The sequence below is a fragment of the Chroicocephalus ridibundus genome, chromosome 5, assembly GCF_963924245.1.
Source record: "Chroicocephalus ridibundus chromosome 5, bChrRid1.1, whole genome shotgun sequence".
Classification (NCBI taxonomy): Eukaryota; Metazoa; Chordata; class Aves; order Charadriiformes; family Laridae; genus Chroicocephalus; species Chroicocephalus ridibundus.
This window is the reverse complement of record NC_086288.1, coordinates 23,155,137-23,299,315: the sequence shown is the minus strand read 5'-3', so window position 1 is coordinate 23,299,315 and position 144,179 is coordinate 23,155,137. Positions and strand designations below refer to the sequence as shown.

The 144,179-nt window shown below is 42.9% G+C and overlaps 2 long non-coding RNA genes across 4 annotated transcripts; both read right to left on the bottom strand.

Annotated features, from left to right (window-relative positions):
* Positions 1-77,717: 77,717 nt before the first annotated feature.
* LOC134516662 (uncharacterized) lies at positions 77,718-115,622 on the bottom strand. Of its 3 annotated transcripts, none has more exons than XR_010071389.1 (6): positions 115,600-115,622; positions 94,677-94,759; positions 88,586-92,188; positions 86,014-86,125; positions 80,565-80,655; positions 77,718-78,113 (listed from the first exon to the last, which is right to left on the bottom strand). It is a non-coding gene; the product is annotated as an uncharacterized LOC134516662 (long non-coding RNA). The 3 variants fall into 3 exon arrangements; XR_010071388.1 differs by lacking the exon at positions 115,600-115,622 and adding an exon at positions 109,570-109,846; XR_010071390.1 differs by lacking the exons at positions 88,586-92,188; positions 115,600-115,622 and adding an exon at positions 109,570-109,846 and having other exon boundaries at positions 86,014-86,120.
* Positions 115,623-122,809: 7,187 nt separating this feature from the next.
* LOC134516663 (uncharacterized) lies at positions 122,810-139,370 on the bottom strand. The gene is made up of 3 exons (XR_010071391.1): positions 139,233-139,370; positions 138,361-138,627; positions 122,810-122,987 (listed from the first exon to the last, which is right to left on the bottom strand). It is a non-coding gene; the product is annotated as an uncharacterized LOC134516663 (long non-coding RNA).
* Positions 139,371-144,179: the final 4,809 nt, after the last annotated feature.

Genomic DNA, 144,179 nt, shown 5'->3' with positions numbered 1-144,179 from the left:
AATCAAACTTGAGCACCTACATATCATTTCCAAGTTGAGGTGTTCCAGATTCTCGTATAGATACACCTACCCTGATTGCAGAGCACAGCTGTGCTTTCATCCACCCACATGCAGGAATTTGGGGTCTTACCTACTAATAATCTCCTCAATACAGACGGCTTTGCAAACCTTCTGTGAAGGCAAGTGTTAGAGTCTCCTAACCACGTATGCATACCACCAATTATCAGTGCATCTCATTGAAGGTCTCTCTCTCTGCCCCATCCTACTTTGACAGTACAGTGCCTGGCTGGCTGTCCAGAAGACAGCCCCAACAGTACCTTCCAGACCCAGCAGCTTCTGGTCTGCTTACAGTCTGCCAAGGAAAGTGACCTCACACCACCACCTCCTTTGGGTATCTGCACCTGCATCTTCTGTTTCAGGGACTCAGAGGTGCTCAGACCTTAAGCTAACACTGTACATTATTGAACTTTACTCCTCGCCCAGTCAAATGGAAATTTAAAAATAAAGCAAGCCTTTGAGTACACTGAAGAAACCCAGCTTTGTTTAATATTAGACTATTAAAAAAAAAAATCAGGCTTTTTACCCACTCTGGCAAGAGATTATTTTATTTCAGCTTAAAAGGCATTCACACCATTTATTACAGGCTGTAGGTGTGAAAACCATGAGGCAGATCATCAGCTGTACAGTGAACTAATACATTCAAATAAATACTTCGATTAGAAATGAGGATGTTGTATTCTTGACCTAGTTTTGCTTCCACAGTGGATATGGGCGCCAAATTGCACTGTGCAAATGGCACACAATTTATTCTCTTACTTGGGACTGAAGTGAGGTTTAGAAAGTACTTTTCATGGAAGATGTTTAACAGTTCTCATTTTTGTGCTTTTTATCAGTAGTTAAAAATGAATGAAGATTACCTTAAGTACATGATATTAGGCAAAGAATAAATAAAACTGAAGACTGCTGAAAGATTATGTTGATACATTTTAACCAATGAAATAGTCTAGATACGTTAGTAATGAGCATTTTAAAACAATTTCCTTAACTCCTTGGATCAGTTTAAAGGAATACATATGTATAAAAAATTCTCTTCAGGCATAAACGCATTTAAGGTAGTTATTACAGCTTTTACAAATTGCAGTTATTCTACATGCACTTAGCTGAAAATAGTATTCAAAACATTGTCAGCGGAATCCCAAAATGCATTGGATTCCTGTTGCTGTGGCAACACATTGTTCATGGTTCGCCTGTCTGAGGCAACAAAAAGCCTAAAATATTGAATGCTTAAAATATATTTAAGTCCAGCACTTAGATTACACCACCATGTCCCAGTTGAAAGCTAGATTATTCCATTTCCACCTAGAGATGTCCTCTTACTGAGAGCCAAACTATTACTTAACATACTCACTGACAGCAAAAGGCTTTCAAGATGCTCAGAAAAAAGATCGTTTAACACTCAGTGGAGCAGCACTGCTAACAATAACAAAGAAGGGGATTTTGCCTTCTCCTCTTGCTGCCACAGGATGGGGTAGAAGTCATAAAGAGTCATTGCTCTTTGGAGCTAGAAACATTCTGCTTGTGGAAGATAAATTAGGAGCTTCACTCCCATTTCATCTGTACTGAATCATCCCACTGACCTCTGTTTAATTCCGAGCAAGTGAGATTTGAACACACTCTCTGCTTTGCAGCAGAACACCCTGGCATCAGTTGTGATGTTCCAGCAGATGCTTTCCTTTCTCCCAAAGCAGAGCTGCTGGGCAACAGGGCGCAAAAGCATCAAGAGATGTCTCTGCTAGAGCAGTGCACTTTGCGCTGTGTCTAGTACCAGCGCTGCATAAACAATGTCAGAGATGGGGAAGAAGCAGAGCACTGCTCAAAGCTCCATCATTGCGTCACCGTAAAAATCAACCCCAAACCACAACACTAAGCACAGAATGCACACACAGTTCCTGAACAGCAAATGCATATGACCTGAGCACCACCACTGCCCTTACCTTCTTTAGTAAGCTTTAGTATTTGCCTTTTTGTAATCCACCTGTAAACAATTTCACATGAGGAAAACTAAAGGTAAACTCGCCATTAATTAATTTGCACATTTTCAGGAAATTCTCCACAGTCCAGTGGAGCACACAATTTCCATACCTACACTCTTCTGCAGAATTCCCTTCTGGGTGGCTGGATAACAAAATTGTATCCAGTAAAAAAAAGTTACCTGCATCCAGGAGACACTTAAGAAAAAGCTGGGTTTTGTTACGCCCTGGCTCTCTCACTTGAGGTAAGCATGACCTCCCATTACTGTGTTCTGTGCTCCCAATGGGAACATTAACTTTAATACATATTTGCATTTTAATTCCAACTGTAACAATAAGCAGCTGCCCTACTTTGAGCCTGAACGATATCTTCCTAAAATACAAAAATGAAGACCTGCCAGCTAATCAGAAATCATTTCCCTGTATCTAAACAGAAGAGAAATATTCCCTCTACGAATCAACCATGGTGACTTTGATTTAGCTCTCATGTAGCTGCAAAATGACCACCTAATACCTAGCCTACCAGTGTAAATGGCAAATGAGGCTCCCAGGAAAGAAGCGATTCAGTACAGACACATAACTTCACAAGTCAGAAAGTTACTTTGTTTGGAAGAATGTCAAAGAAACACATCATTAAAGCCAAGTCTACAACGTGATTAGTTCACCAAAGGGATGTAAAACCACACCTCTCGATTTCACATCCTCTTATTCCTTCAAAACCATCTGCATATACCAACGACAGGAGGTAAAAGGAAAGTCTGCCGAGAATAGCAAGGTGATCGTCTTCATGCAGACCTTGTAGGTACATTTAACAATTGCAACAAAACAAGTTATGATGATCATAACCTGATCTCAAGTGACCCTAGCTAACCCACTGGATCCAGTGGGCCTGGCATAAGATCCTCTTAGCTGTCCCCACAACTGGCTGCCAGTCTTTTAGTTGTACATTGCTGCCTTTGGTTAATTCAGGCAGCAGGACAGAGAAATGTCAGTGTCAAAAAAGACAAGGAATGACCAATGCACCATAAAACCTCGCTCGAAGAAACATGCAAACGGCACTTCATTAAAGAAGGTGACAAGAATTCATGGGGAAAAAATGTATTCCAATACACGTGCAAAATGTTTTAAATCTTTTGTATGCTACTTAATTTCCTGCACCAGGTTGATAGTGAAAATCGTTTCCTATGACTGGCTAAAAATGAAGAACATGAAGCTTTTCCTGAGCGTAACATTACTACTAAACCCCTGTGTTATAGAAAGCCCAAAATTTATAGGGGAAATGTTCTTACAAACTGGACTAAAATCTTCCAGAAACTGATCAATTTAGGCGGACATGCCTATGTGGTGGCAAGCAGGAACAAATATAGAGAAGCACATAAGCATTCCAAATAAAAACAAACAAACAAACAAAAAAGCCTTGAGGAAATCCTAGTCTGAAAATTTTTTAGGCTGAGTATTACGCGTGTGGAAGAAGAAAGAAGCCTTGGACCTTTGACATTCCCACCATTTGATTCTTCTCCTGCTGTTTGATTCTCCCTCTATCCAGGCACAGCGCTTTTCATTTTATGGAAAGAAACAAGACTGAAGCACATAAGTTACTGCTTTCACCATTAGTTCTTTGCCCTCCTTCCTATCTAACTGCCTGCAAGCCATTGAATTGTACTCAAGAAACAAAAACACCTGCAACTTCTGTAAAAAGGGGGGATTTATAATAAAAAATGAGAGCTCTAGTCTGGGAGTATCTTTTTTTTTTTTTTTTTTTTTTTTTTAAGAAATAGAGTAGAGCCAATCCTTTCGCTGAAGACTTACTGTGTCAGCCTAAAGTAATCCCGTGCCCATCCTCATCCTCAAAATATTGGTACTGTTCCTCAGATCTAGAAACTTCCTCTTTATGCTGTCTTCAAGCTGCCTTCAAACATTACAGCAGAGACTGCTCCTCCTGGACTTCAGCTGGCTCCTCTCCAGCAAATCAGCTCAACACGTTATATCTCTGCCACCTGTTTCTTCCCCCTCAAATAATTTTCTGGATATACTTTTCAGTGTGGGAGGAAGGGCCCACGCACTGTCTCAGTTCACTTGGTGGATCAGAGGTTTGAGCAACTGATTCTATGTATTATGTGGGCAGATGTACGAAGGTAAAAAGCTTCAATGCACCAAACCCTTTGGGGAGGGAAGGGAAGGTACCTTGTGAAAGAGGGAGCTTTATATCTCGGGGAACCTGCCATCACATCTGGAGCGCATTTTACAAAGGGATTTTCAAGACAGTCTGAGCTCATGGATATTTGGGTACTTCAAGGGCACAAAGCCCTCAACATGCTGTTAAGGTGTCAGTAGCTCAGCATCAATGACAACAGTAGTCCCATCCTGAGCTATAGCACAGGGATTTCTCCAGCCCTGGCAATTGTAACTATTTTTGCAGTTTGTAAATGTGCAAATAATCTTTCACACCACATACCTCAAGGATAAGATTCCCTTGGTCCATAAATACCAACTTAATTTCTTTTCCTCACGTTGCCTCAAAGCAAGCCTATGAAAATCCCACACGCCACATTACTCCTCTCAGGCCAGGACCAATGGTGTTCTCTGTTCAGCTGCAGTTCCCGCTCTGCCTTCCCACTGGAGAGCCAGCCTTAGCCCTGCCACGTTTGCTGGCATCTATTTACTCTCCTCTTCTAACAGCACTTCCCACCTTCCCTTCAGCTCTTGGAGAAATTAAAAGGAATTTTGTTTTCAAATGCATTCCAAATATAAATATTTTGCTTATATTGTTCAGTTAATGTGAAATCACTACCTGCTTTTTTTCTTTTCAAATTAAGAAATCATCCAGAATAGATTTTCTGTAAAGCTTAGCTCTCATTTCCATGCCTCCAAAAAGCTGCCTTTTTTTAAAATGGCATTGTTTACAGCAAGCATTGGAAGCTGCACACTTTTCCGAATCCAATCTTCAGTTCCACTGTCTCAATATTACTATAGCTCACGTGCCCACGGAGTAGTATGTCTTTCCTCAAGCAAATATAGTATCAGCTATTTAGATCTAGTAGTATTACCCAGCTGTCCAGCTTTTAAGATTCTGAATATATCAAAGCAAGGACTCTGTACTACTCCTTTAGTACTGCAATAACTGATAAGTAAGGTAACACATTTGTAAAAGTATAGCTTGGGGTCAGATTTGGGGTTTTCATTCTTTTTCCATCCCTTTTCCCTCCCTTGAGAAATTTATCAGGTATCACGTAGGAACAATATTACTGAAAAGGCATAACAAATTTACATCTGTGCAGTGGGATTTAGAGAAGGCAGTGATTTACTGATTTATAATGATTTACTGATGCATTCCCTCAAATTCCAGTTTTGACATCTGAGTATCTGACAACCCTGGATTTAGTACCTACAAAGACTATAAGTCTGGTTTTTTTTCATTCTTTTCACAGATTAAAGACTGGTTTTTAAGCTGTCTTTCAAGACAGATATAGACATACTGGAACATGTCCAGCAAAGGGCCACAGAGATGATTAAGGCATTGAAGCACCCGAAATATGCTGATAGAGCTGGGATCGCTTACCGTGGAGAAGAGAATGTTTAGGGGAGATATTATGTGTGTGTGTGTGTACCTGATTGAAGCCAGGGGAGGCTGGTAAATAAGACAGAGCCAGACTCTTCTCAGTAGTGCTCGGTGACAAGACAAGATGCAGTGGACACAAATAGAAATCAAGGAAATCCCATCTAAACATAAGAAAAAAACCTTTTTTGTAACGGGGAAAGAGGAAGACTTCCCCTGGGTTGAGGAGGATCAAGTGAGGGATCAGTTAGGTCAATTAGATATACACAAGTCCATGGGCCCTGATGGGATGCACCCGAGAATGCTGAGGGAGCTGGTGGAAGCCATTGCTGGGCCGCTCTCCATCATCTTTGAAAGGTCCTGGAGAACAGGCGAGGTGCCTGAGGACTGGAGAAAAGCCAACATCACTCCAGTCTTCAAAAAGGGCAAAAAGGAGCCAGGGAACTACAGGCCGGTCAGCCTCACCTCCGTCCCTGGGAAGATGATGGAACAGCTTGTTCTGGGCATCATCTCAAGGCATGTGGAGGAAAGGAAAGCTATCAGAAGTACTCAACATGGACTCACCAAGGGGAAATCAAGTCTGACTAATCTGATAGCCTTCTATGATGCCATGACTGGATGGATAGAGGAGGGGAGAGCGGTAGATGTGGTCTACCTTGACTTGAGCAAGGCTTTTGACATGGTCTCCCACAGCATCCTCATAGGGAAGCTTAGGAAGTGTGGGTTAGATGAATGGACAGTGGGGTGGATAGAAAACTGGTTGAAAGACGGAGCTCAGAGGGTCATGATTAGGGGCACAGAGTCTAGTTGGAGGTCAGTGACGAGTGGTGCTCCCCAGGGGTCAGTACTGGATCCAGTCCTCTTCAATATATTCATCAATGACCTGGATGAGGGGATAGAATGCACCCTCAGCAAGTTTGCTGATGACACAAAGCTGGGGGCAGGGGGTGGCTGACACACCGGAAGGCTGTGCCGCCATACAGAGAGACCTGGACAGGTTGGAGATTTGGGCAGAGAGGAACCTTATGAAATTCAACAAGGGCAAGTGTAGGGTGCTGCCCCTGGGGAGGAATAACCCCATGCACCAGTACAGGTTGGGGGCTGAGCTGCTGGAGAGCAGCTCTGTGGAAAGAGACCTGTGAGTCCTGGTGGACAACAGGATGACCATGAGCCAGCAATGTGCCCTCGTGGCCAAGAAGGCCAGTGGCATCCTGGGATGCATCAAGAAGAGTGTGGCCAGCAGGTCGAGGGAGGTGATCCTCGCCCCCTACTCTGCCTTGGTGAGGCCACACCTGGAGTACTGTGTCCAGTTCTGGGCTCCCCAGTTCAAGAAGGACAGGGAACTGCTGGAGAGGGTGCAGCAAAGGGCTACCAAGATGATTAGGGGACTGGAACACCTCTCTTATGAAGAAAGGCTGCGGGGCTTGGGTCTCTTTAGTCTGGAAAAAAAGACGGCTGAGGGGGGACCTTATCAACGCTTATAAATACCTAAAGGGTGGGTGTCAGGAGGATGGGGCCAGGCTCTTTGCAGTGGTGCCCGGCAACAGGACAAGGGGTAATGGGCACAAACTTGAACATGGGAAGTTCCACCTAAACACGATGAGGAACTTCTTTACTTTGAGGGTGGCAGAGCACTGGAACAGGCTGCCCAGAGAGGTGGTGGAGTCTCCGTCTCTGGAGACATTCAGAACCCGCCTGGATGCGTTCCTATGCAACCTGCTCTAAGGTGATCCTGCTCTGGCAGGAGGCTTGGACTAGATGATCTCCAGAGGCCCCTTCCAACCCTATGGGGTTCTATGATTCTTATTGTCAGGGGGATCAAACACCAGAACAGACTGCCCAGAGAGGCTGCGGAGTTTCCATTCCAGGAGACATCCAAAACCCAACTGGGCAAACCAAAGAAGCCCTTCCCAACCTTGGATGTTCTGCAATTGTGACTCACTAGCCATCATGAACTACATACTTCAATATTTCTTTTTTATTTTTTTTCCCCTGAGAAATAAATCAGCAAAAGGACACAAATCACTGTATTTTATGAAATCAAAGACACTCTTACAGGAAAAGAAACAACATACTATCCACAGAGAGAAGTACTAAAAACTAATTTCTCAAAGCTAAAACCTGGGATGTTTCTATTCTCAGAATACAAAGTGAGAAAAGTCAGACTATTCCGTGAAAAGCAGCAAAAGAAGAGAGAAACAATAGAGTGGTTTATACCATCTCTGGTAACAAAATCCACTTTCCAGCCTATTTGCATGTCTGCACATCCATAGCTATTCGCTATTCAACTCGTTCTAACCTGCCATTTCCCCATCTTACATGTTACATTTTTCTTCCAGTTTCAAATGAGAGAATCCCTTTGGAAAATCCTCTTTACAGAAAACCACAGCACTCAGACCCAGGGGTCCCTGTTGCCTACAGGGTATTGAATGCCGGCAGGCTGCGAGACCTCACTTGCAACTTTCTCATTCTTCACAGTACCTTCAGAGCAGTTTGCTTTGCAGGGAGAAGTAAGGCAGTATAAGCCTCAGTAACAACAGCTTTTCCCATTTCTGCCTATCTGGCTGCTGAGAGAGTCAAAATATATATTTGAAAAAGCAATTTGCTCGTGGTTGGGAAAAGAAAGTATGAGACTATTTCACGAGGTAAATTAAAAATTACTTGAAATAGCATACTTCGTCTTCCAGGCTTTGGAATAGTAACTGCAGAAAATACAGAGATTTCAGGCATTTCAGTCACTCCCTGCTAATCCGCACCTCCCTTAACTCTCACTGCAATTCCAGCGTATGTTTTGAAGCTGCACAGTGATTTTTATTATCCTAAGAAGGACATGATCCCACCAAGAACCAATTTTTCCCCAGCAATTTCTTTCATTTAGCACTTGCTCTGGGTCAGTATTTGGACTGCTTTGCTCTCACTGCATGCGATGCAAAATTGCTGAGAAGTTTGATGGCCCTCCAGGCTCTATTATTTTCAGATCCCATCATTTTTACTTTACGCTTCTGGGATTTTTATATTCTTAGATGGTGCTGTCACAGAAATACTCATTTCTAACTAGGCGAGGATCAGATTCTTTGCTCTTCATGCACACCTCATACCTCTGTTGCTTCAGCATTTGTGATCCCGAGATCAGATTCTTAAAACCTGCTGCTGTTAATTGCTTGATTCCTAGAAATACTCATAATGGCATCATCTCTTCTGTTAAACTTATGACAATAATTCTTGCGTTAGTTGGTAGAAAAATAGTTGGTCTTTACGAAAGGACTTCCATGTATCTTTTGATTCACATTGGAATTAGCTGATAACGGCATCTATCTGCAATCTAAATCTTGTTCTCTCTTGCAAACACTAGACCACATATCTTGTCAGTTCACAGAATGACTAATATAATTCCACACTGGCAGGTCTCCCAGATAGCACTGTAAGAAAATGTCAGCTGGTCCACTGTATTTCTGCAGAGTTAATCATCAGTTCAAAATGTCACCATCCTATTTCCTTCCTTCTTCACTTACTTGATTTCCTTCTCATAAACTTTTGAATTAACTTTAAAAGGCTGACCCTCCTTTGCACCAGAGCATAAGAAGTAGTTTGGAAGTGAGTAATCCACAACTGGATTGAGGTGCACTGAAGCTTGATGCCAGTATAAAGTAACCAGCAAAAGCCTTCAAGACTGTTTAGATTCTCATCCCGTCCCCATTACTTTGGTTCACAAGGGCACTGGAGCGCATCATGTAGTCCCAAGGAGGACACTGAATAACAAATGCTGCCACGTCTCCAAAACTCTTGGCATGAATCTGTGATTGCTTGCAGACACAGGCCTTCTGATCACAGGTCTTGGCTATGCCGTTGTTGGGGAACAGTTGTATTTCACATAAATAATCCTTATGACTGTAGTTGGTCTCCTTCAGCAAGTACTGTCCAAGATGAGCAAGGACTGGGGCTCAAGCTCAGATAAGGGATGATTTTTTCAGATATGCTGTAGGGACCATTACTGCACAAAAATATTTACTGTCATGTATCAGATGATATTCCATTACAAACCTGGGGGAGCACTGGACATAGCCTTTCATCCCAAAGAGCTTGGAGGTGCCTCATTAAGATTGCTCCCTCCACCCTGAACAATCTCAGCCCTGAAAACAGGCTACCAACATAGGCAAGGAGCTCCGCATAAACTAAATAGCACTCCTGAGAGTAGCAGAGTAGCACTTCACTCAGTGCACGGCTTCATTTAGGTCAGGTAACGCTACACACTTTACCCAACCAGCGACATCAATACACCATGTACTATTATGCATGTTCAGGTACAGCATCTCCCCCATTCCTTGCAGCATCTGGAACAGGTCAAGCCTTACATCGCAGGATCCAGCTCTACAGGGACCCCCACACAGACTTACAAGGAACTAAGCCTGAGCCCTGGAATCAAGCATGGCAGTTTCTTCTAACCATTACCTCTCCCTGCATTAAGCCCATCCAGATAGTAGGTGATACTCTAATTCTGTTCTTTTTTTCCCCTTTACATCACTCCAACAATTTTACAGCAAGCCTTCTCGGTGGCTTTCTAGAGTAGAAAACATTAAATATTGGCACGCATATGAAAAACATTTTAAAACAACAAACCCTCAGGAAAAAAAAAGAAAGCAGACCGCACCATCACAGCAGATCGCTTGCTTTGGTGTGGAAATGTGCTGTTTTTTAAAAAGCGTATTTGTTTTTTTCAAATCTACATATGTAGGGTGATATTTGTAAACACTTAAACTCAGTCCTTAAAAAAAAAACAGAGTGACAAGGGCGAAAAATCTAGTTTTCAGGGGAACAACGTATTGCCAGGATAGCTTTCTGCTCAGAGCCTGAGTCCTTCCTGCTTTTCACACTCAAGGAAACGGTAAGCATACCACTCATCTTTTAGCCCATCTATGCTTGATCTTCACGCATGTATACACAAAAGCGTAAGGCACTTGTTGCAGCATGCTTATAAGTTAAGATACCCATATAGGCATAGATCTGACAGCACTGGGAGCCTTCCCGTGTGTTTTGGTAAGAATGGCTACATCAGACCAGGTGAAAGATACATCCGGTCCCCGAAACTTGCAAAACCAAAGTTATCGAAAAGTCTAAGGTAAGGGCATACTATATCCCAGAACAGATTTTTGTAGACAACCACCAAGTTGCTGTTCAGATACTCCCAATTCAGAGACGGTGCTGTTTTTTTTAATATATATATATATATTTATTTTATAGTCCTTTGAGAGGCTTCTCTTTCATTAAATTGCCCCTGGAATTCATGTAAACTTTTATTACCTGCAAAAATGTGAAAAGCTGCTGCCCTGTTTTCAACCTGACACTTGCTAGCTTCGCTGGTTGCCTCCAAGCTATATTTTTTTTTCCAACACGGAAATGAACAAACAATCCTTATTCACCTCCTGTATCCCACTCAAGGTTTCATAGATCCCTGTCATAAGCCCCTTATTGCCTGCTGTCCTGGCTGACGAGCACCAGCATGGAAGCTTGCCAATACTTTCCTTCTATATCCCTTTTGAGATGGCGGGGGGGGAGGGGGGACGACGACCAGAGTGCATAGTCAAAATGTAAGCGCACTATGGATTTAAACAGTACATGATACTACCCAGTTTATTCTCCATTCTTTCACCTGATAATTAATTGTTACAGTTGATGTCCTTTTTTGGTACTCCTATAAATTAATATTACAATTCCAAACACACTTCCCTGGGTGGTAGCAAGCAGATCAGAATCTATCATTTTATGTGTAAAGTTTGAGTTATTCCCCTCTCCCAACACCCAAATACTTACCTATCCACATTACGCTAGTAACGTTTTGCAGTAATTCATAATAACACAAGTGAGTCTAAATTTGAATACAGCTACTTTAAAAATGCTGCAGTGGCTTTAAAAAAAATAAATGATGTCACTTTCTTTAAAATCTAATCTAATCCTGCTTCTAAAGGTACAATCACTTTCATTTCTCCAGTCCCTTAAGTGTTCAAATTGCCTATATCCTCAAGATATATATCCCCAGAGAAATAGAACTAATTCAGATTTTCGGCAATAAATTTTTTACACCCACTTCGTGTTATTTACAGTAAACAAGGGCGGAAGGGTGGAGAGGGTGTGTGTGTGGAGAAGAGGAGTCTTGCCAAATCATTTTTGTTTTACATTTGCAAACTGGAATTAAAAGACTACTTTAATTGCATTTTAATAAAATTCCCACCTACAGGATTTTCCGTGCCCTGTCCCATTTCCCACCCTCCCTCCTTAAATTCAATGACTTGAATGTAAAACACAGGAATGGTGCAGGAGTGCAGGGAGCAGAGTCTGCAACTCGTTCTACTCAATGAACTCAGCTACAAAGCTCTTCCTCAACAGAAAGGCTGGCTGATGTCTTCCAGTCGAGCTTACAGCTCTGTGGTTGGAGTTGACATCTGGTAGACATGGGTTTGAAGCCCTTAAACTGAAAGGACAGTTTTCACAGCAGCAATGCTCAGGGGCTCACTGAATTAAACATACTTCCTTGGGCAACAGAGACAGCATGAAGCCTGCAGGACCCCATGCTCAGACCTGGGCTGGGTCTCTTCCTGCAGGCTGATCTCCAACCTCCCAGAGAGCCTCCAGGATTTCAGATGCATTTGTCACCACTTCTCATCTGGAAAAGTCAGTCCCCGGTAGGGAAGTTTTGGGCAAGTTTAAGGAGCTGTAGTCTGAACATCAGCTCGTTCTTGATGCTGGATAATGAATGTTCCTGCATCTCTAATCACTGCCTGGGGCACAGGTCATTTGTTCCTAAACTCCCAAAAAAGATGGACCCCAACTTCATTCCAATGGTAGAAAAATCACTTGATCATGACCAAAAGTCAGAGCAAGCAGCTCCTTTTGGGACCACAATTAAAGTATATTCTTAACAGAAACGTTTTCCTAACTTAACCTTCTTGTTTCTTCTCATCTATAAGATGAAGCCTGAAGTTAAAGGGTAACTGTTTAAAACCGCTTATTGACAGAGGTGAACAGCGGAAAATGCGATTCCAATTTTTCAAACAGATACTCCTAGGTGAATCCAGAAAATTAAACACCAGCACCCCTGCTGTCCAAATTGGATCAGCTGAATGAAGTATAATGAGGACAAGATAGACATATTGCTAAGTATGTTTAGGAAGAGACACTATGCGACTTTTGGAAGAGAAAAATCCTATCTCACAGTTCCACTAGTGGAGTTTTTTTTGTTGTCATTTTTTAAACAGCTGCTTAACACATGAACATGGAAGTCTAGCTGATACAAACATCTGGCCCAGGAAGCAATCCTGACACATTCAGTGGGACAGAGCAAAGCAGAAGCAACCAACCAACATCCATTCTCAGTTTGAGGGAAATGGTTACATCCCCAACTATCCTCCAGAGAAATCCTTTTCTCAGTGCCTATTCCATAAACATTTGTGCCTTTCCAAGCACCCCCTCCCCACCCCTAACTTACACCATACTTAGACGCTACACTGACCACAACAATAAATTCACAGAAAGGTGATCTCTACGCACAGGCAATTTCTAGGTAGCACTCATTTAACCAAGAAGTGGGAGAGCCTTCAAGGATGGGATCTCACCATTTTCCTCCCAGTTAAGAGCTGGAGCTGAGGCAGAAGAGATCCCAAGATGGAGCTAGAGCTGCCCCCCCACCAGACGTGGAGGCCACATACAATTACAGATTTCACCACATGCTTCCAGATAAGTATCTGGAAAAATTCCCAGGTGTATAGCCTGATATGACAATCCACATCAGAACAGTTGCTGATATGCTTGGTCCCCCAGTAATCCATCTCCACTCTCTTGACCATCCCAGCTGTGAGGCACAGAGCCTTTCAGTCACACCTCCATAATGGCTAACTAGCCTTGATCCACAGCACAACAAAACAACCAGGTACCAGGTTGCATCATTCCTGCCTTGCAACATGGCTTCAGAGTCTGGCCATACACCAAAATGAGTGTGCTATTTCATGTCAGCAAGTGCTCTTTTGTCCTAGAACAGGAGGTGAGGGGGTAGCACATGACAATAGGCTGTTGCACATTTTCTAAAGCGTCCGAGAAACAGATGTAAACACAAAGATGAAAGAGTCTGAGCTCTTCAGGATAAAAAAAAATAAAAAATAGAATCTAACTGCAAAGAGCTGCAGAAAGTTTTCATGATACTCAGTAAATGGACAATAGAAATGGTAGATGAAGTTAGGGTTGAAGAAATGTAAAGTGATGCACCTAAAAAAACCAACAATCCTAATTTCATATTCACAAAAATGGGGTCTGAACAAACTATTACCTCTCAGGAAAGTGATTTCAGAACTAAAAAAGTGAGTTCTATTAAAACACTCAATCAGTAATCAGTGTCAGTCAAAGAGGCAGACAAAACACCAGAAATTACAAGATGCTAGAAAGGCGAGAAAAGGCAGAGAACAGAAAGCGTCTGTATAAATCCAAAGTGACCCTGACTTTTGAACACTGCTTGCAGGTTTGGCCTCTCCCCAGATGTTCAAAAATACACTGTAAAACTAGAAAGGAGAAGGGTAACTAGAGGTACGATATGCCTTCAATACAAGGAACAACTGAATTGCCTATAGCTTTTCAGCATAGAATACAATCAAGTGATACAGGTTTAAAATAAAGAATGGTAATAAAATTGAATATGAAATGAACATTGACTTTTTTGTTAGAAGAGAAAGCCTAAAAAAAATCATCAAGCCACATCATCAGGTAGTAGGTACAAAACACAGAAAAGGTGACAATTTCCCATGCAACATACAGTCAAAATGTAAAGGTCATTATTACAGGATTACTTGCATACCAAAATTTTACACAGGCTCAAAGAGCATTGAATGTTTCTGTAGAAGGCCAATGTATTAAAAAATATTAGAGAATTTCACCTTGTCTTCAAGCAGTCTCCTAATTCCAGGCTGCTAGAAACCACATCCCAGGGAAGTGCCACCACTCCCTCTCCACTTGTGGCTCCCCCAGGCACTTGTCACTTACAGACCTGTTATTTAATTTGGTTAGATCATTTTTATGCTCTCAGGGAAACTCAATGAAGCCAACAAAGTCCTGTAGCTTGCATTAACAAAAAACACGGAGTGCATACAGACCTTATTCAAGAAACCTCAGCTATTAGTCCCACTGAAGCCAACAGGATTAAAAGCAGCTTGTTGTTCAGATCTTTCTGGACTGGCCACAAAGATGTTCTTACTCACAAACTCATACTTCAGCTCCAGTTATAAATAATTTATATCAGGTGACAACTAGTTAATTGATAATTCATTCATATTCGTCAGCTAATAAACACTGCTACCAAGTTCTGTTGATAAGTTACTTCTACTCACTTCCTTCAGTAGTATTCTAGAGTTCTATAAGTACCAATTACTTGGTCCTAATTATAACTACTATTATTCGTTATTAACTGAAGAATACTTTACAAATCAGATACTAAAGCTGCTGTAAAATAACTTGTGCTTATTTTGTTATTCAATTTAAGATACGGACCTGTGACATTCTGTGCCTTTCCAAATGCCAGCTGGAAGAGCAAGCAAATTCTCACTACATCTGATCGGAAACCTTATCCATTTTTCCAGTCCTTTACCTTTATTTTTAACTATCTGCAGCAAAGCAAAATATTTCATTATCTCACCACAGACTGCAACGTTGATAAGGGGTTTGAACTGGGAATTTGAAATGCTGCACATAAGCACACATAACAGCTATTACCGTAAGGTTGCCTGAAGCAAACCAAGTGCGTCAAGCACTCACTGTTGGTGAGCTTTGTCTGATTTGATGTGTCCACGCAGCGCAATGGGAACAATAGCAGAGAACTCCGCTACTGTCTCATCCACTTCAGTTCACGCCAGGGCTAGGTATTTGACTGCCACTGCCAATTCGTCTTCTCTTTTTTTCCTGTCGTCAAGAGGCTTGGAGTACATTAGAATAAAAGGCAAGGCCCAACTATTCCAACTCTCTCGTGATCTGTCTTTCAGTATTAAATAAGAACACAACAACAACTCAACAGCAGATAAAAGGGAACTAAATGACACACATCAGCTGTCTGTGTCTACATGCAGGGCACACATGGCCGACGGGGTACCTTGTCTTCAGGGCATATCTTTAGTCCAAATGTCCCATGTCCCTGCATGCCTTGGCTTCTTTTGGAAGGAAAACCCTTATGTATCCAGAGAGATGTGGGAATCATAAATGGCTTTAATAAGTCCCCAATCCAGAGACCTAGTGAAGTAAAACCACCTTGGGGCAAAATACATGTCTTATGGCACAGGTGGAGCCAGGCACACTCCAGATGGGCCAGAGACCAATAAAACGCTGCAGAAATTGCAGTGCATATCCTAGCACTTTCCAGAACGGGACTGCAGTGTAAGCACGTCCCCATGCTAGTGTTTTTGGATTGCCTCATTCAAATGCTGAATATCTATAGCAGCACTGCTCAGCTTCTTTTCAGCATTTACATGTTTATGTCTGTTCATATAAAATAACTACTGCAGGAAGTAACAGCTCTATTTAAGGTTGCCTAAGCCTTTCTGCTTTATACAGTTATTTATGAGAACAAAACTTGTTTGCCTTTCTGCAAACATGGCTATCTAAAGCAAGAAGTGTGTGTGGGGGGTTGTTCTTTGGGGCTTTTTTTAGGAGTTCTTTCAGTCTTTGCCTTTGTTTTCAGAATATTGGCTAAATTTGTTTAGGCTTAGTCAAAGATTGAGAAAGCGGACAGTTATTGCACCTGCAGCCAGTGCCCCGGGACAAATCTGCTTCACCCGCAATTTGGAGCAAGTTGGGTATGAGCAGACCTCTCCTCTGGGAGCTCACCACTAACAGTGGTTTGCTGCTCATACGTTCTCAAAAGCCAAGCATTATTTAAGCTTCGCACAGGAATCAAAGAAGAGCAGAAAAAGGAACAGCAAAAAGTGGTTTCAAGCATGTCCCCCTCTTACCTAGGGGTTGCTTTTTCTCTGGGGCAGAGCCAGACTCCCTCCATCCCCCAACATACCCCTCCATACAGCTCCCTGCAAGGGAAAAGTAACTTCGTCCCTCACCATTAGATGCCAGCTCCCTGAGGTGCCTCCAGGCAGGACCCATACATGCTCTCCCCACCCTAACAAGTCCCACCTCCCTGTAACTGTGTCCACCTGCAGGGCAATGGCTCTGCACAGTTTAGCACTCACAACTCAGTGGTAAAGCCAAATATTCAACAACATGTATAAGGCATTAGCATTAAGACCAGCAGGACAGGATAAATTGCAGAGAGAAATCTTCAAAGATCTGACTGAAGAAACATCTAGGTTAGGTTAATTTTGAGAAGAGTGGGAGAAATCCAAAAAAGAACATAGCAGCTATACTTCCATGTGCCCATGTCTTTCTGGATAATACAGTTATGTATAAACACAAATCACCTTGGCTGTCTGTGGCACAAGCAATCATGAAGGAAGAAGGTGTGGGGATTCGAGGTCTTTCACTCTTTATCCTCATCAATTTTATAATTCTAGGTTGACATTCTAGGCTCAGGAAAAAAAGTAGGGTTTGATGTGTTGTTTTGTTTTTTACAAGCAGCCTAATGAAGATGACCAAAGCTTACAATGTACCAAGTATCAAATCATCTTTCAGTGCAAAGGGTAGGAGAAGGCAAGCCCTGCTAAGGGACTCAGATAGTTACATCTTATCTGAAAGCCCCAAACTACACCTACAAGTCCCAAACTGCGCAGTCCTGTATCAACTGTTGGCTAATGCAGAATGGGCGTGAAATCTGCAAATGCACATTTTTCCTCAAGAATTTCACTTGTACCTAAAGCTTTAACTCCAGACAGGCCCAACAACCCTAGCAGCTTAACGCCTCTTGTTCTAAGCAACCCATCCTCCAGCTCTAGTTCTCAACTGACCTGACCCTGCAAAGCCTCCTCCAACCCTACCAGACTAGGTTGCCACAAACCAAAGAGGCCAAAACCGTCTTTCAGAGAGCAGCAGATTCCTAGCTTCCCAAAGGTTGTAGGAAAGGGGTCTTCCTTTGAGGCAGTGGGAGAAAGAATCAAACCAGCAGGACAGCTCCCAGAAGTCCAAACTATGGGACTGAGGTAAGGAGCCCGCACTTGCATGCCCGTGCAGCTTCTTCTCCTCCAAATGATAATTCACTTACTCTAAATTAAAGGTTACTCAGTACATGCTTGAGTTAAAAATTAAAGATTTTTATGACTAAAGTGCACACTATTTCATTAACAAGCTTCATCCTAAACATTAAGAAGTCATTTTCAAGTCAAAACCGCAAGTTTTAAAGAAAATTTGCCTTCCACAGAAGACAAAAAGTGTGCATTCCCCTTTATGTCAGGGGTCCTGTTAAAATGCGTTCATAATGGTTCAATAAATACACAGCAAACATTATAGATATTGTATATGCAAATATAAACCAGGCAATCTACGTCAAGTCAGTTTATCTAAAAGTACATTAACCATTTAGTCACCCCTCATAAATTACATGGAAAAGACATAAACTATAAAGCATTGCTGAATTTTGATCAGAACAGAGGTCTGATTTAACACTTAACTTCTTTTGCTTTGAAACAAACTCCCTTTGACACGCCAATAACCTGCACAGTTTGGTACTGGGGACACAAAGCCCTACTCTTTTCCAGGTCCCTCATTGCCATCACTGCTCCAAGTTGAAAGCAGCTATTGTACCTGTATTCAGGACAAACCAGCTCCATACACAGGTTGGAGCCAGTCAAGTATCACCAGACACCTCCTCTGGGAGCTCATTGCCAGCAGCAAGTCACCACCCACAGTGTCTCAAAAGCCAAATATTATTTAATCATCACAGAGAAATTAAAGCATAATAGGAACAGCAAGAAGCAACTCCAAAGCATATCTCCCTTACCTAGACGCTGTTGCTTTTCCAGGGATGGTGCAGTTTGGCTGTGTTCCCCACACACCCCTTAATACAGTCCCACTGCTAAGAAGTGAGTTTGTTCCCAGTGCTGTGCACTGGCAGGGCCCACAGGTGCCCTCATTGCCCATGATGAGCCTCGCCTCGCCTCCCACCAATTGAAAACACCTGAAGGGCACCTATCCTGGCCATCTGTACAAGCCCAGGGGGAGTGGCCACTGCTCTGCTCCACCACCCAACAGCTGGGCTGCTTTAGAAATTAAACTCATTTTTCTTTACTCTGAGCATTCCCATGTTATTTCACAGGACATGCATGGCAATTCTGTTATAAATACTGCTCAGATTGTTTGTGCTAAATTCCTGAAAAGGCCTGGTTGTGTTCTACCAAAGCTGCAGACAACATTGTTCTGAGCTCCCCTCTCCTGCCCCCATGATCCTCCCCAAATACATTTAGGAAAGCCGCACGCCTTGGAGCTTCACCTCCTCTCAGTGCCTCAGCAAAACCTCACCCCCCAACTTCCTTGGGCTTGCTCTTAGGACACCATTTCCTGGCTTGCATGGAGACTATGCCTATGGTTGTCATCCAGGGCCCAAAACCCCATTGTGAATGCCACAGCCTGCTGCCTGCCAGCTACCACCTAACAGACACCACATGCACCCTTAAGCAACATCTTGAGCACCAGGAGCAAGTGCAGCTCAAGCAGCCGACCAAGGGATGCAGCACATGGCTGTTGTCCATGCTTTTGCCTGAGCCAGAGCAGATTCATGGGGAAGCTGTGCCAGATCCTGCTGCTGCCCCCAGGAAGAGGCTAAGGCCAGGCTATCTAAGCAATGGCAGGAGCACAGCAAAAGTCTTCAGAGATGGAAGTCTTAAAAGATCTGATTGAAGAGATTTTTAGGCTTTGTTAATGGGGGAACTCAAAGACTGACAGAAAGTTGAAAATAATCCCCCAAATAAGTAAATGTGACTACAGCTTGGGTAGCTGCCCCACAGTTCTGGATGCTGCATGGAAAGATTGTGATGGTCAAAACCTCTATCTCAAACCACCTACAGTACCCACTTGAAGGTTGCTATAGCAATAATGCCATATCTCCTTTTCTTGTTCAAAGCTCTAGCAACAGAGAACAAATAGTGTGCTGCCTGAACCTGTACAGGAATCAAAAAACCATTTACCTGAGCTCTGCTTTTTTCTATCACTGTGAAATTGCAAGTCAAACATTCACTAACTGTCCTTTCTTAGCCTTGGAAAACAAAAAAGCTATTGATTTTCAGCACTTTTGTTGTGTACCGACTTCTTGCTCCAATTAAAAGCCTACAGAAAAGCAAAAGGTTTCCCACTGAGTTTGTATCCGTTGTGAGTTTGCATGGAGGCATTAACGAAGAGTAATAAAAGACCAACAAATGATGTGTGACAGGACTTGCAAAATGTCAGCTCAAGTGGCTTCTGTTCCTTCTGTCTTCTCCCAGAAGATGGAGCCAAATGACCAAGTGTCTGTGGCCCCGACAATCTGCACATAGGCGCTACTGAACAACCCTTTCCAATGAAGGTAAAGTTAGTCTCACTCAATGGCTTCCATTGCCAAGGTTGGCTGGGAAGGCAGTCAAGTTTCTTGCAGATATTTTTTGCATGTCACAGCTGTTTTATAACCCTTTGAAAAGAAAGGAGGCCAACAAGATCAAGGTCAGAAGCCTACATTTTAAGAAAGGTAAATGAAAGGCAAAAAAACCCCACCAAACCTCTCCATAGACAAAAAGAAGCCTTTACTTCTGACTGGCAGCATCATGAGCCCATTTGGTATCCTCACAAAATGAGTTTCTGAGTCTAAAATGCTAACATATTACTCACCCTTGACTTGCATGTTATTTCCAGTAACTAAAAAGTTATGAAAAAAAGCTCTCTCTAAATATGCAGGAACAGACGAGCATTTTGTGGTCCCCTGCTGGGAGCAATCGAGAAAGCCATACTGCAAGAGCAGGCTGGCTGGAATGGCATTTAGGTTTAACCTAAATCATTCAGAAGTCATTCAGAAGGGCTTCTTTCACTTTGTACAACATGCAGTGACCTTGTTTCTGAGGATAAGCAGACAGGCACAACCTGAGAATGGTCTGGGAAACCAAGGCAGAGTGATGCATCACAGAACACTTTCTGAATCCCTCCTGCAGTTCACCGAAGAGGAGAATTCCCCTGTTTGGCTGGGAAGTCATGTAAGGTCCCACCTGAGGCCTGCCATTTTCAGAGGAAGGCTTGCTATCAAATTCACTGATCCCAGCCTGTGCCATTACGGCCAGTTCAACTCTGATGGATTCTGGCTTTTTATGCTATTATGTTGTTCTCATTACAATGACACTGGGCTGTTCTCTTTCATGTAGGAACAATTCCTCTCATCGCCAGTGGTGATACCAAGTTATTCAGGTCAGTTAAGATGTGAGGACTGCCTGAGGAACTGCAGAGGAAGAACATCTAAGACTTGGTGACTGACCAATACAATGGCAGACAAAATTGAACGTAGACTGCAAAGTGATGCATGTGGGGAAGAAAACAATAGTAATTTAACATGCAAACACTGATTTTCCAGACAGACTCCGTTTTGCACTCAAGTTGTGCAGCATGAAGAAAGGCTCCAGCTGCGTGGCAGGAGAGGACATAGTTGGTAAACTTTATACCTAGAAATTCAGCAGAGCTGTGATAATTAGACTGGTTGGAGGCCACTAAAAAGGCTAGTAAGGAGCTCTGGGCTTGGAGTCAACTGTAGATACATCTGTTGTCCTCACAGCAAAGATCCCATAGTACAGGTGCATTCCTCTAGCAAAAAAGAAAATAAAGTCCATCTTCAGTCAAATATGATAGAGGTAAGACTTCTCTCTTACCAAAATTACAGATAAAGCCACTTGATACCTGAATTAACATTTCAATAGAAATACAGCAAATTCTTCCTTTTATTCTTCTCACCCTCCCTTGTCTTCCCCCAAACTGGACATTTTTCTCCCATTATTTTCAACAACTAAAACCCTGTAAAATTGGGAGATTTACATTGTCACAAACTATTTTCAAAATGTTTTCCTCCCTACTTTTAAAATGCAAGTGGAAATTTTAAAATGCTGTTTTTTCTTCCAAGGAATCAGATAACCATTTTAAGTTTTTGTGACAGAACAAGCTCACTTACATAAGAAATCAGAATTTATTTCCAATTATTTAGAACCAGAATTCATTGTTTAGGGGATTGAAATCTCATTTCCCTAAAAAATAAACCTAGAATTTGATTTCAGTAACACATTCCATTTACCTCCAAAGATTTCAGAGTTTCCACTTTAAATCATATCACACTTTAGGTAAGGTGGGCGTTTCTGTTCTAAACAAAAATCATTATTTTATCTTGGTCACAAAATGTTCAGAGTTTGTCACAAATTATGCAGACATTTATTACAGGAGATTTAGAATTGAGCCTGAGGTATGTACAGGAGATTTTCCCCCACTCTGTATTAGCTAAAAAAGGGATGCAAAGGGATTAAAATTTGACAGTTAACATAAATATTGGTAGGATAGTGTAATTATCACATGGAGGTTTTGGATTCATAAAGGGGGGAAAACTAACAAGTGGGCATGGTGAATGAAAGCCCAGCTGCATCAGCCGTGATTCTCATTTGACTTGGATCCTGAGCCAGCGTCTGAAGAACAGGACAATCTAAAGAAGTGAATGGTAAGGCACTGGAACAGGTTGCCCAGAGAGGTGGTGGAGGCCCTGTCCCTGGAGCCATTCAAGGCCAGGCTTGATGAGGCTCTGAGCAACCTGATCTAGTTAAAGATGTCCCTGCTTACTGCAGGGGGGTTGGACTAGATGACCTTTAAAGGTCCCTTCCAACCCAACACATTCTATGATTCTATGACATTCTAAGTCATTTGTGTTGGTTAGCCAAGAGAATGCCTTGATTCAACTGCATATCCGTGGTCCCACTTCAGGTTTATGCTATACAGAAAGTAGGAAGCCTGTTAAATAAAGAAAAGCTCTGGTTTGTTTTTTTTTTTTAAATGTGAGTGAAGGGTCAGCTACAGTTTGGGAACAAATGCAAAATACGAATTTACCTGAGCCTTCTCTAGGCATGTGGATGTTGATAAACTCAGACCAAAGGCAGGGAGGACCCCTTTTTGTCCACTGAGTTATTAAAAAAACAAAACAAAACATGTGGGGAGGGGCACTTAGGGCAAAGGAAACTGAATCGACGAAAAGAATGCCTGCCAGTCCCTTTCAGCTGCTGTATGTCAGAACGGATTCAGAAGTACATCATCCTATAGGAAGCAATTGCAACTGAGCTCATGGAGTACGCAAAGAAACATATCCTTTGCTTAGGGGATTTGCAGATGTTCTGTGTGACTAGGTTTAGCCTTCACATTGCATTCTGTTTGGGCAGGTGGGATTTGTAGGCAGGCTAAATCTCAGGTATAATGCAAATACAGCTGTGGAAATTCCAGGCATGACAGAATACAACCCAGGAAATGACAGAGGAATTAAAAACATAGGGTCTTGTTTGCTCTAGACCCATTACCATGCTGATGGATGGAAAGAGAGAGAAATGAATTTGCTCTTCAGCTTCATGGCTTCAATTCTTCAGAGTCTCAGATCCTACAGCTGGGACCAGATTTTCAAAAGTGCGGTCCTCACCCCTTTTAGAAGCTTAAAGATGGAGGATGCCTTTCAAACAGGATTATCACCTGCACAGTATCTCTTTGCCACAACAAGAGCTAAGCTCTTAAACCGTCTTGGCCTCTTTTTTGGGAGAATACAGGCCAAAGTGTCCTGGTTTGAGGTAAAACAGAACCAAGTTTCTGTTCAGTAATTTTATTTCTTAGCTAGGCCTCTTCTAAGTCTCTGAAATTAACAGCATGTTGTGTCTAAAACAGTTTGTTCAGAGTGATAAGACAGTTTCTGCCAAGGAATGGTATGCACAGAGGCTCTTGATTATTATTGCTATAACAACCAAGGTCAGCTAATTCCTTTATTTGCCCCATTAGAGGGTCGGAAGCGGAGGGGTGTAGAGGGGTCCCACCTGTGGGGAGGAGCGGTCAGGACAGGTGACCAAAAATTGACTAACAGGGGTATTCCATCCCATCTGCCCCATGCTCAGTATAAAAGCTGAGGGATCAAAGGGCCAACTCTCTTCCTTCAATGGCCGATGTCCGAGGAGGACCCTGTCTGTTTATCTGCCTTTGATCCCGATCTGTGTGTTCCTGAATCCAACTCTGGAAATGCAGTTCCCACCCATTGCTGAGTCCAGCCTGGGACTTCCCCAGTGCCTGCTGGTGACATCATCCTGGGAGCTTAATACAGTTTTGTATATACTGTATTTATTTCACTATTTTCCTTTTTATTTTATTATTAATATTTCATTAAAGTAGTTTAGTTTCTTCTAAACTCATAAATCTCTCTTTATCTCTCCTTCCCCTCTCTGTGCACGAGAGGCTGAGGGGGAGCATCTGTCGCCAGCCATTGGCCAATTTGGCCAAACCCACAACACAAAGACTTAAACTTATATTAGAAGAAGAGTATATGTTTTAAGAAAAAAACAAAACACCACAATTTAGATTTAAAATCACTGGTCGCACAATTTCAACTTCATTACTTAACCACAGCGTTAAACTTTTGTATCTGATTTCCACTCCAAATTTCAATTTCCAACTACTGGATTTTGTTATTTCCTAAGGTCAAGCTCAAAGCTGTCAATTATCAATGTTTTTGTTCCCCTTAGAGGTAATTACAGCCTAGGAGGAAGTTGCTCATTTATCTTTGCTTTGATGAGACAAATACAGAGAGCTCCTGTAGTCTCTCTGTATCACGCATATTTTTCCAGCCCATTTAACCATGTGTGTTTTCTTCAAATATCCTCCAACCTCACAACACTTCTGGAAGTATGAAGTCTAGAATGGGACTTCATTTTACAGAAGTGTTCCAGATGAGTCCAAGTGTGAGGCTGGTGGTGTCTCACATACATAAGAAGTCAAGGAGGCTGTTCACAAAACATATTAAATATACTCTTACCCAGAAGAGCTATTTAACTCCTTTGGGTGAATATGGCATGAGCATCTGCAAGAGAACTAGGTGAACAGAATGATTATATGCACAGCTACTTTAAAGTAAAATCATTCATCTGGCAGGATTCCAGTTCAGCTCTTTCAAATTATCAGAGGGAGATTTTGAAGGAGAAATGCTTGAGAGTCAGGATAAAAAAAATCCAATAGCTTTGGCTCAGTAGCAAGAGCACAGTGCCCTTTCACAGCCTCTCCTTTCAAATTTTGGGTGCCATGCACCTTTCTCCTCAAGAAAAGGAGGAGGTAATAAAAGCACATTAAACCTGTTCCTGGTAAATATCACCTCCTTTGAATGGAAGCAACGCGTTATGAATTCCTAAATGAAGAGACTCACATAGCACACGTTATCTGGCCACTAAAATCTGCCCATGGCTGGTGCTGCTGGTATCTTGTGGTTTATGGGGAAAGAAAGGCCTAAGAGAACTTCACAAAGATGATGTTCAGCATAAGCACGCTCTGACTTGAAATCCACATCTGGAGCAGCCACATGTCAGAAGTTACTGAAGGATCAGGAACCACGTTTAACACATGTCCTGCCACTCCCTGCTTCAGTTTTGCAGAGGAGATTATACTAGGAAGGAATTTCAGCTTCAGTTCATGTTTAAAGGTTTTGCTATACTTTTTAGTGGCAAGATAAAAACGCCTTGCACGCAAAGTGATTTTTTTCTGTCAGATCTGGGAATTAGTGATAAATTCTGATGCAACACCGTAAATAACTGTTTCCATTTAATGATGCTGAGCATGTTAGGCTATGTCAATCATCCCTTGGAAATGAAGTGGAGATGTGATTTGAAATAGCAAGCTGCGGGTGTCTAATCAATAATCCCATTATGTGTCAAGCAAACCAAATTTGATTATCACACAGCAGCTACAGTCCCCCTTCAGTGAAGCTGCAACTCAGTCACCATTCAAACTCCCAGTCTCAAATCTAGCAGGTGAAACTGGTGGAAGATTATTTGTCTTCCAAATGTGGAGATATCTAGAGGGTTTGTGAGACAGCAGCTCCATAACTACTGTAAACCATAGGAGATTCTACCGTCTAGTGGAAAAAAAGGCAAAACCACTTTCTCTTAAAGTGTTTCCTTCTCTTAAGAAACCCTAGCTTCCCACCGTTACTTGAAACATCACTTCTCCAGGCCCCTCACTGCCTCCTTGCACCTCTAAGCCTTTTGGAATACAAGTAGCTCCAGGCCTTGGGTAGACTCTTCACTTGTCCTGTAAAACCATCAGGATTATTCAGTCCTTCTAGTTTTGCTCTTCTTAGCTCTGTATAGCACAGTCCATCTGGTAGATTGTCCCTGATCATTGATCTACCCACAAAAGCTTACATTCTGCCTTGCTCTTGAACCTTGCGATGTAACTAAGGGATCTGCTGTAAATCAAAGGATGTTCTGAGATCCAACAGTATATTCCTACTAAGAATCTGCAAGACTTTGTGACATCAGTAAGGCCACTCAGCTGCTTCCCCGATTTGCTCTCCACATTCACAAGAACATCAGTTCAAAGCTGTGTTCTCCTTACTCAATATCTACACATATGATAATGACAGCAGATGCCTTTGGTAGGTGTACGTTTAGCAGTTGTGTCAACACCACTGTGAAGCACCCATACACAAGTAGCAGCTCAGACCCATTATGATTCCATCTGAGTCAGTACAAAACCAGATTTCGCTGCAAGCTACCATTTGTGGTGAATCTATATTAAAAATAATGCTACAAATTGCACTAAACAGTGTGCCCACACCTTGCTCTAGGCTGGTTTCAATAAACACATGGTCTCTTTGGAAGCAATAATAGAATTATTTTTCTCTTCTGCAGTGGCAACATGGTGAGAGGTTTGTGAAGATCAAGGGATCAAATGGGCTCATTTACATTTCAGAGACTCCAGCTGGAAGTGTTTCCTGCCTGTTTAACAGCAACACTGTTTACAACCCTGAGATTAAGTTTTCTTATGCCTTATGTAAAGCATTATAAAAGTTCTGACCTTTATTTACTAAATTTATATTCTAATTAACACTGAACATTTTAGCCCAAGACAAGGATTTGTCTAGTGAATCAGACCTAAGATTTTAAAGAGGTGATGACTAATAGTACTTTGGGATATAATAAATAAATGCTTTTTCAGTCATAGGTAGTGAAAAAAGTGATCCATGATGGTTTTTTGTAAACACCAGCTTATAGGCAATTCTGTAAAGCATCTGCCTTGGATCATGATATTATTGAGCTGAGAGCTAGACTTCACGTTAACCACACACAGGACAATGTTTTTAGGAAGCTACAGTCCCCGTTAGGTACCTAGAGATAATTTCCAGGGCGTCCAACAGCCACCAGCTTCTCTGTCACTTCCCTTTCCCAAAAACAATGCTGCCACCATCACTGCTGCATATGGCTGAAACAGGAACCTCTGGCACATTGTAGAGGCATGCAGCCAGCCAGCAGCAAGGACATGGCCATGCTCCCCTTCTTCACAGCCCTCACACACAAATCCTAGGGTTGCAGGTCTGTTTGAGGTTGGTTGACAGCCACAATACCTCTTGATCCTTGTCTCCACTTGCTGAGCTCTCTCATGGTCTCAGCACTCCTCCCAGCATAGCCAGAAGGCAGGGACAGTTTGTGGAAGCAACAGAGCGGTGGTAGGGCCTTAGCTATAATTCTCCTGGGACTCGCAGTGTATTTTATTCCTGCTACCATTTTTTTTTCAAGTTGTCCTACCTCTCAGCAAAGATCTCAGGAGCTTTTTTCCTTCATCCAAATGGGCAATTTCTCTTATTACTTTCTGAAGTAAGACCCAAGCTTATTTCAGCTCCTGGAGGAACCAGCTGCCCTCAGGAACGCAAGCAATTCACTCATTTTCTGACTGTGGGAGGTGATGCTGCTTTATAATAAAAGGTATACAGAATGGGCAGGATGTGTTTGTTACTTCATTCCACAGATTTCCCCATAACCCCAGTTGAATTCTGAGCATGTCTGCTTTATCCCTTGTCTTTTTTCCATTCCCTAATAGGCTGGTTATAACAATCACAGTTAAAACCTAGAAGACCTGAGCAGAATTACATTGTTGTGATTCCAGTTTGGTGACACTGGCCAGAAGAACACACTCTGGTATGAGATAGGTAAGAGCTTAAGGAGCTAAGTCTGTGTTGTGCACAATCCAAAAAGCATTGGCCCTGCGTGCTTTTCACAAAAAGCACAGGTACTGGCTTTAAAAAGCCTATGTACATTGCACTTCCCAAATAGCAGCATTTGGGACATCACGCTCACTTCCTTTGCTAGGTATAGAAAAGAGGGCAAGACCAGACTGTTGTGAAGCAGACAAGAGTTTTCCTATTGACATCAGTAGGAATCCAGCCTTTAAGCATCATATTTATTCTCTGTTCTTTCTTGTGTAGCAACTGCAAGTACCAATAGCATTTTAATTTGGATTGGAATACTTAAAAGTGTCTTTTCAAGGAGTGCTAACACCACCTACTTTTCCTAAGCAATGGCAACCTATAATGGGCATGTTTATTAATTAAAATTTCTCTTAATGTTCCTGGAAATATTGCCTGATTAAACTTTTTCTCAGAGTTAGAGTGAGTTTCCTAAGGAATCAAAAAGAACAAAAGCCACATTTTCCTCAAGCCATGTGCACTACAAAGGTCTTCATTTAGCAAAGCCCCTTCCAGCTTGGAGTGTACGAGCAAGCCCATAGAGACTAACAGGATTATTCCAAGCTGGTAAGGCACGTGCTTATGTATATTGCTGAACCTTAAATGAGACATGATGTGATTGAAAAGTGTCCAGAGAAAGCCCAGTTTGATTAGGTGGCATTTAAGGTACGGCCAGACTCAAAACACGAAGTCCAGCCTGTATGACAGGATTGCATGAGGCAGGCATGTCACTCTCAGAGGAAAGCATGCTAGAAAGAACACGTACATCAGCATGTAGGGTCACATGCCCTGTAAGGGGATGGCTCTTATTTTGAACTATGTAAAGTACTTTCCAGAGAAAACTTAGCTTGGGTGTTTCTTCCATGGCATGAATATAAAAACCCTGGGAAAGCTCTTACACATCAGCTGCACCAACTCCCATTCAGCTCCCCATATGTTGTTTCTTTCCAGTCTTCCCTGACAAGGCACCTTTCCAGTTAGATTGTCCAAAAAACACTGGAGAAACTCTCCAGAACAACTCAAACTGCATGCTCACCTCATACGAGCAAATTCAGAAAGAGCTGCTGTTCCTAAATAAAAGGAAAACTGGAGCAACAAAAGCACTAAGCCCAGGCCCTGCAGCGCTGCTCCCTGAGCTCTGGTCCTGCCAGCACTCTCCTGCTGTGCCTCAGCAAAGACAGATAAGGATGAGGCAGTGAAGTCTCCGATGAACGTCCCGGGGCTAAAGAAGTTTTGCTGAGGATTCATGAGCACATTTCTCTAAGTCAAGCAAAGTGCACGAGAAGTGCTCTCCTTCAGGCTGAGGTTCTCTACAGCTCCAGTGGTCAGTATAAGGTCGGACACCACTTCCCAAACTGGAGGAAGGATTTGGATTCTGGTTTTCCAGGAAAAAAAACCAAACAAACAACATTGGGAACTTTCTCATTCTATCTTTTGCACTTTTTCTATGATGTTTTCTGTGCCCTGCGCTCAGCTCTGCCAGCTTGGCAACCTAGATATCCAACAGGACAATTAGCTGACCGTTAATACCCTTCTTAATTTAAGAATTCATTGCTTTACAATGCCAATTCTAGTACTTCCAAGCATGTTCTCAGACATTTTCATAAAGAGCATCGCAGGTATAAGATTTATACCATTGTATTCAGTATGCTTAGGAAACAGATAATCCTATTCATCTAGCTTTGCCTTATCAACTTAAATAGGTTCTCATGTACCAGCTGTCTTCAGTATTTGGATATTGAAATTGCAAAGTGCATACATTATTAATGCTTCTAGGAATAGACCTAGCACTTCATAAAACAGAAGGAGTAAGATTTCAAGGTGGTGGCATAACTTTCTTTTAACAGTAGAGAAAAACCATATCGAGGAATCTAAAGCAGGTTAATGGTCCAGTGAATAAGAGTAGCAGCAAGCTAAACTACACAGAATATGGCACTATCCCAAACCACACTTCAATAAGGCAGAAAATATTTTGTAAAAAACTCCATAGTTACAGCTAAACAAAATGTACAGTACCCAGAAGCATGAATGAAACCTCGTCACTAAGATGTCCTACCTGTTCACTAAGATGTCCAGTTGGCTTGCACTCGCTAAATCCCACATCCACAAAACTTAACTTTTGCACAGTGGAATTTCTCTCCAGTGCAAGGGAAAATTTCTTGCTGTTGTGCCAGTGGAAAGAAGCTGGTGCCTCGTGATAGCACCTTATGAAATTCTTAGAGTAACTGGAGTGATTAATTTATTTTGGAGTCCAAGGAAAGCGCATCTCCTACATGATGATCTTTTTAATGACAAGCAACCCAGTAACTCACCCTGTATTGCAATTCCACCTTACAATGTCACCAACTACCACTTTGCTCTTCTGTGTAAGGATCTGTAGCTCACCTAAAAGCTGCCACCTTCTACCTCCATGTTAAGTATTTCAAACTTTATTCTAAGATATTCAAGAAGACATGGTGAATTATTTGGAGAAATCAAACATTGTACTCCATAGTTGGTTTTAGTGCATCCAGTGCACAGCACATTTTATACTATAATCCACACTCTAACGGGTAAGAAAGTTTAAAACCACAAGCCAACCCTCCTGTGGGTGAATCCCATCAATACCTGTTTTATACTGTTGGAATAATTTGGTGTTTGTTGAAGTTGCATGGAAAACAAAACAGAACCCAGACAAGCTGTCCAGTGATCAGTGAAACCAGTGAAGGTTTCTTTTTGTCTTGGACAATACTTGCCTAGCAAAAACTATTGTACACTGTGGCTAATCTAGAGCAAAACTCATGCAGATCACACTACCCAGCACAATCAAGCCAGCAATTGAGATAGCTATTGCCTAACGATTTCTAAGGGCTAAATTTGTGTCCTGCCCTTAGCAAGTTCACTAATCTGCATAGCACACCAGTTCTCATGAATCACATAGGAATACAATAACCTTAAATATCCTTCTTTCCAACTGGGACAGGAGATTTTAAAATTATTGAAGGAATTGCCTATCCATGTAACTGCCCGAGTCTCTCCACTGGAAAACAGCTTAAAAAACTCAGGACTAAAGAACTAGATACCAGCTACCCAAGAGCCTACTGACAACTATCATCTCCTACAAATCAACCTATCCTCCTTCACCATCTATAATAGATAGACACACGCACATGCACACACACTTTCACTTCTAGTGGAATTTTTATTCTTCAGTCATACCTTTTCATTGCTGTTACAATATGAAACCTTCCATTTGTTTATGACTTAGAACACGGAAGCTTCTAAAGTGAAAAACTACTTGCATTTCCAGAACAGCAGAATATATCTGAAGTGAGCAACAGGAAAAATAATTCATGCATTTAGCAAGCAATAACTGTGTCAGTTTTCTCTTATGGAAAAGAAGAAAGCACCTGAACAAAGTCAGTCAGTTAAACAAAAAGGTTTATTGATTACAGGAATACTTTCTTTTTTTTTTTTATGATTGGATTTGGGGTTAGGGGAAAAAATCCTGAGAGAGTGGGGAGGGATAAAAAACAGAAACAGAAAAACAGAAAGGTAGGTGCACTACCAGAGCAAATAAGGCATGGAACGATTAAGTGAGAGAAAAATTACAAGGGACAGCCAGCCTCTGTTAGGGGTCCAGACTTGGACAACAGCTCTGAAGGATTAGGAAAGAGCTTAAGGACAACAGAGAAGATGGTTATATGCCCCTACTTCCCCGTAGGGACTGCATACGATGTGTCCCCACCACTGCCTTCAACCTCCCCACAGGCTATAAAGAGCTTCCAAAGGGGTCTCTTCTATTGATATGAGGGAACGTGTGATCTGTATAGTAGGTTACCTTCACTATCTCAAACCAGTTCCTTAAGTATTTTTAGAAAGAAAGTCCACTTCCTTTTTTTGCCCCTTCACTTTCCATGTCACATTCACTTTCTGTACATTTGAAATGTGTCATCGAGCATTGCCCCTTCTCAAGAAAGGGGACTGCTCTGTTTAAGTTCACAGCAGTGCATAGGTCTAAGCCATGAAGAAGGAACCAGCATTTTGTTGCCTGGCAACTCAAAATAAGTGTCAATAATAAGACCCACAGTGTAAAATTTTCCAAAGCTTGATTCATTTGTGGAAATCACTTAGGAGTGTAAATTCTACTAAAGATTCCTATTTGACTTACGAATGTCTTTAAAAATTGCTTTTTAATTTCAGGTAGTGTTTGAAACATGGGCCATGGTCTAGCATGGAAACATGACTGGCAATATAGTAAGATTTTCCAAAGCATCTGACCCACTTCTGTGCTTCCATATACCCCTTCAGCCATTTATCTGCATCCTTTATTTATAAATCTTTTCCTCCAGGCTCCTTACTGTCAGAGCTGGGTCTGAAAAATACATCTCCTTATCCTTGGAGTCAAATAGAGTTTATCTGTACAGCAAACTTTAGTTTGATTTGATTTTTTTTTTGTGTGTGTGTGTTGGTTGAAAGCAGAGGTTTAAGTAAGCTGAATAAAGTATAGTCTGACATGCCAATACATGACAGCTGGCTCCTAGTAAAACAATCCATCAGGTCCTTGCTTGTGCCCATTTGCAGAGATTGAAGAGACAGTGATGAGTTTCCAAAACACAGCATGTGGCTTTAAAGCCATGAAATCTACTCTCCTGATGTATACTCAGAGTGCTGCAGGCATGCAGGTATGTCAATTATTTTCCCCAGCCAGCTTGTGAAACAAACTGTAATCCCTGAAATGCTCTGACACTGTACCTACACAGTTCCTGCTACAGAGAGGACAGCCAGGAATATACTATATATTACCTTCCTACACACCAGTTTATTTATAGCATAATTGGCAGAGCACAGCTATTGCAAGAATAAAAATGAAGTGTACGCAAATCAGTTTCTCCCCCCAAACACAACGATCTCTTTGGAACCACGGACGTATGTGCTGGGATGATCTACTTGAGTTCGCAGGCAACAGGTCCCATCTGGGAACGGAGATGATAACATGGAATATATTCAGAATGGCCTATGCTAGGCCAAGGGCAGAGACCCATGTCTTGAGAATAAAGAGGCTAGCTAAGTATCCAATGCCTACCCTGCCCACCTGGGAACTAAGAAACATTTAAAACCTTGCTTTCTCTAATGTACCCACTTCAATCCCCCAATACTCACCTAAAAAACTAAAAAAAGCCAAGCATTTTAACGAGCTCTATCAATACCTGCCTTAGTTTAAAAACAGTTTACCTCTCAGTCTCAGAGCAAGCTGGCCACATACAGCAAGAGCAGACAGCTAGTTAGAGACAGCTGTAGGCTTCCTGCTGCCTGTCAAAGCAGCCAAGTTATGGAAGGGCAGCAACTACACTGCTAAGAATTTTTTTTCCAATAGACATACAACACGCTACCCATGGCCCTGTGATTCTCCTGTAGTTTATAAGAAGGATTTAGCTCATGTTTAAGCCTACAACTTCAATGTTGTCCCAAAGGCAAAGGGGTTGGTCACATTCATAAGAGTTTAATTAACAGTGGAGAAAAAGCACAATGTGATGCCAAGATTTTGCACGGTGTTCATAAAGGTACTCAGTTCTAGTGAATTTTCCTCCTCTTGCTAGAGCTGATAAACACGTAACAATGCACCATAAAAATGAGCAAATCTCCTTCCCTATCCAGTCTGGCATCTACATACAGCTGCAAAGACAGATAGCAAGAAGGCTTAGACCCAGCTGGCAGAAATGTCAGGTCTTTCAGCTCTATATCTCTATTATATCAAATACAAACAGCATTAGCTCCTAGCTGTGCCAGTCCTTGGAAAATGCAAGTATTTGGATGGAGAAAGATTGGATAAATCTAAGCCTGGACATGGCTGGAGAAATGACAAGGAAGCAGGACAAAAGGAGGAACCAGAAATAACTTTAAAAGGCTCGCTTTCACTATGCACTACCAGCTATCACGTTTATCTCTCCTTTTATACGTGCCCGATCTCAAAATCACTAGAAGCTGCTTCCTGAGCTCTTTGTTGGTGAAGTCTTTCCCCTATCTACAGAGGACCAAGATATCACACCCACCCTCAAATAGAGGCAGGCAAGAAAATCTGCCCACTTATTATCTAAGATTAGTTTAAAACCAAAGACTTGTGTAATGCTTCTTTCTTTATAGCTGCTGTAATCAACACCTTCCTACAGCAAATGTCCCCAGACACAGGTCAGGGGCAACCATTTGAGAAGGAGTAGTTCATTTGCTTTTGTATTTTAAAATAGGATGTGTAACCTTCAGCAATACATTTGGACTCAAAACACCTTCAACATTTAACAATACAGGCTGAATGTTTCTTCTTTTGACTTGCTCCCAGTGGCTTTTCACTCAATACAAAAGCCAAGTGAAAGCAGCAGTCCTAGGGACAAGTCCTCCAGGGACTGCTGTTCCCTCACGGGGACCGCTTTGCCTGGCATGACCAGAGCAGGTGTGTTACTTAAAGAACCTGACACTAATTCTTCGTCAACCCGCTGTTGTTAGGATAGAGATTTGCTGTAAACATGAGAGTTTTCTTGGCAGTTTGCTAATACCTATGAAACTCCCTGCTGACGCTGGCCAGAAAGATCACGAGCTTCAACATGCTCAATAAAAATGAAGTGCCTTTCACAGTGCTCTTAGACTAAGAATCAAGAGCTAAAAAAATAGGCTATCCCCAAATCCAAATCCTTAAAAATTAGCTAAGAGAGAGCAAAATAGAGAAGGGTATTCATCAAAAGCTTCCATCTTAATGGTCACAGAGTGTGACGATGCTCTGAGGAGGGTACAGACAGATTGATGAGAACCTATTTTGCATGCAGCCTCAAACTAGAAAAGCTTGATTTTCTGATACCCTGAGTAGAACTATAAACAAAAGATAAATATTATTTCATAAGCAAATTGTTTTTTCAATATGGGGTTTCTTACAGTTCCAAACTACGCCATCTTCTATGTAAAGAAAAAAAAAAAAGCCACAGTCCATACAGTTGCATACACACACTCGCACAAATACTTTGCCACGCAGCACAGAACATGGGGAGCCTGGAAATTCTGATTTCAGGGATGATTTTTGCCTCCTTCAGCACAGGCCAATCAATCTGAAATCCCCACACTTCAAGCACCACAGATCCAAGAAGTCTGATTACTTACAAGGGCTAATGGGAGCCCTAGCAAACCCCAGAAGCCCCCTGTATGTTCTGCCTGGTACAGGGAACCCAAGTACTCCAGAAGCTTCAGTGATTGACTTCCACAGAGCTACTGAGCCTGGAGGTTTCAGCCAGGTTGTTAAGAAATAGGTCTAGAAAGGAGACTGACAGTTGTTGGAAAGTTTTGTTTTTATAAAACTGAGTGCTATGAGGATCTGCTGTGATCCCTGTTTTGGGCAGGGATCCTCCTAACCAGCTCTAGATCTCATCTCAGAGGGTGTGGTGTTGTGACCAAGCATTTTACTTTCAGTTGTCTTCCAGTGGCTAAGAGCAGCTTTCTTAGCACAAAAGACCCAGGAACGCTGACACTGCTTGGACTCAGTTCAAACACAAAGTACAGAGACTCAGCATTCTCCTACATATGGTCTTCCCAGACAGCAGAAAGGCACGTTCCTCAAATACCATCTGCTGCTAAAGGTCTTCTGTAAATTAGCAGTGAGCATCACTTCTCAGAGAAGCTGAGTACTACAGCAGTAGAAAACGGTGCTTGGAGATCAACTGGATGTCAGTCCAAATTCCTCTTCTTGAATGAACTGAGACCATGAAGGCTCTGACATTTCCCTTCAATATTAAGTTTAAAAAAAAAAAGAGAACCTAGATGCCTTAATAAATTGTTCTGTGTTCTTCAAATAAACTGAGAGTAAGAGACAGACAATAAAGCATTGCTGTTCTTTGCCATACAATTGCAAAACAAATAAATGAACAAAATTACTCTCTGGAAAGTCATATTGATCTATAAAGTTGCTTAAAGAGCTTCAAGGCATCTTTATCAAAACAATGTAATCAACAGAAGTTCTTTCTGACTCCAAACTCCGTACACAGATAAAAGCCACGTCTGCCAAAAAATATGCAACAGTTCTCATTCACATAGCACTCTGTGATTGGTGTCTGTGCTTCATTGCTTGCAAAATAGGATGGTCACTTTTTCCTAGCGTAGGCATTTGAAAAACTAATTGTCACCAGCAATGTCCTCATCTGCATTCTTCAATATGGCCAGATGCTACCTCTCATGCATTCTTGAAATAGAGCACCCAGGAAGAACTTTGCAGCGTGAAATCCCAGTTGGGGTTAATTCGAACTGACTCTCAGTCTGAGAAGTTTTAGTAATTTTCAGGCTGAGAATCCCGATTCACTGAGGATCCAGAACAGTATCTTCTAGGTAAACAGCCAGTTTTTTCAAACTGGTGTTAGTCACTGGACCCCTGTGCAAATCAGCTGACAGCTGTATTTTAATATAGGTAAGTTTCACTTAACATTAACCTCCCCTTCAGCGGTCATTGCTAGCTCAGCATGACAGCCAAAATTAAGGACACAGCAAAACACCCTCAGAGGGGTCCAAAAGAAGTGTTTCTAGAGAAATGTGATGAAACAGAACCAAAACAGAAACCCTCAAAATAAACTGTTTGCAAAAAGGACTAGCCTGTCATTGTTTACTGAATAAATACGTACCAATCTACTGATCTGTAAATATACAGAAACTTCTCTTAAAAAGAGAAGAAATAATCCTTTGTACTTACATGCCTCTTGTTGATCCCTACCCCTAAGGTATTAAACACATTTCTCTCAGTTGCAACTGCGTGGTTTCACAATGAATTTAACAATAAATTCACAACTCAGTGTTCCAAGCCAACAATACAAGCAATCATGTAAGCAAGTGGTGTAAAACTGGAATTATACACAACAAGCCAATTATTAATAGGAGACCAGACAGTTACTTGAAGAGGTGATTAACAAGGTCAACGAGTATTTCTGTCCATTCTTCTCATATTTTCAACTTACCTGAAAAACGCAGCCTTTCCTTCATATCTATACTTGTAAATGCTTTTCCTCATATTGTTTGGAACTTAAAGGACCTTATGTACTTAATATCATTCCAAAAAAGGCCTTTCTACAATATATGTGTGTATATATGTATATATTTTTGAACTTAAATGGCAGCTTTTGAATTAGCAACTTTCTCCTCTGGTAAAGTGAAATGCTTACAGGGCACGTTCATCTCTACTGAATCCACATTTAACCTCCCAACCCAAGAATTTTCAGGCGGAAGAGTAAGACTTAAACATAAATTGTCTGAGAGGCTTCAAACATCCCTTACTTCACCTCTAGGCAAGAGGGGGTCTCTGTCTTGGTAGGACACTGAGACCTATTTTGGAAAGCATTAGAAGACTCCTCTCCTAACCTTTTGAGATATCCCTATTGCAACTGTTTTTGAGGCTTCATTCAGTTACTTCAAAAGCCAAACCTTACTTAAACTCTGATGTGTTTGAAGATACCAACATTTTATACCATTGACCTTTCATTCCCTCCTTTTCGTAGTGAGTATTAAATGCTTCTCAATCAGATTTAAATTTACTTCCAACGTCATCTAGACTAACAAAATTAGCTGCCACTGCCTTAACTTGATATTCAAGCACGAAGCTATTTTAATAAATGTCAACGAACAAATTAAATATTTGAATTTTGATGTTGGTCTCCAGAAGCAGAAGAGATTTAATGCTCATCTAAGGAAAAGCATGATTAACATTCAGGTCAGACCCAACCAACAAAACCTGCTGAGTGTTCAGCACTGACACACTCCTAGTGACTTTTAGAAGCGCTAGTCATAAGATCTGTTTGCATACAAACATATGTGACAAAATTGACAAGCCAATCTTGTAGAATTTAAATATTTGCAGATTACTGCAACGTGATTATCACTGAATTGGTGAGATGGATGGTGTTGCTATGGGAGCTGGACTAATGCTTATATAATGCAGGAGGCATCTGCCCTACCATGCAGGTCAAAGCATACATGAGGTTGCTTTGTAGTAGTCAAGTTTTATACTTCATTTGGTTGTGGACAAATTCTGTTCAGGACATTGAAGAAAACAAGGCTTGACTTTAGCCTGCCTTTGCTCCCCATATGGTTTATAGTAGATTGGATACTTCTCCAGTATATGGCAGGTGGCAACATGTCCTATCCACCACCTATCTTTGGCAGGTCTGCTCACGGTATTCCTGGCTTACCTGCAGCCTTTGACATGCAGCCTTGCAGTTACAGACTAGCTGCGTATAGACACAGTGCCTGTCGCAGGGTTTTGGGCAGCACACAGCGTGTTCAGAAGTGGAGCTGGTAGACATGGCAGAACACAGGAAGCAGGACCAGCTGCACTGGCCCATGTTACCTGGTCTTCTTACCACATACAACAATCCGACACAGACCTAGCAGGAGGGACTAACATTGCAGCACTCCAGCCAATGTGGCAGGAAGAAAGGATTCATCAGGACACTGGCAAAGACAGGACTCTCCACAAGGCCAACACTGCTCTGAGCAATGCTCTGAAAACAAAGTTGGGAAATGCATGAATGGATAAACAAGGGACTAGTGGGACATGGAAGGAAAGGATGTTTGGGGTGGAGTTTAACACATCATGTTGTGTATACAGACCGCACTAAATTAACAGCCTTTCTACTGCATTCTCTTTATTATCCTTCCCACATTAATCAGCAAGCTCCACAAAGTCAAGACAAAGAGATGTAGATTTGATTACATTCCTGATTATCATTGATAGAAGAGTGCAAACAAACACAAAGCCCTGAGACAAGGTAAAACAAGGATGTGATTGATATTGTAAACAAACAAATAAGAGATGGGGCACTACAGATGCAGAATTCCATTTGTGAAGAAGTTAACAAGTAAAAAGAAAGCATTTTTACCTGAAAACCTCCATGACCAAGGCACAGACAGACAGTCATTTGCATGTTAATAAACTGCAGTCTGAAAGCAAAAACCTAATGAAAAGAACTGAGCACAAGATGAGTACTGCCATCCAGAGTACCATTGTGCAAGTTAAAGGACTCCACACACGACTACCCTTTACCCCATGCATCCCGTATTAATGGCCTGGGGCCTTATTGTTGATTACTGCTACTCCCAAGTAATCACTGGGGTAACATAGTGGGAAGTGGCTGTGATGGTGAGAAGCGACTGGACAGTGCTGCAGCCACAGACAAGCCTTTAGGAAGACTAGTACTGAAATAACAAAGAACAAGAGAAACCCAAACCCTGGCCAACACCTTTGCTTGAAAAAAAGGAAAGAAAAACTCTCCCAGCAAAATTGCTGTTTTGAATTCACCCCAGGTTATTAACATGATCACCCTGAATCTCAGTCACTGTAATTCACCAAACAGAGCAGACATGTATACAGAGGAGAAGGGAATGCGATGGCACAGTAAACATTTGCTTTCCATCCTCAGATAATCCTACCAATGTGTCACTGAATTCAGTGCACCAGAAAATTCTAAATTTCCCATTAGAGCTAATATTGTGGGCTCTGGGGTCAACCTGTGCTCTCTGTTAAGAGACTGTAAATTCAAAGACTTCAGTGAAGTCATCTCAGATTTATGAAGGTACATTTGGCCTTGTGACTCCCTGAACTTAATACCAATTGAGATAATTTTGTGCATTAAAAAAAAAGAGAGAGGGAGAGAAGCTATGTTATGATCTTTTCAACACCAATTTATTTGAAATGAAGCCCTGAAAAGAAGTCTTCAGAGAAAACTACTATTAAGACAGCATTAAAGGAGCTGAAAAAGACAATAAAGAGTTGAAGGATGTTCAATTACAAGACATTCTGATACAGGCTTTGTTATGAGCTGCCACTGACAGAAACTGTAGTTTCTAACTGGTAGGGAAAGCCTTCTGAAAAAGTGGTGAATGGCAGAGCCAGAAAACAGAGGCAGTTTTACTATTAACTAATTCACTCTGCAGAGTTTTAATTGAGGTGCAAAGTATAAGCAACAGTGCCTCCTAGCCTCCCTGAGTGAGAGCTGTCCCAGTGCTTCAACCTCAGAAATAAGGAAACAAACTAAAGACAACGGAAAACTACAAAACAGGATGGAGAAAATATAGGCAATCTCTCATGTCCTATGTCTGAGAGGCCTCAAATCTATCCCATCTGAGCAGTGCTACCAAGAAACCCTAACACACTACTTTTCCTCCAGAGACAGAACACACGAAAAACACACAGGACTATCATGCGGGAAGCATTAAGTTGGTTTCAGTGTGGTCTCCGTGTCTTTTACCAGCTCCCAATGTTACACTGTATGAGTGCCAGAGATATTACATTCTTTCATTATTTCCCATGCCAGAAATCTGGAGCTGCCAGGCTGAGACGCCAGGAACCATGTGGTTAACGTCCAGAACAGAGAACCACTAAGTTCCCACAGACTGCAGGAGCCCCCAGGATATCTTCACTCTTGCAGCAGTTCCCCGCCCAGCCACTGTGGGCCTTCTAGCTACAGCAATAAGCAAGGCAGTAGTCCCCATTTAGCAGGGTGGCTACCCAGTCTGAGAGTAGCAAAAATAATAAAGCCCCCTTTATCGTTCATTTTGGTGGCCAGCCCAGCCCAAACGAATACAGACCTTGTCTGTAATTGTCTGTTGAGTTTGATCACAGCATAAAAGCATAAGGGATTAGAAGGCCACGTGAAAGAATGTAGTTAGGGGAAGACTAAGTTAAAAAGATAACATGTCAAAGTTTTCTGATTTTGACTAACCAAAACACATCGCAAAGCTCATTCTCATCTACTTAATTTATTTGGCACTGCATTTAAGACTCCTTGAAACTCATCTGTCTTTTCAAATGAACTCAGCTATATAATAATAGGCCAAACACGTCAGCTGCTGGGAAATCTCACAATGTCTTGTCTATTTTTACTTCTTTTAGTATCCTTACTAATTTAAAACACCATCATTCATAATAGCATGTTATTCAAATTTTAGCAAGAGCAACCCGCTCAGAGGCCGGTATTTGGTAAGATTCTGTCATATCCAATTCAGTTTAATTGAACAGCAATAATGATCGCTTCCAGGACCAAGGATATGACAAGCAGGTATTTGAAATGGAGCTCAGGGTTCTGACTGCTTGCGCGTTACCAAACAACTATGATATACCTACAGTTGGTTTATTTTTTAAACTCGTAATAGTAAGTTTGCATCTGAATATTTTCTTGCCAGAGGAAAGCATGCCTGGGCAGCACGCTTAATACAATTGAGTTTGTTGATTTGTGATTTGTTATTCTCCTTCTTTGTGTTCTAAACTTCTCTGCCTGCTGATGCATTACCTCCCCGTGGGCAATGCCCACCGAGTACATAAAGCCGTGATTCAAGGTACTTGGTAAATGTTAGTTTGATCCCAGGGTATTTAGTTGAAACACCTGCCACATGAAAATAATTTGCATCTTTTTCTGATGCCAGAAAAAGATCTGTTACTGTGGAAGCTGAAGTGGAGCCAACCTAGACACATCCGCCTCAGGTTAAGAAAAGAAAGAGTGAGTTTAAAGTGACAGCTGTTCATTTTGACTGAGAAGTACAAAAAAACTTTGGACCTACTTTTTCCTGAGTCCTTCTTAACACTTTATATGTCCTGGGTTCAGCCAGCAACGGACCTATTTATTGGCAGGGTACTCACACACGTCGAGACAAGTTGCAGGATGGGTATCAATCCTTTCTGACTTCATCAGCCTGTGAAATAATCCTAAACAATGCAGAGGAATGGTGGAAACTTACTACTTTGGGATATCAGAATGAGGAGAAAAATCTGAAGAAATATTTTTAATGAATCCGTCCTATTATGGCAGTGCTATGGATGAGAGGCCAGATTTTAAACATATCTAGGGAGCCTACAGATGGCTTAAGGACGCCAAACATGAACTTCAAAGGCACTGATAAGCCTAATTCACATTGCTTTCAACCTTATGACTGTAAAAGTGAAAGAATCCCATCCCCAAAGACCTCATAGTCTCAATAAGATACAGAAGAAAAAGCTTGACCACTTGTGTCAGTGCTCTGCCAGGGACACAGACTTTGGGGCCAGATTTAGGGTATTCAAGAACTGAACTGCCAGTACTTTTGAACTAAAGGATTTGCCAAGTTCCCAAAGACATTATATAGCAGAATCATCAAATACCACATCTTCTCAAACCCAAACCAGTGCTTCCTCCAAGCTTCCAGACAAATCTTTACATCTTGAATCGTACCACACATATTCTCCACACACACCATGGAAACAAACCTTCCAGGAGATGGCTGGCATTTTCCCTGAGCACTATCTGTATCACACACTGTTCATTTGAAGAATTTAAGAGGGTTTTTGGTCTCCAGACTGAAATTAGCAGTGAATTAAATATAAAGATGAAAACATGGAATACACTAATGTTGTGCTGCATATAATAGAACTGTATTTGAGGGATAAAATGCAGCAGCACAGCATTTATATGTACTACTGGCTCTGTATTTTTTTTTCAGGTTTTCTGTCTTCCATCCAGTTCTGTCAGAGAAAAAATTCTTAACATTTGGCATTTTGCATGGGTTAGCATTTACTGATTTTCTAAGGCAAAACCAATGGATTTGTTTCCTTCCATTTACCTGAAATACTGTTATATGTTTATCAGTTTAGTCATTAAAATGAAGAATTAAGGAAAGGCTGGAGCTGGGGAAGATCCTAGATAATTTGGGGATTTTTTTTTTATTTACGATTTCTGAGATTAACTCAGATATGATGTACATGCATGAGTTTCCACGTACAACGCTTTAGCTATAGATCTTTTTTCTCAGATTGTTGTGCTAAGATTATCTGGTTCTCAGACATTGACTGAAAGAGCTGGACCCGGTCTAGCACCCATGGTGAAACACTAGCACCTGATAAAATATTACTGCTAGATGCTGCTATATTGTTAAGTCTCTTGGTTGAAGACCTTCAAACACTAGGTCTTTATCTGTTGCAACATACTGATAAGGAGAAGTCCACCAAATACTTCTAATAAGGGCCATTAGTGCTCTTTGGGGCACTGGAAATATTATTGTCCTGGACTGCATCTTTAATTCACAGGGCTTTTCTTACAGAGGTATCAGTGAGACTGTAAAGAAGTATTTGCAAATATTCCACATAACATAACATTACCCATTCTCTTGGCATCTCAATCACTGCCTAAGATCTCATTTTCAAAGCTTTAAATTCCCTCAGAATATTGCAAGTCCTCCTTGAGGTAGAAGTTCCCAAAGGTGGCTTTGGTATTACTTCAGTATAAGACAAACCTCACAGTGTAGGGCAATTGCACCATCCTGAGGGGCTGCTACATAAATGTGTCCATCAGCCTTGCTAATGGAGAGTGTGCAGCCACATCCAAAGAAGCAGCTGGCAGAAGGAGCGCACACCAGAGTAGGACCCAACTCCGCAAACTGTGCAAGTCATCCAGAAAAAAAGCACAGTAGTTGTACCTTCCCACTGAGATCCCACCACATGACTACCAGACCACAACCCTGAGGTGAGTCTGACATTGAGAATGGCAAACATTTATAGCCTACCAGAAGGTGCTTCAGACAGAAAGATGGCTTAAAAGATGCCTCCTTCCACTGAATTTCTCAAGTATCATCACTGATGTGCTAAACCTTTTAAGTTGTTGGGTGACATGGCTCACTTCAAAACATCAACACCCCTTAAAGCATTATAAGGCAACAAACACTCTTTATAGTAAGGACATTGTAATAGACATAGGAACTGTTGTCAGCCCTGCCTGAATTTGTTCACCTGAAGAGGTAGGAATAACAACTCAAGCAGGACAGAAAGGAAGAAAAAAAAAATCTTTTTCATTGGAAAATTTCAAGAAAACCGAAGTACTTTTGTAAACAAGAGTACTTTGGTTTAATGGTTTCACTTAGACAAAGCTATTGCTTCTTAACCAGCTATACTAATGTTCATGTCTGTGGTAAAGAAAAACAAGGGAGGATTACAGCATCCCTCGTGTTTCTTCATGTCTTGGGACCTTTGAATATTTATTGCCACTGAAATGCAAAATGCTAGTGGTGAAAAACTAGATCCTTTAAATTAATTGCTCTAATATTGTACATAATGTCTACTCTGAGGTTGTGCTGGTCAAGCTACTATCTATAAAGCTTTCGAAAAGCCACTGGTTGCCACTCCATATACCTATTACAGACAGTAACAGGTTTGCATTAACTCATGTTTTCTTACAAAAGCTGTGCCTAAGCAAGAGGTAACAAGGTTTTTGCTTTGTTCTGGCTACTGTAGGACACATCCAGCAGGCAGGGATCACTTCTTTGACCAAAGGACCTGAGACCCCTGGCTTTAAAGCAGACTGAATGGATCCAATTGTTAAGTGCCACCGTGCCATCCCATGCTGTGAAGTCTCACCTGAGACTTCTGACTCATCTGAAACTCATCTGACCCTGTGCGCGGCCTGCTCAGTTGGCTGAAAAAAGAAACAAAATCCCACAATAGCAAACCAAAAATGTCACCAGTTTTCTGCTGCCTCGGCAAACTGAACAGGCTGGGTGCATGGGCGGTACCAGGACCACATACATGGCCAAGGAATAGTGGCAGAAAGAACCAGACCGCTATGATTAGGCTGATTTGGACTACTATGGATTTCCAGCCGTAATATAATCAGTTGGATGAACCGGACAGACTCACCGGACTTGGAGTCTGTGAGGGGAGCAGGGAGTAGCTGATAGCCAGCACTTGCATAGCTAAACTGCAGGGATGGAAGAAAGAAGACATGCAACCCCCTAGGAGTTTTGTTAAAAAACCCAGGATGCCCCAGAAAACTTGTGGACTGGAATAAATGACTTGCTCTGAAAGGGCTCTGTGGACAAATCAGAGATTTACTTACTGAAATTTAATTTACGTCATCTAACAGTTCTGAGAATTCTAGGGCCAAAGAGGGAAAAAGCAAGGAGGAGATGACTGAAGCCAAGGAGAATAAAATATTACAGAGGGGAAACGGAAGAAGCAGCTAAAAGTACAAGCAAGGAAAAAAGGCTCAATACAAAGTTTGCCCAGAAGCAAGGCAAATTTCTTGATGAATCCTATCCAGCACAGGGTGTCTCCTCTTCCCCTTTCTACTCAATATATCCCCAAATCTGCTCCAAGGATGGGTCAGCGTGCGTGCCAGGGGCTCCTGCTGCATGTTCTGATCATCAGCTCCAGGGGATCATCACCTCTGCAACACAGCTGTGCACGAACATGCCTGGTGTGACAACATACACTCCTGCACGATGTTGGCCAAGTTTGCCCTGTTCCCACCAAACACCCCAGTAGCAGACCATTAAAATCCAACTTTCCCCATCTGTCCAATGCCCCGAGTGAAACAGCCACATATCTGCTGGTTAGGGCATTAGTGTGGGATGCAGTCAGCTCAAATTTATATACCAGGCTGAGCCACAGAAGGAATTGCACCCACATGCCTGTGTCCCTGTAAGTTCCCCAGGCCCTGAACATATGACTGTTTCTGAGTGAAGTCCCCTGTTCTGGCCCTACCAGAAAGTATCCTCCCATCCCCCTCCTCTCCAAACTGGGAAATAGTTCCTGAACACGCTTTTGTCACAAAAATTATACATCTATCAAAAAAGTATTGTCTGCTTTTTTTCTGAGCAGAAATACTCCCAGTAATATGATCTAGTCTGTTCAACCGATAGATTTACCTTACCCTGTCTTCTCATCTATTTCATACCGCTGATTTCTGAAAGTCTCTCACTGCCAGTATTTCCTGCTTCCAGATGGTCAGTAAATTGCACGCAAACAAAATAACCCTTGAATTTTCACATTTCCATCTCCAGCAACTATTTATCCTGCGTATCAAACACATCTTTGATTGCATTCTCAGTGGGACAATAAAATTATCGCCTCTTATTAAAATCTGATGATGTACACAGGGAAAAGAGTTACAATTGCACATATCTGTTTGAGGACTGTGATAAACTCATCTGTGATAACTTCCAAATAGAGAAAACAATTTCTGAAGGTGGAAAACAGCTCTGTCCGCAGGTTGCTATTAAGACTGCTGTGGCTTGTACCAAGCTGCCTTTTAAAAAGTAGTAGGCTACTGCACTGAATGCTGACCTTCGCCCATAGACTTTTTTTAAAATTGTGCTCCATCTGGAGCAATAAATTTCTCTTGCCTCAAACATTAAACCTGCTTTAATTCTACAGACTAAACAACAGGTGGTAGATTATTTTTCAGAATTAGCAGCCAACTGCCAGCGCAATTCTCAGCCCAGTTACTTTGGTTTGTGGTTTGAATTTCATGGCTTAGTGGCAGCCTACATTTCTTACCAGTAGAAACCAACGTCAATCCTCCAAGACACGTGTCCCCATTTCCCCAGTCCCTCCCAAAGTGAAGACAACTTCATAGCCCTCACTTTAAAGATAAATACACTTCCTGGCATTAAAACCCTAAATGTAGTAGGACTCTCATTGCAAAATATAGGAAAGGTTTTTCAGAAGCAGTCTGAATTTTCTCAACATTTTCTCCCACTGGGCCTTAAAAAAAAAAAAAACAAACCCACCCTTTGACTAAAATGGAACATATTTAGACCAGCACTCAATAGAGATAGATAGGACATTATTTTACCTGCCTAGTAGAATATACAAAATATGAAAAGACATTCCCTGTGTCAAGTTGACACTAATACTGAAATTGCAAAAACACAGCCTAAACTACATGCACAGTGTCAGCTCAAGTCAATTTAGTACATCTTTAAAATGACTGGAATTGCTTTGTTCTAAATTTGATCAGTAATCAAAATAAAAATCACCAACGTAACACATGCTTTTAAAATTAATTTCAGGCTAGCAGACAGGAATTTTTCAGTCAGCTTATGTTGCCATGAAAACACCTTAAATCTGGACTTTTTTTTTTTGTAATTTTGTAGTCAGCTTCTTGAAAACAGACCTTTGTCCTCAAACTTCGTGTTTCAATAAGCTGGCATTTTCTGATTAAAAATATTTGAGAAAATCCTGACAAGTTCTAATGCTAAGCACTTCTGAAAAATTCCAGTACTGAGTGATTTAAACCATTATCCCTGAGTTGTATAGGTATATATTTTTAGAAGCGGCAGTTTTTACACGAATGGCCATTACGGGTGCTGCCATGGGAACAAGCTAGCAGCAGGCTATCATTAGGTATTTGGGAGTCCAGACAGCAGCTAAGCCATGGGCATCTCCCCGCTTCCACTTGCCCTTATATATCTGATTGTTAGGTGACCTGTTTAAGGTAGTTACCTTGTTCGTCCCCAGTGAGAGCTGGCACCTCCGGAGGGCATCTCATCTATCAAACACTGATCTCATGATGGGGCTATTCAGCCTCCTCCGCATCAACTACAGAAGGAGGGAAGCTGCCTGGTTTGAACAAAATGCCAAAGCACCTCCACAGCTCACAGCAGAGAACATGGATCACTGTGTGGGTAATTGGCAGAAGTACCTAACGAAGGCCAACAGGCTCTCTTGCAGACTAGTTGTCCTCATGGCTAGTTAAGGGACAAGTAATTGCTTGAAAAAGGCTCATCTGAGATTAAAGTGAAGATAAATGGAAGATGACAGGAAGAGCCAAGGTTATCTAAGGCCAAAGTTTTTCAGACTGATACATTTCCATGAAAGCCTCCCTTCGATTTCAGTTAAATCTTCCTCCACCCTACCATTGAAAACAGAGAGAACCATCTGCCTTGTAAACTTCACCTCCAGACTTACAGATTTCTTTTAAGTATATTTAGACACAAAAATAATTAAGGCATCACTATATATTGAGTGTGTTAATTGAAAAATCAGGGACTACGCACTTAACTTTAATTAGCAACTGTTCAGTATTTACTCAGGAGCTTGTCATCCTAGAACTTGTTTAGCTTGCTGCCAAAGCTATTTTTGACATGCATATTTTCTACATTGGTTTGAAATCAGGGGAGGATGTAGTGTATCACACAAGGATATATACATTAATGCAGCAGGCATAATTTCTGATATAATTCTAGAGAAGAGCAACAATGAAGGTGCCATGACTATTTTTGCTCTGCTCAAGCACATGACAAAACTCCAAACCTTAATATGGCTGTTTGCCAAACACATTAAGCCTCTCCTCGCTCTCCAGCCTAATGCTCTCAAGCTCCTGCGACAACAGACCCATCTCCAGAGCCGGTTCCAGCTCAGACCCACTCAACAAGCAGCTGCTGCTTTGCCCTCCTGGCTTGCTCTGCTGGCAGTCCCCAAAACACTCCTCTCCTGTGTGCCCCTGCCATATCTACACTGGTCCAGCTCTGCCACACAGGTTGTTCAGCTTCTTGTCATAATTCCCCACCTATTTTAGGGGCTTACTGAACTATTTGGTCACCTATGCTATTTCTTGGGTGTCTCTATGTTTTACGCCCTCTGTTCCTTGTATAGAAGTGTCTATTTTACTCATGAAAAAGGCCCGCTAGTCATTAATCTAATGTTTTGATTATACATGCAGCTCCAGAGGTATCTGCTTTTCCATTTAGTTCCATTTCTCCTGCCACCTCAGTTTCTCAGTCTTTCCTCTCCCTCTCCCAGCATCTTGTGCTCCTGTTGCCACCTGTCCATCACCATTACTCAGAGTTAGAGTCATAAGAGCCTCCATGCTTTTAACGCTTACTTTAGCAACACAGCTTGTTCCCACGACTATACAAGGGCTTTTTTTCTCCTCTTGTTTACTCCAGAGATCCCATCTGATACGGTTTCTAGCAGGATTCAGCAGATCAGACCTCCTCCCTATAGAGTGAAGCAAACTTTGCAAGAAGGGAGATGGAGTGATTTATTTCCCATACCTGTTCTCATCAAGGTCTTGCCACTGGGAATATCAACGAGCTGCCAATTAGTGGTATATTATCAGAGCTTGATACCAGTAATGTCAACAGTGAGAAAGGGGCCATAAAATCTCCAGTTCAGGTCATAATAGGCCATAGGAATGCTTACGTGGAAAGTCAGGAAGCAGCACAGGTCACACACCACTTAAGTCAAAGCTCCAGAGTTACTACCTTTCCTTTGTACAGCCAATTTTCCTGTAACATCTTCCTTTAGATACTATGTGTGTATTACTTAAAAACAGAACTACTCCAAAGACACAAGTTATCCAACACCCACTTCTTTAGAGCCTGTGCTTTGCGATAGTTCTAGACAGTAGCAATAAACACTTCATTTTAATTTTAACCTTAGCAATAGCAAAAGACTACAATGTGCTAAAAACTGAATGCAGACATAAAAACTCACAAGCACAGTTTTCAATTTAATTAAGCACCACTTCATTTGTTTTCTTTGATTCTTGACAGCTCAAAACTCAATTTGGGGGAACTGTTCCTTGGTGAATATTTTGAGGAGGTAAACACAATCTACTGGCTTTTTCCTTTTTGAAGCATTGTTTTCTTATAGCCAGCATTTGCAAAAATGCAATTATTAATTTCTAAAATGTAGCCCACATCATCTCACCCTCTTTTTGGAGAGGGCAGGATGAATGTAAAGAAAAGATGGTCCTTGCTCAAAATGAAATAATCATAAAAGGAGAATTTCTACACCTTCAGGGAATGCAAAGATGACAGGCTCCAAGTGTGCAGAAGTTGAATATGCAGCAAAAGAGGGCACAGAAGGCTTAATCTACATGGGCATTCAGAACACAGCATCGTGGCAGGATCTGCTCTTCATCTCACAACTGGTGTGAAAGAAATAGGACCTTCCTGGGCTACACATGCACAGCAAGTAGATAATGCAGCCCTGTTCAAAGGGAGAACAGCAGACTGACAGGGATAAGAAAACTGCAATACTCAAGCCAGCACCTTTGAGCCAACATGACATATCATCAAGCATCTAATGGATTTAGGCATATTCATTACCAAAGGGCTAATGAAAATCTGTCGTATAGCCCACATGCATATCCATGTAAAATTTTGAAGCTGAAGCTCTAATAAGCCTACTTAGGCCCAAATACCAGAAAGAGGGAATGCTCCCACTGCCCTCATAGTAAATAGTCTATTTTGCTACTCACTGCTATTGCCATATACACACTTTCAGGTGAGAGTTTGTATTGCCATTATGTATCTTTATTACCTGCTAGGAGAAAAGCTATTGGACTTAACAATTATCCATTACTGGTACCTGGATACATTTCCCGAGGGAAGCCTTCCACTAATTCATACTCTTGTCATGTTTGCTGCATCGCATCTAATGTCGTTTTTCTAAATTAGATAAATAAAATATTTATATATGGTGACCTTGAAAAGAAATGTGGACCACTAGCTCAGGATGAATTTCCTTGAATTCAATAAATATTAATAGAATACAACAAGCACCAGAGCAGAAAAAGAACGACTGATACACCTCTAATGAGTGTGGTGGCATTTATTATTTAAATGACCATTAGAAACACTCTTAGCCTTTTGAGGAATTCAAGCAGGAGTAGTAGACAGATGCTCCTGTATGCAGGAGATTAATCATTCTCTCTGTGCAATGCAGGACCAATTAATTCTTTTTTTTTTGTGCTGTGGGGTTTTCTTTTTTTTCTCTCCAGTAAACAAAAGCAAATTAAAATTAAATCTGGATCTTCTTAGACATTTAACTTACGTAGTAGGAAGTACTGCTGTGGCTTCTGAGTAGGAGACAACACTTCCCACACAAACTGCTGTAGCCTGGCTACAACCGGTTTTGTTAATCCTTGCAAGCAAACCAGAGACAAGAGGACAGGCATGCTGTCATATAATAAAAAGTGTTTTGACATGCTTGTGCTAGAAACAGCAGTTCTGGTCAGGGATGGAAACCGCTGCATTTTAGCAGATCTCACAAGCCATATAACAGACAAATTTGGAGGACTGGTTTTAAGAGTCAAGTTTCATCATGGGTCTGAGTAACATGTTACCATGACTTCATCAAAATCAGTAGATCATGGTGATATATACCAACCAAAATCATGGAAGATCATTGTAAAAGTTGAGATAAGAAAGAATGGTGATATATTGCATAATTCTTCCCTTTATGTCTACAGCGACTGTCCCAGCATATGGCAAAGGAACACCACAAACCCAGGGTGACCCAGTCCCATCCTCTGGTCAACTGACCTTGCCCCACCATAGACCTGTACCAGCACAAAAGGGTCAGACAAGTGAGTTACTGGGGCTGTGCCTCACCTCCAAAACTCAGGACTTGCAGAACAACATCATCTACCATACAACCACAGGCCAGAAAAAAAGGTATCATAGAATCATAGAATCATAGAATTGTTGAGGTTGGAAGGGACCTTTAAGATCATCGAGTCCAACCTTTAGCCTACCCTGACAAGAGCCACTTCTAAACCATGTCCCTCAGTGCCCCATCTACGCTTTTTTTAAACACCTCCAGAGATGGTGAATCCACCACCTCCCTGGGCAGCCTATTCCAATGTTTAATAACCCTTTCAGTGAAAAAATGTCTCCTAATATCTAATCTAAACCTCCCCTGACGTAACTTGAACCCGTTTCCCCTCGTCCTATCACTTGTCACCAGGGAGAAGAGGTCAGCCCCCATCTCTCTACAACCTCCTTTCAGGTAGTTGTAGAGGGTGATAAGGTCTCCCCTCAGCCTCCTCTTCTCCAGGCTAAACAACCCCAGCTCCCTCAGTCGTTCCTCATAAGGTTTGTCCTCCAGGCCCCTCACCAGCTTTGTAGCCCTTCTCTGGACACGCTCCAACACCTCAATGTCCCTCCTGTAGCGAGGGGCCCAAAACTGAACGCAGTACTCGAGGTGGGGCCTCACCAGTGCCGAGTACAGGGGGATGATCACTTCCCTAGTCCGGCTCACCACACTATTCCTGATACAGGCTAGGATGCTGTTGGCCTTCTTGGCCACCTGGGCACACTGCTGGCTCATATTCAGCCGGCTGTCAACCAACTCCCAAGTCCTTTTCTGTCGAGCTGCTTTCAAGCCATTCTGCCCCAATCCTGTAGCACTGCATGGGGTTGTTGTGACCCAAGTGCAGGACCCGGCACTTGGCCTTGTTGAACCTCATACCATTGGTCACAGCCCATCGGTCCAGCCTGTCCAGATCCCTCTGCAGAGCCAACCTACCCTCAAGCAGATCAACACGCCCGCCCAGTTTAGTGTCATCTGCGAACTTACTGAGGGTGCATTCAATCCCTTCATCCAGATCATTGATAAAGATATTAAAGAGAACCGGCCCCAGCACCGAACCCTGGGGGACACCACTTGTGACTGGACACCAACTGGATTTAACTCCATTTACCACCACTCTCTGGGCACGGCCATCCAGCCAGTTTTTTACCCAGCGAAGAGTACACCTGTCCAGGCCATGAGCAGCCAGTTTCTCCAGGAGAATGCTGTGGGAAACAGTGTCAAAAGCTTTGCAAAAATCCAAGTAGATAACATCCACAGCTTTTCCCTCATCCACTAAGTATCAAGTTAGCATTGGCATAAACAGGCCCTGAAGTCAGACAAAGGCTTTAAGTTCCACACTGTACATTTTGCATTAGATTGAACAAATGCAGGAGATTTGTCACAATGAAGTTCTGATGCTGGTTTCAATGTAATTCTGATTATTTCCACAAAAATTTGGAGATGAAAAGAGAAACAAAATAAATCACGTCAAATATCATGCTTACTGGCTATATAGGGCAAATACGAGGGGGGAAAAAAATAAAAGTCAATGTATTCTATTGATATAATCAGTACTGCTTGGCATCTCAAAAAAATAACTTTCCCAATGAGACACTGCTATTTAAGATAGAAATTTTTCAAATCAGGCTGAGTGAAAATGGAAACAAAAATTAGCATTTTTGTATATGTAAAGCAAAAGCATTAAAGGCTTAGTACCACTTGTTCTGGTAAATCTTTATGAAAGATAACAGAAAGCTGAAGCTCTTAGGCATCCTCTTATTAAATACAGCAGAAGAGGTACATTTCTTATCTCTCTTGCTACTGCATGTCCTTAGCTTCACACCTTGATTTGCTGGCTGTTAAACAAGGGGAGCTCTTGCTTTATGACTGGCTTGTAAGGTTTTGGAAGGTTATAAAATTTTGAGTAGCCTGAACCTGTTTAGACAAGGCTCAGAAAAAAAGGTAAGATATTTGATGGGATAGTTACTCCACCCTTCCCTTCCCCTGCAGAGTTCTGCTGATAGGTAGGTAACTCTCAAAAGGCTGGAAGCAGGACACCTTTTGCCTCCAAGCCCATCTTGGGTCCATGAATATCCTGAAACTCTCAGGTTTGGTCCAAGTTGGTGAATGGCATCCCTAATATGGGAATTGGGACATAGAAATGCTAATGTCTTTTGGGCGATGAAGGTAAATTTGCAAGATTTTTGTTACAAGCTTCAAAGTTTAAAGCCAGAGCCTGATTTGGTGTAAATCAGCAAAGCAGCTTTGATTTCTGCCAAACTATTTCAACAAAGATTTGACAAGGAAATGACTGAGTGAAGGGTAGTCTGGTTGCAGAGGTACAGAAGCTAAGAAGAGGATGACATTTGACTTTTAAGGCTGCTGTTGTAAAGGTCAGGTGTCTAGATGCCTGTACATTACGTCACACTGGTTAAGGATCAAGTTATTTCACAATTGCCTAGACAAAGTCAGATGTTTACTGCAAGGTAGATAATGATCATCTACTTGAGTATGATGGAAAAACTTATTAGGTGCTGATATGTCTCTGAAAAATAAGATTGGAGCTGAGATGTTCTTTTCCCTCTTCCTCCCCCTCCAACACTCTCCACAACGGTTTAAGTGAATTTCACGTTAAAGGTACAGACTTAAACCTCCTGAGACTGAATTTTTGAGTTCATTATCAGACCAAAGAGTATGGGTAGGAGCTGGGCAGCTTGTTGAGCGTAACTGCTCAGCACATTCCCTGATAACACAACACAGCCACATCTACAAACAAGAAAACTATTTATTCCTCCTGATATTTAAACTTCTTGCTGCTAAACACAACACCAGAACTTGGTGGCTTTTGCCACCATTCACTCCTATGCAAGGCTACATTTAAGCAGATGCTTACCATTGAGCAGGTGTTTACAGCCAATTGATTTCAGTGCTTACAACCTCCACACATTACAATCAAGAACATTTTAGGTTTTGTGGCATTGTGCACAAGTAGGTGGTTTGCACACTGGACACTAGACAGATCATCTACAGCAAAGCAGCGCTCCAAAGGCTTTTGCTATCAAAGTCATTAAACAGAAGGCAGTGACAGGGCAGAGAGATTAGAGTGCTGGCGTGGGTTCAAGTCCTGCTGCTCCACTCACCTCCTCTGTGATCTCGGACAAATGACTTAGGATAAAGGCATTGCTTTGCTTCCCAAAGATGTTGCAAGAGGCATAGATAAGGTGGTGATTGAAGATCTTGCAGCCTCCTGCAAAGAGGTGATAGGTCATCTCTGCATCTGCAATTAAGAACTATCCTGGGGAACATAAGAACGTGAAAGGAAAGCATAGCCAACTGCTATTTCCCAGTCCCATTTTTCATAGGATTGAATTGCCTTGGTATTTTCATGCATCACAAAAGAAAGCCTTGCCAAACACAGACCTACATCCCCATATTAACAGGAGACAAAATCATGTGATAGAGCAAACGTCATTTCTTCTGCTTCAAACCAGAGGGTGGTTTAGGAACTTCTACGGAGATTGGAAGGAGGAAAATGAAGGTAAGAATTCACTTAGCTATGAAGTTGTTATGACAAGTTCTACATAAGTATGAAGCATTTCCAGCCAATTACCTTTTAGTAATATCATTTGTCTATAATGCACACGGATATTTGTGTGCCTTACAACAAAAACAATGAAAATGCCCATATATCTTTGGAAGAGCAATAGACCTTTTTGCCTGTTAACTATTAGTCATGAGGTGCAACTACGTAGAAACATAAATACCTCTGAATTTGATGAAGCTTACGCTCTCAGTATCACTCCATTTGTTTCTCCACAAGTGGCTGTTGCAGATCTACAGCAGGCTTTATTGCCAGGCTAGCTTTTTAACCAGATAAAAGGACATTCAAGCCCCCTATGGCTCTCACTCACAGTTTAGTCACAGCTAGATGAATTAGAGGCTGAAGCACTTCCAAATGAAGCATGATGTCCATACAACACTGGCAATCAATGCCCCTAAATTTCTCTGTGATCAAGTCTGAGCTTCACTGCTACGGATTCAGGAGCACATGATTCAGTCTCTATATCAACAAGTCCAGTCAGGTGAGCGTGTACCTGCATATGAGAATTTTCTCTCTAGCATCTGTTGCAAATAAATGCGGGTCAGGACCAATCTCTAGTGAAGATCTGAACCATCAGTTTTACTCAAGATGCAATGCTCTTGTTACTAACAGTGATTTTCACCACTACATTAGAACCCATGAATGGTGACTATAATGTCCACAAAGTCCACATAGTCCTCTGCACATGAACTTTACAAATAGGTTTGCAATGACTGGAAAACTTTTGTATATCCATCAGTTGAAACTGCTGACTAATCTCAGCAATAGTACAGGTGGAGGGGCATCAACTGTAGCAATAGTGTCCTGGACTTTCAATCCTCTGGCTGGTCTACGGCAAACCTAACAGACTGCTATCCACAATTTCCTGAAGGGTTCTGGTAATAATACCCACTCTTGCATTCACAAAGCACAAGTCCATTCACTAACACACCATAGAAATTGTTAATGGCCCTAAAATCAAGAGAAGTGCCCTCAATACGATTATTCTAGATGCTGCAGTTGCTGCGTTAATTCACCTCCCCTTTGCATAACCAAAAGGCCTATGCTTCACTACATATGCATGCTCCTGTAATAGAGGGCACGGCCTGACTTGGTCTGTGACACAAGGCACCAACAGCTGAGAACACCAGCAGAAGAAGCTGCAGAGAGCTGTACACTAGCACTGCCAAACCAGACAGCGTGAAGTAAATTTAAAACAAGAAGTGGTTTAGTTACACTGACACCTGACTTCACCCACTCTAATCCCGTCAAGTCAAGAGATGGCAATGTCCTACCATAACAGCTAGAACAGAATGACCCCTTTTGAAAGTCTCATGCCACGTGTGTGACGCTACCTGTCACTGGAAAGATGAACAACATCATGGTTCTCCTGTTCCCAAAGCAATTGGCTCAGACGTGCAAGAGCTAAAATCCCCCACAGTTTCAAGTAATGTTTTGTGGAGTGCCCATGCATGCCAGAGTGGTGGTACACCTCTGCTCACAATGCAAGTTTTACCTGTATGCTCTTCAATAAACAAAGAGCAACTTCAAAAAACACAAATAATACGGTTAAATAAAAAAAGATAAAGTGCACTGTACAATAGAAAGTAGAAAGAATATCTAGAACATTATCAAAATCATAATAATTTAAACATTTTCAGATGCTTTGAGTATTCTGTAAAAAATCAGGGGATTGTATATGGATTTTTAATCTTCTAAGCATTTCTACATTCCAGAAGAAGCTAATCCCTGTGACACTCCATTGGATAAGGCACTAAATTACAGGCAAGCATGTCATGCTGCAGAGTCTGCAATTTAAAGCCTTTCTTTAAAAAAAACATCCTTGATTGAAGCATCTGTGATTTGCTGTATGCAGGTGATACTAAAAACAGTTTCCTGATGAACATAGCTTCTGGCACAATTATTTATTTCAAAGAAGCTGTATGTCTGAACTGGGTTTCAAAGCGCATCGGGCAAAACAGGCATCTAAACCTTTGACTCATTGTTAAAAGATCATTTTTATCTACACTGAATTGAAATGCCATTGAAAAAGAAAAAAGCCATTACTCAAACTAGAAGCATGTTTCCTGCTTTAAAGAGGTCGTATATAACGGCAAAAAAAATCCTTTTTTTTAAAATGTGAACAGTAGACATGCTCCATACCTCTTGTCTCAATAACTAATTAAGCATGTGTTTAAGGGGTTTGTTTAAAGACATGCAAGTTTAGTAAAGGCAGAAGTGTTGTACTGAATTCAGGAGTATAATGCTAAGTATACACTTCAATGCTTTGAAGAACTGCTTTTGATTTGATGGAGAAGAATTTCAGAGGGAAAAGAAAAGATGGTCTCCTCAAGTTCTTAAACTGAACTGTATATGTAATTTCTAATTTACAGGAAAAGATTTAATCTACAGTGCTTAATTTCTAACAAAGGAGCTCTATAATTACCTCTTGGAGCTTGTAAGTAAACACAACAGAACCCAAGAAGCTGTTTTGCAAATGAAGGTTAATACAACATACGATATACCATATAGGACTGGACAGCATTAAACAAAGGTTAATCCTCAGCAGCCAAAGAGATTAAATGGACCCTCTTATTGAACACCCTAGCAGCAAAGGGAGAGAGAAGAAAAAAAGCATTGCCTCTCAGATACTTAATTATCTGCAATGTATATGCAAATATCCAGAATTTGATGAGGTCTTTACTTTTCACCTTTAAGCACCACATCAGTAATTCATGAAGCCACTACTAACATTGTTGAGTGCAAGCAGCAGTGAAAATTAAGTACTAATGACTTCAAAGGTAGGGTGCCCATAAAATGAGTAGATACCTCTGAGGTCATCCGTCCTATCTGAACATAAGTTATGGAAAATGGTGCACGAGCTCAGCATTTCATCAGCTGCACATTTGTAAAAAAGCATCACTGATGCCAGGGGTGGTTAAACAGACAGCAGGTAAGTTGCTATGATCAAAAGTTCGCACCACCATTACTAAGACCTCCACACATTTCCTGGGCCTAAAAGCCACCAGCTTATGAGACGGCATTTCAATAAGTCCAGAGAACCAAAATAAAACACTAGCGAGTCACTATACTGGGGAGGTGGGCTGACAAGTAAGGAAACCATGACCACTTTGGTTTTGTAACCTTTTCTGAGGACAGGATGATTCAAGTGAGCTGCAGAATTATGTTTACATAGTCATTGGTTTTTCAGGCCCACTTGTAAAGTCTGAACCCCAGTTATCTGAAGACTAAACCTGTGACAATGCAGGAGTCACACTGCAGGAAGTCAATTAACAATGTGTCCATTAAATTGCTGCAAGAAATCCACTAGACTTTCAAGCTATCCAAAAAAGTATATATTTGATATAACTATTATAGTAAGTTTAGTCCCGAGAACTAGCAATACAGTTTAAACAATATTAAAGAGCAAGTACTGAATTTACAACATAAAAGTTACAGGGTTATTTTGAAGTGAATGATACATTAAGATAGCTGCTCGTGGCGTAATAGCAATCAAGCTTCCTGTGAAGATGTCTCCATACAACTCATTTTCCATCTTACTGTGCTTTCAGTATTTCAACCCAAAAAGAACATAGGAAGAAAAATTTAGTATAAATAACTTCAAGAAACAGGACAAATCAGTGGGCCCAGCTTTTTCATGCTCTTGAATTATTTAAGTACTATTTGACTTGCATGATTCCCATATACAGATATGTCAGAAAATGTGCTGCTCTGGAAGACCACAGCCCCTCTTGGTGTCCATTTGAATAGCCCCATGGGGCTGTAGCAATTTACACCCGTGGTCTGCTCTAGACCATGAATAGAGAGGGGAGATTTGATTTTTAAAGTGATATCTCCATGAAAAGCTTGTAGATCAGACATGTATCTGGCTGCTTTGATTTTTGACAATAAGCATGAAGACTAGTGGAATGTATATTTAGAATCAATAAACTTGAGTCTTAGCATGGATGGATGGCAAAGGCACACAAGTTGATGTGCATTAGAAATAGTGAAATCAGTTCATTAAAAATAAAGAGGGACAATAGGGGGAAAAAAAAAATCACATTTTCCAGAGTTAGAGTACAGCTCTTTAAGTGGCTTCACAATATAAGACAGATGAAATGGCAAAAAAAATCCAAATACAGATGCTGCACAATCAGATCAAATGGCATATATTTTATTACAGGCAAAAGAAACACGTACTTGCACCCTTTGCAACACGCTGAGATTAATCATTCATTACGGGTCTGGCAGAAAATGAGAAGGACAGGATAAAAGACTGCTGCCATCAGCGGCACTCCCTGAATTTAACAAGGTAAAACTCCTGTTCAGCTGGAACGATGAAATTATTAAGGTCTGGGAAGCACAGGACTGAGAAAGCATAAATGATTTATAACTGACTGAGGACTCCACCTTAGCATGTCTCTCGGAGCTATGAATTCATCCACCTCAGACAGGAGAGGAACTCCTAACTATCAGCAGGAACATGTCTCTCCCATCTCTCCCCAGACCAGGCAGGACACCAAAGGTACATGGCAGTCTCAGGGAGGAACATGGGGCCCTTATAAGCATGGTACCACAGCCCGTCCACTGAGCTTTTACAGGGCTATTTCCTGCTTTTCCAGATATATCTCAGACCTGCAAAGACTTGCCTGTTCTTTGCAAAACTTACTCCAGGGCTCTCCATTGCTGCAGTGCCTGGATCTTGCCTATTTACTACTGTGTCAGTCCAGCTTTCTACTCCTCTCCGAAATAATGCAAACGCTGAAGATGTAGCATGGAAAAAGATGGTGCTGCCTAGCAGCTGGGGGACTTTGCCCTTCAGTGGGGCCCTGCAACTTGAAAGAGCACTGCAAACAAAGAAACAACCCCCCAGTAACCCAGCACAGCCAGTCCTCCCACCCATGGCAACCAACACACAGGTTGGGTGAGAGATACTCGCTAACAAAATGCAGTTTCCCACACCAGGGAGTATTTAGCAATAAGTAATCTTCCTTCAAGAGGCCCCTTTGACTTGCTGGCAGTGAGAGGAGAGGTACTGCAAGAAAGTAGCATGCCATGGCTTCACTTGGGCCCCACAGTGCCCTTAGAAGAACAGTTACCATCGGAGATACTAGAGTATGTTCCAGAAATGCTTTAAGATAAGCATGGCCAAATTGGCCCCTTTGGGCTAGTTTAGGGCCAGACTAGACAGCCTAGTTACAACAATCAGTTCCTGTTTGAGTGGTGAACTTGTACACTGCAGGGCCGGCACTTACTCTGAACCTGCGGAACAAGATTATAGCTGACAAAACTGGAATCGAGACAATCTGACATACACCTGCCATAGAAATGCTAGAAAACAACATTAAACCAAAAATTCTGGTGAGGCTGGAAATTCTCAGACTTCAGTGTATAAAAGCCAGCCCTTAGTTACAGGAATTTAGGTAGGTTGTATCATAATTACTAACCCCAGGATTTCTTTTTCTGAGGCAGGCGGCTCTGCCTAGCATCAGCCCCATGTTGTCACTTCACTCCCAGCCAGTCTCGCTCAGCAAGCACAGGAAGATGTCTGCTCAGTGGTCTAGCTATGTGAATAGTGCCTTTGCCTCCTCATGAAAAGTGGATTTGTGACTATTTAAAATGGAAATACTGCTTTCCAGCACAAGAACTCCACTTACTGTTGGGGATCTTATGCAAAAGAAAAATAATATATATTAACATATGTAAAACTGAAAGAAAAAACTCTTTGAGAAAGGCATGTAGCCAGCTGGGGAATGACTCCCGAGAAAGTTGTTATACAGTGGTTAGTGAATTACCTTTTCCACAGTGGCAGCAGCTAAATTATCAATATCCAGCAAGTGGCTGTCTTGATTACAGTAAATCCTAAAGGCAATACAGTCTCTTCAATAGAAGAACTAACTGCATTGCTATTTGCAGAATCAAATCACTTACTTCATGTCAAGCCTTTGATTTCTGCCTGCTTCTTTTGGACTTTGAAGGTCGCATTATGCATTAAAACCTGAGCCCCACAAAGTTTTCTCTGCCTTGGAAAGGAAAAGAGTTTAAACTGTGATGGTAAAGGGAGAATAATGTGGAAATTGGCCTGGAAAGTCCTACAGAGCCAGACACAATTTACTGTTCTAGGCTGATCTTGGGGACCCAACAGGTCCTGATTCAGCTTCACTTTTTATGAATCCAGAAGAAAAAACAGCCAAAAAATCACCCCAAACCCAAGAACTGAAACACATCTTTATTGTGGCTTTATTTGTCTACAAAGCCTCATTTAATCTGTCTCAACCATCACACCAAAACTTTTACTATTTATAGGGTTGTCTTGTTCCAATCTACCTATTGTGTTCTATTAAAACAAATTTTAAAACAGGAGATCTCAAGGCTGTGGTTAGCTCCTCATGCTCATTTTAAGGACACAATGTCAAGCTTACCAGTGTCAGCAGAATGATAGAATTGTCTAGGTTGGAAGGGACGTTTCAGTTCATCGAGTCCAACCATCAACCTAACACTGCCAAAACCACCACTAAACCATGTTGCTAAGCACCATGTCTAGCCATCTTTTAAATACCTCCAGGGATGGAGATTCCACCCCTCCCCTGGGCAGCCTGTTCCAATGTTTGATAGCCCTTTCATTGAAGAAATTTTTCCTAATATCCAATCTAAACCTCCCCTGGTGTAACTTGGGGCCATTTCCTCTTGTCCTAGAAGCATTCATAGGTCCTCTGTTATTTACAGTCATTTTATTTTTGTTGGATTTCTGGGAAAAACTTTAAATAAGCAAACATGTTCAAGAGAAAAAGGCAGCCTGGATTTTTTTTTTTACCACCTTTCTATTCTTTCTCACTTTTCAAAGATACTTTTAAGACTGGTTAATTTTAAAGATCACAGAATCATGGAATGGTTTAGCTTGGTAGGGACCTTAAAGATCATCTAGTCCCAACCCCCCTGCCATGGGCAGGGACACCTCCCACTAGATCAGGCTGCTCTAAGCCCCATCCAGCCTGGCCCTGAACACTTCCAGGGACGTGGCATACACAACTTCCCTGGGCAACCTGTTCCAGTGCCTCACCACCCTCACAGTAAAGAATTTCTTCCTGATATCTAATCTAGAACTGCCCTCTTGCAGTTTGAAGCTATTACCCCTCATCCTATCACTACACACCCTTGTAAAAAGTCCCTCTCCAACTTTCTTGTAGGCCCCTGACACGTATTGGAAGGCTGTGACAAGGTCTCCCCGGAGCCTTCTCTTCTCCAGGCTGAACAACCCCAACTCTCTCAGCCTGCCCTCATAGGAGAGGTGCTCCAGCCCTCTGATCATCTTCATGGCCCTCCTCTGAACCTGCTCCAGCAGGTCTATGTCCTTCTTATGTTGGGAGCCCCAGAGCTGGATACAGTACTCCAGGTGGGGTCTCGCCAGAGCAGAGCAGAGGGAGTGAATCACCTCCCTCGACCTGCTGACCACACTCCTTTTGATGCAGCCCAGGATGCGGCTGGCTTTCTGGGCTGCAAGCGGACATTGCTGGCTCATGTTGAGCTTCTCGTCCACTAACATGCCCAAGTCCTTCTCCTCAGGGCTGCTCTCAAGCCATTCTCCACCCAGCCTGTATTTGTGCATGGGATTGCCCCGACCCATGAGCCAGACCTCGTTGAACTTCATGAGGTTTGCACAGATGGAATTTTCAGATAGATGGCAGCTAATTGGTTATAACTGCTTCTCCAATTTTCTGTGATACTAGGGTGCCTAACTGCAAATAGAACTTCCAGATTACAGTTCTTTCCCCTAGCTGAACACAGCTTCCTGAGAAACAGCCTACCTTTTGGGAAGTGAATCTGAGGGACTCAAATTTAGACGTTTGGGAAACCAAGCAGCATATTAACTCATACCTCAAAACAGGTCTGTGCAAATAAACTAGGAACAAAGTGAAGTTCAGAGACCCCAGGAGATACAAAAGGCAAAGGGGTCTGCTGACCCTTTCAGGGGAAGCACTAGATGAGATACCACCTGTCAGAACAAAAGCAAAGGAGATGCTGGGTTTTATTAATTCCTCAAAACTCCACAGATAAAGTGGGGTTTATCAACATTCAGGTGATGCAATACATTTTCCCTGAGGATCACCAATTACCTTGTGCAGACACCTGTTGTTATTTAATAATGTTTCTGTCTTGCATTTCACTATTCAAATACATTGACATTCAGTATTTTCTTGGGGTGCAGCACAACCCAGAACTCACCAATCTTCTCAGCCTTCCATCTGCAAAGTGGGTTTTGGCCCGAGGAAGGGATAGGTGAGTGCACACGTCCCACCTCAATTTCTATTTTTACTACAATATCCTTTGAAATCTTGTAATTATTAAGACTGGAAAACTGAAAAAAATTTCAACAGCTTGTTTCTTAATATAGATATGCAGGAGAGGATCATCTTACCCAACACTGAATGGCTAAAAGTCAGGCATCTAAGCTAAGCTAGTTATTTTACAGAAATCAAGCGCCTCTCACAGACAACCCACTCTATCATATCAGAAGGAGCTTAAACCATTACTTAGACACTTGCCCCGTTGATGGGCAAATTAATCCTTCCCCAGGATTCCTGATTTGCATAGCCTAGCCTTTGCTTTTCTGCCATAGTTGAAACTACAAAGCAGTAGTAACAATCTTCTATTTACAATTGATGCATTTCAGCTCCTAAATAGAAACAGTACCTGGCTGAGTTTCAACTTCCCTCACTCTTCTGCACAGAAGGAGATGCTGGTTTCTTCCAAGAGCAGAATTATGAAGAATTTTTAATGCTGATGGTGTGACCTAATCACCTTGAGTATTTTGAAAGAAATACATACGAAGACTGCACGTGTGCCATAAGTACATCACTACTAATCAAAAGCATCCTGGGCATTTTATAGTGTTTGTCACTGAAGTGAGACACACAACCATGTCAGTCTATTGTATCAGCCATCTGCAGGACTCAGTTCAGCAGTAAACCCAAGTTAAAAGTGATCAGAAGAAGCATCTTTGCAGCTGGCCTTTTGTGTCTAATCTTTTTTCACAGCATTAGAGGGAAAGCAGTTCAAAACATGCTCAGAACTGGTAACACAAGACTTATGAATGAGTCTGAATGAACCCCTCACAGACTGAAAACACAGAATTGATTGTAAACACAAATGAATTTGGGTTTGATCTGACAGTCTTTCTCGCACCCTGGATTTCCTTGCTGTCCCAGAGATAAGCTTACAACCAGTGCTGCAGCCTATTTGGAGCTAGCTGTTCTTTCCCCTCCAAAAAACCAAGTGGTAACTCTCCAGCATGACTCCAGCAGATACAGCAGTGACAGACCTCCACAGTGGTCCGGCTTTCCTGAACAAAGGCGTTAAGACATGCATTAATAGAAAACCTGCAACACAGAACTCCCTGTTAAAAAAGCTAGCAGATGGCAATTCAGAAGAGGAATTCCTGGAGAAAGAGAAACAATGAGAAGTAAATCACAAAAAGGTTGGCACAAGAGCTCAATTCATGACCTTTACAAAGCCCTCTGTGCACACAAAGCCCAGCTGTACTTTTTCGGTTCAGATTGAACAGGATTTCTTTACGGTTTTCAACCCTGCAGGTGCAGATGAGTAGACAGAAGGCCAGGGACAATGGCAGCGCTCATGGAGTAACCAGAGGCTGGTTAAGGCCTCTGGCTATTACTTCAGCTTAGACCTCACTCGAGGTTTGTGCCTCACATGGTGTTCCCAGCCATGTGTGGGAACCCCATTATGTAGTGCTTGAAGCCAAAAGCTGAGTGTTTCCCAAAGGTGGAAGACAGACAGGCTGTGTGATAGCCCAACTCCTCCCTGCTAGCTGCAGCAGCTGACAAACCTGGATAGCTGCCTGCCACCTGCGTGCCACAGACACCGGTGGTGGTGGCACCATCCAGAAGATGCTCTAAAAGACCAGCTCAGACATCGTTCCTGGACATATCTCCTTTTCCTTCTAGTGTCCTCAATCCTTATTCACTGCAAGTGTCTTTTGTAAGGGACAGATGGGTTCACCCCGGTTCCCTTATGTTCATCACCAAATGACCATGAGGGAAGCATTTCTCCCCTCCATCCTTCAGACAGAAGATTCACGGTCCAAGCCACCTCTGTTCTTGGTTTGCCTGCATGCACGGAGAACTGAGGTCCCACAACACAAGTCCAAGGCACTTGGGAAGGATCTCATGACCCTTTGTCACTGCAGCTGACAGAAATGGCCCTTAAAACTCTGAGCACCAAACCAGCTGGGAAATACATTCACTTCCCCTTGGAATGGCAATACAGTCCCTCACTGACCTGAAAAACAAACCAACCCAGCCTTCTCCCCATCATCACTACCCAAACATACACAGTACCGCTCCAATTACCCAAATACTTCATGGGAGTTCCAAAACACCAGTTAGTTAGATTTGGAAACAATCCCCCTGGGCTTTAAAGACTGCCTCAGACATCCACTGCCCTAGCACGCAGGCTTCAATGCCTCTTGGCTGGCTCTCCAGGTTTTGCAGGCAGCAAGGCTGTGCTCTGGGACCAGTAAACCCAAAAGGCAGGTCAGAGCATTCCCTGTGGCCAGCTGGCTCCGCTAACACGTGGGTGCTCATGCAAGCGATGCCAAGACAACAGGAAGGAGATGCCAGGCATCTGGTTTAGTAGTACAGCATAGGGAACATAGACGTCTCCCACATTCATCTATCCAGTCTAGCTAGATTCACCTAACTGGTACACATCTGCAAGGTATCTATTTCCCTATAGCATGTGCTCTCTGCTCTCAAAAACATAGCAAGCCTCACACAAGCAATGCTGTGACATTGAAAAAGTGGTTAGAAAAAGAACAGAACTCACCTTAGTTATTTTGCACGCAAAATAACAGGTAACACTGAATTATTTGCTCTGAAAACATGCAACTAACCACAGACTAGCTCACCACGCCCAACAGCCCTCATTATGTCATTAATAGGGTGTTGCTCATCTACTTCCCCCTGCTTTAACTAGCAGGTCTGTTATCAACACCACTGACAACGAGATGATTTCTTACATATAAACATACCACCTTGCAGTCGCCACATGCTGTTTTTCTTTGGGCAATTTTACTTGACAGCTTTTAGTAGAATGAAGCATTACTAAGTTTCATAGGAACTGAATTCTTTTAAGACAGTAACGCTTCCTTTTCTAGTTAAGGCTAGTTCGGATCATCTTATCTATATGTATGTATTAAAAAAAAAAAGCAAAGCATTAATTCATCGAAACAAGCTCTCTCCAGATAGAGCTTGCATTAAGGAGAGTTTCACTAGGAGAAATTGTACAGGTTCAGGAAAGATTTCCAATGAAATGAGTATTTTGACACAGGGAACAACTTGAGAGATGTTTGTCCCTGCTAAACAGAGCATACTGTGCGTTACAATAGACTTGGCTAATGGGTACAGCACCAGATTCAGGCTCAGCTCAAGCTGGCACATAGGGAGCAGAGACTAAAAGCCTTCCACAGTGACTTTGGGATGACCAGGGTGATGTGACCAGAGCCAGACAGCTGGGCTGCAGTCATCCTCCTGGCAAGCACAGGCTAGACAGAGGCCCTCAAAAAAAATAAGAAAAGCCATTGACTGAATAGTGAGCAATGCCTGAATTAATAATTTAGCCACGTAGCCTGGGTGGACTGTCAGTGAGCTGTACAGCTTGGGTTGTTTAGGTTCCTCTCCTCCTCCACCCCCCCACCCCCTAGAAGCTACTGTTTTTCATTCAAGAATGTTTGTTGAACTTGACAATATTTACTGAAGGAAAATAAAACCCATGAAATATTTCATCATGTGAAAGAATTTCATGTTTTATTAACAACAGAAAATGCATCGTGAATTTGAAGTCTCCTTTTAAGTGTAAAGTGGTTTCATTTTATATGTATATTTGGAGAGAGTGAAGTATAGGAGTTAAATCCAGAAGAGGACATTCAACAAGCACATCCACAGTGGGACAGTCACCTCTGAGGAGAGACCTCTGACCATGCACACAAATGAAAAGTCAACCTTGGTATTTCACTCCAAAAGCAAACTCAAGAACAGCAGCAAACTGACATTGTTGGTTTCATAGGGTTTTTTGGGTGATTTTTTGTTTAGTTCTTTGTGGTTTTTTTTTTTTTTGTGTGTTTTTAGGTGGGGGTTTTTTTGTTTTGCCTTTTTTTTTTTTTAAATCTGGCTGCTTGGGGAAAATACTTGAAGGTATCTTCTTCCTATTCAGTAAGGAGGCTGCAGTAACCTAACAGAAAAGTGTACTCCTCCATCCAGTTGGGAATTCTATGTTAAGAGAAAAATCCCTCAAAGACAGAAACACTAGAACTGAGACTTATTCAGAAAGACTGCAGCAAAACCTCAGAGGAACCATAGTCAGCTTAAAGGATTGTATGTGCCACTTGAATCCAGCACACCCTGGCTGGACTACATCTCCCACGAACTCCCACAAACTTTCTTCCTGCTGCAGAGAATAACAATTTTTGGCTTGTCATCTGAACACACCCTGCAGCCTAATGCATTGGAAACACCTTCCTAGTAGTAGAGCTGCATCAGGCCACCATCTGTCTTGTTCTTTGGAGCTGGAGCCCTACCTATTTTCATGTATTAAAAAAAAACCCAAACAAACCACAAACTAACGAAGGAAGTTGTTGGGCAAAGTATTTTAAGCCAAAACAAACTTCAGCCCAGCTATTGTTTCTTCTTTACCTATTGCAGCAAATACCAGATGAGATATGATGTACCTTTTATAGGCAGCGTGAAGCCTTGAAGTGCTATGCGTAGTAAAGTCCACTGCTGAGATTGTGATCAAAAAAACCCTGATACAGGACAAATGTCAGAGTGAGAAAAGAGCTAGGAAATGTTAATAGCGTGCCTTTAATCGCACGCTGGCTCTTCATCACAAGGCAAACGGCTTGCTAGAGCTTCAGTTGTACTACAATAACAATGAATGTAGCAGCATTGTTAACGCTCAGCTACTATTATGTTCTTAAGTGTGCATGACTTACTTTTAACAGAACAGTTCAGTTCACATTTGTTACACAGACAATAGCACCACTTTGGGAGAGGGTATAAAACTTTCAAATCTCCAGAGACGTTCAATGTGACAGTAATTCACGAGTTGTTCACAGCTACCTTTCAACAGAAAATAGTCTCTTGCAGTAATGCAAGCGCACCCCTCACCCCGCTTTTTTTAAACAGTTGTACCATTCATAAACTGGAAGTTGAAGTAATAGCAAAAATTTTACAACCACTCCTAAAAATATACGAATAAAATCTATAACCATCTCAAAGTTAATCCATTTAAGCTGCAAACATATCTAGAGAGCATGAATTTCACTAGGCAGGAAACAAGAAAACAGCATCGTCTCTTGATGTGCAACAGCCCATTGTTTACTCAAGGCAGACAGAGGGAGCTGTTGCTATTCAAACAAGAGATGCTCTCGGACAGACACACATGATGATATATAATCAAATAGTTTGAAAGATGACTGGCACCAAAGACCTCATTTACTAAGGTCAAAGAGAAAATGCATCTGTAATTCCCCCCATTCACTTGTATAGTTTTCATCGTGTCTTGCAAAAAAGCACCAACAGTAATGCAGAAGGGTTGCGTAGCATTAAAAATAAGTTTTTCAAGCCTGCCTCAATTACAGTCCATTATCAAAGCCAAGTAGATTTGAAAACATTTATCCCCAGATGTGCCTTATACCAGTGTAAATGGAGCAGTTGCCATGGTCCAATAGAGGGTTGCAGACTGAAATGACCAAGGGGCACATCCCACGCTGCCTCAGGGCACCCTGGACACAGGTTCTAATTGACTGCTGCAGGCTTGCAACATGACCCTGGCCAAGTCACATAGTCCCAATCACCCTCCCTGAAATAGCCTCTTGACTCCCAGCACTGCTGGTAGCAGTTCTAGGTAGGACCCAGCTCTAGTTTTCCAGGCTCAGGCTGTTTTCTCAGTGACCCATCTAAATGCTGGCACCTAAATTGTTCAGAAACAACGAGTCGTTCTCAAAGCCTAGGAACAGATGACTATGGGGACCTGTTCTGGATCAGACTGAAGTCCAGCTAACTTCTACCCGGTAATTATTTAGAGCAAGAGTCAATACAAATCTTGACTCCACTACATCCTTCCACTTTGACAGGTAAGAGATGAGCGTTCCCAAGAAAGATTTTATCTGGAGCATTAGCTGCATTAATGGATATTCAACATGTTCATTAACTTGACTAAGCCTTTCTGAAGTTTTACTAATACCCTCCATAGCATTCTCTGGCAGTGAGGTCCGCAGGTTAATTAAGCACTGCAAGTTAAAAATAGTTTTAAACTCTCCACCCAACAACTTTATTGCTGCCTTATTTTCTTCTTGCAAGAAGTTTCTCAACACCCCTTACTCTTCACCCCACATACAGAAACAAAACCACTGCCCAATTATCAGCTATGGCACTAAAAACTAGCCATCGTTGCTGTCCTCCCAGAACAGGGATGGAGGAAAAAGCCAACACCTCAGAGATGCAGCCAGCAGGCTCCAACTGAAGTCCCTAAACCCCCAAATTGCTCAGAGTATTTGGCCAGCAATAGGCTAGTTGCACAACTCTTTCCTTTGCACTTCACTTTTGCTTTCTAGCAGCTTCATTCAGTACATTAACAGGTTCCCCAATGCAGTGCAGCAATGTCCTTGGCCTCAAAAATGGTGAGTAGACAAGCAATAATTAGCTTAAACTGGGTATCTAAAGACCTTTCATTAGCAGGATCTGTAGCAAATAGTCTTCAATCCTCTTAAAGTAGGGATCTCAACTCTGAACGGGAAATTTTAGGTATACAGAAAACATGCCAAAGTATTATCCTGCTATATTGCTTTTGCTCATATTGGCAAGAGTGTTGTGCTGTATGAAGTGAGCTCTAGTTCAATATTCACTGCAAAAAAAAAAAAAGCCTCATAAAAATTAATGGCATTTTAACTAGAGCTGGGTGAAACACCCAATAAAACAAGAAAGCACAGGAAGCCAGCTTGACTTGCTGATCCATTGCCAGCACCTTACCCTTGCTAGTCTTCACTCTGTTACAAGCAGCTAAGCAACAGAGGACAATAAGAGGGCAGAGATTTACCATGTTTAGAAGACATCTTTTAGAAGATCACCAGAGATTATTTATTCCTTTCTGCCATGTCTCAGTTTTAACAGAGCTATCATCCCAGTAATTAAACAGGGAACTCTAATGCATGTTCCTATGGAATTTAATGACTAGTATCTAGCGAATATCAGAGCACAGGCTTCTCGCCCTGTACTTCATGCTGAAGTCCTTCGGGTGGGATTCCCCAGAGTACTCAGTATACTTCACCTTGTTGCAGCCAGTGGCATAAAACCTCATGACCTGAGTAAGAACAGACCTCAGCAACGCAACATCCTAGCTGCTCTTTCTCCTGCCTTGAATTTGTCTCCCTACTGCCACAGACAGTTTAATTGATGCCAGTCAAGTTATGAAACCCCATCTCATGTAAGTACATGGAAGAGACATACATCATTATTCTTCTGAGCAAAACCCAGAGGTATCCACTCCACAGAGGGGATTCAATTTCAGAATCTAGTCCAAAACTGTACTTTCTATCTTGTTTAATACTTTGATTTATATCCTCATTACCAAGGGGGAATAGCTCCTATTAAAACTATTAAAGATAATTTTTGCAATAATATCAAAGGATATGAGTAGGTGTAATGATAGTACTAATGATAAAAATTAATAACCATTCATTATTTTTAATCATATGTACAGTTGAAATGAATAATCAGGAAAATAAACAAGACATTTTATACGAACCTAAAACTAAGAGGATGTGAAAACACCATAAATTACACTCAAAGTTATCAGTTGTCCACTCAACATTTAACATTGCACTTTTGCAGAGAGGGAAGTGTGCTGCAGGTAGGCCAGACAGCAGGATCCAGTGAGCAGCATAACATCAACTAAATGCCCGTTTACCTCTTCTATACTTGAATCATTTGATGCCCCTGTCACTCTTGCACATCCAGGATGATGGGGGCACTTGGCATTTTACTTCCAGGTGTAGGAGAGATCACTAGATTAGGATGTTATTAATGCTGAAAAGCACCAATAATAACATTTCTTCCCTTAGTCTCTACAGCTGTTCCTTTACCATCCCATAGGCCATGTCTGTTCACATCATTAGCTCTTTAGCATGGCACTATTTTTCACTCCTAGGAAGAGCCGCACAGCCAATGCCCCTACAGACTTCGGCAACAACACATCTTGGGTTCACGCTCAGTTGTCAGCACAAGTGACCAAAAGAAATACCCACGCAAGTCTGCAGGATTCCTTCATTCAGCGCTCTGTCTGATCAGTGCCTACCGAAGCTGAGCTTCACCCAGCAGTTCTCAGCAGGGCAGGTTAGGGAAGCTGGGATGACTTCAAGCAAGAACTCTCCTGCCAGACTGACATACGCAGCAGTTGATTCTTCCAACCATGTTCCCTTCCAGTTATGGAACAGCTTCAAAAAGTATTAACTTGCACTACTTGTTCTTTATTTCAAGCATGCAAGACTAACGCCTAGGAAATAAGATACTGTACTTACCATCCCTGTTTCAAATCTCTGAAAAACACAGCTCATGCTAAGCACCACCTACAAAGCATATACTTAAATGATACTTACACCTCTTGGTCTTAAAGCTAGAAGGATTTCTTCTCTTCTTGGAAGGAGGACTGTCATTCAGGTTTCGTTTAAGGACAAAGGGGCAGGTGGGAAATCAAGCAAGAAATAGACCTCTGAACTGATCAAGTTATTTTCAACAATAGAAGTGCAATTTTGTTTTTCATTACAGGTCACCTTAAAGGTTCTGCAAGAGCCTTTGCTAGATATTAAATTCCCCAGTGAAAGTTACAACAGCCATTTGAAAGTTGAAGTGATTTTATCTTCAGAATCAAATGTACACTTTGGTGCTGTCAAAAGCTCTGTGCTTGTGTCATCCAAAACACATGTCCTATCTTAATTCTGAAATAACCGACAGGGCTTTCAGTCTGCAGACACAATGCATCTTTGAAAGTTTCACTATTCCACAGCCTCAGTAAAGGGGGGAAAAACAGGTCACATGGGACTTTTTCAAGAAACCTTCTCAGATAAGGTTCTGGAACAGTGAAGAAACAGTGCCAGCAAAAGGCTACCAGAAGAGAGCACTGGGTGCTCATAAAAGCCCTTCTCCAGATGACGAATAGAAGTCCTCAGGTGACAACCAGTGTCTATTCTAGTTGTCACCTCAGTGGTTCGTTGTTCCATGCAAACCTTTCCAAACTTGGCCAAGGCTACCAAAAGTCACAGCTGCTCCCATGACAAGACTTTCCACACTAGAAATTGCAGAAGTAGTTCCCAAAAGCAGAATTTGCCTCTGGGTCAACAGATAGGACAGCTTAAAGCTAATTTCCATTATCTTGTCAGCCTAATTCACTGAGGTCAGAGGAAGAGTTTCACTAAAGCAAGTTGCCCACATCTCCCTCCACCCCATTGGGACTTTTACAGGACATGCAGAGCCTCTTGCCAACAGCAGCCAGGCTGCCCCATGTCAGTAAAAGCTTTTCATAAGCAGGTAAGAAAAAATCCAGAGTCAAAGAGGAAAAAAAGCCCCTTATCCACTGCAGTTTTTTGCTTCTGCATTCCACCAGAAAGGTGGTCATCCAGTCCTCACACTTGTCTGTCTGGCACACAGCAAGTTATGCAGGACAGCGGTCAGGAAGAGACAGGTCCTCGGTGGGGGGAAGTGTTCACCATCTGGAGAGAAATCACAGGCAGGAGAGGCAGCAGAAGTCCTGCTCCAGCTCAGCAGAAACACAAAAGGACTATTGGTTTGGCAGTCAGAGGATCACAGATGACACAATCCCTTTACTGTGTGTACAGGGGCTTTATATTTTGTGCAGCTAGTGGAGGTAGAAACTTTTCCTTTCATGTTTGCTTATATGCTTGTACTCTGACAACACTGAGCGAGTTCACAAAGATCAGCGCTGCCTTGAGAGTGCATGGAGATGCTGGAGCACCCGAATTCAGAGCACTGTGCTGATGGTTATACAGGACTTGCACAGACAAGGTAAGCAAAGTGTATGCTAATCCAAAAAACCCTCATGTTCATACTACACAGCTCAGTTCGTGAAACTCACTGCTCAACTCAGCTGAGGAAAGAGCCTTCAAGGCCTGTTACAGACTAGGACTAACAGAGGCTCTCAAAGCTAAGGCAGCTCAGGCTGACTTGTCAAAGCCCAAGGCAGCCATGCAAGGCTCCCCATGGCACAGCACACCCAAGCCCTTGCCAAATCCTGTCACTGTCTGGACCCATTTCCTTACCCCACAGGAGAAGCCTAGGGAGGTACCAGGCAAGACTGCTCAGGGCAGTTAAGGCCTGCTGGTGCCTTCAGCCACTGGCTACCCACCACCAGAGAGATGTCTGGGGAGAGGGAACTCAATGGCTTCTCCCTGGGATTCCTCCTGAGGCGAGAAGGAAGACAGAGGTTTAACAGGGTGGGTGTAAGAAACTTGCAAAGCATCTTGCCTTTTCCCACTTCCCTCCTGTGGGCTGGGCCCGGCCCTGCATGACCTTGGTGTCCTCAGGCATGGAATGTCAGGCTGGTTGGGGCCACCTTCTATTCAAGGCAGCCAAGGCAGGACCCTGCCCACTGGCAGGATGTGGCCAACAAGTCCCAGGTCAGAGTACTGCTTCCAGCAGTCCTACCAGGAGAGCTGGATTGCTCACAAGCAATTTCTCCCTGGCCTTGCAAAAGACAGGAGAAAGGTAATGGGCAGCTTCAGGAGCCACACAGCTGCTCCTAGAGGTGCTGATCCTTAAACTGTGGCAGGGCAGATTAACCCCAGGAGACCCAGAAACCAGCACCAGGCAGCTAGTAAGGAAGCTCTACAAGGTGCACAAACAACCTGTACTCACATTTTCTTAAGCTGCTCCTTGTAAGCATCCAGCAGCCAAGCACAGCCTGCAAAGGTCTCCTCCTGATCCTTGACGAAGTTGAGCCAGTACTGTCAGTAGGACCTGGAGAAAGACAGACCTATGTCACAACAGGCATCTTTCTCTATCTGACATCCCTCCCCATTACCAGCACTTGTTCTAAGAGCTGCCCTATAGATGTGTGTGACCCCAACACATGTAGCCCTGTGCAAACACATGTGCAGGATAGCACCACCTTGCTGTGCAAGGATGACTGTTGGCTGCAACAGCGCTGTGCTCAGGGCAACCCCCAAAACAATGTAAAGTAAGTAAGGCATAGAGCAAAGACCACTCTACTGCATACCCAAATGACATCCTGAACCATCCTCAAGAGCTAAGATGCTATTGCCACTAAAGTTAACAGCTGTTGTGGAGGCAGACACATGGCCTGCATTTAACTACAGCACCCCTACTCCCTTCAAGCCATAGAACCCTGCACAGCTGCATCCAGGTACACCACTTGCAGACTCCCACACCACTTGCAATTAAACCTAAAGCTACAAGCCAGCCCCAAACAATCCCATGGTGGGAAACAAACCAACCCACCCACCCCATACCTCCCAGACAAAGCCCGACTCCCCCTGCAGCCAGGCAGGGCAGAGCAAGAAGGACCAGGAGGTTCAGCCAAAGGTCCAACGCACAAAAAGCAAATACAAACTGATGAAACTGAGACATCCAGGGAAGGACATCAAGCTTGGCAAGGACCACAGCTCCACAAAACCACAACCAGAGAGAAAAACAAGGGAGGGTACTCAGACGGAGCTTAAATAGTGGTGGGAGGACCCAGGTGACGCTGCTCAGGGCAATTAGGGCCTGTAAGGGCCTTCAGGCCCTGGAGGGCTGTTCCCCATTGCTGCCTGATTGCAGGTGGTCTCTCTGGGAGAAACAGAGTGAAATCAGACAACTAGTTTGGACAAAATCCCTGACTTTTTGGGGTGCTTTCCCCCACATTTCTTGCATAGTTCTGGGAGAGACAGCCACCTCTTGAGGCATCTTCCCTTCCACAAACAGTCAGGGAGGAGATCTTCCAAAGTCAAGAGAGTTAGTTCAATGCCTAGTGTTAGGGAGGAGGGATGAGAATGGAAGGTCCTGATCTTGATTTGGAGGCTTTTGTTTAAATCCCTGTCCAGGCACTCTACAAATTAACAAAGCAAGGTGGCAGATATGACGCTCTCTGGCATTGCAAAATTACTATCCCTCTCCCTTAGAAGTACGTTAGAAGTCACTTTTACATCCAGGCTTCTTGCCTTCTCCTCAGTGAGGAGATTCCTGCTGCGCTGAGGGACTGGTGGTGGTGGTGGGGGGTTTGCTCCCTCCCATGCCCACTGTGTGGGCAGTGGGGAGGCAGCAGCTGGGAGCAGAGGCTGGTGGCCACTGAAGCCCCTGGCAGCCCTCCAGGTGGCTCCAGGGAAAGGAGGGGTCTCTCCAGCTGGGGATTTATCAGCCACAAGGCCGAGCTGGCGGCATCCAAATTTAGGAGGGCCCCAGCCTTTGCTGCCCCTCCGGGCTCCTCCTTTATCAGTGTCTGGGGCTGGAGGATGGGTTTCCATGAGCGGGATTTGCCTTTTCTCCTGGCACTTGTTCCAGCTAAGAGCTGCAGGAGGCTTTAACTTGTGTCTGTCCTTCAGACACACTGAAAGAAGCAGATAACGGGGTGTGTGTCCTTCATATGTACACACTCCTGTGCACAAATCTGGTTGTAGAAAAAGAGATGCTAAAGCGATACCGGGGAGCTCCTTGGGCTTCTTTTTGTTTTTCTCTTTCTCCTCATTTTATAATTTTTTTAGTTGTGAGAGTCCTGTGCACCCAACCTTGTGCTCTTAAGTGAAAATGTGGTTCCCAACATATCTGTGTGCTGTCACAGCAGCTCTGACACCTTCAGTGACTGATGCAGTGCTGCTGTCAGTATACGTGCCTCTGAGGGAACTTTCTGGTCTGCCCTGGACATGGAAACAGATCATTATGGTTGTTTTTCTCTCTCAGAAACATCAGTTTCCAGACATGAAGGCATTATGTGGCATCCAAGCTGAGCAGCCCTTGAAATGAGGAAGGCCTGGCTGGGACTGGTGTAACTGGTGTGACCCAGGGCACTGACACCTGGTTTTTTTCAGTAGAGCCAACTCATACGTTTGTTCATCTGAGTCTGACATGGGGAGGTTTGGGGCTTCTTTTCCCTCCACTTCCTGTGTGGTTTTGATTTGTCTGTTTGATTGTAATTGTTGCTTTATTAGCATTTGTTGCATGTTTATTTGTGTGGGGGTGGGCCGAGCTGAGCCATTCAGGGAGCTGCCAGGGAGCAGCAGATTCTATAGGACACCAGAAACTGCTCCTTGCCCCGTGATCACCATGCTGTGGCAGATCCACAGGTGAGCAGTGCTGACTGTTCAGTTCAAGGCACCTACAACTGTGGATTTGGCTAGAGCATGGTAATTCCTGCTCTTAAAACATGTATCCCCAGTTGGTGTGTGGGGGAGTCCCCATTACATAGCTTCCTCACAGGACTGTGCTCTGCCCACATTTCCACTTCTCCAGGGCAGGGGGCAACGGCACTGCCTGTTGCCAGAAAGGTGTTCCTCACAAAATGGTGGCTAGAGGAGCAGTTGGGTTCATAGAATCATAGACTCATAGAATGGTTTGGGTTGGAAGGGACCTTAAAGATCATCTAGTTCCAACCTCCCCGCCATGGGCAGGGACACCTCCCACTAGATCAGGTTGCTCAAAGCCCCATCCAGCCTGGCCTTGAACGCTTCCAGGGATGGGGCATCCACAACTTCTCTGAGTAGCCTTTTCCAGTGCCTCACCACCCTTACAGTGAAAAATTTCTTCCTGACATCTAATCTAAATCTACCCTCTTGCAGTTTGAAGCTATTACCCCTCATCCTATCACTACATACCCTTGTAAAAAGTCCCCCTCCAGCTTTCTTGTAGGCCCCTTTAGGTACTGGAAGGCTGCTATAAGGTCTCTCAGGAGCCTTCTCTTCTCCAGGCTGAACAGCCCCAACTCTCTCAGCCTGTCTTCACAGGAGAGGTGCTCCAGCCCTCTGATCATCTTCATGGCCCTCCTCTGGACCCACTCCAAGAGGTCCATGCCCATCTTGTGCAGAGGACTCCAGGTGGGGTCTCACCAGAGCGGAGTAGAGGGGGAGAGTGGGGGATGCTGGCAGACTCTGTGTTTTCTCCTGCTGCCAGCAGGTTTGAGGCAACCGCAACAGATGGCAACGCGGGGTTCTTCTATCCTTATAGATGTGTGGAGTGTCATTTCAGGGATCCACTGCGTTTCCCTCACCGGTCAACTTTTGAGCCTCCCCACCCGCCAGCGACCCCGCCCTTCACGCACGGCTGCCTCTCCCCTGCAGAGCCCGGGCCGGCACCGGGGTCATCTCCTTGCCGCTGCTGCAGACCCTCGCCCCCCGCTTTCCACCCCCCGCCCTCCCGCCACCACGACCTTGTCCGAGCGGAGCTGAGGCACCGGCTGCCACCCCCGCGGCTGCCGGCCGCCCCCCGGCCCCGCAGCGCCCTGCGGCGGGGGCTGTTGGGCGGGCGGTGCTGGGAGAGGTGCCCTACGCCTGGCCGGTGCCACCCCTCAGCAGCAGCGGGAGCCGAGGCCCCGTCCGGGGTCGGCGCTTCTGTGAGGCGGCTGCGGGGCCACCGGCCGAGCTCTCGCTCCCCGCCTCTCCCCCCGCGCCGTTCCGCCCCCGCCGTACCCCGCCTCCCCAGGCGGTGGGGGCAGCGGGCATGTTGCCGCCTCCCCACGCTGCCTTTCCAGGGCTCCCCGGGGAAGTGGCGAAGCCGCCCATGCCGCAGCCTGGCAGGGTTTGGGGTCAGCAACGCGGGGCCGGGCCCGCTCTCAGTGGCTCCGAGCCAGGCCCATTTGGCTGGTTTTAGGGCCAGAAACATGGGATTTAGTTCTGCGTTTTCAAGTACTTGAAAACAAAGAATGAGCCCTGTGTTTTTCAGACTTGAAAACAGGCTCATGGGGCAGTTTGGGGGGCTTGAAAACGGAGCCCAAGTCCCGCATTTATGGGGCTTGGAAAAGGGCTCCTGTGGCTCGTCTGGGGGGTTGGAGCAGAGACAAAGTCCTGTGTGTTTGGGCTCAGAAAGAGAGTCAGCTGTTTCAGTGCAGAGGGCTGGGAGGGCATTGGGTTCCAGGCAGGCAGGAGGTGGGCAGGGTGCATGTTGGTCCCCAAAGTTTGGGAGGCCAGCGCGCACCAAACCAAATTCAACATTTGAGAGAGTCTCTGGCGGAAAAGGCACTTTTCACACCATCTTCATGTGTCCAACTCTTTATTTAAGGTGTGAACAACAGCTGGAATAGTCATTAACTCATTAGTCCATATTTAGACAATGTACAACTATGACAGTTCATACTCTTATGACAGTGATTGATTTATGACCTTGTCAAAGCCCACACTGCCATAATGAGCAGAAGCTGTAATTAGCTGAAGGATGGGCAGGGCTGTCCCCAGCCAGGAGCAGGGCGGGCAACGGCATCGTCCTCTGCGCAGGCAGCCCGGCTTCTTCCTCAGGGATTCAGTAAACCCCGGGCAGGTCTCTCCCCGTCTTCTTTCAAGGGCACAAATGATGTGTCCCAGCAGACATGTGGCTCCTGCTTGGCAATTGGTGGGAGCAGCACCACTGGCCCGGTCGCCCTCGCTTGCTGCAGATGAACGCAGGACTGAACTGGCTCCTCCATCCCTGGGGAGACAGGCACTTTTCAGTGAGAAAACAGCCATATAGCATCTTCGATTTCACATGTCACACTTATATAATACTTTATGTATTTATTAACTAATTATTAAGTGTTTAATAATCAGAAAATATTTGTAAACTAATAATTCGTTATTATTTAAATGATTGTAAATTGATTATTCAACATGTACTCAATATTAAACCATGATACTTATAATCAAGTGATGGCAGCGACTGATTTACAGCCATGTCAAGAGTCCCCCCGGTGCCGCAGCGAGCAGGAGCCGTGCTCCCACCCCACGAAGGTGTCAGGATCCAGGCAGGACCCAGCAGTGCCTGGCAGTGGCCCAGCACAGGCCTCTCCCCTCGGCATGGGGCAGGGGGTGGCCGCAGGGGAGCGGGAGCAGCTGTGGGTTCCTCCCCAGGGAGTCAGGCCCCAGGCACTGCTCGAGCACAGCTGTGGGTCCCTCCGGCTCTTGCTCCTGCCAGCGGCCACAACACAGCCCAGTGATGAGCACCAGCCCCTTTGGCTCAGCCCGCAGTCACCTCCCTGTCGTGGTTTAACCCCCAGCTAGGACCATGTACCAGCTTGCTCACTCCCCCTGGTTGGGATGGGGGAGGGAATCAGAAGAGTAAAAGTGTGAAAGCTCGTGGGTTGAGAAAATGACAGTTTAATGGGTAAAGCAAAAGCTCCTCACACAAGCAAAGCAAAACGAGGAATTAATTCACTGCTTCCCGTTGGCAGGCAGGTGTTCAGCCATCTCCAGGAAAGCAGGGCTCCATCACGCGTAATGGCTACTTGGGAATACAAAATGCCATCACTCCAAACATCTCCCTTCCTTCTTCTTCCCCCAGCTTTATATGCTGAGCATGACATCGTACAGCACGGAATATTCCTTTGGTCAGCTGGGGTCAACTGTCCCGGGTGTGTCTCTCCTAACTTTTTGTGCACTCCCAGCGTGCTCATTGGCAGGGTGGCATGAGGAGCAGAAAAGGCCTTGACTGCTTAGCAACAGCCAAAAAGATCAGTGTGCTGTCAATACCATTCTCATCCCAAATCCAAAACAGAGTGCTATAGCAGTCGCCAGTAAGAAAATCAACTCTCTCCCAGCTGAAACCATGACATTCTCCACCCCTTATTCCACACCATTTATGTCATGCTAAGGTCCCATTAATATAACGTAGAAACTTTAGGAAGGTGCAGGCTGTAAGAAGCACCATTCAAAGCACTAATCAAATACAGGATGAAGTGCTACAGCATTTTTACAGGTATAACTAAGAGAGAGAAGATGAATATGCAAGTAGAAGACATGAAAACTCCTGTTTAAATACTAATTAGTAATGATGGCTTGCTGCAGAGGCTAATCACAAAAATGAGAACCAGGTAATGGCTCAGGAAGCCTAGTTAAAAAGTAGAAAAAGACTGCAAATCCAAGAAACTAATAGTATCTTTAATTGAAAAAAAAACCAAAAACGCACACCAAAACCTACTATAAAATTAAAGGAAAAAGAAGCGGCTGTCCAAATCACGAAGCAAATGAAGGCACTGACAAAGAGTTCATATTTCAGGAATAAATGGTCTTAAAAAGTGATCCCATAAATCTCCATCAACTGGTAGGAAAATGCTCCAAAACCAAGTACCTTCATGGCCTTGGTGGGGCTCTCTGGTTTGTTAGAGAGGGTAATCCCCTAGACGACAACAGCTTAAAGAAGCAGCTGAACCTTGTGCTGGAGCTATTGATTTCAGTCATTCTTTCAAGCAAGTGTGTGTAAGTATAGAAGAAATCTCAGAGGAGAGAATAATGAATAGTAAAATGTTGATTCTTCCAGAGTAGAAGTAACATTGAAGCAAAACAGTTACTGTGTCTTAAACCGGGCCAGCAGCTCAGCCCCACACAGCTGCTTGCTCAGGGAGAATCAGAAGGATAAAGGTGAGAAAACTCGTGGGTTGAGATAAAGACAGTTTAATATGTAAAGCAAAAGCTGTGGAGGCAAGCAAAGCAAAATAAGGAATTCATTTTCTACGCCCCATCAGCGGGCAGATGCTTAGCCATCCCCAGGAGAGCAGGGCTCCATCACGCGTAATGGATACTTGGGAAAAGAAATATCAAATGCTGCCTCTCCCCCCCACACACCTTCTTCTTCCCCCAGCTTTTATTGCTGAGCATGACATCACATGGATATGGAACATCCCTTTGGTCTGTTGGGGTCAGCTGTGCCAGCCGTGTCCCCTCCCAACTCCTCATGCACCCCCAGCCTGCTCATTGGCAGGGCGGTGTGAGGAGCAGAAAAAGCCTTGACTCGGTGTAAGCACGGCTCAGCAATAGCTAAAATATCCCTGTGTTATTGACAATGTTTTCAGCACAGATCCAAAATATATTTCCATACAAGCTATTGTACGGAAAAAATTAACTCCATCCTGGCCAAAACCAATAAAATAGTAGAGGATAATCATACCTGTCTATAACAGAGGCTTAACTGTTGCATTTCCTGTTTCCTGAAGTTGACACTATGGCACATGATAATAAGTCATGGGTTAAAACCTTTCCTGTAAAGGAAAAAAGATGGTAAAAATTTACGCCTAAATGTAGCAACTGCAACTTTAAAGTATAAACTTTATTGCTTTGTTATAGGCAAGAGATGGAACCAAGAAATAACAATCTGGTGAACAGCTGTTTAAGAATAATAGCTAATAAACTGAATAAAAGAAGAAAAAATATACTGACTAGGCTGTTAACATCTGACTCCTATGGAGGAAGATGTTCTAGCCTGGATAATTAAAATAATCATTAACACCAGTTTTATGGTATTTTTAAATGTCTTCCATAAGTATTACAGAAGAGAAAGTAGTTCACCCCATAGATATTGATAAGTACTAGCTGCCTAACTTTGCTTTAATTATTTTCCTTTATCACATATGTATATGATGAGGAAAAGATGGAACGCTTAGCTCACGGCCATGGCTGAAGTTAAAGGAAAAAAGAATATAAGGAACTCAAGTGGCGCAAATTCGAGGGTGTCTCAGAGTCCGAGGAAGAGAAACTTTGCTTCCGTCCCAGTATTAAATATGATCAGAATGACCTATCATGAATATATTTATGTACAAATTGTGAACTGTGTATATAAGTCTGTGTAGATATAATTATATGTATTTGCAAATGATACTTGAGTTGGAAGAAACAAGTGATTCAATTAAGTCCAAATGTTTCCCACATGCAATCTGGTAAAGTGTAATTTGTTATCATTAAGCTATCTCTGAAACTTCAGAAGTGAGAACTATACTTTCATGTCTTTCAGAAAACTGTTAGAGAAATTAATGGTCCTTGAATAGGTAAAAAAGGAGTAGGTAAAAATATGTTAAGAGTAGTACTTGGCAGATAGAAGAGGTTCCTCAATTAGAGATGTCAAAAACCTAAATCTGTAGTATGTAGGCATGTAACTTTATGGGAAGGTGTTATCAAATGATTAACCAAGAATTCATAAAAATATACAGTTACTATTCCTTTTCTGAATGCTAGCTGCTATTTTCGTATTGAAAACCTTTGAGCTAAGATAGTCAGTTAAACACGTGTGTCATTTTTTTGCAGTAAGACCACAGTTTGAAGTTGCCACCCACACCATACCTGTAGTAAAAGAGTCCCCACCAGCGACTGAGCTTGTGAGAATCTGTGGACACAGGGGGAGCAGCCAGCACTGTGGTCTCGGGGATAAAATGGTTTCTGGCAAGTTACCCTGGGTTATCCACCATGCCAAAATGTTAGTCCGTACAATCTGTCAGTTACAAGACATGGTAACCTCACAATATTGCAACTTGTGCAGGCCTCTCAGCTCCAGGACTCTTGCATTTGGCCTTTTACCCGTTATAAACTGTCACTAACATCTGCCATAGTGTGACGTGTATTTCAATAGTTGTGTTACTGCATCCTGGCTACTGCGTGTGTGCAGTGCAAGCTTTCATCCTAGCAGTGGGCAAGAACAGGTCAGTGGGTGGGCTGTAATGCTGGGTGCAGCCAGAGCTGTGTCCAGGGCCAGCATCCTATGCTAGGGTCATTCCCACCGGAGAGCCGTGCAGAGCTTTGACCTGTGCCATGTGCTGCGCCTCTCCCCTTCAAGTCTCATCACCTTGCACTGGCAGATCCTGAAGGCTGCATGCCTGCTAGTAGTGTCCTTAATGTATGAATTGTCCTTTCCTCCCTGTCTGGGCTGGTATTATGAGTTTAGACCCTTATGCCAGGGAGCAAATAGAGCTTAGAAGATGTACTAATAGCTAATAGTCACTTAGGTAGCCAATAAGTACTTCCCAGCAATGCACCTGCACAAAGCTTAACAGCCAATTAGTGCTGCAACTTCTGTGCCGATCAAGCATACTCCCTCCAGTCAGCACTATTAGCCTTGTAGGTGAGAGAAACCGATAGGGAGATCGAGCAGGGCCTGATGGAACTAGGATGCTTTTCAAAAGCCCGAGTACTTGGCTTTCAGCTTACAAAGATCTCTTTAACAGCATGTGTTCAGGTCTGTTTTGTGTGTACATGCCCCTCTTTTGTAAGAAGTCTAAAGTCACAATGATATGCTTGGAGGAACCGGACTATAGCTGGCAGAAGCTACAAAACATTGAATCAAAACCTTTCCCCTAAAGCAGGGCAAGAGCGAATCTTCTGTATTTGATACACTCAGTCCCCAGCAGCCAAGAAATTCAAATACAAAGACTTGATAAATCTGACCAAAAATCCCACAAAAATCAAGCTTCCTCATGCCATGGGCAAACTTCCAGGATTAGCAGGTCATCCCAACAAACGTGAAACGAAGCAGGACTTGCTCCTGGCTGGGTCTGAAGGAGTTTCCTTTTAGAGTGCAGATAAACTGAAAGTAAACTGCAACAAAAACAATGGAAACAAACTAATTCACCCACATAATGCCTATTTTGGTTATAATACAAGCACTAAAAATGAAAATTTCTATAGAGTGCTTTCTCAATACCTCCCCCCAACTTTCTGCATACAAAGGACATTCTTCAAACTCTCAGGGTCAGGAAAACCTCCTAAAGATTTTGCATATAAAAATGGTTCTCAAGTTAGTTTGAGAAGGAAGTGTCAAGAGTATTTGAAAGCAGACTGGTGGTTATGAGAGCAATTGCCAACATTTTCGAATTCCATTTTTCGTTTGGCAGCACAGTGAGTGCTACTGTGCCAGGTTTTTTCTTGGAAAAGCAAAACCATCCACTGGAGCCCAAAGATGAACATCAGCTTCCTAGGAAGGTTAAGCAGATGGAGTGGTGGACATAGGCACAGCCTGTCAGACTGCAGATGAGAAGTTTATGGTGAGCTGCCCCCATACTTAGCTTTGTGGATCTCAGACAACCAATACTTGAGCTCAGGGGAAATTTTATGCGGGAGAAAGAATAACATTTTTAAGTGAAATGCCCAGATATTATTCACCAAATGGACTTCTCAGTTCTCCTGTCACTTGGGCTGTAGTCACTCAGACTCTGCCTTCTTTCAAACATATTTAGGATCAGTATTTCAACTTCAAGAAGCAGCTGAAATAGTCATTCTGTCAGACACATCCATCACCCAGTCTTCAGAGTAGCTCTTTGTGAGCCAAACCAACCTCAGCAAGATTACTTTTCTTATTTTCACTAGCTTAAAATAATACCCCCTAAGGAAACCTCAAGGACCTAGTCAGAGCCTTGTTTCTTAAACGTTCATTGCTATTAGGCTTAGCTCTTCTCCTCCAAATATCCCAGTAGCTATCTTGCCATAACAAAGGCATGCAAAGTTACTGATGCCATTCTTCAAATCATAGAAAACCTGCACACCTCTTCCTGCCTGCTTTGCATTTCACTGAGTAGCTGATCTAATGCAAACCGTTTATGTGTGCAGAAGCAGCAGGTAGCTACTGTCACTAGGTGGTATGTGATTCCTTCCCTTCTCAGAGAGGACTTCCTTGGTGCCTTTAGCACTGCTGAAGGAGGTAAATATCTCTGCAAACCTGTGCCACACCAAAATACTCTAGGAAGTAGCAGTGAGACAAGAGGCTGGCAAAGAGCTGCCAGTTACAGGCCAATAAGTAGCTAACTGCTTTCACTGGGAGCTCCCCAAGTGGACTGGAAAGGCACAGAATAAGTGTCTCGGCAACCAAGAGGAAAGGAGAGACTACTTTGGGTGCCACATCTACTGCAAGCTGACTGGAGCTTTAAGGACAATGCAGGAAAAGCAATACCAGCTCCTCTCCCTGAAGAGGTTCATGAGAAGCAGAAATGGGACCTCTGTCTGCTACTGCAAAGACAGCAAAAATTTATCGTCCACAAGCCTTTACTCGCAGACTTTGGTGTAAAGGATCTCCTCTGAACAGAAAGAAGTGAAGAGGTGACCCTAAACCCAAAGGCTGGAACACACCTACTGGGAAGTCTCCCAGGGTTGGAAAGCCATTCTGCAGTGAGGTAACTGTCACAATGAAAAGACAATCACACCAAATCAACTAGCCAAAGAAGAGTCACCCATGCACAACAGAAGTGAAGACCTGGCTCACAGAAGAGTTAGGTTTGGTGCACACCTCACGTTGCTACAATGCTGTCTCTGAGGTAAATGGAGACCATGTAATTACAGGTGCTGATAAACAATTTCCATGAAGGAACTGTGTAGTCAGACTGGCTGCCAGGCCAAGAAAGCATCTTATCCTTAAACCTGAGGAGGACCAGCCAGCTTCTAGCACCTGGTCCATAGATCTGCCCTGAGCTACCGAGGACTTCTGGTGCTGCTATTTGTAATAACACAGCCCTTCAGAGAAACATCTGTTCAGAGAGTCTAGACAAGGGCAGTAAGGGGATGCTAAAATGATAAAAGAGGAAATTAAAACAAAAGTGGGGGTTATGGTAGGGAGGGGGACACAAACAGCATCTTAGTACAGCTCCTGGTACTGCTGGGAGAAGGTGCCTCAGGACTTGGCCACCCCAGGCCCAGCCTCCTGTCCTTGGCTGCACGCGCAGTGTCAGGCAGTCACCAAACCAGGAGGAAACTGCTGACAACTTGTAACCCCTATAGAAATTAATCCTGCAACTGTAAGTGAAAAGTGTGGAGTTTTAGGATTGATAACGTAATTAATTTTTCCATGTAACAAACTTACATTCAAAATCAGAAGGTACCAGACTGCAGCACGATAGCATCAGAAGGGGCTCACTGATCAAACCTGAGAGCCTTCATAGGGAGGGCGATGCAAAGTGAATTAAAACTGATCAAAACATCCCTGCGCAGTAAGTTAGATTAATGTCCCTATACATCATCCTTTGCCAATACTATGTGGCAGTGTCACTTCCCAGTGTTAACTTTATTAAAGAAACTGTATGAACAGAGATCTGTAACATTGTCTTTAGTTTTGATTCATAAAGCATCAATTTGCAACACAGCACGTGAACTTCCAGGCTTTAACTTGCATTACATTTAGCATTATTAAAAATCTGATACTGTGCACCAGGAACAAGCAAAACACAGAAGATGAGGTGATGCGAATGCTACAAATCTGCCTTAAATAAAGTATTACTGGTGGTTTCTATCAGTAAAATCCACGACACAGAAAAAGCATTAAGAAAAGTGAATAATATAAACGGTGAACAGACGAGACTTTGAAACACTCCGTAAGTGTGTATCGGTCACAGCAAATACTGGTCAAGTGGGGCAAACCAATGGATCAAGTTTTGCAGGGCTTTCAGTTCTGCACAGGCGAGTCACGGGTGTGAGGTCATTGTAACCAAGAGGAAACGAGCGGCTCCTACTCTTACTTTGTGGGCACTGCATCTCGGAGACCTCAGCATTGCCTCACACATGGCTTTGGGAACAGGGTCAATGTGGTTCAACTTCCTCCCCTGGTTTCATAAAACTCTGGGTAAGTCCAACTTTACGCTCTCGTATACCTTGTTTCTTGAGTGATGAACTCGGTATTTTAAGGACTGAAAACGAGGCTGTTCCGTGCCCGCGTCTGTGGAGCGAACTGTCTCAGGGACTCGGTAATGGTGGCAGCCTGTACTGTGCAGAAAAGAATCCACTGTAAATATCAGTGCTCAATAACCAAATCACACCTCCGTCAGTAATTGTACGTTATATATTATATTTATATATGTCACCCACTCACCACCAAGTCTGAAAAAAGAAGAGGGAAACCGCACACACACACACACCCTGACCAAGCACATACTACAGATAACAGAGAAATGCCAAATCATTGAAGTTTTCATTATTTTTTTTTTCTTCCCCCTAAGTAACTATGTGAAAGTAAAAGAAGATCCTGAGCTACTGGAAAAGGAATCCCAGTGGGATGCATCCATCATGTGCCACATAAGGAAAAGTAAAGATGGGGACGCACAGGTAAAGGATGTTATCACAACGCTTTCTATAAGTGCTGTAGTCTGTGATGTGGTGAGACGTTCCAACTAGCCCCGTAGGCAGACTGCGGACAGAGGGTGGAAATGTCTCCCCTGTTCTGTTCCCGGCCAAGCAGTGGGCCACCTCTCCAGAAAAACATTTGTCTCCTGCAGGCCTGATGTCCCATCTGCCAGCCCTGTGACAGCAGGCATCCAGGTTTAGGCAAAATAAATGTCTAAACTATTACTAGGTGGAACCTTAGTGCAGGGCACGCGCAGAATTATGAGGTGACACGTTTGCAGATGCCTGGCTGCGTGGTTTACCTTTCTCCTGCAAAACCCAACCGGCCACGCTCTCCTCTTGAAGAATCCAAGCCAAGATCTGTACTTAAGTCCTTTCCCTTGAGTACATACAAAGGCATTACCTGTTTACTGTGTAATTAGGTAGGTCATCTAAGTTGTCTACGCCAATTATTTTTGCTTCTGGTTTTGTGCACCACTTTAAAACTCGTTCTTGATTTCGCTGTATGAGATGTGACACAGAAGAAATCTGTCACGCTTTGCTCTTTCTGAAGGGACGTCTGTGCGGCTTCTGGTTTACATAGGCAACTGTTCTCTGGTGTGTGAGACCTGAACGAGATGTTGAGCTTTGATAACGGGTTGCTGCAAAAAGTGTATGACTGGTAGGGTGTCACGGCAGTTTAATTCATGAAGCTGAGGGGATTTTCTTGTTAGCAAAACATGCTTTGTCGTCTGACGTGTGGGTTCTATGGACTTGCTGCCAAACGCACGGAGTCGTACTCTCAAAATGGCTTACGCATTACGATAGGATTTTTTTCTCCTAATGATTTAAGTGCCTAAATTCTGTTTTTGAAGTGACTTGGGCCAGAGTCAGGGAAGTATTTTGGAACCCAGCGTTATAAAGAAGCTCAGTAGAGGGATTATCAAAACAGCTCATAAAGGATTCCAAATCTGCACCATGGGACCATTTTGGAGAAACGCACCTGCCAACACTCTTGAGTTCTCTTTAGTTTTCAAAAATTCAGGAGTCCCTGAGTGAGGAAGGGGTTATTTGAATACAGAGTTACTTTCAAAGCACTGACAAAAATGCAGACTTCCTGTAGAAGCAAGCTGTGATTTCAAAAGGGGAGGGAGAAGGAAGTTTGTTTTTTTACAAAAATAGGAAAACTTTCATGCAAAATACAAATAAATCCCTTTGAAATAGGTAATACAGTCTCTGTTCCTCACTTCTCTTCCCATAGACTCTTGAGGGAAAAAAATTACTGTCACAGGCAGGCAGGGAGCAATTACCTGTGAGGGCTGGGCAGTCAAGGCGGCAGGATGGCCTCCAAAACCAGGCAGCGTGCGACCATGGCATGCTATTGCCCAAACCAGACCCACAGCAAACAACATCCCTGCAGGTTCTGGACCTGTGCTACACCCTGCTTCCCCACGAGAGTGAAACAGCCCGGCCAGGCACTGAGTAGCTGTCTTAGCCTGGGGTCGTGTGTCAGCATGACCCTCCTGTGCCATTTAATGTTCCCTGCACCCAGTGCTTCACCAGCACCACCACACACAAGCATTTGGGCTTCGCATTTGGACGTGACTTTTTTTCTCTGCTTCAGGTTTGTGACACTTGAAAGTCCCAGTCTGCACTGCTAGCAGCAACTCTTTGAATTGCTTGTGCATGCAGTAATGGAAATACCTATCAGTTATGACTGGAAAAAGTGCTGTGCTAAATGATAGAAGGGCCAGCAAAAAAATGCCCATATATTTTTAGTCACCCTGGGATTAGTTCCCAGGCAGGTCTTTGTTTACAGTGCTATATTTACATGGAGCGGACATATGGAATAGGGATATTCCTTCTGACAGCTGCTCTGCTTTCCTCAAAGCAGCGGAGGGAGGGACTGCTTCAAAACGACACCTGCTGCATTTCTGTCTCCCTTCAAACACCATCATGAGTGCAAAGGAGACAGCTACCCCAGTGCAACCCCTCTGCTTCCTGCAGCTCACAGGAGTCAGCTGGGGGCACACATTGCCATCTTCTGCCAGGAATGCCCCAGGCATGGACCTCAACTCCCATCCCTGAGGAGGCACAGTCGAGAGATCTCTGCCCATCACTCACCTCTCAATACTATAAGGCTGATGAACAGTGTGTAAACAGTGTGTATGTTTGTTCCTCCATTCTTCTGAGGAAAGCTGTTTGTTTTAAGGTGTCTTCGTTGGCCTGCCCATCCTCTCCACCACATTCATTTAGGACATTGTCATTTCCAAGGGCAGAAGACAAAAATAAATTAAGTGTATCAGTGATAAGCATGACATCTTCTGAAACTGATGGTCCACATCTTACGTATCTGAATGTTTTACAACAGCCAATATTTGCTCCTCCCCTAACTCCAGTTAAGCTCTGATCTCTGAGCCCCCTTTGATTTCATTCTCAGGCTTGGTGTGCAGGAAGGGTTTCTTTCAGTCTTTGCTGACTGCACATACAAGGTCAGAGACTCTTCTAGCCATGTAATTTCTAGAGAGGCAAAAGTACTCAGGGTGACTTTTGGAAAACCCCCATTAACATTTTAGTCCTATACTGAGAAGTCCAACTCTTAAAGACTGTCTGGCACCTGCAGCTTCTCTTAAGGTGGTGAAGAACCACCAACCACCATGCCAGCAACTTTTACAAGACCTTTGCTAAAGTGTTGTCATTTATGCCTTTGCAGTGACTGACTGGGTGGCCCACCGTGGGTATCATGGTAATTGCTGAGGAGCAGATGAGCATAACATGTGCCATGTGGATATTGAGTTTTTCCATTGTATTTTTCTGGGCAGGATTGAGGTGCTGTTAGTAAGCAAGGGTGAGGGCAGTTGGGCAGCACTGGATTCTTCTCATTAAAGCGAGACAAGAAGCAAAGCCTCACTCTAACCTGCCCCAGGCTGGACTATCTTGTACCTGCAGAGAAACCCATGCACAATGAGAGAAGTGCATGCAATTGCCTAAAAAGTTGCAGGTAATCCGGAAAGATGGCTGATTCCCTCCTGCTATTGTCCCTCTGCCTTTACTTCATGCTGGGGCTACAATGCAGAGAGGTATCACCCACAATCACAGGCTATAATGTACACTTTTTGAAAAAGCTTCCTCACAAAGGAATTTCCCCCCTTTTTTTGCCAAGATGAGTTTTGCAAGCCAAATCTTCATTCTCATTCTAAAAAGCCTGACATCTGACCCTGTTGAAAATTTAACAGGGTTTTTTTTTCCAAGTTATGCTGAACTGCATAATAGAGGGGATATTGTCAAAAAGTTGCCATAGAAATGGGGAAAGAAAGCAAAAACGATTATAAAGAAAGAGGACAGATGCCACCAGGGGCATGAGAGGTCATGAAACCCTGTCCCCTATCCTGCTGAGCCAGATGAAGTGACCTTAGCCCTCAGAGGATTCAGGCAACTTAGAGAAATGCAGAACAAACATCTGAAAATCCCTGAAGTACAAGAAGTGAGTTTGCCTCTTCATCAAACAGATCAACATTGCAAATATTCCCAGATACAGCTGCCTTGAGTTAGGCTTCTCAGTCCAGAATGGGGTTCCCTCAAGGAACATTTGCCCTGATTTACCTGCCTGAACCACAGCCACTTCCCTTGGTTTAAATGGGCTTCAAAGGTAATTTCCCTGTCCAGATGACCAGACCAAATTTCTGTGAGCTGGCTACACATGGAGGTTGGAGAAAGCCTTCTCTAGTCAACGAGGCCTAACTTTATGTTGATGATAACGTTTCTGAAATGAATCGTTCCTCCCCAAACAATTGCTACAGGCTAAATATTGAACATAGGAAATGATTTCTAAGCTGTTTTGCAGGCTACTGCAGAGGATTCAATGATTCTAGCATGGATTCACACAACTTCTTGGCACTGGCATCTTCACCAAATCTGTGGGACAAATGTTTCGCTTCCCTTTCGTGCTGTGCTGGGACCACTGCAGCCCACTAGCCTGTAGGCACCTTTCTTTAAAACTCCAGAGAATTGTCTTAGCCTCCTAGAGACATGAAGGGAAAGAATGCATTTTCTGGGAGTAAATATGGCCGATAGGGAGGTCTTTGAACTGTTGGATGATTTGGGTTGTGGAAAAAGGAGTGGGGAAACCTTACTGCAAAAGGAGGAGCAGTCTACAGAAGCTCTGAGTTTCATCACAGCATTTCATTAACATCTGTGGAGGCGACTTAGCACACTAGTGGGACTTCTTAAGGTCATGTTTTCAGTGTCAGGTCATAAAAGAGCAGCACTCTGTCAAACCAATGGCAACAGACACTAGAAAGTGAAGTCAAGAGGTGACTGGGTTGGGCCTTCTGTGTGCAGAAACATCTGGGCCTGCACTTAAGTCACCATGGGTTTGAGGTGGAGGACAACTAACCCGCTGAACCACAGTGGACTCTGTGGATCCTAAGAGGGGGAATACCAGCAGAAAACATGAAACAGGAATGTGATTATCTAGACTGGCCCGTCTGCTACTGCAGGGACAGGCCAACCAGATCAGATTTCAGCATAACCATCCAGTACTGCTAAATGATGGATCAAAATAAATTTCGCCTCACTTGTCATAAAAAAAAAAAACAAAGCACGGGAGCACCTTTAGCACTTTCCAGTTCCACTGCCATTAAGAGCAAATATGCATATATCATAGCAGCATTAGGTGCCTGGGGTTCAGGTAAGCCATGGACAGGAGTAAGGGTTCAGCAGTCACTTGTATATGCTTCTTACCTCCATTTCTAGGTTTCTTGCCATTCTCTAGTTGTTAGATTCTGTGCACTACCACATTTCAGAAAAAGTATTAAGCTATTCCAAATCTAACTTGAAAATTAAAGCAATGTAAAATGATGCTAAGAAATTGTAGGTACTTTTGTTCCCAAATGTATTCCCTGCAAGCAGAATTTACTGATTTAAGTGCTGCCTGTATGAATTCCGGCTATGTGATTTAATAAATGCCCCACAGATTGTTTTCAGTTTGCTTGTTTTTCTCCTAAAGGACTGTGCTGCCACTGCCTTCACTCGAAGAGGATTTCAGCAATTCCAGTGCAGAGCTAACTCTAAAGCTGTTTTTTGCTGATAGCAAAAGATCTGTATTCTTCCTTGTGCTCACCTGCAGCTTCAGATGGGTGTCACATGCTCCTGGATTAGCACCAAGTAGAGCATTTTTGTTTCCTATGAAAGAATGCTTTTGGGGGAAAACAGTGATCTGGTAAATATTACAGTATTTTTTGGAAAAAGAACCTTTCCATTTACCTTCATTTTTTTTTTCATGCCAGCGAGGGGCTAGGGAGAGAACAAGAGAAAGGATGGTAATGATCAAGACATCTCAGGTTGGTATGTTGGGTTTGGTGTTTTTTGGGTTTTGTTTGTTTGTTTGTTTTGGTGTTTTCTTTTGTTTTTTTAAAAAAGTACTTTGGTCATTCAATTCCAAGTGACTGTTTCTTTCCAAAAGTTCCTTTCCAGAAGTTCCTTTCCATTTTACTTTAAAATGTCTTAAGACCTCAGTCAAAACCCAAAGAAATGAAATAAAAAAAACCAGGAAAGTTGGCTCTGAAAGATTTTAGTTGACTAAAAATTTGTATTTTGTGTTTATTTTGCATCAACGTGAAATAGAATTTTTCTTACTTTTTAATCCTGAGTAGCATGGAGTGAGTACATAGGGACTGATTTTCAATCTCTCTTCCAATATGAGACTTAAGGCAGCACCATGTAAAACTAAAAGAAAGCAGATTCCATATAAAACTAAAACAACACAGATTCAAAAAACAAACCAAAGGAATGGGTTTAGTCCAGGAAGCCTCCAAGTCACGGAAGATAAAAGTATTTGGGGAAAATACATATGTGTTATACTCTTCCCCATGCATTGACTTTTGGCTGGTATAAAATGGGGGATACATGAATGAAGCAGATCACCCAAAAGATTTTTTAGTACGACCCATTATTGCCATTTTTATTCTCTGTTCTTTTTACAGTAATATATAGATTCATTGTATGCACACGTTTCATGAATTGAGGCCCTCATTTCACTTGGTGACTCCAGCAAGCTAGGCAGAAATTTAATTTTAGTTTAAAATAGCTAGTGGGTCCTTCTAGTTACTCTTCAGCAGCTCTCTCTCTAATCCTAGTACCAGCTGTCATGTCTCCACCTTTTTCCAAGCAGAATTGGTTAACCAACCCACAAGATCATAACTGAATTAACAGGTTCTGTCAAAGGATTAGGAGATTCATTACCCCATTGGCAATTAGTTGTACATTTTTTCATCTCTCCTGTTTACTGTAAGAACAAGACGGGACTTGCAACGCACATCCATCTAAGCTGGACCCCCCCTCCCCCCCAATAAATGTCCAAAGCTGCATGCAAAAGAAAGCTTAGGAGGAAAACACCTTGTTTCGAGTCACTGAGAAATCCTTACTAACAGACTGCTATCGTGCCAGTTCCTTTAAGCTGAATCTGACATCTCTCTCTTGTCTAAATGACCAAGATTTTGCAGATGCAAAAACATGATGGACAATCAAGAATAAAAATACAGAATTACAACGTTCAGTAGTACTTTCATAATCATACAGCAAGACTGAGCCTTCAAAGGCCAAAACCTGTCAGCATTGAATAACAAACAACGCTGTCTGGATTTTCAGGGAAACCTAATGAGAGTGAGAAAGATCATGCCCTCAGGAGAGAGAGCACATGGGCGTGCAGCAAGAAGAGGATGAGCCAGTCTCAGCTGAGCAGAAAACATTTCGCTGCCTGCAGCTGGCACTGGCGCTTCGGTAACATTTGACAGGTCATTTTCACCAGATTTCCTCGAATCACTGTCAGACTAGTTGCATTTCTATATTTTGTGAAGACACAAGCACATGTGCATACAACTGTTTGCATGTGTTGCATTCAAGATACACTTACCAAAGGTTTTTAAAAACATTTGTGGAAAACAGTCCTGAAAAGCAAAAATGTCTGCTCAGGAAACAAATTTGTGAGAAATTTCCATCTACACTGGTGACATCAGCATTAATTTGGGAGAGGAAATAGATTTAATTTTGGAGGGGAAAACAAAAATGATGAATATCACCATCATCTGCGCAGGTTTTCTGCTGTTCAGAGCAGGTGCACGCCAAATTCTTTCCTCCCAAAATTAAAATCCACAAAACCATACATCCCTGCCCTCAGACCTCCGCTCCAGACAGAGACCAAGAAATACCTAAATCCAGACAGCAGTAGTTGCTTATGCGTTATTGATTTCCAGTCCTACTTTTGCTTTAGGCGCAGATCAGTTTAATCTAGGTGAGCAGAGTGGAAATACAAGGGGGAAAACTCTCAACTTCTTGTTCAGAGAGAGAGATTTTCTCCCTGCCTTTGGGGAGGCAGCCCACGATCTTCTCCCTCAAGGGACTAAGGAACACAGTCCCACTGCCTTGCAGGGAGCCTCGCGCTCTCAAATCTCCTGACAGCTTCGGAAAAGTCGCCTACGGAAACATTAAGCCTGTGCTTTTGAAACTGCTTCCTAAGAGATCTGAACGCTCACTTCCTATTAATTTTCTTCTGTTTCAAAGTACCTGGAAAGCCAGCAAACATAGTTCCCAAGGGATTCCCTGAGTGGGGACAACTTTGCACAAACAGCCGCCACTGAAAGCAATTTGGCAGCTGCCACAGACCTGCAGGACACACCCATGCTGCCATGACCAGCTTGGTTTTAGAGAGGCCTCAGGTGGTACAGGAATAACAGAAGCTATCTAATAGTGAATGTTTCAGACCATCTCATCAACGACTAGAGGGAGATAAGCCTTTTGGTGTTTTTCCTCCAGCTGTGGGCACCAAACTCTTGGGAAACCGATGCTGGAATAACTCAGAAATGGTTATCCCCAACATGGCACTGCGACGTCCCCTCAGCTAGATGTACAGCCAGCCTCCCCCGACGCAGCAGCTATGCCCTGCAATGTCACTCTTTGCAGCGGAGCCTGGTGTAGCCCCTAACAAGCCAACTCCAGCTCTAGCAGCAGTACAGCTGCCCTGTTGTGGGTGAACAAACACCCACACCGAGCCCCAAAGCCTTGCTGCGAAGCCATCTTAAGGTGCGACCCTGCTCCCATATCCGTCTGAGGGGCAGGGGTTATTAAGGGAGGCCACAGTCATGCTCTACTGAGAGGAAAAGGCCCATCCCGCTTATCCAAAAAGCAAAGTGAAGCAAGACAAAACTGTCTACAATACCTCAATAATGGGTTCAACACCATTTCCAGGATTAGAGACAGCCGCTCTGCATGGCGCTGAGTTACGTGGAGAGAGCAAGCGTGCTGCAGGGAGATATATAGCAACAATTACAGAAAATACAGAACTTAATAAAAACAAGGTCAAGAATTTTGGTATCTGATAACCCAACAGTAATCAAATTGAAGAAGGTACTTTTTGATGATTTTTGTGTATAAAGAAAACAAACAAATGTTTTGTAATTATAATAGCTAACAAGCAAGGCCCAACCATCTAAACGCTTGCCAAACTGTGAAGGAAGTTACCCTTTAACCTTTGTCTCTATTTTATACACATTATAGCTATAATTTGTAGCAGAGATACGGTAGATGAAGCTGTACTAGTTGATACTTGAAACATAGTATTATCGCTAGATAAAATGCATTTGAAAGAAGTCAATTAAGATTTGTAGAAACCATGCCCCAAAATTAAAGCTATCTAAACATCTTCTGTCACAGACCCCTCCAATTTGAGGAATTTTGTTGCCTAGGCAACCTGGTCACAGCGTATCTCAGCCAGTTCAGACCATGCTCGCTGTTTTAAATAGCAATGCCATCCATTTAACGCACAGCTGATTTTTAGCAAAAGGTATATACGTGTAATACATACCAACAGACCATGTATTTGTTTTGCGTTAAGAAGCCAATATGCTTGCGAAGTACTTGCAAAGGCTAATGTGAAGTGTAAATCTAAGGACGAGTGAACAAAAATGTAACAGAGCCGAAATGGCACTAAAGCCTGATTAGCTGGGTGGGATTGGCAGCTGCGTAAGAGCCCTGCATATATGAAACAGTCCTACTGATCTTATCACAGAGACGTAAGAAATAATCAAGCAGTGTTAGAGGGGGTGTATGCAGCTATTTTTCGTTGCTTCATTATATCCAATTAGAAACTGGCCAAGCAAGTGAATCAAATGACTTTACATTGCCACTTGAAGAGCTACCGGCTAAAGACAGAACCATGCAGGTGCATGAAAAGACTTCCCCACAAAACACACTCCTCCAATTCCAGATCTAATGTTCTCTTCAGGGGTCAGAAGTGCTAGCAATCGGTGTGGGCTTAAACATTGCTGCATGCCTTGGCAAAGGCGTTGTTGGAAAACATGCTGGCAGTGGCCAAGCACAGAAAAACTAGCAGGTGTTCAGTGCAAGGCTCAGTACCTTCTGTATAGGTGGTTATGGCAGGTGGTGATTTCTGTGAAGATATTAAAATTTCTGGGCAAAGCGACCCAAAAGATGTCCAGATGGAGAGAGGTAACAAGTGGTGTCCCTCAGGGATCTGTACTGGGACCGGTGCTGTTCAGTATCTTCATCAATGATTTAGACAGTGTGATCAAGTGCACCCTCAGCAAGTTTGCCAATGACGCCAAGCTGAGTGGTGTGGTCGATGTGCCAGAGGGATGGGATGTCATCCAGAGGGACCTGGACGAGCTAGAGAGGTCGGCCCGAGCAAACCTTATATAGTTCAACAAGGCCAAGTACAAGGTCCTACAATTGGATTGGCACAATCTTTGTTATCAATACAGGTTGGGGGATGACGTGATAGAGAGTAGCCCTGCGGAAAATGACTTGGGAGTACTGGTGGATGAAAAGCTGGAACGTGAGCCAACAATGTGCACTTGCAGCCCAGAAGGCCAGTTGCATCCTGGACTGCATCAAAGAACTGTGGCCAGCAGGTCAAGAGAGGTGATTCTCCCGCTCCGTTCTGCTCGCGCGAGACCCCACCTGGAGTACTGTGTCCAACTCTGGAACCCTCAGCACAAGAAGGACATTGACATGTTGGAGCGGGTCCAGAGGAGGGCCACGAAGATGATCAGAGGGCTGGAGCTCCTATGAGGACAGGCTGAGAGAGTTGGGGTTGTTCAGTTTGGAGAAGAGAAGGCTCCTGAGAGACCTTATAGCAGCCTTCCAGTACCTAAAGGGGGCCTATAAAAAAGCTGGGGAGGGGCTGTTTGCAAGGGTTTGTAGCAACAGGACGAGGGGCAATGGTTTTAAACTAGACCAGGGTCAGTTTAGATTAGACATTAGGAAGAAGTTCTTTACAATAAAGGTGGTGAGACACTGGAACAGGTTGCCCAGAGAGGTGGTGGAGGCCCCATCCCTGGAGCCATTCAAGGCCAGGCTTGATGAGGCTCTGAGCAACCTGATCTAGTTAAAGATGTCCCTGCTTACTGCAGGGGGGCTGGACTAGGTGACCTTTAAAGGTCCCTTCCAACCCAACACATTCTATGATTCTATTCTATGAAAAGATGTAAAGCAGCTACACTATCTTGCTACAGGATTGTAGGAAGCTATACAACATTCAATTCTAGCTTGGCCTGAAACGAGAGGCACTCTGCCTGATCCATAATGGCCTTGTCAGAAAGAGGAACAAAGCTCAACAAAGGATGTATATGATGTCTTGTAGTGCTCAGTCATCTGCATGGTATATTTGGCATTGCGTTACCAGACAAAAAAAATCCCACTCACTGCTTGGTTGCAGTCTTGTCATTGCTAAATATCAGCAAGTTTTCCTTCTGAAGAAGTTGTAGCAGAGGGACTAAAGACCTCCAAGAAGAGGCTGGGCCATAAGTAACCACAATGACTAGTGGGAATTGTATTGATGGACACTGCCTACATTGAAAAAACAGGCCCTGGAACAGTCAAGCTGGCAAGGGAGAATCAATTTTTGCATGAGTTTCTACTTATCAAAGTAGATACATGATCTTTACAAATGTATCACCTAGCCAAGCAATGCCAAGCTAAATGCTTCTCAGAAGACATATACCCGTTTAGCCTTTTGAATCACTACCGAATCCCACATCCTGCCTTTGCAAGTGAAGGCTTTCCACATGAAGACGGGAAGAAATGCCTAGAATAGTACCAAGGCAGAAGATCCTTAACCTAACTCTGCCTGGCATGGATTTTAAATGGCAAACTCTGCTTTCGTACAGCCTAAGTTACACATGGGAAGCCTTGTGGATCTTAAAAAAGATGTCAAGAGATTCAAGGCTGTTGTAGGCAGAATGAGGGAGAAACTTCAGAGATTGTACCCCTCAGTGAGCATTAGTTAAATGCAGCGTAAGACCTCACAAGAGTGGTGACATTCCAGAAATACTTATATTATTTTCCAGTTACTTTTATATACTGTTATATATTTTATGCCTGATACTTAGATAACGTACAGTAGTCGCACAAGTTTAAGTGGGCAGGCTTAGCTGCAAGCATCATTTCAGCAATTAAGCCATTTCCCTAAACCTATAAATTCTACTTCAGAGTTGTTTGGGTGACAGGGCACCATTGATTCTCCCTTCTACAGAAAGCTTGCAAAGCAAATCAATAGAACCGTACATTTGGAGGTCCCTGACACCAAAAAAAAAAAAAAAAATCATCTACCATAAATACTACCGTGCTAAGATAAAAGTTTGCTTTGGAACAAGATTATGCTAAGGCACTGAATTAATTGAACTGATTTATTACCACTTGAAAAAGGTAGTAAATGATGTTGACCTCAGCTTTTGTGCCCACAAATACCATTATCTAACCATCTTTATTTTCCTCATAATTTTTTATTTGGTTAAAAGCCTTATTTGCTAATAAAACTCATACATTTATAATAATTCTCCCATCCTGCACTGCAGGTAAGGAGCACAGACATGAGGAACATTGAGAAATTTAGTAGAGATAAGTGACTAATTAGATTATGATATACACATTGCTTAAATAATTTATGATCCTCAGAGTACAGATAAGCAAACTGTTCATTTCAAATGGAGAAGATTTAACTTTCATTCCTCCTTTGATCTGAACTGAATCCTTCCACAGATTATTTATCAGTTGATTGAATCTTGTAGGGAGATGGGGGTTTTGACCTCTGCTTATTTATTCCATTTTGCTATTTAACTTCAGTTTGCTGGAAAAAACAAGGACAAGGCTGTGACAGTTCACAGAGATGCAATTTATCTATTGAACTTAACTTGGCATCTGTTAGACACACAAAGAAACAAAAGAAACTGCATAAATATTCATCAGCAAAGAAGTCAACCACGATGCTGGATTTGAAGCATTATATGTTATTTTTGTAATGATAATAGTGATTCATCAGCCCTAATGATATCTCAGTACATTGCCTGACTGATCTTTTACTCGTGTGAGTATAATTTATTTTTCCATTTTATGTCTTGCCTATCATTTGTTCCCAAAATATGGAAGTAGATTTACATAACAGAATTCTGCTCAGTGGTACTGGACATGTTGGAGGTTTTTCTTTCAGGTAGTGACAGCGGTATCAGCTCGTTCTTCCCTTTGCATCTCATTTGAATAAAGCCTATAATGTGACAAGCAGAAGATGGCAGTGCCTTAAAACTGGCTAATTGGGGGAAGAATTACGGTGTAGGCATTAGGTAGCGTGGACTCAGCTTTGAAACCTATCATCACCTCTTGAGAAAAAATACTTTCTTCAGCCTCATTTCAAAAGCCAGCTTTATTTGTCAGCTCTGTTTATCCTTATAAATGAATCTTTTAATGACTTGTTTTTCTGGATTGTAAATCTGCCAGAACAGAGAGAAAAACTATCCTGTCTTACAAAAAGGCACAGTTCAACTTAATACCTTACCACTACAGCTATCCCAGCTGGGATTTTTAACACGTTGAAGAAAGTTACGTTTTTGAAAGCACAACAGGGTCCTCTGCCCAACTAACTTTCAGTCGGTTCCTAAATCACTCAGGGTCTTTTGCATATATGCCTGAAACCCCCTGAAAGCTGATGGGGCAATGATATCTAATTCTTTTAGACACAGGGAAAATTCTGACCTGGGCTCATAAACCAACAAATATTCCACAATGCCTAGCAAAAATGCCTACAAATCATCTGGGTTCCATTTAAATTATGAACTGCAGGCTTGCTCGATTTCTTGGAAGGAGGCAAAGGGAGGAACACACAAATGCTTTGTTGTAGTTTCCCTCTAGTCAAAGCATTGCAAAAAGACTGGGACAGATTTATTGAAAAGAAAGTTGTCCTTCCTCCTCCTTCCAAAAGGAAGCGGAGATAGTACTCGAAACCGCCAAATATGCAAGAAAAGCCTCCTCAAGACAAGCTGCAAGGAACGACTGAAGGGAAGAAGAAGAGCACTGAGAGGTCTGCAAGGAGCTGAGCTACAGCTACGGTCTGACCCTGCTGGGCTCAGCAAACCTCTGGCAACCTCAGTCCTGAGAGCAGATGATGGATCTGCCGGACTCAGGGCTGGCCTTTTACAATTCCCCTCCTTTTAGGATTGAATTCCGCTCACTGGGAGGACAGCCAAGCACAGGAAGAAGGGCACAGAGGGGCTGTGGGAGCTCAAACATAAGAGGTTTTCAAGTCCCGACTGGACAAAGCCTTGAGCAAACCTGCCTGGATGCAGCACTGGCCTTGCTTTGAGTGGGAGCTCGACCTCTCCCTCCAGCCTCACGCTTTCTAAAGGATCACAGCACGCAAGTCAGAAACAGAGAAATCCAGTAAGTTTCTGCCATTGTCATTCAAATCCCCGGTATTTACAGTATGGGTTGAGTGATTTCGGTATCACTGTAAAGCGTCACTGATGAGCCGTGTTGGCAAAGTCTGTTTGTTTTAGCCTCTGGTCTCTTGGGAGACACTTTCCCCAGCAGTCTCCTCCTGCCCAAACTGCTCCCTCAAAACCCATCCTTTACAGTCTCATGGTTCTTCCTCAAGGTACATCCAGCAACACCGGGGGCCTCAGGGGTCCCTAGCAAACACCATCCTTATGGTTCCTTTCACTTGCCCTTTGCTGAACTCCGACCAGCACCAGCCACATTACTTTGAACTGGATGGAGCATCTTTCATAATTAATACACATCCCTTTCCCTCTGCTCATCTCAGAGAAGATTTTTGCTTATCGCTTGCTTGGTTAGGAACCATGAAACCAAACAAAATAGGTCTGGAAGGGACCCCATGGGATCATCTCATCCATTACCCCTTCCCTAAGGCCTACAGAGTTAATAACGGAACGACAAGCTTGCAAACCCCAGCTGCCAGGCTTTGAAAGTTTGGCTTCTCCTAAAGAAGTATGTTGCTCTTATCAACATGGGAGATTCTGCATGTGCTTGCTGATCTGTGCAAAGATTAATTTTAAAGCATACATTGTGCTCAGACGGCCCACTGCTACCATTATATGCATCAGTAAGTTTCATATTATGCAACTACCAGCACTTATGTTCAAAGAAAGCACTTTTTGCTCATGACAAAAGGTAGCTGCTATGCTCTCATTAAAAGATAAAAGCAAGGAAAGATTGGTCTTTGTGCAGCATCATCTTCTGCCTATTCTGTTAAAAATATTTATTATATTGAGGAGTGCATCATTAATTTTCTGCACCTCTCTCTCATGTAGCACAGCTGATTTCTAACGCATGTCTTTATTGGATTTGACTGCTCAGTGAGTTTTAGCCATTATCAACTACTCCTTTCAGTGCACAGTTTCTCTATAGGTCATTCTCTGAAGACACATCCATACATGAAAAACACTGTTGTCTTTTCTCTCTTCCTTGTTTCATTTAGTATTAATTTTCTGGTCATTCCCACCTCTGTAAAGCTGAATTTAGAGACATTATCTGACGAGGAGCTCAGATATCTGAGAGCGAACTGGATCCGTTCCCTTGCAAGAAGGTTACATACATTAAGTCCAGTCCTGGGAGAGTCAGAGCAGTCATAAAACTGTTCTAAACCACAATGTGGACACTAAAGTCCTACAGTATATCAGCGGCTAAAGCAGCCCAACAATGACAGGCAATCTGCAATACCACAGAGACCCTCAGGTAGCTAATTTGGATACACCTACACAGGGTCATGCGTCAGCTCTGAGACGGACTAGGAATGTCGCCTCAGGCTTTAGCCAGTACAGTCTGAAATGGGACTGGAGTAGATGTGAGCTGTGTGGGCCCCGAGGAATGGTTGCCTGTTCCTTGTAGCTTGCTGCGTCCCAAAACTTATAGAAGTAGTACTGGACGCTGAGGTAGGCAAAGGCATAGTCATCATTTCAGCTAGCTGGAGAGCACTGTCAGTGATCGAGGCGGCCTTGGGCACAATAGCATTTCTGTACCCATAGCACCAGCTGCAATGTCCTTTGGGACCCTTCCAGCCATATCTGCCTCGAAAAAGCTAAGATTTCTTACAAGTAAAAGCAAGGGTGAATTTTGCATGATTAGGAGTGAATTCCTTGTGAGGGCTCTGCAATAATGGGAACCTGGGAAATACCCAGGGGCCCCCGAAATCCTCCAGTTGCATTTTCTGCTCTTGCCTATTCAGCTGCAGCAGCAGCAGTCTAAGGCACCAACCTACACAGAACAATGTTTACACGCGTGGTGTGAATGCACAGACACCACCCCCCCCACACACACACTTCAAAGAGACAGCACAGAAAAGTTGGACCAGAGACCAAAATTATTTGACTCCAGCAGCAAAACCCACCAACTTGTAGCTCTCTCTGGAACAAGTGACCATCTGTGTTGTGACCATGGTGTGGAAGCATGGACACATGGCTGGTGTCTCCATTCCGGTGGCAGGGAAGGACACAGGACAGGCTGCTGGCGTGGCTGATTGATCCTCTGTCCCTGTCATTTCCAGCATGTATCATTGATTACTTCCTCCATGCTTTTTAAAGCATGCAAAATTCTTGTGTGATCCCCTCATTTGTTTTGAATTCTGGTGGAAACAGCAGCTTCTTTTTTTTTTTGCTTATTACAAATAATAATGTCTTGCTGCCTCATAACATGCTGCAAACTTTTTACTACAGCTGAAAGTCTACTTTGAAAGCATCTCTCCAAATAAAATTCTTAGCACTTACAACACACTACGCTATTACACAATTTTAAATTACCAGTCTCAGGGTGCCAATTTCTAGAGTAATTAAAAATCACCAGTGAAATTCTTGCAGCACTGTTGAACAAAAATAGAGAGGTAGGGGAAAGTATGGAGAAATATACAGGATACAAGAAGAAAAACACTGATAATATGGTATATACTGTATATATTTCTATACATAGAGGCAATATTAGCTTTCATTGCAAATGAAGGACATTCCTAATTTACTAGTGAATACCAGCCTCCCATCGTTTCCTTTTTCCCATCAGATTATAATGCAAAATTATCCTTTATGGTGATGTATCCTCAACCTTGGCCTAACATGTAAGCAAGACTGAAATCTAGATTTAATAACAGAGCTGTACTATGCCAAGATGTGATCGGGATCAGCACACGTTCTTTACAGAAACCTTCCTCAAACAAGAAATCATGATTTCCAGCCAGTAAAATCTTTCACACAAGTACAACTTGAAAAGAATAATATATAGCAAGGACACAAAGGATACACAGAAATAGCCCAAGTAGCAAAATACTAGTAATTTCCATGGAAATGTTGGCAGTTGATCAGAAAAATCACGCATTTTACTGAACCCTATCTGCTCATTTGTATAAACTGACAAGTATGATTTTAGGAGGTTAGTCATTCTGCATGGGAAGGGCTATTGAGAGCATTTCATTGCCAGAGCTGTCTGCTCCTGTGTCTATGTCTATTTTGAGCCACATGCCATCTTTCACAGAGGTGGATGTTATGAGTTCAAAGTTGTTTTAAATCCTCCTATAAAAAAAGGTAAAATTTTAAATGATAAAGAAAAGTTAGAGAGAGACCACTGTTAAATTTGCAGCAAGCTTTTTCATGGATATTTAAGGTTAACTTTAAAGCCTACGAGCCAGGCTTAGACTGCAGGTCCAAGCACGTGACAGAGAAGGATTGAGAAAAAATAACTTTTAGCAGTATTCACCGTGAGAGCACTACCAGCCTTGAAAGCAATGAGGAAACAATGGAAAGCCTCACAGACTACAAAGCAAAGATCAGGATTTTGATGAAACAGTTAATACACATTCCTTCCACAGATTTCAGATATAAGATGTAGATTGAGAGCTACTCCGCGAACCTGCAAAGAAAACTTATACTGCTCTATCTGGAAGCAAAGATTTATTTTGACCCTGATAGTGGAAGTTGTTGTAATAGTTCGTAGCTGATGGCGACGTAAGAAAACAGCATTTTCTTTGGGCTTTGCTACAGCTGAATTAACTGCATGTCATGTATGCAGACTTCATTTTGCTTAGATGAACAGGGTGCATGCAGCATTGTCTCCCTTCTTACCCCACTCCCCTCATTACAAGGTGATGTAAATTCAGTCACACCCTTGATTACTGCGGATGGAATACTGCAAACACAGAGATGGGAGACAACATGAAATGAAGCTGTGAGTGATACAGTAATAAACACAAGACAGGGCATTGCAGAGGCACAATTTCTCATGAAAGAGATTAAAAGAGGAAAGCAAGCCGCCTTCCCTCGCAGCCTTCCACAGCAAGCATACTTAAATAGTCACTTGGTTGTCAACAATGTTGTGATTTGGAAGCGCAAGACCTAATGAAAAAGAAGACTGAGCACAAGCAATGTGGACCGTGAAGAAGCATTGACCAACTTACAGAGTCCCCCTTGTCTCGTGACCGGTCAGTGAAGCTGTGAACAGGAACCTGCTCAGCCCTGCTGAGAAGTATATTATTTTCTTACTCTGTGTTATTGTAACTTAGGGAAAAGCTTGATGCTGTGTTAGCAGCATGCCTTTTAGGACTAGAACAGCCTTGCTCCAATTTGATCACAAAGGCAAGTTTTTTCAGAAGAAGCAAAATCTAATTTCCAGCAAAAGTCAATAGGAATGTGGATCTAGTTCCTGTGAAACGCCTGGGGAAATTCCCTTAGTAAAACTGCAATCCAGTCCGATCCTCAGCAGCAACAACAAATCCCATGCTCTTCAAGGTTTTTGATTTCTGAACAGTTTCTAAAGGCCTGGGCCGAAGGAGGTGACAACAAGAATCTTCCCATTGATTTGTCTGACATCTTCCTCCATACCTGGGATCATCTCCCAGAGGACCATCTAGAAAAAACACAGCATTTGGCTGCTCTATCAAACACAGAAACCTCCAGTTAGATGACAAATTCCCTCAGGATCTCGTGGTGACCTCTGCAATTTATGAGCAGTGCTCAAATAAGGATTTACAGGCTTTGATGAGAAAAGGGAGTAGGGAATTGTCTAGGCATTAGCTGGAATGCGTACAAACATTTGCAATGCGCAGAATGCCAGAATCATCTACATCTACATCCTGCAAAATTGTTAAGCTGTTGTATCTAAATTACTTAGATGGCTCTGAAACAAGTGTCACTCATCACACATAAATAACAATTGGAAGCCCCATGGAGTCATTGTAAAGAGGTAGCTATATTGTGTTCTCGGATTAAATGTAACGTGTTGATTCAAAGCAGAGGGTCACTCATGGCACAGTAATTAACCTAGGAGGTTATCAGCAGTGATTTCTTCTGATACCCTGTCACGCAGAATTGCACGCTGCTCCACAGAACAGTACCAAAGGCTCCGTTTTCTGCTATCAAATAGGCTTAACACCAAACAAAAAATCCCAAAGTTATTTTCCACAGCAGGGGACAAACTGATTCCATACATTTTGTTTTCCTGAGGAATTAGTTTAAAATAATATTACTGGCACTGGACAAGAAAATTAACTATCAGGCAGAAAGATAGTTGTAACTGGACTGAAAAAGAAATTTTTACATGGACAGAACAGGACTCGCCAATTGGAAACAAAGAAAAGAGAGAACGGTACTTGGATAAATAGCTCAACCTCGCTGTTCACTCTTCAATCCTTATTCTGCATGACCATCTGGAAATTCCTCTGTGGTAATTCCTTTTTAACAGTTCTATAATCACATCTTAATTTGTAATTTCTTAGAAGGATTAAAAGAAATGTTTTGCCTCTGCCAGCCCCATCTGTGCCCACGCACACACAGACCACATGCGGGCAAGGCAGACGCAAAGGATGGAGATGGTGGCACCAGCCTGCCAAAGCCAGTACTCTCTGAGGGAAACTTTCCTTGAGAATCTGCATGCTGCACCTACAATCTCTTACCAGACTCTTTCCGTATCAATAGTGTTCTATCTTTAAGAAAACAGACTTCTCAATGTCAGAGGATCCCAAGGCTTGGAGGCACCCCAGAGATCACCCAGGCCTCAGGCAGGACAAGTCCTTGCTGTTATCCTGAGGGTGCTTCTCCTCAGGAACAGGGTTGAGATATCTTGTTGGAGATATCCAGTCAGGTAGTCTTCTCCAAGAGCTATAGCCTTACCAGTAGAAAGTTTTACTAATGCTTAGCTTGATCTTATTTTTTTTTTCAGCAATTGGAGTCCCATTACGTTTTTTTGTATCGGCCATGAACATGGAGAGCAGATTTATTACCTTCCTCGCTGCAGCACCCTTTTATTTATTTAGAGAGATGTCCTCCATCATGTTCTCTCCTTTAGACTAAGTAATCCAATTTGCTCTCTTCTCCAAACTAAATAAACCCTTTCCTCACAGTAAAAATAAACCAAAATGTTTTGCTTTTAAGTGTCTCAATTGAATAAAAAAAAATTACATGAGGACCTACTTTAAACTGAAAGTTCAGATGTTTCAGCTAATAAAATGTTGAAATTCAGTGCCTCAGATAACATTTCAGATATTGTAATGCATCAAAACAACTAAAAGGATGTGCCCACAAAACATTCTGGTGTTGACATAGCATTTTTCACAAAGATGTTTGCTATGAGAGCATCTCTCAGATCTGTCACTTACCAGTTTGACCCGAACTGAACAAAGCTCTTAAGAATGTGCTTACCTTTAAAGTATGAACAGCCCCACCACAAACAAAACCCAACGTAGAAATAAAGTGTTTTCTTAAAATCCTTTCTCCAGGAAGCCAATGCTTGCAGTTCTAAATGATCCCTACTGTGGAAGCCTCCACACCGTAGCGCGTCCAACATTTGAGGGACTATTTCCTTAAAAGTACGTATTTAAGAACCCCTAGTCAGCACGCCTCCATAGAGAAGTATTGTCCAGCACACCAGCAAGAGTGAATGGAAGAGATGTGGCTTACTTTGAACGGTGTGGAGCTAATGTTAATACTAACGCAAGCTGGAACGGGCACAGGGATATCTTGCATGACCCAGTCCAGTGATGATAGCTGTGCTGAATTACTCAAGATATCCTCTCAAACTTGATAGTTTCATGGCCTAGATTCACGGAACTTATTCTGGGAGGGCCTTCGTGGTCAATGAAGGGAGACGTCACCAAAGGGGAATGAAACTGTAGGTGGGCAGCTGGAAGTACCATTTGCTCTCCTGTGCCAACTAGACTTCTAACTCCAGGCATCTGGGAAATAGCAAGATGAATCTAGGGGTGTCTGTATCTTTTGGGGATTTCTTTTTGTGGTACTCAGAAAAGACCGCTCAGAAAAGGAGCAAAGTGTATGTGCAAAGTGTCATGACTTGCACACAGGAGGGTTAGCATTATATCAAACCTGTAGGTTACCCATTGACTTTAGGGCCTCGTCAGCAAGAGAATACCAGTATTTCTCAAAGGGGAAGCAGGGTGGTGCGGGTGTTATACCACTCTCCCCTCTAATTATTTATCTAGAGCTACACTGCAGTTACAGTGTGTGAAATGGATGGATTATAACGTACTTTCTTTCCACTGTTGCAAAGTCCTGATGCACGCACTCCTCCCCTTCATAACAACAGGCACTGGCAATTACGTACATCAGATTTCTGTTAAAAATGTCATACATATGTCTTCTGTCCCACTGTTTCCCTAATTTATCAGGTACTAACTTTGCTGCTTTCATAGTTCATTCCTAACCACTCTAATTAAACTTATTGATTGCTTCAGAGGAAGGATGTGTAGGGAATGGGAATGCTTTTTACCTTACTTCTACCCCCCAACTCTGTGAACAGCTGCTCCTCAGAAATAAACTTACCCTTTTAATTACTTGAATCAAATGTAGGTCAGCTATGGCCTGGAGATGTTAGTTAACTGTGTAACAGTGAATGCTTTGGGAATCTGTATTCATGGGATCACACAGTCGAGTGGGACAGGCTGGGAGGCTGTACAGAAGGAGCTAGCTCAGCGCAGGTATCTGGGCTACTGTAGATTTGTCGGAAGCTGCAGAACCTACCCAGGTATTTGGAGGTGCTCTGAGGACCAGCTTAGACTGGGCCATAATTTGTCACAGGTAGACAGGAGGACGAGATGCACATACAAAGTATATTTTCCGGTCTCTTCTCCTCTTCCTTCTATCTTCTCAGGAAGTTCTCATGAACAGTTTTCCATGTGCATCACCATAAACATTGTCTCCTTGCATCTTCCTCCCAGCCAAAGTCCCATCCCCTGGGAATACATCCAGAGCCTCTCTGCCACCTGCATCATGGCTGCACCTCAGCTTTGCTCCCCCCCGCAGCTGCCAGCACTCTCCCGAAACATGGGTCAGAGCAGGTGGGCTGTCCTGGCATGGCAGAGCTGGGCCACAGAGTTGGACAGCATGCGGGGAGCCAGCACGGCCCCTCCGTCCTAATTGTATATTACTAAAATACACGGTGACAAGACATACGAGTACTTTGAGAGGGGAATCGTTACAAGTGGGGAAAAAGAATAGCCGAAGCTGGGAAGTAGAGAGAAGAAAAACCTTTCACTTGGAAATGTAAAGTCCAAAGCAGAAATAATGTATTTCAATGATCATATATCCCAGTTTAAAGCTAATGTATCCTCCTTGAAAAAGTTGCGGCTTAACGCCGAGTGATATTATTTCATATTCTTTGACATAATAGAATACATATATTTATGTAGGGCTGTAAAACTGTATTATTTTTAAAAGTTATTTCATTGAAGTGGTTGACCTTTTTATGTTTCATGGGTACATTTCTTATACAGTAATAGAAAAACTGACTGTAAACCATTTTATGTTAAAGTACCTGCTCATTTAAATATTATAACCTGGATGATTAAATAGAGACCACTGTGCAATATTTGAGGTTGCCGAGATAAAGAAATGGTCCATAACAACAACAAAAAAAAGACTGTGAACCTTTTACTTAGAATTCTCCTCTTATTTGTTTGCACTTAAATTTGATTTTCTTGTTTTTAATTTTATACTACTGGGTTTTAAAATGTTCAGCAATTATCTGATTTGTAGCTACAACTGCAGCATGTTTACTTGTAAAATGTCTTTCAAATTAAGATCATTATTCGTCCTTTTAGATTTTCCCTTAACTTTGCAGCTGAACATTTGCAGCTCAACAAGAAGCAGCAGTATTTTTTACATTCCAAATGGCTCTAATGCCAAAGCATTTTGCTGATTTAACGGCTGGTTTTGCAGGATAGAAAAATACTAATAATTCTCAGCAAGCAGAAAATCAACAGCTATCATTTTTCAAATGGGATTTCTATAGCTCTGTCAAGTGTCCCATATTGTACAAAGGAAAGGCAATTCAATACAGCATTTGATTTTGCCTCCAGAGATGAGCGCTTGATACACCTTTTTCTGGAACCCAAAATGCCAAATAATGCAGAGCCTTAAGGTGGTTGAGAGCCTTAAACACAGGACTTAAGAGTCGGGAGTGCATGAATAACATGGGCCCAAATATTCAATAACATATTCAATGCTTAAGAGCTACTGCTGCCTTTAGATGCCTGCCATCAATGTCTCAGCTATATCTGTGCTCGTATTTCTAGTGCTGAAAACCTCCTCAGAAGCCCTAAGCAGACTGAGCAGCTCACCCACGCTGTAATCCAACAGATAACTTCACCTCTGGAAGCAGAAGTGCCTCGCAACAAACACAACCGAAGCAGAAGTGCCTGGCAACAAACGCAACCGGTGCGCACTGCGCCCATCCCGGCAGTCTGGATACTGGCACTGCAGCAGAGCTGGGTGCCTAGCTGTCAGGTTACGCTATCCTGAGCACAAACCACTCACCTTTACCCTTTTCCATACACGCGGGCTCTGACATCTGGGCTGGTTGGTTGCAAGTCTCTTCTTTCCTTGCCCACGAGCAGAAAAACAGGCTTATGCCCAAAATTTCAGGACAGCCAATGCAGTGGAAAATTTCGGTGAAACTAGATGACTACATTTTCCTGCCTCGGCCAGTTGAGCGGTTTCCTGACCTACATCCTCCACACTCTATTTCCTCCCTGTTTGGCTTTGGCAGTTGCTTGGATAACCGCTTTGGGAAGAGGTTGGGAAGAGGACCGCCTGCTGTCCGCACTGCGGCTGGGGTGCTGTGCACACGCGTGATGGCACAGCCGCTCCGGGTGCGAGAGCAGCATGGTCCTTAGGTACGTGTGTGCTGGGAGTCCCAGGCCGCCAGCTGCAAAGCCTTTTTGCAAGTGCAGTTTCCTTGCTCTTTGCAGCGTGGCAGCGAGCTGACAGCTAGCTTGGCTGTACCCGCACGTGCTGCTGCTGCACCCCTGGATGGCAGTGTACACATTGGCGCAGGGAGAGGGACATGGCACCGGCATGGCGCACATCTGTACCACAGCTGTAAGCACGAAAGTGGGAGCTCTTGAGCGTGAGCTAGCTCTGAGCACATCTGCATGCACAGAGGACATTTTGTAATCCACAGCAAAAGGCAACTGTTAGGTAAAATAATTTAAACGCAAATTCGCAGAATCTTAATTTTTCACTCAAGCTTACTTCTGGGTGCTCGGGGTGTCATTGACATTCATTGCACACAGCAGCCGCCGGGGCTACTCCGAAAGCAGCACGGGGCGCAGGATGCGGCTGTGCACGTTACCGGCATTTCAATGGGGTTGGAGCCCTCATGCCAGAGCCAAAAGGGATCGCGCAGGCAGTTTTCAATACCTGAATAACTGCTCCATTCAACGCCTCCTGTGACTGGTTAATTCCCAGGGGAAGCTGCAAAGTTTCAGTGAGCTCAATACTATAATAGTTTTGGTTTAGAGAAAGATAATTGTGAATCCTCCCTGCCTTTTCCTGAAGCAAAACTAATTTGGAAAGGGGATTGCTATTGAAGAACCATGGAAACGCTCAGCCAGGTCTCAGCCTATGTCTGCACTCCCCAGTGACCTGCACTGCTGTGGTGGCAGCTCAGACCTGCCAGCTCAGCCTCCCCAAACAGGTAAAATGAGGGATGGGCTGCTCTACAGCACGCCTGTGTCGCACCTGCCCCCGCGATCTGGAAAGCAGTCAGGACTGATGACCATGACCCACACTCCTTTCCCAGTTCCCCTGGGTGGCTAGGGGGTGTTTTTGCATTTTCCTGGCACCCGTATCAGGTATCCTGCAGCCTTGACCTTTTTTTTCAAAACCAACTGCATCTGCAACTGTTGTAAGTTTTTAAAAGGTCAAAGACAAGGCAGTGAATTCCCTGGAGACTGGCAGTGGGGGTCCTTGCACAACATTGAAATGCAACGACTCTTCAGAAGGAACAAGAGTGATGGCCTGAAGAACAATACATGGGAGACCACACTATGTGTTGCCGTTTCTGCGCTTCACAGGACAGCTGGAGAGGCCAGGAAAGCTCCCATACACCAAACGTGGACATGGCGGAGCGGAATAAAGAAGGACAGGCAAAGGCAAGATGGTACCAGGCGCTGCAACTGAGGGCAAGAAACCTGAGGTGTTGGAAGGATTCCTTTGGTTTAGCACCTCAGGAAATACCGGCTGGTGTCAGGTTTGGTACAAAAGGAAGAAGGAAGCTTATTCGGGGAAAATGCTGTACATTTATTTACATCCACAGAGAATCTATGAGCAGACTCCACACTAACTTGCCCAGAAGGTCTCCTATAGCCGTGGGACACCTCACCAGCCAGCTGCCTTCACTCTGGCTACCAAGCATTTGTCTTGCCTATTCCAGAAACAAAAGCAATGGAATGCTTGGCGCAATCAGACATACTCCGAAAAATAACAACTCTGCTTTTAAATAGTGTTCCTAGTGTAGACTGATGAAATGATATGTATCCCCCCCCCACCTTCTGACATCCATCCATTGGCTTGACAAAGCAGGTAGTCACACACACTCCACATGAATGCACCCGTGGCCAGGTTGCCTTGGAAACCTTCACTGCTACCTAATATTGTTATAATTGTCAAGAAAATATAGGTTTTCTCCAATGATTCGCAGCATGCTTCCATTTTACATAAAAGCAAGCTTTCCATCTGCAGTTTTCTGAAGGTTTCTTTGCTTTCTCCGAAGAAATTTTAGAGACGTTTTCTCCCCAGAAAAATTAAACTGTTGTTTAAATGTTAGAAACGCTGTTGTATCAGTACAGGGGCCGTACAGCAATTCCAGCTTCCTCATGCCTGTCAAGAGGGATTTCTAACATTCAGAAAAAGGAGCCCTGCAGTCCTCTCAACTGCATTTTATTCTGTGCACAGCTCTGAGGCTATAATTCAACTACGACAGAATAGGTCAGCCCAAGTGCCCCCACACAACCTTGCTCAGGCTGCACGCTCTCCACACCACCATCTACCTCTCACTGATGTATCCAGCACAACTGGTAGAAACCCTGAGCAGCTTTTACTGTATGAACATTTCCAGCGTGTACCAGCACTGGTTTTTTTAAATGCAAAAGCATTGACGTGTATTTTATCAAAAGAAAAACGTTCAAAACAATTCATTTCAACATTTTTAAAATTACATCTGCATGGGTTTTTTTTGGAGGACGTGCTTTTAGCAATATGTGTGCTTTAATCAAATGCAATTAAGTGTCTCAATGCAAGGCTACCTGATGGTTTTTCCCATCTATCTGCACCAAGTCAGTAGAGTTTAGGAGATGCAGCGGTTACCTTAACTTTATCCAAATGAGCTGAACACCTGTGTTTCCAAAATGAACGTGAAGACTAATTTCTAAATGCTCAGCATGCACATTTAGAGTTGTATTTTTCAAAAGGTCTCAGGGCTCTTGAGCAGAGGCGGTATAGATGCTAGGTTTTGAAAAGAGCCAACAGCTCTGAGTCAGATACTCAGATTCCGGCATTTCCACTCTTCAAAACACATGGGTATTTGACTTCCAGATCAGCACTGGCAAATTTGGCAAGTCTGCTTTGAAAACCTTGGTTTTGATCAAGTAGATCTGCTGCAGAAGAAAATGAGCTAAACTAGTGGATCTGTGTTTCAGATTACGAGAAATTTAGCAAGAAAGACGATAAAATGAGAAAGGAACGGTTAATAACTCACTGGGTGCCACTCGGTACTCATCCTCTCTGAATGCCACACTATTTATTAAGGTGTCTACCTAATACTTCAAACCCAACATCAGATATCAATGTATGTGCTATTGCAAATTCATCTGCTCTCAAGTACAGTGAGCGCATTCAGGTTAAAATAAAAACAGTCTAAATGCACCATCATGTAAAACTTGTGTTATACCTAGCAAAACACCTCTTTGGTTCACCCTGCATTCCATTTTGATACGTCTCCAATGTTCCCAACTTTGCAAGCAGAAAAATAACAAGAAGGTAAAATGCCAGAGTGGAGAGCTCTCGGAAGAAACCAAGTTTATAAGACTGGAAATTAAACTCTCCTGTGGAGAAATAGGGCACTACCGCAAATGTTTTAGCAGGTTTTTTAGCCAGAAGGGCTCCTAAATTGAACCCTTCTTTAACACAGACCAACGAAAGTTGAACAAAAACCTAATGCTCCAACCCTACACAGGCTTTTCCTAAAAGCATCTGATCCAAGAGGACAGTCGCATTGCACTTCAAAGCATCTTGTACCAGATCTTATATCTGCAATTTTTAAGACTAGAGCAACACAATTCTGTTCACCGGGAAGGCTAGATCTGCTCTTTATGAATTTTACAAAAATTTTTTGAAATCTCTTGTACTGTGGAAAATCAGATGGTTTTACAGTAATCTCAGACACTATTCTTACATTCTTACTAATTTGAAGTACTGATGATCCGTCCTTGTAAAACGTGAAAGAAATTATGAGAGTTGGGACGTATTTTCTCCTGCTGAAAATGTCAGTGCTTGATTTATCAGTCAATTTCTCTTATACTGCTATGACTTTGCCTGGAGTTGCCGCATTGTTGTTCAGGGGCACGTAAATTTGTTTTCCTTCAACCCTTGCTCTGTGCTCATGCTCTTTACCTTTCTGATCAGAGCAAAATGCTGGGCAGATGATACACAGCAGAGGGAAAACATTCTGATGGACCAGCTGTTTCCTTAAACGATATTGTTTTAGGAAATATGCCAGTTTAGATAGAAGAGAAACTGTCTGGCATAGAATAAAATACTGAGTGTTTTATTATTGCCTTTTTTTTGGGTCTTGATTTCCTGTTTCATTCCCACTTTTATATGACAGCCCATCATTTTGAGTCCTGCACCTCATAATATACACAACGTATCTTTATTTATTGTTCTCCTTCAACCCACTAATCACATCAATGATTCCAATGTGGCTGTTTCACTAGCCTCCATCTAAAGTTGCATTCAGCAAACAAAAATAGCCAAACATCCACATTTCCAGTGAGATGGCACATGGGAAGCAGAGCTCTTGCCCCAACCTGTTGTAAACAGCTGGAGAAATGTCCTATTACACTCGCAAATACCATGACAGAGATTATAACTGCAAAAATATGAAGATGTAATGCACCCCCCTCCCCTTTTTTGTAGTAAATGCTATCAAACTGCTAACCTGGGCTGGCTGCACGCCGTAGTGATTTCAGCAGAAAAGCAGCGCCTGGCTGCAGGAGGTTCTGCAGGATGGGATGCAGAAGAAGGTTTGAAACTCAGCAGATGGCACAGACAGGCGCTGTGCCAGCCCAGGGGCACTACCTGGTGAGCCTATGGGAGCGCGTGCTGCATTCGTTATCGAGCTGGGAACAAGAGACATCTTTGTTTTATTCTCCTTTCTCTTCCCCTTTATGTGATTTTACTTTTAGCCACCAGACAACAGCAGTGCTCTTCTCTGGAGTGTGAAAGATTCAGCAACAAAAGGAGCCCAGGAAAAAAAAAAGAAGAGAGGAAAAAGAGGAAAAAAAAAAAAAGAAAAAGGAGGAATCTGTTGTTTTTCTGTAACAACTGGTCAGCTGAAACCCGCAACCTGTCGGCCTCCTGTGACTGCTAATAGCTCTGTTTACTCGGAGCCAGACCACAGTGGTGCTTTTGGACCACAAACTGGGCTGGCATCATGTAAGTGTGTAAAGAAGCCGTACTTATCATTGTCATGATTTTGTTGCTTTCCCCCAGACTTGTAAGAGTTGATAACAAGCAACTCAGAGACAGCACAGCTGGCCTGCGAGATGTCTCTGCATGAGCAAAGGAATGTCTCTGTTCAGAGAGCAAGCACAAGTTATTCTTCCCAATCTATAAATCAGCGCTGCGGTAATAGAAAAATAGCATTTGCCCTTGCACCTTCTCCCTTTGTTTCGGCTCAGGGCTTTGCCTTCCCATAAGTTCCATGGGGCAGATCTGGAGTAAGCACTCAGGGCAGTTTGGTTTGCATGGCAGAGAAGAGAGGTGGTGTTTTTTTTTTCCATCTGTACATTTGGGCTTTCCCAAGCTAGGGCTGAGCAGAGGGCTAGGCACTTATTCTACCAACCTGTCAGCCAACATGTAAGGCGCTACTCTCTGCACTCAGGTGGTCACAGAAAAATCTCTTGCGTGTACTTTGAAAATGAGGATTTCTTGGAAAACTATCAATAAGGAGACCCAGAATAAAAAATCCCTACAGATTTCTTGGCTGAGTTTGATGTGAATTTTACAGATGACACAACTGACATCCATTACCCCCAGGTTGAATATGTGGACAAAAAATAATTAAATCCTTTTTCCTTCCCATTGATGTGGTTCCATCAATGTAGCATTTTCCTCTCCTCTTTTTCTCCAGCCATAACGTAGGACACCAGCAAAACCACCCTCTACTCCAATACAGCTCAGCAAGAGTAAATGTTTTCTCTTGGGAAGGTTTGCAGCAAAGTAATAGAGAATTTCAGGGCGAGTCTAAGGTAAATTGACTCAAGCTGCCTCAGAGACACTTACCTAAATCACTCTTCTTATAGTGCAGGCACAACTATCCTTCATTTTCACAAGCACTAAAAAGAAAACAGAACCATTGAATTCATTTCTTCATAAATAAAGAGATGTTGGAAAGCAAACTCAAGTTAACCACTTGAAAAAATACTTTCTTAGCACTGTAATTCAACATAACAAGGAATGAAAGGAAAAGGAAAGAAAAAGGAAAAGAAAGATCTTATATTAAATTGCATTAGCCGATAATCTAATAATCAGTCGATTGAATTTCTTTGTGAATAACTCATGCCATATAATGGCAGCCCACATACAGTACCTTCATACTTGGTAGGAACTAGGTCTTTGCCCTCTCATTATAAAATAAAACATACGGTATTTTAATGTAAAGGATAATGTCAGGTTTGATAACGTGAGGCAGTTAGTAGCTACGTTTTAATACTGCAACAGCATCGTTCAGGTTTTCTCGCTTGATGAAAAGTAAATTCTTTTTGTCACACAAGGAAATATTCGTTGTTTCAAGACTTTTGTGAGAAAAATGGTACAGGCATTAAGTCAGAGGCATGAAAGATTATTCATGTTCAACTTTAAGATCAGGCACATCCAAAATATTCTCTTTCAATTTGCATTTCTTTTGATCCACTAGACTTCAGCTGAGACAAGAGAGGAAATTAAGTCAAAGACCGATTCCCTTCCAATTAAAATCTAATAGAGACAGGAGGATTAATCCTCTCCCCTGTTCTGTCCAGGCTGCACATCCTGCGGCTCCCAGGGGAAATGCTGCAGGGTGGCAAATGGCACCCACAGGCTTACAGGGAGAGGGTCTCCCCCATAGTTGCGGCTCCGATCATGCCTGCTGGATGCAGGTCACCAGTGATGAATTCCTCTGGAGCAGCACGGGATGCTCCCTGCCCTGGCATACAACCCACTCTTGCCCCAAATGCCCCCACGCACAGCAGTGGGGCATGGAAAAGTTATGCTGGAGCTCAGATATTGTGGGCTTCACCCTGAGCTTTTCTGAGGGGGGCATCAGGGAGGGGGAAGGGGACCTCTGCAACCATGTCCCTTTGGGTGCATCTGCCAGTGCCAGCAGGCTGTGGGGTAAGGGGCTCTGAGCCTTCCCTTCATCCCCCCCTCCAGCAACCAGGCTTGGTGCATCGTTTATTATCTGACTTAACTGATTTTGTGGGGTCGGTCTTGAAGATGGGGATGGTTTGTTGACAGGGACCTCTGTGCTGTGTATGACAAAGTGTATGCCACGGTCATCTTTTGCAAAAAACCTGTGGTCTTCTGCTAAAGCAAGAAGGGGTTAAGCTGTCTATGCAGCTGATACATGGTAGGATTTAAAACTGTCAGCAGTAAAACCCACATCATTCATATGTGTATGTGCATTAGGATTTAAATATGGAAGCCAAAAATGAAAATGCAGCTTACTGAAGAAAGGAAGAACACGTTTCCTAATATAGATCAATTTTCCCATTTCTGGAAGAAATTGGGAGAATTAGCAGCACCTGCAGAGGCAGAAAACAAGAACAGTAAAAGAATCATGGATAATTAATACTCCGAAGGCAAAGACATCTTTCATGGAAAAACATAATGGGCCAGAAATTCAGCTGCTGTACATTAGTTGATTTACATCAGCTGAGGAATGTGCTTCAGTATGATTTAACATTTTTCTTATGTTACCTGGGAGATAAACGATTCAAAATACAGAAAGAACTTAACATGCATTATCTGTCATCTCTTGTTGTTTAATATTTTCAGATGTTACTATTATTTAATGTAGTCATTACACAGTAAATTAAAATACAACAAAACATTAAATGCAGCAAAGCATTACTTAAGCATAATCTCTTAAAACCCAAGCAAATGAAGCAAATCAATTTTAAAGGTCATTAAGGGGAGCCGAAGCCGTAAGAATGAAATTACCAAATTATCTCAGGTTCCAGCTGCTCCTAGGACAGCTACTGGACAGGGCAGAGATAGCGGCAGCGTTTCCAATTTTGCTCTCACAGATCACCCTGAAACACTCCGCTGGGGTGAGAACATCCTATTATGTTCTTATTCTTTAGCTGGAACAGGATGTTTCTGGCCCTGGTTTTCCAAGGGTGTGCGTTTGCATGGTTGCACTGTGGCTGTCTGAAGCAGTTGAGCTGCTCGCCTGGTTTCAACCGAGTTGGAAGGGAAGGTAGAAATCTCAAAGATGAATCACAGCAAACTGAGAAAATTGGGGTTAAGTAGAAGGGTTCAGTGATCCCCCATGCCACGTGTCCTGCCAAAGAGCTGAGCAGCCGCTGGGCAGTTCACATCGAGCCTCAAAATACGCCGTCTCCTGCCTGGGCAACCATTAGCAGAGGGATGGAATAAGGGACGGGGAACTGAGGACGGGGAAAAAAGGAGGCAGTGGTGATGAGGAACAACTGGAGCAAGTGGGTGGAGGAGAGTGAGAGGTAATGGGGACCATCCCCTTCAGCATTGAGAAACGTTAACAGTTTTTTGCAAATACAGAAACTAATGGAGGGGTTTTGGGGAAAACACATCAAATTAACTTCAAACATTGTCCTTTATGGCATTTTCCTTAGCAGGACAACAGTCGAAAAGAGACACAGTTCATAGTGCTTGCAGGGGGAGAATAAAGAAGTTCTGTTTCCTCCTATTGTGTCTATTCATGAAAAAGGTTATCTTTTGCTTGGGTTATCCAGACTTTAGTGCTGGGATAACCGCTGGAGAGTTAGCATCCAGCCTTGCATTGCTTCCTTCAAGAGGAGTAATTGAACCACCCCATTGCAAAACAGGCACAGATTGGAAGCCCGGCACCCCACATCACAGAAGGCTTCTACAGCAAAGGAAAACGCTTAACATTAAAGAATGTAAAGTGCGCCACAGATAAATCTTACCAATAAGGGTAATATAATCCCTCTATAAAGGAATTCCCCGATGTGAAATACATAGCTGCCAAAAGGATTCATCTCGCTAAAAGGACTGTTATTTTTTTATTGACTAAATGGCTAAAATAAAGGATACGGGTGGTCTCTCCTCAAGCAGAGGATCATGAGCTATTGAACAAGGGCCATGTTCTGCCCTGTGATGTGGAAGCTTGACGCAGCTTCTTAAAGGAGGGATTGCTGCAGATTTATAAGGACCATCACTTGCCAGTTTCTTTTGCAAGCAAGCTTTGCCCTACTAATTGCTGCATTTACTGCTGCTCCCATAAGAAGCCAGCAAGGACTGTTTAGCCTTTCTTTAGAAGTCTGTGCTTTATAGCAACTTCATTAAGAGAATGCATAACCTGAAATTTTCCCATCCGGCTCAGGACCAAGCCCTTTTCCCTAGCTCCCTTTCATGGAAGAAGAGCCTCCTTCCAAAAAAAGGAGAGAACACACCTGAGGTGTACAGCCCAAGCTAGCAAGGTGGACACTGCCAAACACAATTCCATCAAATTCTGGGTAACAGGAGTGCGCTTGGCTGAGCTTTCAACATAAATCTCTTTTATTTCCTCCGTTGGCGTGGCGGCTGGGAGAGCGCTCTGATAAATAAAAAGTTCTGCTTTAGCTCAGTGAAATCAAGGACTAAAATCCTAATTTTACTGCTAGGACTGCAAACCAAATGTGTGGCTAATACCCCCTGGCTCCTGCCTGTGCATGCTGTTGCCAGCTGGCAGTCATTCACCAGGCTGTTCTGGCATCTTAAGGCCACCGCTCGTGACGCCCCTGTGGGTGTACCTCTCGCCTTGGTGAAGGAGGCCTAGAGCAATGGACCTCCTTGGACTAAGGCGCAGCCTTCGTGAACACTGCCATGATGGGCTCAAAAAAAATATTGCGCATACTTCATTGTGGTGAGAATCAGTAAGACGAAGGCTGGTGAAGAAAATGCATAGGAGAAAAACAGGATTGTGTCTTCACACGTAACAGGCGTGTAAGTCCAGCTTTCAAAGTGGCAATTCCCATGTGGTGCAAAAGAATCACCTTCTTTGATTTAAAGCTAAGATTAAAACATGGACCTTCAGTGGACAGAAAAAATTTGCTGATGCCTGGATCACATATGAAATTCTGCAGTGGCACTTTCTTCTAATACAGTAAGACCAGGATAGACCTTTTTTTTTTTTTTTTCCTGGGATCATACAGACACTTCCCAAGGCAGATGAGAGGGGCGCTACCTCTTCCTGCTGTACCTAACAGCCAGCGTGTTTGACAGCTGAAAATTTCTTCAAAGGGAGGAGAGAAAAAACTTTGAGTGCACCCGAAAAACTAAAATGACCTACAGGTGCTAAGCCCACCCGTGTAAGGCTCATGTATACAATAGATTACAATACATACACAATACATGTGCATATAGCAATACATTTAAAAACTATTTACTAAAATCAATGTAACCTAACAATTACATTTTCCTGCTTTCTGAGGTGAACTCTGAAGTTCCAGTTGAATCTAGGAAAGAGGGATGGAGGTCTGGCCTCAGATCTACCATAAAGAGTAGTGTCACTACCCTGAAGAGTAGTGTCAAAGGTTTTTGGGGCAGGCTAAACAGTTGCCACCTGCTCTCTTTCCCCATTAAGTGCACTAGAAAGTGATACAAACAGTGTCTGATACCGATGCAGATATTCATTATGGATTACAGCAGATTTTAAAAGCCTAGGAGCTACCTGGGATCTAATTCCCCCATAAAAAGCAGTGCCTGCTTTAGCCAGCAAGAAATACCAAATGCAAAAATAATTAGAGATAATGTAAAATAGCTTCGCTCTGTGAACAGCGGGAAAACATGCACTGCAAGTAGACCTGCCTGGCTAATTGATTTGAGGGGTTTGTTGGCAGTCTGAAAACCAAACACACCCAACAGGTAGGTTTTTGCATTCAATAGAGCTAATGTATCCTATTACCCAACAAGCTCCACTGGGTGGCTTCCCCAAAGTCTAATACAGCATGAATTTGGAAGCTCTTCCCTCAGCAGGGTATTTCTTTTCCATCTGGACACACCTAATTTCACATTATTCACGGGAGCACTTGTGAGACTTTTGGGTTGCATTCAGACAGTGGGTATAATTGTAATTAAGGGGGGACAGACATTCTCGTACATACACACAAATGTGGGAGAAGATGCCACCTTCATCTCGGGATCCAGACTGTATTTTTTATAGTCTTCACTGGCACCAGGAGACAAAACCGACCCACTATGTCGCCAGACAGTCACAGGTTTTAAGCTTGCATGCCCCACACTGCCAAGCAACATTTGGGCAAGAAAACTCTTCCCACCCACCCATACGAAGATATATCTCTTGCAGTAAGTGTTGAATTACCTTGAGAAAAGAATTATTCCAGCTCTAGCCTATTGTATCTACTTCGTAGCTCCTAAACAGGTTTGCATTCTCCTTGGAGGAATAAATGAAAGAGTTAGGTGAAGGGAAAAAACGGGTATCCATGTGTCTAAGCTTGCAACAAATCATTACTGGATAACAACCAGGTCCTTTTCCTTACCCAGCAGAGCAGCCGTGGGCACTGGCAGACAACAGCTGATTGTGTCAACACCTGTTGGGAAAATTTCCCAAATAATGTGCTACTCTGGTGATCTAGTGGTCAGAAGAAAGAAGAAAAAAAAATATAACCTTTTTCATAAATAGAGGCGATGAGGGGAAACAGGACTTCTTTATTCCCCCCCTGCAAGCCCTGTGAAACAGCCCTGTCTGTTTATTTATCAGGGTACAAATGGAGCTCCTTCCTAAACCAGCTGATCTCTGTGGTTATTACAGCATTTGTCATAACAGCAAGTTTTCATGGTGAGACAACGGTACCAGAGCTGTTGAGACAGTGAGTTATATAAACACAAAAATACAAAATGTCCTGACTTCCTCATTAGGAGGCAGTTGTCAGACAGTGACTGGTGTCCACCCGCTCTCTTCCAAGGTGCAAGCTTGCAAGAAAAAGTGACAAGAACTCCCTTTTGGGACAATTTCTGCTCAGAGCTGATGACATGTCACCAGTTCCGTAGCTACAACAGGGATTTTTCCAGAGAGAACGCAGACTTATATGAAGTTTTAGGGCAGTCATTCCTTTTCGCCTTGCTATACAAATTTCCAATGTCTAATGCAACCACAGTTTAATGTAAGGGTGAATTACCTTCTCCTTGGAACAAAAGAACTTGGGTCAAAAATCAATAGCCTGAATTGCTCTCGGCACCTCTGCTTTTAAGAGCGGTGTCACTTCTATCTCAATAAAACATAAACACATGCAAGTATTGTCTGCTTTGCTTTCTTAAACGTGAGGATCTTTGCAGAGAGACAGAAAGAGGTGTGCTTCACTTCTTAGAAACACGTGACATATTTATTCCTCATTTCCAGGCCTGAGAAAGAGCTTAAGCAGCTAATTCACAGAACTGAACCTTTACAGCACTGACACCTTGGTTCAAGACCATGGAAGAGCACAACCTCTGACCATGACTGAGGGCACAGCATAAAGCCACGTCTAAGAGGCAGAGTTTTTACAGGAGTAGGATAAAATTAACAGTTAGACATTAGCCTTTATGTATACAGAGTGTTTATTTCCCAAGTAGGTTCAAGGCCATGAAAAAGAAAAGATGTCTCTGTCCTCAGGAGGGCTGAAAAGAAAGGCTGAACAGTGGAAGAAAAAAGGCTGGTGACAAGGGATTTTGTGATGCTGCACAGATGCTGCAATTTTCTTCTTTGCCAGTGTGAAATGTCATGACACAAGCGGGAGCCACATTCAGCCATCAATACATATAAATCTCAGAAACTACCAACTTGCTTTTGAGAGCAGTTTTTTATATACAGTGCACCTCCAGCAGACTAAAAGACAAGCTCGATTCCAAACTAATGAGAAATGAGATGAAGTTAATACACTGTAAGCCTTAGCTAAATCTGTTTGTCCTATTTATTCATTGTCTTGTTGATCTGGAACCTTTAAATAAGAAATTTGACCTGTTCACAATTATTTCTTAATTAATCCTCCAAAGGTCTATGAATAATGAGACTAAAATAACAGCATCCGTTGTAGAAAGAAGGAATATAAATAGAGATTAAATATTTTGTCTGGAACAGGCACTTGTAGAACGAATATCCCCACTTCTTCTCCTTTAGCAAATGTGAAAAAAATCTTTCTTAAAAAAATGAAAAGGCTGCAAGGATAACTGTCATCCAGCACCAAGTTGATCATCATCATCTAACCTGAAACAAAAAAATATTACCATTTATGTAGGAATACCTTGGCTGGTAGGAGCTGCTTGGCATCTCCCATGGCCAGGCCACAGCTTGGGCAGTGAGTGAGATACCGAGCTGATGGTCAGCGTTCCTGTATTCAGTATTCCCAGTATTCCCAGTACCCGACCTCTTCACGTGTACAACTGCATTCATCCTTCTCACACATTTGCCCGGCGAGGCAACACTTCAATGCCTGTTTCAAAAGGGGGAAACATAAACAAAGAGTGATTAAGTGTCTTGCCAGTACTGCAGGAAAAAAATGTCACACAGGGAAGACGTTGAGGAAATTGCTCTCAGTTCACTAGCTTACTAGGGGAAAAAATAATATGTATATATATAAAAAAAAAGAACTCAGTAGTTCTTTAGATGAAATCTTTAGATGAAAATTTTCCAGAAGAGCACCTGGGCATGAAAAATAGCAAAAATTGTGGCTTGAGTGAATGATCCCTAAAACTATAACACACCATGAATGAAAGTCCAGCTAATGCTATGTCCCATCTAGCCCTGGCTCCATACACTTTTATATGGTGTGAGGCTTGGTCTGGAAAACTCTCATTTACACACATACTAATGCCTGCAAATGGAGCCTGGAGAACTGACAATATTTCCGCTAGCAATGACTATAAACCCCATTATTAGAGATTCCTAAAGAAAAGCAGCCTCAGGTTGACAAAACCATTTTGTTCTGCTTGAAAGGAAAGTCTATTCCAGCGGTCATCAGGGCATTTTGTTTCTTTGCTTGCAAAAATATGTTGTTTCCTTTCAGGGAAGATCCAATACTCCTCAGTGGTGATTGAAGTTGCAAAGAGAATTTACCTTCTTGCTCTGGACTAAGAATAAGCCCCAGGAGAAACAGGCTACATCCATGTGACAAAGAGAGGATTGCTGTAAGCTTCTAGTGAACCCGGTGAACTATTTATCCAGAAAATATCCATCCATGCTCTTCTTTGGCTTGTCCAAACTCATCATACATGTCTGAACTCTTCTCAGAAGGCTAGCATGAAGTAAAATGGAGAGGTCCCTTGTGAGAAAAGGATTCATGGGGAAAAAAAAAATCAGGGAAGAAGGGGAAAGCCTCTAGGAAAAAAGTAAGAGGTCAAACAACCAAGTCACTCTGAAGATGGAGTCCTTTATCTCATTGAAAGGCAACACGGAGTGGGCACTGCCTAGCTAGCTGGGGCCCAAACTTAGGCTTTTCTCAGTCCTATGCTTTTCTAGCAAAATGAGGAGTCCAGTATGTTGCTGTATCTTACACAGAATAAAGCTGCTCTACTGGATGTGCCAATGGAAAAGCTCCCACGTTGCTGAATTCATACATACAACTGTATCAATTCAGGCACTGACAGTCTGTAGAACCTGAAGCCTTTCACACAGGCATCCCCCCAGTTGCCCCAAGACTTCCCCTGTCTCTTGCCATCCCTCAGAACTGGGACTGCCTTTGTGCTTCACCCAGCCATTTCCGTTGCAGCCAAAACCCGTTGCGCAGGCCAATGGCAAATGAAAGTAACCATCCCATTGGTATACAGGCAGATCAGGAGTGTCTTCCCCCATAAAAAGTGGAACGACCTCAAAGCAAATGAGGTATTTCTTACTACCTGCCTTAAACACCACTAAAGTGTGAAGTGAAACCACCTTCTTGATAGACTACTGAGCATTTCAAGTCGAGACACAACACTACTATTGAACGCTACCCAAACAACCAGCAGCACTCAGACTAGTCAATAAAAAGCATTACTAACAGTAGCTCTTCTCCCCTAAGCCTAGTGGAAATAAGCGGTGCCACATTGTTCCTGAGGATATATTTTGCAGCTAGCATCATCTCAATAAAACACACACGTTTCCCAATTAAGAAATGCGGTCCCCAGCCAGGCTTAGCACAGATCTCATGGAGCCGTACCCTGCATAGGTGTGAGCTCAGCGCTGGTCAGGCCTCATATCAAGCCAATTGCTACACCCAGCAGCGTCTCAGTGCCCCCAAACCAAAACTTGAGCATTAAACTAATTAGCAGCATACTAGTGGTTTTATACATCCCCTGCAACCAGCAGGATAAAAGATAAATAAGTTGTTAGCCTCTCCTAAAGGCTTCCAGACTATTTATTTATAGACTCATTTATAGGTGCCCTTCACAGAAGCATCTGACCTTTTCATAATGATTACTGAACCTCTCCCATAAAGTCTGTGCATAATGAGACAGCATTATAGTGCCCATTTTAAAGAGATCAGAACATGCACTGAAAGCAAGTAAATGAAATGATCTGGTTCCAGAAGCAATCTGTTCCACAGACACATGCCGAACAAAGATGCCATTACTCTATCACATCTCCTTTAAAAAAGATTCAGACTGCTCTGCTGCTGCTGGAAGAACTTTGCAAGACCCTAACAACTATGGATCGTCATTGGACCCAGCAACGGCAGGAATAAGATGCTTACAGTCAAGCCATCCCATCAAACAGCAGCAGCACCTTCTGATTACTGCTCCTCTTCGTGGAATGGACCTACGAATGACAAAACCGCAGTTCTGAGGATGTCTTTCCTTCCAGTTTCCTAAGCTGCTCTTGGTGCATGTCTCAAGGTGGGCAAAGGTTTTCTCTGCCTGGAAATTAAGGTATGTTGGAAAGTCAGAGCAAAGCTTCATTTTGGCCCTTTGAACAACCCCATCACTCACAATATTTACCTTTCATTTGCTATCAGTGAGACATAGGTTGCTCTACTGACACTTGCCTGTAAGTACCGACCATGAATTTGATTCCTTTCTGCGCTACCATGCTGGAAAGTTTCCAGATTGTTTTTCACAGGCAAAGATACCATCTTGTTACCAAAGCAAACGCAAAAAAGACATTGCTAGAGCTGCATCTGGGGGGCAAATTGAACCTGAACAAACTGCTAGCGGATTACTAGTTTGAAGGCTGCATCTCAGAGCACTGAGAATCACTCGATGAAACCAAAGACTTGTGAAAACTCACTGACTTTCATTACCAGAAAAGAAAGAGAGACCTAAGATCAGATGCAAACCAAGCTCTGTCATGTCCTGACTTTCTACTTTTTGCCATGTAAGCAGCTGACAACTCTGCTAAAAGTTCTGAGGGAGATGTAAGAAACATAAGGGACCACGACCAAAATTCCTTCCAGGTTGAGGTTTATGCCAGAGTAGTTTTTGTCCAAACTCAGGTTAAAAAAAAAATCAAGCCCAAAAGTTTCTCCACAGCAGGAACAGCAGTGTGGGCATAACACGTCTCTCCCCAAAGGTAAGTTGTTAGCGAGTCCCTGGAAATGTCCTCAATTCTACTCTTGCCTGATGCTGAAAGGCTGCACTACTGAGGAACGTATTTTTCTCTTTAGCTGTGCTATCAACAACCTCTTCTCCTATATACAGAATCATAAAATAGTGGAGATAGGTAAATCTGGCCCATTTCTTTTCACACCAAAACAGCTTCCAGAAGAGTGGGGAATATCCCCTTAGCTCTCACGTCCTAGAGTGCCAGGTTTGAGGCACCCAGGGATTCAGCAGCAATGACGCTACAGAAACTCACCCAGGCAGCAAAGAATAATCCCAGCAAAGCACAGCAGGCGGCTTGGAGGCAAACTCTTTTATGAAGGATTTCATGACCTCACGGGAAGCTATTGCTCTGTGCCTATACAGCCTGTACAAGTTATTAGTGGATATTTATCTTCCAAAGGAAAGAACAAGAATAAGAAGCATATAGTTTAAGAAACTGAGAAAAGAATGACTTCTTAAGTATGACCAGGTGATCACAATCACTTTTGAAAGGATATCTTGTGAGATACACCATGCTTTACCTAAAAAGAGCCAGGCTTTCTTGGGTGCCCCATATAGCCAAGGTGCCCAATTTGTTTAGGTATATTTGAAAAGAGTCAGGAGGTTGTTTTCCACTCAACGCTTCTTATCACTGCAGATAGAATTTAAATTTCAAGATAAATGTTATTTTTAAAACTCAAAACTTCAGTGATTTAGGTCAAATAAAATTCTTCTGGCACACTGGGGTTGTCTTGTCTTTCAATGAGAACAACCAGAGGTTTTAATTACCTTTTTTCCCTTTTTTTGGCCTGTGAAAAAATAACCATAGTATTCATACAGTTCTGTTCTACATTAAGGTTCTGTAGTAATGAACTATTGAGGAGCTGGGATTTCCATCCCAAACAGTTAATGATTTGATTTTATACTGTAGTATTTTAATTGAAACAAGCCCTTAGGGCATCGCCATACAAGTAACTCCAGACATCTGTACCACATTAACTAAACCAAATTTTCAAGTTGCAGCTCAAAAGCTACGCAGAGGACACAGCACTCACATTTCAGCTTGGCATCAGTGAGGGACGCAGCACCATCATACTCTGTTAGATTATATGGCGACCCATTTAAAACTGTGCAGTTCAGAGGTTACCATGCTATAAAGTATTTGTTTTTATTGCCTTCCTCTTTTGATACTTTGAAGAAAGATAAGGGTAAGAGAGGGACACATATAAAGCAATTTTATTGTCTGTGCGCTCACTGGGTTACACAAAGATTCAGTGCTTGCTTTCAGCTTTTTTATTATTATTTTTTAAATAAGAAAAACCTTCCAGAAGACAGAGAAACTGTTATGATTATTTGTTCAATTGACAGGATGCCTCTTAGGCTAGTTTCTAGTTTTAAACTATCATTTTGCCAAATAAAGATTAGACTATTTCCAGACCAAGGTGGATGTGCTAAACCTCCTTGTAATGCCTGCAGAAATGGAGGAACTAATGAAGGAAAAAAATAACTTCGGGATCTAGACCTGGCCACAAGTGTACCCTTGCCAAGGTATTTAATGAATATTTTGCTGTTTGTTAGATACCTGCCCTCCAACAACTGCAGATTCTGGAAAGACTCTGCAATCACAAGAGACTGTGCTGTAACAAGCAATATTCTAACTAAAAGCCCAACAATATTTTTGGTGGGTCTTAAAGGCAATTTATTTTGCAAAGAAAGACTTTCTTATACTTCTAAATCTTGCTTTTTTTTTTTTTTTACTTTTTTACTTTTTTTCCTTAAAGGTGTAGTGTTTTGCTCCAATTGAGAAAAGAACCTGCCTGTGGAAAGTAGTGGGGAAAAGGGAAAAAGTAAAGCAAGCGCAGCTTTTTCCTACTTATAGGATTTCCAGTGAAAACCATTAAACACTAATAGCTTTTTTCCTGAGACAGGTAAGTCCAGGCTAAATCTTCCCTGAACGGAGCTGACCTGAGCTGCTGTCACATGGCATCACTGCAAGCAGGACATCTGGAGGCAGCCATATATATGATCTGAATTCATTACACATTGCTAAATTCCTCTATGGCCATAGCTTTACCTCCATCTCAGTCAGCATCACACCAAGGTGCCAAGTCACCTTTGCCTTGCCTTTGAGAGATGTGCTCCTGCTCTTGGTTCTTGGAGGTGCTGGCTGCAAGAGCTGGGAATGCCCGGGCTCACCTTGGGAAATACAGACTTGTGCAGCACAAAACCACCAGCACAAGACCTAGTGATGGCACAGTAAGACACACACCTCTTGTGTTCAATGCACAGGACTTAAAAGGGGTGAGGGAAGCCTCAGCTGGGGTCCCACAGCACAGCATCAGACCCACCCCTCCAGCCCAGGCTTGATAACCTGCAGTTCTGTTTACTCCTGCTAAAAGGCTGGGTAGAAAGTCCCAGATGCCACAGAAGTGCTACTACACCTATGCTTAAGTTTTAAGCGGCATTTAAGTGGTCAACAAGGTTTGTTCTAGACCCCATAGTTCACCCGTGCCAGAGCAGTACAGTATTTCTTGCTTATATGAGCATTTCAGTGTGATTGACTTTGGGTAGCAGGGAGCTGAAGTCATGCCAGACCTGTTTCATTCTGACATTTATTTGTGCAATGAAATCTAAAGATCTTTTCTCTCTTTTTTTTTTTTCTCTCTATGTGCTTCACTCAGTACTCTCTCTGTGACATTAAAATCCATCATGCTGCTGGCCCTGGTGTACCCATTAGATTGTACGTGCCAACAACGCTACAGCTCCGTGTTGGGGGAAAGACAGCAGAAAGAAAACAAATATATGTGGCATGAGGAAGTCAATTTTAATTTCTTACTAAGCTTTCTCTGATTTAGGGCAAGATTCTTGTTGCCCTTAATCATGCTGTGATACACTAACCTCCCTCTCAAGGAGGAGGCAATGAATAAATGCCATGCAGCCAGAGGCAATTCTCCTCCCACTCATTCAAGTGCTGCACAAGATGCCCAAAGCAGCCTTTGCTGCCATTAAGGTGCCCAACAGAGAGAAATGTCCACAAAAAGAACCATTTCCTCAGTTAAAGAAAATTAGAGGCACAGTTAGAGAGAAGGGTCTCTTTCCTGAAGTTCCTGATTACTGACAGACACACAAAGTCACACAGCTCCAAGGTCTGGAACAGAAGGCATCTAGTCCTCTAACATTTCCTATATGAACTCCTGCATTTCTCTTTACTGTCCTTTCCCCCCCACATCCAGAAATTGGTTGAAATGGAGTCCCTGTGGCTGATGCCTGTAATTTCAGAGCCCTCCTGCGTTGCTGATGAGTAGTCAGTGGAACACGCCTTCCTCCTGTGTGAAGGAGAAAGGTCACCTGAAGGACAACGTAGAAGAGCCTCCCCATTGCTACCTGCGTGCCATGCCGTTGGAGGCAGAATAAACATCAGTCCCCACTGTCACAAGTCCTATTAAACTTCAGCAGTCACTTGGCGTGCTCACAAAATCTCATACAAGAAGGCAATCCATATAACCAGTGTTTGAGCGTACGGTGGCAATCAAGCATTGCCAAGGCTGTGTGCTCTCAAATGTAAAGCAGCACGGAGGCAGAAAGAACAGTATTGACATTTAGGGGCAGATATGCAGTGATGGCTCACTTAAACTGCATGAGGCCAGCGGTTCTATTGCTAATTTTATCTGAGACCTTTTACATGCAGTTTTAGGTGATTTGTGTTCAATTTGGCTTGAACTTCATTCATAGCCAATGGTCCAAAATAATAGCAAACTGAAATAGCTGAGAGCACACGCTCATTTCCATTGTGTCTCTTGGAAGTGTGCGCCGTTAGCATTCCTGGTTTCACCATCCTACAAATACAACATGCGGGTGTCAAATGACACCGGGCAGCCATAGTTCTGTTCTGCCAGAGTGCAGCTCTGCTATTTCCAGTTAAAGACCACTGGTTCTAACAGCACCCAATTCTCCACACCCCTTAGGGCTGCAGGAAAGTCAGGCCATGGTCAGGGAAAGATGCAACGTTGTTTCAGTTAGAATACAGATGCTCAGGCTTGGTCTTTAATTGATCCCCATCAAATGAAGGGTCTCTTCAGTACCCAGGGAAGCCTGCTGTCTGCTTGAGTCACAGCATTTGAATTCAGGCAGCACCGGCAGAAACAAAGGTGACAAAATACAGACAGGGGGGAAAAAAAGAGAAGGAAAAGTCTCAGGAAAGAGTTAAATGGAGCGAGAAGGCTCAAAGCAGATAAATGAGATTTACCTGGAATAACAAAGTAACAGAGAGAAAAAGAGAGAAGAAAAACCACAAAGTCAGCTGCAAAGAAGTTCACAGAAAAAGGGAGAAAGGGAAGATGGTTGGGAGACACTGAGAAAGCTGAGACACATACTGAAAGGAATAAAAGAAGAAAAAATTTAGAAAAAGTTTGAAAACAAGCCATACCTCTGACTACTCTGTACTCGGCACTGGTGAGGCCTCACCTCGAATACTGTGTTCAGTTCTGGGCCCCTCTGTACAAGAGGGACATAGAAGGGCTGGAGCGTGTCCAGAGGAGAGCTACCAGGCTGGTGAGGGGTCTGGAGACCAGGTCATACGAGCAGAGGCTGAGGGAGCTGGGCATGTTTAGCTTGGAGGAGGCTGAGGAGAGACCTCATTGCCCTCTACAACTACCTGAAAGGAGGCTGTAGAGAGGTGGGTGTTGGCCTCTTCTCCCAAGAGAATAATGACAGGACCAGAGGAAATGGTGTGAAGTGGCAGCAGGGGAGGTTTACATTAGATATTAGGAAGAATTACTTTACTGAAAGAGTGGTCAGGCACTGGAACAGCCTGCCCAGGGAGGTGGTTGAGTCACCATCCCTGGAGGTGTTTAAGAAATGTCTAGATGTGGCACTTCAGGGCATGCTCTAGTGGCAGAGATTGTAGGTTGTTTGGTTGGACTCAATGATCTTAAGGGTCCTTTCCAGCCATAAAGATTCTGTGATACTGCTTTCTACCTTCCTGAAACCTAACCAAGGTTTTGCAAGCAGCTCTGTTACCCTGGCCTTGCATTTAAGCTGTTATTCTAAATGAAATGCAAAAAGTCACAGAAATTACACGGCACATTACAAAATGGTGTCTTAGAATCTCCCATTCTGGGCAAAACACATGTCTCTGTTCATGTCTGCAAACAAGTTGCAGCATGCACAGTTTTCTGAACGCAGTGTTTTGCCAGACCGGGCAGCTGGATCTCTTTGCAGCTTGCTGTGTCGAGCAGTGATACCTCTAGATAGCAAAGCCTGACAATGCCACCCTCCTTTTCTAGCAACTACTGCTCTTACCTGCCAAGGCAGAATTGCGAACACCAGCCCTCACCTTCACAAATAGCTTTTATTTACTTTGTCCCATTTGCAAAGTGTTTCCTCTGGAATAAAGATGGAGGTGTGATGGAGAGTACCTGAAAGGCAGTTTTTGATCCCTGCTTTCTTATAGGTCTCCATTGTTGAAGAAGAAAACTCAGGATGAAGCTCTTCCTTCAGCTGTGGTGTTTATAGAAGTGCTCTTTCTTGTGCAATCTCTGCTTGTCTTTTGCTGAGCTTAAACACCATCTTTCCTCACTGAGGACACTGACAGAAACCCTCTCCTGTACTTGGCTAGACAGAACTTGTAAGAATTGACATACTTGTCAGATTTGTTCAGAGTAAGAATTACTGGGAAGGAAAAAACCAGAAGAGGATTACTTCATACGCCCCGTTTCCTTTGGAAACTGAGCTAAAAGCATTATAGATAGGCTTAGAAAATAGTTACACCCATTAATCTTTGATTGACCTTCCCGATGCTATCAAAACTGAGAGCAGTGAACCATGTGTTTTCCATTTGATTTGCTGTGTTCTTGTTCAATAGGTTAAAATCTAGGACACGTCTTGAAAGACAACTGTTTGACTGGGGCAACCAGAAACTGTCTGCTTAATGATGCTCTTCCACACTACCTGTAAGTTTTTGTAAAGCGCTTGCCTTCTCCTGATGACAAAGGAGCTGCCAGGTCCGAAGGGTCACAGCTCAGTGACACAAGTCCTACTCGCAAAGTAGGAGTTGTCACCATTGCAAACCAACTTCCGAGCTCCACTGGCATCTCAAGTCGTTCACAGGGCTAACGAGGATTTGCCTAAGTCAAGTTCAGAAAGTCAAGGAAGAGTTTAAGGTACTTTCAAACTCTAAGTGCTTCTCACACCAAATTTCTGCGTATATGATAATTCTGAACTCTCAAATAACAAACTGGTAGAGTAAATACAAGTATCCAGAGGCAAACAGACGGGCTGAAGCTGCACATGTGAAAAACACAGTGCCAGAAACCACTTCTGGGTCGGCTCCACTACATCTGCAGATCAGCTCCAGCATGCTTCGGCCTATGCCAACAAGTCATTTCCCAAATTCTGCCATTAGCACAGCCCAGGAACTACATCCAACAGCAGTTTCCATGTAGGCAAGCAGCTCAGCTGAAGGAATTTAACAGTGTGGACAAGGTCAAGTCCTGCCAGCTGGCCTGAGAACCAAAACCCACACTCTGCTACTGTTTAATCGACTAGCGCAGCTGTAGCCCACAGCTGGTGGAAGTTCTGACAGGGCTTGCTTCCTCAGATGCCATCCACCATTTACTTTTTCCAACTCAAATCTTTGAAAAGATGTCCCGTTCTTTAAGGATCACCATCCTATAGTGTCCTACCCATCCAACGCCACTCCAAAACACAACTTTAACTGAAAAACTCATACCTCTAGATGGTGGTTACCCGTCCTTTCACAGTTCCTCCCTTTCCAAACAAGGTGAGTAACATGTTAAAGAGATACTGCTGTTTTGTCTGCTATCATGCTAATTTAGATGCCTTTATATTGCTGCATTTTAATCCAATTTGCAGACATAGGGGGAAAGTTTACTGCTGCTGGTTCCAAGGAGTAACTGCACAACCTGATATAGCTAGACACCACCAGCTCATGCTTACAGAGGACTCTAAGCAGTCAGTGATCCTAACAAACAGAAACTGAAATATTTTGGTGTATTTAACCTTCATTTCACAAGTCATGCAGCTGCATTTGAGAGGGTGACATAGATGAGAAAGAGGAAGTTGAGACCAGATTTCAGATTAGATTTGGAAGCTGTGCATGACATCAGTTTAGAAGTACGTGGATAAGATGCATCATTCCACTAAGCTCGCACTATTCATGACAATTCCTATAGATCCATGAGCAATTGCTAATCACACTTTAGATATGTGACAGTCAGTATGGCATATATAGGATCACCATCAGAAAAATATATTAAGCATTCAAGGAATAGAAGAATCAAGGAAATGATGACTAATACAATTTTAACACCTTTCAGCTAAGTGTACATCTCATATCCCTTAAATATAATATTTTTTTTCTCCACTGGTAAATAGCACATTATTGTTACAGAATCATAGAATAGTTTGGATTGGAAGGGACTTCAAAGGTCATCTAGTCCAATCCCCTGCAATGACCAGGGACATCTTCAACTAGATCAGATTGCACAGAGCCCCGACCAACCTGACCTTGAATGTTTCTGGGGATGGGGCATCTACCACCTCTCTGGGAAACCTGTTCCAGTGTTTCACCACCCTCACCGTAAAAAGTTTCTTCCTTATAGCTAGTCTAAATCTACCCTCTTCTAGTTTAAAACCATTACCCCATTAAAACCACAAAGCCTTTCCTATCGTATCAGGCCCTACCAAAAAGTTTCTTCCCATCTTGCTTATAAGGCCCCTTTAAGGACTGAAAGGCTGCAATAAGGTCTCCATAGAGCCTTCTCTTCTCCAGGCTGAACAACATCAACTCTGTCAGCCTTTCCTCCTAAGAGAGGTGCTTCAGCCCTCTGATCATCTTCATGGCCCTCCTCTGGACCTGTTCCAACAGGTCCATATCTTTCTTGTATTTTCTTGTACTCCAGGTGGGGTCCCACAAGAGCGGAGTAGAGGGGGTGAATCATCTCCCTCGACCTGCTGGCCACGCTTTTTTTGATGTGGCCCAGGGTACGGTTGGCTTCTTGGGCTGCAAGTGCACATTGCTGGCTCATGTCCAGCTTTTCATCCATCAGTACCCCCAAGTCCTTCTCTGCAGGGCAGCTTTCAATCCCGTCATCCTCCAGCCTGTATTGATACTGGGGGTATTCCTAAGGAATGGAATTAAGCAGAATGACACGCATGCTGAAGACGTTCCCACAAACCTATGAAGTTCTTTATAAAACTGCATTTAACTAAAAAAAAAAAAAAGTTTGTTTCAGAAGAAATTTAATGATGCATCCTTAAGTGAATGCCTGGTTTCATACTTCACTCAAGTGTATTACTTCATAGTTATTGTATTGTCACAGGTGACATATAGTATTAATTTAGTTAAGATGTTTTTTCTTTTTTTTAAATTATCTCTTCTGTGAGTCATTCAATGAGAAGCAACATCACTGAAAACCTGTATTCCCACATAGTTCCACTCTGTTGGCTGGCTTCACTGATGTCTAATAAGATGTAAGTTTTCTTACTGTCAGGATGCTGCTATACCATGTTGTTTCACTGCAATCAGTGGTGTCCTTTTGGTGGGAGCAATATTGGATCTCAGTCTCTTGACATCTGACCATCCTTTCTCATAGGAGCTTAATTACTTCTGCGCACCCTTGTGTTAAATTCAGTTAAAGTGGCAAAAGAATTCAAAAGTTATATACTAAAGGAGGGAGACTGAAAAAAAGACAGTTCAGTGTGCCTGATCTCATTTCTTCAAGAAACTTTCAGAAGGAAGGCAAGGAAGAGCGTCGTTCTTTAATCTCACAACAGCTTTGCGTTTTGGTGCACAAGGTCCTTACCATGTGTGCAGGAGCCCTGCACAACTCTTGGCTCTATCCAGGTCATTCTGTGTGTCCAAACAACCAGATCCCTGAGGTACAGTGGTTTTCAAAATCACTGATCTTTAAGTATGTCTACGGCATGAACTGGCTTGATTTTGAAAACACCACTCGCAGCAACTCCATCTTTCAGCTGAATAATCCATGTGGCCCAAACCATGTGAGAAAAAGCAGATGTTAGGAGATGTAAGGGAGGACTTTGCAGTATTCTTAGCTCCAGCTGAGATCAAGTGACAAAGTGTTGGCATCCTGAACATTTTTAGAGCTGGGAGATCATTTCCCAGCTAGCTTTATTGTTTTTCAAAATCAGGTTTGTTTATCCTGGTGCTAACATGAGGTGTGAAAATGAGGTATGTACTTATCCAATCTTAGTTATCAGGCTTGTCAGCCTATACTCCATGCTAACCCAGAAAACCTGGCAGGCTGCAAATCTGCCTTCCTGACTTCTAATAGTAACCCATCTCCATGGTATTATAATACCAGTTCAGCTATTGGAGCAAAAACCCGTTTTTTGGGTCCTGAAGGACTGAACGGCTCTTGGATTTTGCCTTCCAAAGAGGGAAAATAGACAGACAGACTGCTGTTCAGGCTGTCACATCAACTGCACTTCCAAAAAAATTCTGCAAGAGCAAAATGTATAGAAACTGTACAGAAAAAATTGCTTCTGTTGGGTCTGCAGTCTGAGCCACAGCACTATTTCAAGGCTGATAGACCACGGGAGAGCTAGGTGCTCCTGGACTCTTTTGGCATTAAAGATGTGGCCAAGATAAATAGCAAAGGTCTACAGAAGAGAGTTTTCACAGCTCACCCACAGTCTGGCAGCTGGGCCTCTCTAAATCCCCAAAGCATAAAAAATTGGCTCACGCCACCTGCCCAATCCAAAATTCAAACAGTGGAACTAGCCTAGGCAATTAGGGAGAAACTTACCACCAGGCAAAGGCTGCGTGCTGTATTCTTGCAGCAAAAAGAAAACCAGCATTATGATTAGAGTATCTTTAACACAGTAATAATTTATGGAGGGGGGAAATCTATGTATTCAACTTAGCAAAGAAAGGGGAGTCTAAAGCAACAGGTTTCACATTTTTTCAGAGATTCAGCACACAGCAGTTGCCCTTGGTCTTAATGAGGTGAGGAAGATGGGATTTCTCCGGTGCTGTCACAAGGGTACAGATTGCTGAGGATTCCTGCAGCCAAGCACGATTTCTCTGTTTGAACATTTTTAAAGAACTCCCCCCCACACACACACACTATCCCTCCCAAAAATACGTGTGTCAATGCTGCTGGATTCATACAGATTCAAGATCCTGAGAAGTTCAAAAGAGTCAATGTCAAGATTTTGCAAAAGGAAGTGATGCTGGTTTTTTTGTCAGATTGAAATAACATTTTTTTTTAGTAAAATTAACTATTCGGTGTGCATTTTAAAATATGCAAACCTCAAAACCCAAAGTAAAATAGACTCAGATTTCCTTTACTCTGGCTTTGGGGGAAAACATTTAATATTTAACCTGACCACAAATTCAAATATACATATAAGCTGTGAAGCACTTGACTACTACAGCAACAGGGTAGGGGGTACACAGAGGAGAGAGACAGAGAGGTGAGTAGGATGGGATTCTCATGCTGTTTCTTAAGCCATACAGAGATCAAACAAAAAACAGGTCCAGAGAAGACAAATCCTGAAATCCGGCTGAAGCACAAAAGTCTTTGTTTTGCTTACTTCTTGGAGCCCTTTCACTGACCAGGGAAACATCTGATTTAATGGTCACTGTTTCTCTCTGTCCCATCCAAGCTATGATTTTCCAGCCCAGCAATGCCACGCTGACAAACCCAACCTCACAAGAGGCTGAAGCTTTCCTCAGTTTCTCAAATCAAAGAGAAGGAAACATGCTGTACTAGGTCAGGCCAGTGGTGTAAGTAATGCCACTACAGCAACGGGCATCTTTGAGACTTCTCAATTTCACAGGTATCTCTTGCATCACAAGAAAAGTATAACCAACCTCATCCTCATCACTAGTGCATATCTCACCTGTTTGCTCCCTCCCCTCCTTTCCTAGTCATTTTTTAAGTCTTTTTTCTAGATATTTTTCATTTCTCCCATTTGGGCGAGCTGTGGTAGGCCCACTGCAGGAAAAGACAAGCTGCAATGAACAACCTGTGCCTCACTGCAAACATCAGATGACAAGGAACAGCAGCTAGACTGTAACAACAGACCACGAGGTGGCTACTCACACCCCAGGACGGTTAGTGAAGGACCGTCTTCTGAGAGGATAAGCTCAGTATTCTCCTCTGCACAGGGGGGCAGGATACAGCAGATGAGCCCTGTGCAGCCACAGTGATGCCTGTAGCAGAGCAGCAGCTCACATGCAGACGTAGATCCATGCACAATTTCTGCCTGGCTGCTTCCACTGAGAACCTGATTCAACAACATTTGGTGCTGGCACGGCACTCCAAAAAGCTCTGGGTGGAAAGGAAAGTGTTTGTAGAAATGAGGCAGTGCCTAATCAGGTGCCTTCTCACGTGCACTTTGGTTCATTTCATAAAGCAACGCTACTTTTGAAGCCCAGACACTGCACCTCAGCACACCTACTCCTCCTGCAGGAAGGCTTGTGACAGAGCTGATACGTCACCTTGCTAATGAAGCAAAACCATCATCCAAAGTAATTTAAGCCATTTGGAATGGCCAAATTCATCAAGACAGCAATGACTGTGACTGAGATCCTAGCTGAAGCAATCACATTCAAAGCCTTTTTGCATCTTCGGCCAAGGGAGAGGCAGGGATGCCAGGCTGCAGACCTTAGGGGAAATGAACTGTTCTCTGGAGCTCCTGTCTCTCTAGGACTTGAGACAGAGGTTATGGTGTCTGATTAAAGCACCTCAACAAGGTATCTGAGACTAAACTGGATAAGCAACACTCTCTGGTTTCAGAAAGCCTGAATTGATCCCTAAAGAAGAGCTGGAGCGTGCATGGCCAGTGACAGTGCTAACGCTCATTGCCACAGCTGTGGCTCTGCTGTTCTATACTCCACCAGAGTCCGGCCCTGCGCTCACATAAGGAACCACAGAGCAATCATTTTGCAATCTCCATCAATAAGCAGAAGGAGGCAACATGCTGGATACTGCTAAGTATAACTGCAGTTTATCTCTGGTTGAGCAGGATATAGTGACTTCAGGCACCCTTTTGCTCTTACATGACTCCTCCAAAACCAGAGAGCAACTCGTGGTCAGCACTGTTTAAGGTGATGGGGATCAGATCAGCTCCTTTAGCAGCAGCTGTTCAGATTTTCTCTCTCCTCCTGTGTTTTTTCTAAAAGGCCAGGTAATTACTCAGGACTGAAAAATCTAAGTCAAAGCCATCAGTAGTGTCACCTTGTTGACTTCAGAGAAATTGCGGCAGGAATTAATCTGACTTCACTATTCTTCTTTTCCCTGTAAAAAATGGAATTACCTATGTAGATCCTGCCTATAGGCAGCACCACGCAAGAGGTCACTCCAATAACCTGTGGGGCTTGATCCCTCTGGAATGCCATTTTCCTCATTGAATTCTCCCACATCTGGCAGCTAATGTTAGCAGCCAGCAAGGCACTGAGATGTCCCTCGTCCCCCGTCTCAGCCAAGCGATGCGAGGGCAGAGCTGACAGGGTCCCTGCTCATTCTCCTCCTTCCCTGTCCACAGGCTGAGATGGACATCGAGGGCCACTGCTGGAATTAGGGTCTGGAGAGGAAAAAATACAAACACAACAAAAGTTCTGTTTCTGAACTGGTGGAAATACACATAGTTCACCTTGCTCTCTAGCCTACATACAGAGGAGTGGGGAGGGACTGAAAGACAGGTAAACAGGTATTTATCCTTGCTCTAAATGCTACTTAGTTTTTGCACTTTCTTTTCCCCAGAGCTCCTTATGGTCTAACCAAAACCCATCCATTGGAAAAAAGAGAAGGATAGAAAAGGAATTGTAGTGGTAGATGTTAGTTTGCCAAACAAGCCACCAAACAAAGCGTGCAGAAAAAAATTCTCTGCTTGAGCAGGGGCGCTTGTTCATCATTTACCTCATGTGTTTACCCTTGGGCTACCATTATATTAGCGACATTTCCTGACTGAGCTGGAGCACCTGGTAACTATAGTAACCGCATTTTCAATTCTGCCCATAAATTCCTTCGGTTCTAATTAGGGCACTCATTTATAACAACAATAACAACACGGGAGAAATAACAGCAGACTTAGCTGAGATGCAGTCACCTCTCTCCCTCATGTCACAGAAATGACCCATATCTGAGCAGCACCATAAGATGTTGCTTATAGCACAAATCCTACCTTACCTGCCATGTCGACTGCTTTGTATCCATCTGCTACATTGTCTGTATCTTCTCACTTTCTAAAACGTCTGTTCATCAGCCTTCCAGTTCAAATGAAAGCCTGACTCTTCTCCTTGCCAGCAAGCTTCACACCAGGCTGCGTAAACGTGATTTTCTTGATAGAACGAGGTATTCACACCTAGCCTACAACAAAATCGCACACCCAGCACCATTGCAAATTTTACAGACAGTAGGCGGATGCTATTACAAACAGAAAGGCTAAGCAGTTCAACTTACAAATTTACCTAAGCAATCTAGATAGCTATGAAGAGAGGATAAACCATGTCATCCAAAACAAATGACAGGTAAATGATGAAGCAGCAATGTGCAAGAAATCAAGACCAAGTAATAAACAATTGCAAAGTTCAATGGCTCGGTGTGTTTTACCACAAATTATTTCCTTCTCTATGAAACAATAAAACTTGGTGAACAATTTGAAGTGTGCTGACATGATTTAAAAAGATGGATGGGCTGGTAGGTAGTTGAGAGTGTTTGCTTTATTGTTCACAGAGTCACTGCTCAGAAGTACATTTGTTTTGGAGTCGATGTGAATTATTGTCAAAAAAATGACAAATCTCTTTCTCACTTCAGGCCACACTGTGCAGGCCTTACATGAATTTCTTTTGCTAGAAGAAAAAAGACATCATGTCTGTGTATTGGCAGAGGTAAGACAGCAAAGCCCAACTCTGCCGAGATCAAGAGAGTGGGGCAGCTCTGGCTTCAGGTGTTGGGGGGCTTGTTGCCATCAGAAATTTTTCTCTTGATAGAAAAGCATGTCAATTAGCATAACTTAACTGTGACTGTCAACAAGAATATCTTCTCTTAAACCTTTATCCACTTTTCCTCCACATCCCCTGGAGGCTGAGAGAACTGGGTAAGAAAACATACTGGAGCATTTGCTGGTGCTGTTGGTGATTTCTACTTTGGAATATTAAATAGCCCACCAGTTACCCTGCTTGCCTTTGCTTACAGTGGCTTGATGGCAGACCTCAGCCAGGGCTTTGGGGACCAGATGATCCTTGGCAGACAGAAAGGGTGCCACCTTGCATGAGAACACTCTCCACATTCCCACTACCAGCACAAAAATTCAGGGGCACATTCAGGCTCACTTTGATCACCAAGAATGGAAGGTATTTCACCAAATTTTTAATTTTGGAACCCACTGGCATAAGAAGGGGTGCTGCGGTCACGTTCCAGAGAGCTTCCCCATTCCGGTGTGCCCTGTTTTCAACCAAAGTACCCACCAAGAGAAATGGCACCTTCCTGGCTCAGTGAAATGATACCTGTTACCACTGGTGACAGCCAGTGTGCGTACCTCTCCCCTGATGACCCAGTGGGTTTGCATCAAGCTCAAAGCACGCTGGGCAGAGTTGGGTGAGCTGCCCTTAGGCTGTGGTTGTGAAAAGCAGCTAGGGTTTGTTCACTGCATGCTATTTTATCGCTTTATCAGCTCTTTACACCAAGTAATAAGAGCTTTCAAAACGAACAGTGTTGTGATGAGAAAATGTAAACTTTAGTGAATTGCCAAAGAAAGGTTCAAGTTATTTGCCAATTTAGTCATCAAGCACCATTTAGAAGCATGGACAGAAAACATGTTGATGATCAAATTCTAATATAACCACAAAAATTGATTTAAGATGCTGCCAAACGTGAAGCACAGTAACATTCAATACCACATATATGCTTTTTCGTTAAATAAGCGAAAAGTAATTTCACTCACTGCCAGACTGGATTAATCTTTGAAACTTCCCTCAGTTCATGAGATGCTGTTTGGGACTTGGGAGGAAAGTAGCCTGTTGCAAGTTGTGTCACTCATCACTATACCCTCATTTCTCTGTCAATCTCTTACTTATTCAGGCTGTAGTCTGTTAAGAGATGGGCATTTGCAGTATGCATGATGCATAATGAGGCTCCAGTCTCTATGGAAGCCTCTAAAATTGCCCATCATACTTTGCTTACTGCTCTTCCCATTTTCATTATGAGGGAACACTCTCGAACTGTCAAAATCTTTCCAAATGACCCCATAGTAACCACTGTAGCCTAGAGTGCTGCTTGGCTTATTAAATATTATAAACAGAATGTGAAAAATATGATGTTTTACTTGATTCTACTAGTTAAGGAAAGCAAGTCTCCGAGAGAAAAATAATTACCCATAAAATCAGGCAAAATGCTAATTAAAAATAAGATTAAATAAACAGTTTCTACGTGATCTCTTGAGCTAGTTTCATTGCAAAGACATCCTTTACCTAGCATAATGTGTGGTTTGCGAGACCCCTATGTAAGGTTAAGCCTTCCTTGGCAGTTGCCTGGAAACTGTGCCAATGACAGTTTGTTCTCATTAAGGGCAAATAATGCAGAAAGACTGTTACAATTGTACATCTGAACATTTAAATCAATTCATTTTGGACATGTTTTTTCTCTCTAAAGATGCAAGTTCTGAAATCTTACCAGAAGTGTTAGCAGGAAATAGATTCCAACTTACATGCATGAGTCAGCACAGAAATTAATTTGAAATTACCACTATTACTATTATTATTCTTTAACCTAATTAGTGATGAGCAGGAAACAACTGTTTTGGTTTTTCAGTGTTTTTGAGGTTTTTGTGGTTTTTCCTTCCTGTTCTGCACAGTGCGAAACTCGTCGCTTTTTAAAAAGGTCCTCTGAAAAGTAGGAGAGACACCTTTCAAAGCCACTGCTTGGAAAATGAGTGAGAAGAGCAGAAATCCACCCAAAAATAGCTACCGTACTGGGAATTGGGGAAGTTCTTCTTGGAAAGGAGAGCCCACAAATTTAGTCCTTGCTTCACAGTTTGTTGAAACCACATTGCTTCACCGGGCCCCGATCAGTGATGCCTGCGCTTGCCTGGGGACGTGCTTCAGGCTCATGGCTACCGGGGCACAGCAGTCATGCCCCAAGCCTTACAATACCTGCTTTTACCCTGTAAGATTCATCTACTGGGGGCGTTAATGTTCCAGTTTAATTCAAACTCCTCTGAACCAAATGCAAAAACAACCTGCACAAATTTCACTGCTTCGGTCGTCCGTTGGGGCACCACGTCTACTTTAACTTCGCCAGTTAACAAAGCTGTGGCCCCCAGCCATCTCCCTCTGCTTTCCATCAAGACTTTCCTTTATGACCAGGTGAAGCCATGGTCAAACACGGGAAGCGCAGACCAACCAAAGCGCCTTCTTTACAGAAATCAATGACAGCACGAAGCATCACAGCTGCAATTAGAAGAGCTTTAACTAGTTCAAACTGCTGGCAAATGAAAAGAAAAACCACCCTGTTTAGGATTGGGAGGAAGGCATCTATTCTTACAGATTTCCAGTCAAATATTGCCTTGTGGGGATGAGCAGGTGGATAGGTGGACATATTTGTGATATTTAAGAGCCGCAGCTGGCAATCCTGTATGCTCTTTTCCCATTTTCTGTGCAGCTTGCTTGTTACATTGCATTTGCCTTAGATTCATATAATCGATTTTGAATTGATCTGATGGAGGAGAGGACTGCAGTGTTACAAGTAGCAGACATCTTGTTGTGGCCAGAATCAGGAAATGTCTGTTCCCATCAAGAGATCCACAGGTTTTCCCTGGAAGGCATCAGTATATTTAGTACCTGTACTAAATTTAACACTATATTTAGCAAAGTCCATTCCATCATTCCATCACATGAAATTTTCTTCTTTTTTTTTTTTTTTTTTTTTTTTACAAGAGATATACAACAGCTTAGGAGGAGCAGTTATAAGAGTAAGAGGGGGAAAAAAAAAGTACACCATTTTTGTTTAGCTTTTGCTTTTGTTGGGTTTTTTTTGGTTTTTTGGTGTTTTGGTTTTTTTTTTCTTCAAAGTGAAACCCACGCGCCACATAAAAGATGATTAACAACAGGGAAACATCTTCCTGCATGGACGGAGTTGCATGAGGTTACTATGAAGACAGGTTAGTGATCTGTATTTCTCAAAAAAGGGAGAATTTACCCATTTTATTTCCTAAAGCAAAATGAACTCCACTTTACGGAGAAGCTTACAAACAGCTGGATCGGCCAGCTAGGTACTACTGGACAACAAGCCGATTTTATAAACAACTAAAGAAGTTTGCCATCTTATTCCCATCCCACTGGGAATAAAAGATGAGGTCGAACTCCATTCCATTAAGGGAAATGAAGACAAAGGCTTGTGCCAGACTGGGAGCGATGCAGGCAAGACAACCACTGGCAACAACGCTTTCCCACAGAGTTGTTTCTTTTCTCCACTGCTGCAAAATCAGTTTACAACCGAACAAACAGAAACTGCTGAAAGCGTGAATGCAAGATATTTCCCCTGTCCTCAGAAGCTTTATGTTTCCAAAAAGCATGGGGCATAAGGGGAAATCTTTGGAAGAAAGCATAGTTTATCTTGGAAAAATGACCAATAACTAAAATCTGTCCTCCTGAAGAGGACTGCAGAACTGAAGTTGAATCAGAGACAAAATCTTTGAGGAAGTACAAAAACTTGGTGTAAATAAACCACCACATGCAGCAAACTGTCTCATGTTTGTAGCCTCTTGGGCTGCTGGAACAAATACTAGTTGGTATATATAAGCTTGAATTAGTAATGGAAAATAGCATTAGCTGTAAATTCCTCTTCTTTCTCTCATTGACCGTTGGAAATCAGAATATATTTGCAAGCCCAATTGTATGCATGCTGGTCAGATGGCTATAAGGAAGATTTTTCACACAATGTACAATTTGAGACAATTTTCAAAGCAGTCATTTGCTACTCACAATGTGTTATATCGAAGCTGCATCTGTCTTACATGTCTGTATCTCTTCTCACCAACTAGAAGACTGAAGCTTCCTAAACAGAGTAGTAGTAAAAAATGAGTAAACAACCTGTTCCCATGACAGTAACCCCTCCTTATTCTTCCCATTGCAACAG